Here is a 101888-nt window from a genome sequence, read left to right on the forward strand (position 1 = left end):
AACAAAAGCAAATAGTTCAATACTTTCATTGAAATACTTCTCTTTTCATTCTACAGGTTCTAACTCATATCAGAACAGACTGTCTGGCAGGCTCGTTGAAGGCAACAGGTACTGAAAACAACTTAAAACTCGCAGAAATATGTCCCTAAGGCATATTTCCATTGCTGCCAATGCCAGGCAAAAATACCACAACTCTTAATTAAAAACAGAGATTTAAACAAAAGTAGCTTTATACTGATTCTCAGTGCCCTTATTCTTCTCACTCTTCACAGCAATCAGAGAGGGAAGGTCTGATGTCCGATAAACTCCAGTCCTCATCCTCCCTTGGCAAGACCTCAGTTCCGAGACGTAACCTTCAAAGCTGAGGTTCCCTTCAGACTCATCGCAGGAACGTGTGCTAGTGTCTTCCAGCTTGACTCCATCCACATCAATTATCCTGTTCACAGGCAGCTCCTTGCCAGGGTTGTCTCTCACACCAGGGGGATTAATGCTTCTGCTGGTCTTCGCTTTGAGAGACGTTTGCTCACAAGGGTTTCCTGAAGTTTCCTGTGAATCGGTTTTCTTTTTGTGGTTTGCACCTGGTAGAAGAATTAGAAACAAACAGACTAACTAAACACAAAGCACAAAACAGAAGAGTTAGCTACCTTCTGGTTCCTAGCATTTTCCGTGCTGCAACCTCCTCCGAGATGCTAAAGGTAGACCATCAACTGCGACATCTCCTCCACCAAGGAGACTGTCGGAGGTACCCAGCAGGTAACTTAACAGTAGGTCTCAAAGGTACATATAGTGTCAGTAGAGATCTGTCTTACATTAGCATTATTCAGAATTTAAATAAATAAACTTCCATTAACTACTTAGCATAAATTTGTACACCTTTAGAATAAAAACTCACACCAGCAAACCCAAACGTGAAGCAGAAGGATACAGAACTCCCAGTGGGGCAGAACAGGAGATGTTCTTTGATTTGAATTGGCCTCCAATGCAAGATCCCTGCTGGGATAATGTTTCATTTGGCTAGAGGTTAGTCTTTCTCCAACAAACTTAGGCTGATCTAAAGTTTCAGTTTGCTGTACTGAAATGTAATCTAGCAAGTATGGGGGAGAGTTTACAGGACAGGAAGAAAAGAAATAGCTTAGGTTGCTGAAGAGCTTAAGCATTTAAAAAAAAAAAATCATTACAAGTGATATTTTAACCTAATATTTTAACCTTGAAGTTTCTTTTTGGTATAGCATTCCTAAAATCATCACTGTTAGGATTTGGGCCTAATGTCTGGAACCAACCATGCCAAGTCATTACCATCCCAAGTCTTCCTCATTGCCAGCACTGGCTGCCTCACAGGCTGTGCAGTGTCAAGTAGAAGCCCCTTGGAATACACACATTGGGCTTGATATTCAAAGATTTGCATCAACTAGAAGATATGTAATTAAAAATTAAGTATCTGTCAGTGTGCTTTGTCTCACCCAAAATATATGACTTTCATTAGCAAAATCAGGAGCAGTTTGTTTCAGAACTGGGATGGGAAGTTGAGGTTAACCCTAGACTAAAACCTTCAGCTCCAAAAAAAAAATAGTTTTATTTTAGATATGACATTGCAGTCTGTTAGGCCCTTGTTAAAGTAAACACAGATACAACTGTTCTGGCTGTTTCAACAGGCAAGAAGAAGGGAATGACAAAAGAAGTGCTTCACGATTCACACTATGACTACAAACATGATTTCTGCATCTGAGGCATCCCCACCATAATGATGGAAAAGGGGCAAAATTGCAGAGAGAAATTATTTTTAGTCTTTACTACTTTTAATAGACCAGTTGCTAACCAAGAGAAAAATAGAAAAACTTTCTAGTTAAAAGCAGACATGAGAAAGGGCTTCTGTGTGCAATTTAATTTCTTTTTTTTCCATGTGTAGCAGCTGGTCTTTTAAAACATACCATCTTATCCAACATGCCTTACCTAATACATTTTAAAATGTCTGACCAACACATTTAGCCACACAGCCCCTATAACAATTGCGTGGTTAAATCACATAGCTGGCTTGGAAATCTTCTGTGTTTGTTCCCTAAAGTGATCTGTACGCTGGTCTTTGTAAGAAAAATAATTAATTAATAATACAATCATCATAACCAAGATCTCTTCAGTATGGAGAAGGGGAAAAATGCTAATGAAAGGACAAAAAGGCAATTTCATACTGTTTCAATAAAATCACTCTAGGCTAAAGCTTTTATTTAATGAAAATAAGTCAAAATTCTACGTAATACAATATTATTTCACTGCTTTTGCTATAGTGCAGCCCCACAAGTAATAATGTGGATATCCCACATCAGAAGTACTTGCCTTTTTTCACAACTAGAGGAATTAGATCAAACTCCAAACAAATCAGCCAAGCAGTAGCAGAGAGAAGGCAAAAAGCTTTCTCAGCGCCGCTAGCCCAGCACGACTACCAAATTACAGCTAATGGGCCGATATTACACCTCATGCTTACATCTTCATACTGCAAACAGAACATCGGCTTAGTTTTAAGTGTTGTTTGCATGGCGGTGGTGTAAAATGGTACTCTTCTATTCTAAAATGTTTATTTTACATGACTGTATTCAATGGTACTCCTGATCTTTTTAATCTACTATTCTATGCCCTTTGAGGACATCTCTGATTCTCCTTTCATGTTGGTTTAAAAGACGCACTCATTTCTAAAAAGCTGTACTAATGATGAATCACAACAAATAGTTGGCATTGACAGAGCATGAATCATCCAGTAGTCTTATTATTAAGCATACGTCCTTCTACTAAATGTAATGCAGAGCAAAAACTTTGATGGTGGCGTCTGGCATCATAGCTCTGTCACTCTGAGCTACGATGAAGTAGTCTTCACAGACACAAGACAGTCCACATTAGCAGGGTTCAATGAATAAACATCTCTGGAAACTCCTGCTGAGGAAGTATTACTCTACGGAAGCCGTTAAGTATGACTGTATTTATTTGGTGGCTAGGTCTTTCTACAGCTGCAGATAAGACGTAGCCATTGAAGTCTTGAATTATGGTGTCACCAAGTCACCACATGGAGCAACTGGGCTTTCAAGTAGTCTTTTAGGAACAAAGCAAAAATCAGGTCAATGATAGCTCTCAGGCTTCACATAAGACCATCTCAAGAGGAATAAATCAAATATTATGGGCAGTTTTTTCTATTAACGGTCTTATCTGGGGTAATCCCTCTGAAGAATCTAACAAATTACTACTAGAGGCAGGACAGGAATGCAGAAGGCCTTATCTGAAACACTGGTTAAAAAGAACAAGGAATTGCTAAGGGATAATATTGTGAAGGTGGTTGCTCTTTTCCTGGCAGGGTGGAAAAGATCTTGGCTCATCTATGCCAAACTGAAAGGTGATTTCAAGAGTAGTGCTACACTGAAAAAGGATTTCAGTGTGATTTTTTCCACGTTTCAAAACAAACGATTTACAAAGGAAATAAGGCTATTCAGCACAAATAATAGAGATTCCCCAAAGCAGCATGTTTTAAAATGTATCCCTCAAGTTTTAAAACAGATTCAAGATCTGCATGTATTAAGTGGTGCTTTGTAACAAGGCTTAAATGATGCCTGCAACACTTCTGTGCTGGTCTTGTTTTGAGTAACAAATACCCGAACAAACAGCTATACAGGGTAATATCTGTGCAGAGCAGAGAGCTTGCACAGATAAAATTTCCCTTCACTTTTTATTCTTGCACTGAAGTGATGAAAACTTCCATGGCTCTCACTGCAGGCTGCTTTCCCCTGTGCAAAGCACATCAGAAATGCTATTATATTTTCCAGAAATGATATTATATTTTCCTGAATATCATTTTTCAAGCACCCTACCTAACTTCAGAAGGGAAAGGAAGCCAGTCCTTACATCAATGCTTGCACAGACTGCTCTCCAGAGACTGGAGTAGCGCAATCCCGTCTATGGGTAATCTTCAGCTCCCTCACTAAGCACTCCATAGAGCTGTAAGGGAATTGTCTCATGCATGCGATCCTGTTAATATGTTCCAGCTGGTCTGAAGATTGGAGAATGTGCTTGTCGTCTTCAGCCAGTAAGCTGCAGATCTGCTATTTCACAGATCCACAGCTAAATGAGTGCTTAGAAGGCTGTATGTATATTTTTCTGCAGTTTTGAAGGGTTAATGATTGGGCAGCATTTGGGCTGGTCTCCTGATTTCCTTTACCAATGTTACTCTTTTCCTGACACCTAGATTTTGTGTATTTTCTCAAGCTCTCTGACTTTAACATTGTGATTATGAAAAATCTTCCTCTGTCTCAATAGACAAAGACAAAGGGAATTTACATTCTTCTGTATAAAATATTCTTCAAAATCTAGGTAAGATCTAAACAAGATATTGGAGGATATTGTCTTCCAAGTAGTTTAAGACCAACCAAGAATTTGGTCAAATTCCAGACAAAGATGAGGTCAGAAGAAGACCAGGAATTGGAGGAACAGCATTAACTCTCACATGTAGACAGGATGAAAAAGCCATAACTGCAACGGAGATGCTTGGGATTTATAGGTCCACCCACATCTTCCAAGGGATGCAATTCAAATGCTGGTAATATTTCTGTGCAGTAATTATTAGGTCCTTGTATATTCAATGTGCTAAATTTTATAGGTGTGAGTCATTTCTTAAAGTATAATTTAGACCAGGTGTAAAATTCAGTACCTTTATTTTTAAATGATCAATATTGAATCAAGTTCCACTCACACCACATTTATCTTAGAAAAAAAAAATAAAATAAAATAAAAAAGAAAGAAAGAAAAAATAAGTATATGTTAAGTTTCATTGTAAGAGGTGAACTCTGTATATTTGAAAATCCATACTTAGTGAATCTCACATAGGATGGAATGTTAAATACTACTCCATAATTATCCCAACGCCACTTCCAAATAGACAGCTCTTTCATGTAGACCCATCACTACATTTAGTCTTCTGGTTTTACTAAAATGTTATTATCTTATAACTCTGCTGATTTCTATACCATTGATCCCAGGCATTCAGCTTCTAACAGAGAGAGGATCAGATTTTCAGTTAAATACAAGGAGCTCCAGTTTGATGATTTTATGATGACTTACAACAGATAAGAATTTGTTTGAAGTCTTTCACCAAATTGTTTCAGGAACAGTTATTGGAACCAGTTATTTACCACCACCAAATGTAATCAGTCATTTTCAAATGACCAGTCCAAATTCATAGACTCAGGTGCATTCTTTAATGTGAGAGACTGTTGTGAAATGGCACTTCGTTAGGCTTCCCAGACATGCATTTTTTTAAGCGGTTGATCAGTGACTTGCACACTTACTGATGTATTGTTAGCACTGTAAGCATTTTTATTTTTTTAAGTTTCTTAGGTGATCTGTGCTTCAGAAGGGAAAAAGGATACCTTATGTTTAAGATTTGGAATTCTGCAGGTTAAATACCCTTCAAAAATTTGCCTCCTTTCACCTCTTAATTGATATAACCCTGATGAAAAAGAGGATTTAATGAAACGTTCCTAACTACAGTTTATGCTGAATCTTTTCAAAGGTAATTTGACTTAATATTTCACTTGCATGATAAAACACCAACTGCATCATAAGCCTGGTGCCTTGAAATCTGACTCAAACTACGATGGCATCAAGCTAGGAAATGGATTACCCCACAAAGGGGCAATACTCTGCACTACCAGCCTATTTCCTCGTGTCCTGGGAAGTTCTGGAACGCTTCTGCAGCATCAAGTTTAGAAACATGTGACGGACAGAAATTCTTTCCTTGCTCTCATCTCAAAAGAACTCGCAAAGCCAAAGAACAAGACGTTGTTCGGAAAGCCAAAATCTGAGAATGACAAAGAAGAGGGAGCTGGTATGACTGCTGCTGCTCCTGCTCACGTGCAGTAATTATGTGCTCATGAGGGATATGCCTAATTAAGAAAGGACACAAAGCACCCAGTGATGCTGGGGCAGTGGCTATGGCAGCAGTGGTAGGGAACTGCACACAGCATCACTTAAAAGCCAGGGGCAATGCAAAAAGAAATAAAAAGAAAAGCTCGAAATTTCAATCCAGATCGAAATTTCCTACATGCCCTCAATAACTGGGCAAAGTGCTTGACTTTGCTGTTCCTCCTCTCTTAAAGCTGACATAATTGTCAGGGAATGCTTTCCAAGCGAGACATGACAAAACATATCTGTAGGCACTAGCCTACAGATATTTGTCCCTCAGTTTGATCTTCCAGCGCTTATTGGTAACACTCGCTTTGTTTTTCCATCAGAACTTTTTAACAGGAGGTTTAATTATTGCTGAGGGTAATATGATTCGTAGGAAATAGTGGATTGAACTACTTGAATCAGTTTTAATTTAATCTGCCATTATGTTATTCTTCAATTAAATTCTAAAATGTGGTTTAGCAGGGCTACCAGTTAGATTTAAAGAACAATTACCAAATTCATTTCGCTCTCCAAATGTAAGTTGTGCTTTTGAATAGATCTGATTTTAGCCTGTGTGCAATTGTTTCAAAGAGAAGTTGCAACTTCTCTAATGCTTTATCCAACCAGTGAAGTAATCTGTTAATTCCCTCTACAGCGTGTGTCTTGCTGTTTGACTGAAATAAGCTTGGCTTTCAAATAATTATCCCTCAAGGCCTTCCTTGCTTCCCGGTTGTCTACTCTTGACATAGCTCTCCTTCTCCTTTGTTTATTATTGATCTGTAATGTAGTACATGTAATTCTCCCTTTTAATCATGCTCTGATTAAAAGGGGATTAACAGATTCTGGCCTTAGCATTCCTGGATCCCTGAGTACTTCTTTATATTGTTCCAAAATCCAATTACCTTCTATAAGATTACACATAACCAATAAGGATATAATTAACTGCTGGACAACAGCCTTTGCTAGTAATAATGATCTATACTAATTTTACATCTTTTAACTAGAATCCCTTCCATCTGTTTTATTTATTCATGTTTTTATTTACGTGCTTATTTTTATTTACATAGGAAACATCACTGGATTGTCTCTGAAATATGCTACTGTGAATTAAAGGGTTATGCAAAATATAAGTTAAATAAAGTATTAAAGAATTTATTACAAAAATAAGCTTATTTTGCCTCCTTATATGTGGATATATGTGTGGATATATGTGGATACATGTGTGAGTTTTTAATCTCTTTAACTATCCCAAAGTTGACTGCACTTGGAATCCATTACCCTTGAAGCTGAAAAGTTTAGTAGACAAAAAAGCCAAAGTCACAGAAATACAGCTGCTATCATCTGATTGCCATTCCTTGGTTACAATGTCCTGCACCCTTTCTGTGAGCAATAAAGAGCAGTTGGGATTTTATTTTATTTTTTTGTCATTGGGAACAATAGCCAGCCCCAGGCTCTGAGAGCCCACACAGCATTTTATTTCTGTGCAAGCATTCAAAGAGAAAAATCCTCACACTGGCACTAACTATCTGCTTCTCAGCATTCTTTCCAATAAGAAAGGAAGCAAGTTTATTTTGAGGATAATGCTGCCCATCTATTTCAGAAACAAGCAGCATCTTCACAACTAATTAAGTAACTGTTTATATAGTCTACATTCATGCTTTTCTTACATACCCATATTGTTATCTTACATATCCAAGTATTATTCCAAATAGAGTTCACCATGTTTTTATTTTCCCTAGCTGGTTCTCTCTCTTAACCAATGACATTATGTACCTGGAAAAGGGATTTCTGAATAAACTATATTCAGTTGAATTGCTCCACCCAATCTATATATCTACTCAAAAAAAAATACTTTCTCATTTGGTAGACAATAACTCCATTGACTAAAATTTCATCCTAAGTATATTTCTCACCCTACATTTAAAAAAAAAAAAAAAAAAGTTTTTTGTTTTTTGTTTGTTTGGTTTTTTTTAAATAACAGAGAGAAGAACACCAATGGAATGAAATCTATAATCCGTGTGTCTTGACCATTGCAAGTTATCCTATTTAAAGATAAAATGATACTTTCTGAAAAAGCCCAATTGCTGCCGAGAAAAAATGCCCACCTAGGAGCATTCCACAACCAGAGAGTAGGAGAGTCCACAACCAGAGCAAACAAATTGCTGGCCCCATGGAATACCACCGAATATACAACCCAGCGCAAGGCTCTGGCCCCAAGGGGACCAAAGGGTTGAAAAACTGCCCCTTCCCACGCCACCTATTTTTCACACGGATAGTGAACATGCCTAACCCCCAGGGAAAAACTTATGGACATGGAGGGCAACAAAGTGTTATCCCATGCAATTTAAAAATTAATAAATCCAACGAGATAAAATCAGTAATTTAGCACTTTCAAAAACGAATGCTGTGCTTCAAGCCAATTACACCACACAATAATTATTTCTTCCACAGCTGGATACCACCAGCATTATATGTAGAAGCATGAAGTATTTCAGAATTAACTTTCCAATCCAGAAAGTCCCAAATTTTATAATGGGAAATTTGCCAGAAGTAGTAAGCTTGTTTAAAAGTCAAGAAATTTTCCCTTGCTGAGTAACACAACTAGAATCAGTAACAATTCTTGTGTTACAAACTGATTTGCTAATATATACCCTATAGCTAAATATTACTACAGTAATATTTGTTTCACTTACTTAACGTTAAGATGTGTTTGCAAAATTATTCTCTGCATTGCAAACCTCATTTTGCTGGTTTTCATCATTCATTTTGCCTTCTAGATCTTCAAAAATGAAAACACCTCAAGAGTCTTCAAGAGTCTCCCCTTACAGGGAAATATTTGGAAATTGACTTGGCTTTGCTCCCTCAGCCTGAGGTCAGAAAGTTGCTCCACTACAAGATCACACACGAGGGGCTGCTTTGTATGGCCAGCCTTCATCATCCTGACACCCTCCCAGCATATGTACACCCAAGAGATAAAAACTCAACGTATAGTGTAAGCACGCACGCCCTTATACCAATTTGAAAACAAGGTTGTAGACCAATTCAAATTATGTGGTCATTGTTTTACATTTACTCCCAAGACTTCAATTTAATAAAGCAATTAAAAATGCATTTTCTACTGATAGGAGATTATGAACAGAGAACCATTAAAGCACTTAAAAAAGCAGCCATTATTAATGATTTAATCCTTTTAAAAATTGATCATTGACTGGAGATAGTTTCCAGCATTCTTTATTGTGATGCTAAATGTCATTTAATAGTCTTTCCATGCAACCTCCATGAAATCATGAAAATAGAAAACTTTCAATAAAGTCAGGGTTGTTTTTTTTGTAGATTACAGTTCCTGTAAAATGGTAGTGTACTGCGAGAACAGTGTAAAATAGCGTTAGTGTATGCATCAAGTTTGTCAGAAGGAAGAAAGGCGTTTTACATAATTTTTTACTTCTAAAAAAAAAAAAAAAAAGTCACAAAGTTAAGAGAAATTAAGATTTTCATTTTGCAAAATTATTCCATTTGATTACTTAAAGCTCTCTCATAGGTGACAGAAAAAATAAACCACAATCACCAGTGAGAGTAGAATAGACCAGTTGGAAAACATAAAAATTCAAATTCATAAATGAAATTCTAAAATAATTCAATATATAGGATATTAGTTATTTAGTGTGTAAAAGGCTGAATGATTTTAAAAGGGGAACTGCAACAGGACATCAAGTGCTTCATTTTATTTCATGGAGGCCCACAGCTATGTGGGAACACAGTGACTTTTGGAAAAAAAAGTCATTTTCAGTGCCCAGAACACAAAGGAGGCCTAGGTAACAGCACCAGAAGCTTCTTGCTGGTTTGTTTTGGTTGGTTGGTTGGTTTTCTGTTGTTGTTTTTTAATTCGGCTTCACAGTGCTGTTATATAGGACCCATTTCTAAGAATGAAAAGAGTAGGTCAGCCTCCAGCACCCATCCAACCCTTCATTTCTTAATCAGAGACTACCAAATCAAGAGGTTGTTATATTGGTTACTCCACATCAAATGAACTGAGATCACCAGCTCATTTATCAAAGACAAGGGATGAATTGCTTGAGTTTAAAATAAGAAGAAAAGTGATGAATATAAAGTTTAGCCCAAGAACCCAAAGACAGAAAAGACTCTCCTTTCAGGAGTTCCTGTGATAGCTCATTTAAAAGAAATCTCCTGTCTCATCTGCCTTCTGGTGCACATGTAAATGCTATGGATTTAACATGTGACCTACTGGCATCTCAAGACAGCATTTACCTTTGATATTTAGATTATTAACAAATATTATGCTTGTCAACTTTGTCTCAAGGTAATTGTTAGTTCATATCAATTAATCTGTTTGTTATTACAAGACAATTTCAATCATAATTCTTAATCCCAGGACTAAGAGAACTGCTTTTCAATAATGAAGAAAATCAAAGCTTAAAACCAGTTTGCATAACTAGGTCTAGAATTTATTACTCCTGAGAGAACAAAGATACAAAATACATGTGAAAACTACACAAAGATTTCTACAAAGTAAAAAGTAGAAAGTGGGAAAAGGGAAAGCTACAGTTCAGTGGTTACACAGAAATGTATGGCATGCATTAAAATACTGTAAATTCATGAAGTTTTCTTTTTAAGTGCAAATGGTTTTTTTAACAGTTCTCACTGAAAGCTATGCAAATTGATACCTATGTTGTACACTTGTCACATTACCAGAAAGACACCAACACAAATCTATGCATATACACATCAATACGTCTGAAGTACATTTTGTGGTTTTGTATTTGTAGGCACTGGTTACAAGTCTGTCCAATACTCAGTTTCAGAAATTAAGTAGTAGCGCTTATAGAACATTTCTCAAATACTACTAACAAAGGGATTTGTTTTTCAAATACCAAGAGAATGAAATAATTTGCATTGCCATTTATAAGCATCCAACAATCAAAGTATTTACAAATCAACCATACAGATAAAGAACAGTATCAAATACTCTGTGTAAAAAGATAAATAATTAAAATGTATATTCCCACATCACAAAGAAATGTGATCATACAAATTATGGCACCATATGTTTGTGAAACATCAAAAATAAATGTAGCACATAGATACCTCTTCTTCTATTTTACATTAAAATGCACAGTACAATGACTGTAAAATGTCAATGCCACAACACCCACCGTCTTCAAACTCTAGTTTCTGGTAATAGCAATTATTATTAGAGTCCGTGTTTATAGAAGTTTATAAGAAATGTCATACTTTAGCCTTGGGCTAATATTGCTCTGTGATATTGCTAGACCATGAAACTTGCATCCTAAAATAGTTACATATTTTCTTTAAAATTATCTCATAGAAAGAGCTAATTCACATGTGGCTATTGTGGGGTCAAGTGTGATAGATGCAGTCTATTTCTCTGGGTAGCAAAGTATGGGTTAAAAAAAACTTTTAAATTTTTACTTTTAGTCACAAATATCTATTAGAGGTGTTTGTTTTTTTTTTTTGTTTTTTTTTTTTTTTTTTAATTAAGGTTTATCCATTTCAAATTTTAATTATAAATAGTCTTGCAATTTTCAATGCATAATTAGGGTTCCTGATAAAGCATTTAAACTTCTTTACCCTAATCATGCATCTCATTATGATAAATGGACCAGAAAATCTGGAATGCAGTGGTGTTATGCAACTCAAAATGCCAATATCCTGTTTTCTACTCCCAGACTAAAGAATGATATAATTAGAGCATATGGATGTATTTTAAAGGTTTGTCTGCACGTGTCCAGTTTTGACCACATGCAAAATCAAAATAAATGCATGTTTTTAAAGGCAACCAGAAATGTTACAGTTAGCACAGACTAAGGCAATGAAAATCTTTGTTTTGTAAAAAAATAATAATAATTAAAAAAAAAACTTAAGGTGCAGAGAAAATTTTCTTGCTTGCTTTAATGGGTGCCAAATACTGATTAGCAGTGCCAAGGAAAAGTAATTTTACATAAAAGGAAAGACTATTAAAATCTAGAAATACCTGAATTGGATCTTTGATATCCAGATTTTTCCTGATTACCTGCAAAAGGAGTTGGGGGTGGATAGTTGGCTTCTGTGAGTTTACTGATGTCTGACGGTGGTGTTGGTGGTGGCGGTGGTAGCAAAGTGCTGTTAGGGCTACTAATATCTCCTTCAGCCACAAGAGTCAAGTCTGCCACATTCTCATCATCTACCATCTGTATGCCTTCAGCTTGTAACTCTCTTGACTGCCTTTTCCATATTGTTGCATTGTTTTCGTGTGCATGTGGAATTGGAGACAATGTAGTATTAAAAGGAACACTGAAAGTCTTCTGACTGTGGAGTGCTGTCAAAGCAGATTTATGTTTATTTTCTGAGTAACCCATTTTCTTAACTGAATTTTCATTATAGTTTTGTATGGACTCCTGTTTTCCATTTGGCGATGTACATCCATCCTTGCCATCACTTTTTGAAACTCGCTTGTTGAGGCCTTTAGGACCTGCTGGCGTAGATGAGGATGGTTCTGGTCCAGTGGGTGGTAAACGAAGAAAGTCAGGAAGAATAAGGTCTTCTTTCCTTAGCAGTCCACGTTGGTCATCTGCTCTGTTACTTTGAGCTTTGGATATGAGTTCAAAAAATTCTATTGGGGAAAAACCCAAAATTGACAAGTTTTTGTCAGAAAGTGCAATGCCATTAAAACGTAAATTTTCAGCATATTTATTTTCCATGAAGATCTTCAATTCTTTCAATGCTGCCTTGAAATAAGATCCCATGTTAATTAGGAACTTTTTCAATTGCAGCAATGTTCACTAGCATCACTATAATTAAGACCATCAGGATTGCTATTGTAAGAGTTTTGCAGTTTGGAACAGCTGCAATTCACTGAGCCTTGAACGCATCTTCTATTTTTATTTCCTATTTTATGCATTTAATAAATCTGTACATATACAAGATTTTTTAATTCTTTATACAAAGCAAGGCTCTGGTCTTACTAACAATGGGTGCACATTTTATATTCTGGATGATTTTTACCCATCTTAACTCAAAAATAGCCATGCCATTTGAAAATTCATAGATTCAAAATGTTGCAAACTTCCTTGTTAATACTGATTTCTTCTCAGTTTAGTAATATTTTATCACAGTTTAAATTCAATTCATGGTGTCTTTTTAATCCAGTATATTATCATCACAGAGCATGATCAGATGATGGTTTAAGTAACCCCATTTTACTCTGAACTGCAATGAATCAGTAGCATATAGATAGTCAAAAGACCCATTAGTAAGAATGATGGGGAAGGTTTTTTAATGGAGTTTTTAACACAATTAGAAGTGATTTTCTGATCACATACTCAATGATGTCCAATGGTTTAATATGTTTCTATGTATAAATAATACCCAGAGTAAATCACCATTGTTCTAGAAAGCCTCAAAACTTGGCAACAAGAAACTTATCAGTCATAAGCCAAGAATCATACCACTCCTCAAAAAAGAAGCATTGCAACAATAGACAAACTCTTTGGTAGCAATCATATAAATATAAAAATATGTAACTCTTAATATAGGGTCTCTGCATGTCCTAATTTTACAAGAAAAAAGCACTGAGACTATAGAATATTAAAGATGCTTAGAAACGCCATCTCCAACAGATGAATTAAAATCAATAGTTTCAACCCAGCTTATAAATACTGTTTGAAGCAAAAGCCATTACAAAAAAGCACAGAACATTATTATCAGTGTTAACCTAGCGTAATATAAAGTCATACGCTTGCATTTGTATGACCTCATTTATAATCTTCTAATCATATTTGGCAGGCTTTGCAATGTACTTGTAAAAAATGAGTCTTAAACATGCTTTGTCAAATGCCATATAATCTGAATGTAGCCAAGATGGAAGCTTCAAAATGCTTCTTATTGCCAAAGTTTTGCAAAATGGCGGTATGCATAATAAAACATGCAACATTTCTGAAATGTGTCATACAAAAACGTTCTTTTTTGAAATTTCAGACTTCATAGAACAGGGTTGTTTTTTTTCTTTGTTTTTTTTTCATTAAAAAACAGTCTACAACACTCAGTAAGTATTTTCCAAACTTAGACAAATTTCACAAAATTCAAAATAAAATGTGAAAGCCACGAATTCTGAAGTTTTCAAATTATGTTAATGTTTTACTCAGCCCTAGGAAGAAAAATGAAGATATTAAAATATGGAAAACAATTTAACAAAATAGTAAGCAACAGAATATAATTTAAAACACACCAACATTTTGCAATAACATTTACATTAACAAACATCTATTTTGCAATAAAAGTTTTAGTCACGGCATTTTTTTAATTCCAGTCAGTGGACATTTACTTATAGATGAACATTCATTTGCTCTATAACTGTGCATAACCAGGCTCTGGATATGCACATTAGTTAATATCAGCAGTAAATTTTAATTTGTGGGTATATTCTGATTTTTTTTTTGGTCTGGGGAAATTAATGCCTTAGGACAGAGTGGTGGTATACCAAGATTTCTACTTCTACATCAGTTTTATTCTTCTGTCTCCCAAAGACAACTTTCTACAATACAGTAAATTCTCTTATTTGTTAATTTTCGATACTATCATCAAAACTCTAAGGATTTAACTGGAAGTAAAAATAGGACTCAGAATATACAAGATGACCAATAACCACTTTGCTCACTATTACTTGTGACCACCTTTTCAGGGCAGTTACTGATTGTCAGCTTAGCTTTTACTCTTGCCCATCACATCTCTACATTCATCATCAGATTGTACTGCCCTGACCATTATAGGCTTTAGTAAAATATTTTCAAAAACTCTTACCTGAGTAAGTTGGTTACCTGAGTAAATTAGTTCTGCACAATTGTGCAGAACACCTTTCACTGAGTTACAAAATTTTATGTAAAAGTGGACAGAAAGATGAACTTTCACATGGCTTGTAAAGTTGCAAGGGGTATCAAATGGGATATTCAGCTGCAATTGAGTAACTAATTCCTTTTTATTTTACTTGGAATTAGGTACTTTACACTTTTGAAAATCCCACTAGACACCTATGTCTATCTTTAGGTACTTCAAAATTACTGTATCTGGCTTTTATGTAATCTTAAAATTTTACTTTCAGTTTCAAAAACTTTACAATTCGAAGAGTATCAAACAAAAATACAAGGATCATGACTGATTTTCACAATGCACTATTAAATAAATACATGACACCTTTTCCTACACAGATATACAATTCTAATTTTTCCAAGATTATTTATGTTATTACATAAACTATATAAAGTTCACATACCCTCTGCTTCATCCAAATTTATTTTCTGACATTTTTTTTTCCCAATCTTTGCAATAGAGTCTTCTCTTTTTGACAGTCGAACTTCCCTAGCATTTTTTCCATTTTCGCCTTTCATTTTGATAGAATTAGACTTTCCTAGAGTTCTTCCCTCTCCCTGCATTAGAAGGAAAGTTAAGGTACTACTTACATTTATACTATATCATTGTGTACATAATATAGTCTAAGTTATAAATAAAGTTATTTTAAAATGTTTCTCCAACACCACCACAACAAACGTTTTAGTTTAATCTTGATTATTGCAAAAACATTTGCCATAAATCTCCCCCAAAATGTATAAAGAATATTATATTGTTTACTCTGAGGAATTCACATTACAGAAAGGGTCTATGAATTTCAAAATAACTTATTTTTGAACATAGACAAGCCAATTAGATGCAAAAATAAATAAATAAATACATACATTGAAAGAGCCTCACAAAGACAAGTTCTCACATATATATGCTGTTGACAGTGGAAAAATAATGAATGAATTACAGCTATAATCAATCTAGTTACATAATTTGGCTGATTCAAAATTATGGATGAATGCAGCTTTAAGTATACAATTCCAGAAAGAAACAAAAGATGAACTAAGGGACAAAAATCACTGCAGAAGACTTACAGTAGTAGATACTTGATTTCTTGAAGTAGTCACAGTTACACTCTGTTTTACTGATGCACCTTTTTGTTTATCTGTAAACACTGAACATAAACATTTTTTCTTTAATTACAAATTTATAATTTTCCAAAGAAGTAACATCTAAGTGACTATGATGCACAAAACAGATATTTTGCTGTAAAATTTCAAAGGTATACTCAGAAAATAGTGATCATAGTTGATAATGCTGACATCTTTGAGTCAAAACCTACCATAATTTCCCTCCACCTCTAATTTTTTTTTTTTAACACTAGCAATATTTTTAAAGTTTAAAGATTCTGAAGTTCCATGCAAGTTCTCCTACTGTTCTGTTAATTTAGATCAAATCAAATCTCAATGTACTGTTCAGTTTGTATTTCTCAAAGTTAGAAAACTCAATTTAAACAAGCAAAGAAAATCCAACAGAAGACACTGTTGAAAGGTCAAGTTGAATTTTCTCCAGTCTGTTTTATGCATCAATTGTTTTCTAGACACTGCCATACCCTCCTTGTCTATTTGTACGTTAACTAACAGCTCTTTCAAATTGCCTTTGGCTACAACACATATACAAACATAAGGCTGAGTCTCAAACAGATAATCATAGCCCTTTTTTTTTTTTTTTTTTTTTTTACTGGGAAATGTCACAGAAACAGCCTAGTACTGGAATGATCCTCTATGATTTATGCTCTTATAATAACTGGCAGCACATTGGGTTACAATTGTATTCATAATACCTAAACTAGTTATCTTTGAGAGTATTTAGATTGATATCTTTTTTTTTCAAAATGACAATTGATTTTGTTTCCTAGAAAAATGACAGATCTGCTTCTCTTCAATAAATACCTTCAAATTTATTCTCCTAGTTCCTTCTTCTTCCTTGAAGAAGATCTCTGCTCTAAATCAATTCAATTTAACCACATGTAATTTTATTGTTAAAGTTAAGTGTTGTGTATCTGTAATATCTGCCGATGAAACTGAACCTTCTGTGCATGGAAATCACAAATTATATCATTTTTAGTAGTATCTCTAGAAATTATAGCTTTAAACTGGAGAGGTAAGCTCTGCTACTTTCTTATGTTACAGATGGAGGATATCATAACAGTGCTACACAAACTGCAGCTGTTTTACTCTTACAGAGTGCTTCTTTTTAATTAATTGCCAAATTTACAGGAGTTATTTGTCTTTTTTTTTCTCATTATTATCACTACGCAGTATGTCCTTAAACGTGTGTGTAGTTCCAAGAGTGAAAGTAATACTGTGTATTCAAATATTACTTGTGCAGAATTTCTTACAACAGTAAAGAACGTGGCATCAAGAGACAAATTTAAACTTCAATCCTTAGAAAATTCACTCCTTTTTACTTAAAAATAATATAAGCTACATGTGACATATCAACAGAAGAAACTAACCAGTCACAGTTTTTGAAACTGACTTTACATTATAAATAAAAGCTTTCATACCACCTTACCTCTACTCTTTGTTGGCTCTTTTTCATCTAGAACAACCCGCTGACCATCCAGATTAGATATAGGGACACCAAGATCAAGTGGTTCCTGCTCACCATTCTAAAGTCGGATCACAGTTTGTATATAATAGAGAAAAAGCTGTTTTCAGAACAAATTTACAATCTGACTTCAAAAAGAAAAGAAAAAAAAAAAAAAAGAAAAAAAAAAAAACGAGCAAAGTATTTTTATGTTTCAGTGTAGCCTCAATAAATCCTTCTGCCTTACTAAAAATGTTTATTCCATTTGTGCATTTGTGTTAAATTACTTTGATTACAATAAGTTTAACCCATTTACATGAGGAGAATGGTATCTGGGGAGTAGATTCAAGGAGACAAAATCATCCACACACAACTAGTCTAGGACTATTACTGTATATGCTTAGAAAATCACATTTCTCAGAGGCAGTTTGAGATTATTTTCTATTCTAAGTTGTGCGTATTTTGTTAATTTTATAATTCAATTAAATGAAATTATCTTAATAGCAATGTATTTTTCAGGTTTTTGGAAAACATGGTGTGATTCAGCGAATGCATTCTAGAAATGCTACAAATTTAACTTGCTATTCCTTATTCCTTGACATTTCCTCGTAATAGAATAGAGGAAATGCTAGATGAGCGTTTGGCCATGGACGAGTTAGTCTGCTTCCACAGATCCTTATAATCTGTATAAGGATTTGAGGCAACTTTCATGATTCTCAGGATAATGGGATGACAGCCTTAACTAATTTCAATCAACTTTCCTCAGCTTGCAAATGGAAGAGTCCAGCTCTGGAAGAAGCTATGTTCAGGTTCCATTATTTTGGATGTTGGATTTATTCTGATTGAGACTATAACATAGATGCATACTGAAGCTTTCAGGTAGTTACTATTAAGCACAATATTTATGACTACTATTCATTTTCATCTCAACATGTGGTTATAAATACAGATTTTAATGGCTGATTATAAGGATAGGAAAAATTTCAGAAACACTCTTCTCCAGACAGAAAATAATACAGCTTGAATTACATCAAAAGATACTTACTAGTCTTGCCACAAGCTCATTAAGATTTAAACCATATTTTGCAACCACAGGCCTTAAGACCTCTGTTACTGGTTTGGTGGGTTTAGCCTTCAAACCAACCGATCGATTGATTGGAACAAGATCCAGCCTGAAACATACCAATTGTCACAGTAAGTATGAACTATTCTAATTAAACATAAAATAATATATATTAATTCCAACTTACAGCAAAGTTACACTAATTCAAAACCAGTGACCCTGCATATAGTGAAACTTCACTAGCACAAATTTGTCCCTACCTGAAGGGATAAAGCATATTTAATACAAATAAAATGCCCAGTTTCACGTGCCAGAGCTGAGTGAAGGCATTGTGGGCATGGTGATCCTCAGACCAATTAAATACGTTATATGGAACTTTTCTTTTTCCCACTGCGATTGATCTGACCATTCTGGTCCAATAGTTCTTCCAAAATTACTCAATATCTGTGCTGCAGCCTTGGATGCAAGAAATACATTTCTTGTATTTTATTTTTTTTTAATGTGAGAACAAATACAGTGGAATTCCAGAAGATGTTAATTTCTGGTTGGATGACACCATATCATAAAAATTTGCTGTAAGAGGAACCCATGTGCAAAAGATCAGTCCTGTATGCTTGATCAAAATTGCTCCAGCTTGAGCAGTTAAGACTGAGATCATAAAAATATATAATTGTCCCTAACCTGGAACACTGGCATTTAAATTCCACTTGAATCTATAACAGCAATCAAGTAAACTTCATTTTTCAGTGTTTGAAATTAACCAGGTGCTGATCTAGTCGGTTTGAAATGTTCCTGTAGTTCCATATTTCTCCCATTGATCCTTATGCTGGCTGCCCTGATCTGAACTACCTTTTAGAGGCACTCTATCCCACCATCACCTGAAGAGGAAGTGTTTAGATAGTTCTAAATCTAAGGGAGATCAGTGTTTAAACACAGACAGACCACCTAACAGGCACATGTGTGCACTCAAAGAATGCCCATGCTAAAGACATCTCTCCTGTGTGAGTTTTATTGCAATCTGAAGTAAAAATGGAGTTACACTTCATCCTGGTTTCGGCTAGGATACAGTCAGTTTTCCTCCTAGTAGCTGGTATGGTGCTGTGTTTTGGATTTAGGATGAGAATAATGTTGATAACACACTGATGTTTCAGTTGTTGCAGAGCAGTGCTTATACTAAGCCAAGAAATTCTCAGCTTCTCACACCACCTTGCCAGAGAAGAGGCTAGGGGTGCATAAGGAGCTGGGAGGGGACAGAACCAGCAGAGCTGACCCAAACTGGTCAAATGGATATTCCACACCATATGGCATCATGCTGAGCAATTAATATGGGGTGGCTGGGCTGAACTGCTCAGGGATGGGATGGACATCAGTCAGCAGGTGGTGAGCAATTGCATTGTGCATCACTTGTTCTGTACACTTTATTATTATTACTATTATCATTATTATTATTTTCTTTCTTTTCTATCCTAATAAACTGTCTTTATCTCAACTCACAAGCTTTAACTTTTTTTTTTTTCTGATTCTCTCCCCCATCCCACAGGGGGGAGGGTGAGCAAACATCTGTGTGGTAGTTAGCTGCTGGACGGGTTAAACCACAGCACACTGAGTAAACTGCAAGACATGGCTATCAGTCATTTTCAGTCACAAATGTTGGGTCACCTTCCTCATTCAGATGAGACTATTTGATTGATACTACAGCCTATTTCTTCTAATGTGCCTTTACAATGGATTCTGATTATAATCCAAAATATTGCCTTGCATGGCTAACTAGATTATTATTCTTTTTAATCAGATTCAAAACAATTCTTTTAGGCATTAACTGCTGTTTCACTGCACAGGTAACTAACAATATACTTTAGTGCACTTACAAAAAGTTGGGATGGAAAATGCCAGAAAAAAACAGCATTATCGACTCTTACCGAAATAAAGTGCGCTTTTCTAAACGTAGGTCCCGAGACTCCAGGATGCTACTATCTTGGTGCAATACAAGTGGCTAAAGAGCACATCAGGAACAAAAGGAGAGAGAATAAATGAATTTTAAAATATGTAATAAAGAACAGCTATGAGATTTAAAAAAAAAAAAAAAAAGCTGTTCATATAACTCAGAAAATTACTAGTATAGGTAGTATAGGTTGTATGTATTCTAATGGATATTAATTTACAATAAGCAAATAGATTGAGGTCTATCTTTGTCTAGTTGCAAGACAATGACCAAACTTCAACTTCTACTGCAGTAATCAGGTATTCAAGAAATCGGTGTTTTAAAATAATCTTAGATCCTCCAGCTTAAATAATTACATAGAATGAATGACACATTAAAAAACATAAAAAATTAGCAGTCATTGAAAGATTTAAAAGAATAGGCACATAACTATGTACATGCATTAATATTTGCTATCGTAAACATCTAAATTGATCATAATGACAAATTAAAAAAAAAAAATAAATGTTTTACATCCACAGCTGCTCTTGGAACTGCAGACATCTGTTGGAATAAGTGCTATCATCCCCCCCACCAAGGTAAGCCGCTGCCTTGGAAATTTTCCTCAATATTAAAATATGTACCTTAATTCTTGTAAGGATTTTATCTTGTTTCAGCTTTGAACAACTGAACGTCATTATGTTTTTTGTTTGTTTTAATGAAGAACCATCTACATTTTTCCTAATAATCAACCTAATAATCAACCTAACTCAACTGGAGGCCATTTCCCCATGTTCTAAATTCTTGTCATAAACTTCAATTCTAGTTTCATCAAAATTGTTCTTTAACTAGAATTGCCAATGTAGACCTATAGGTAGAACCAGAAGATATGTTACTATTGGGAACATAATTTCTTATTAGTAAAATTACTATGAAAACTCTTAAAAAAAAAGAAAAAAGAAAGAAAAGGAAAAAGAAAGATATGCACTACCTTATCACCTCCAACTAAAAAAAGGTCCACTGCAGCTATGTTAATGCCATGTTTCTCACAGAGCCCAGATAGCACCTCTTTGATAGAGAATCCAGATTTAACAGCCATTTTGCTGGAAGAACCATCTGGAAGGTTTACACAGCAGTATTTGGGGGATTTCTCTTTATCTGGTACAAATGCAGGTAATCTAGAGGTTTCAGACTTGACAAGAAAAAGAAAGAAAAGTCAATGTCCAATGGGAAAATACCATATTCTTTCACTTCAATGTAGGTAAAATAAAATAAAATAGTAAAATAAATTATGTTCTATTACTAATTTTGCATTTCATTAATTTTAGACTGCAAACATAGAACACAATGGTTAGAAATCACAGCATCTTCACTGATTATTTCCCCACATGAGCACAAAATCATGAGGTTTGTAATTCCCTATCTCTCTTCTCTCTAACTTTAGGAGCAAAATGAAGTCATGACGACAAGAAGGACAATTCACAACTTTAAAAGAAACAGGGAGGAATTTTGGTACTACAGAAATCAGCCTAACATGAATATGGTCAAGCAACGAGAAAGCTTTAACATGTAGCTGTTCAGAAAAAGACCTCAAATGTCTGGTAGATGGAAAAAGCTGTTTATAAAGAGCTACGGTAGCTCCCCTTGAAAGGTAAACTTTTCTTCTAGAAGTTTACTGGTGTCTGAAGTTCAGACAGACAATAAACAGGATACAGAGCATATCTTTCTGATAAAAGGACAAAATTAGAAACATATGAACACAATCTCTATTCCAGTTCTAGCATTCTAAAATTGCTTAATACTACATCTCGTCCTCTAAATGTATCACTTAAAGATGTTTTCCCATAGCATTACTTCAAACAAATTACTTCAGACTTCTTAAAAAAAAATAATAATTCACTGTTTTCACTGCTTCCCCACTTCATTATTAAGAGCAAACCATTACCAAGTCAAGACTAGCAGTTGATGACATGGAGCCTTGTGATTCCCTCCTGTACGATAACCCATTGGACTGAATAGAATCTGTTTATGGAAAGAATAAATGATCAGTAAAATGGTTGTTTTTTTTATAATTTCTTATAATACAGAAAGTTATTGCAAAACATTAGCTCCTCTGGTTAGAGAAATCATTTTTTCATTAAAGGAAAACTCCAAATATTCATCCTGTGCGCTGAAGCACAGAAAATTGAAGCAATATTTGGTCAAGTTATGCAACTCTTGAACAACCCAATTTGGTTTTATGATGTTTTTATATATATATATATATATATATATATAATCCTAAAGTTTTGTTATTGTGTGTTTTGTTGTTTTGTTTTGTTTTTTTAATTTAAAAATCAGCTTACCTCTTCAGATATTTTAAGGGGAGACAAATATTTTCTTTAATTGCAGGTATGGTGTTGGAAAACTAAGATCTTACACAATCACTAGTTACTTTCAGAAGCTTAAGTCTATAATCCTAGTAAATGTCTCTGATATTCTCATATATAAAAACACAAACTATTAATTTGACCAAGGACATCTCATGGGAGTGTGGCTTTACTAGAAAATAGACAAGAAGAAAACACAACCACACTGTCTAAATTTGGTGCTTTGATGACATTTCTCTATTATTTTAACTCAATAGAATGAGTTAATCCGACACTTTCTTTCTCTAGAGACCATGTACTGGTGCATTCATAATGAAAGTCTTCCTTAAACTCTTGAAAACAGTTAAGCAACAAAGCAGCAAATTATGAGGGCTTTCACAACTCTGACTCTTCCTTCATTTTAATCAGGAAAGGACTAAACAGGAAAGGTCCTTTCCTGAATAATAGGAAACAGAAATAGTGAGTGTGTTCAGAAGTGATTGTACCTGTGTGGTATTAATAAAAGAAAGATTGGTAGGACCATGTTGATGGAGGGTTTTTTAAATAGCTGTAGCTACGACACTATTTGCATGTATAGCTCCTGAACTTCTCTGTAAAGGGCTGAAATTATCTTACTATAAATATAGCAGTGTTCTGCTTTAAAAAGCAATTGCCAGCACAAAGAAACATGGAGTATACTGTAAAACAGGGAAAAAAAAGTCTCTTGGAAGTCAATACAATCAAGTTTAAACATTTTCATACTTCTATTTTTACACCTGTTTCAATACAGCTCCAAGTGACACTATGCCCTTCTGATTTGACAGTTTCTTTTCCCTCTGTCACACCTAGAGATGTACTTAGAAGCAAACTCAATATGATGTGATTAGTCATATCTACTGATGAAACAGGTGAGCAACGATGTGGAATGTGAACACTCACCATGTTGATAATCACCATTTTCCTTTCTCTTCTGTGATTTTCCCAAACTCTTACTTCTTGACCATGAGAAAAACGTCCCCCTTTTTTTCTTCTCAGTGTCCTCCTCTCCTGACTCTTCATTTAAGGATCTTCCTGACTTTGATTTACCACTTAACTATCACCAAAACACAATTAAATCATTGGTTGGAACACAGTTGTAAGCATATTACTTATAAAACAAACCTCACACACTTCTTCCTAAATGAGTGTGATGGTCAGGTTAGTAGTCATCTTTACCCTATCAATAACTATAGAGTCAGCACCCCTCCCAGCAGGAAAAAAAAAAAAAAAGAGAGAACAACTGTGGAAACCAAAAGAAATATGTGATGGAGATGTTCTACCAAGTAGGGACTATAATACAGTAGCTGAAAACAAGCCGCGTAGAGCTCCTATAAACGTGAAAGAGCTCTTCACAGCTTACTAGTTACTGTGGAAAAGCCTTTAGCCTTAATTTTACAACACAGAATTTCCATTTAGATATTTCTGATATTTTTTCTAGGCTGGGCTTGAACATGAACTGCATTAGAGACAATGGCAATGCACTGTTTCACCTTTATAAATAAATACAAGTATTTATTAACGCTGAAGAATACAAACTTTAGGAATGCATGCTAATAAACTAACCTTGCTTTTAACACGCTATTCTTGTTAGATTATTAGACTATTCTTTAAAATGCTACTTTTAAAGGTTCCTAGTCATAAAAATACATGAAAGCAGATGGGCTAATGCATAGTGATTGACATGACAAATGCAAAGTTATAATTTACCCGTGCAGTTATGTAATACCATGGTGGAATTATCCAGATGAAGAAAAAATAAACTTTAAATAATGTTCGAAGTTCAGTAAGACTACGGGTCCAATTTTTAAGCAACTGTATCTGCTTTACACAGAACAATCTTAGTTCAGTATGGCATAAGACATTTAAAGAGTACCCCTTTCAAAACTAGAGTTAGATTGTGTCGATTTCTCAAATAATTTCTGATATCTCAGCTCTCAGCAAAGATTAAAATATCACATCTCAAATCCAATATTCAATCAAAATAAAATTCTGAACTGATGTATGAAAATAATCCCCAATTTTTTATTTTTACACATATTTAAATTACAATATGGATTTAAAATTATATTTAGGAAGACAACAGCTAAAATTCTGATTCAAAGGTGTGGATTAAAACAATGTATTTTTCTGAGAATGTAAATATTTTGTAATTTTAGTATTTGTCTAGTGATGCTGGCTTACTAATTGTTTTTCATATATTATCTTTGCCCTTCTAAAGAACTTGAAATACAGTTTCTAAGACCATATTTTTCAGATAACAACAATGAAATCAGAAGTAACCTTTTTCGGTGTTGAGATATTGGACTTCTCCGAACTGATACTGTGTTTAGAAGTGGGACTGCTGGGAACACGTTGTGGATCTGGAAGAGTACGACCTTCTACTTCAGCTAGGATGCATTCTTGGTAAAGGGGGGATTTGAGAAAGCGAGTATAGCTATCAAACTTCATCAAGTTAAAAATCTGAAATTAAAATGCAACAGATAACAGTTACACAAGCTTAAATAACACATTAAAAAAAAAAAAAGAAGCTATTTCACAACAGCCAACTTCCACAAAATTTAGTAAACAGCAGTAGGCATGATTTTGTTTAGATCTGGCTAAATATATTATACCAATTTAGAAGGAAACAGAATTTGATCTCTTCCTTTAGCACAGGTTCAGAGAAATGTTATGATTTCCATATAGTGCAAAGTTCATAAATTGAGTCTTGACAACACCACCCTCATATCCATCTTTTACTGTATATTTATGTCTGCACATTCTATGTAAAGCACATAGCAAGCTAGCCATTTGAAACATTTTAAAGGAATTATTACAAATTATACAAGTATATTTTAAGGTATCTGTGAACATCAAGGACGTTTATTGTCTAAAACTCAAGGAATATATAATCACAGTATGCAACAGTATATAATAATACAAGATATACAAAGTGACACAGGAAGGAGCAAAGAGCCCTACACAGCACTATAATAGTGTTCATGTGCTCAATAATAAGAAACAAAGGATCATTGGTTTTGGAGGATCCCATAATCAAAGTAATATAAATCAAGACCTTGAAAAAGAAAAGATTATATAGGATGGCTGCTCTGAGTGAGACCAACGCACATCTTTAACAACATAAGAAGGAAGAAGAACAACGTAAGAAGAAGGAAGCAACTCTATACCATGCCTGGAGCTAAAGTCCAAGACTACTTTAGCCAAAATAAATTCATGTAAGTAAAGGAAGAAAAGTTTTTTCTTAGTTGCTAAAAAGAACATCAAATGTATTGTTCCATTTTTGCAAACCTATAGCTTTAAGTGAATTCATACTTTTAACTTCATATCTTCTCTCATGATTAAACTAACTGCACATGATTTGAAAAAACAGAATGAATGCCTCTTCTTGGGACATGACTAATTCCCTACAACAGAAGAATGGCACGCACCACCCAACTGGCATTACTAGGAGTCTATGGAGAAGCCCATCACAAAGCCACAGGGGCCCAACTGCAGAAAGGAAGCATTTTTTAAACAGAGAAACAATCTTCTCAACAAGCACTAGCCCAAAGTTTTTTCGGCAAACAGCAAGATAATGCAGAGAAAACTTGATGCTGAAGTGTCACAAAAACCTAATCCAAACTGGATGCTGACATCCACGTTCTTGCCTCCAGCCGTATTTCTATTCCCTCTTAGGTGTTGCCTGTTGTTTCTGTTGCATTCTCTAATTAATGGTTTTCCTATTGAAAAAATACTTTTGTAGGGTTTATTTTACCAATTTAGTGAGCTGAAACAGCCCAGCACAAAGTCTAGTGAGCCCTCAATGCGGTGTCAGAGACAACTGAGTGTCAGTGACCCTCCCCATTAGAAAAACTGCTCACAATAGAGAATTTCCCACACTATGAAAAACACAATCCTTCTCTGACCACAATTATACTGGTAAAATTCAAAAAGGCAACACACACTCTTCAGGCAAAGGCCCAGCAACTTACCTGGTATGTGCAACATGCACAGCTGTAAAACATTTAGCTACTTCTGTTGAACTCAAAGAATATTACTGTTGTGTATTACCAAAACAGTATAAAATATAGAGAGCCAATTACAAGAATTAAAAATGCCTCAGTCTCATGGAGTCATAGATGCACTGCTGATGCAAGTTTATTAGGGAAAAATGGAAGTACAGTCTGCACACCTACAGATATTTTTTTATATATATATATATAAAAGACTGTTTTGCAGTGCAGCTAATGCTAAAAGCGTGCATTTAATACAGTAAAAGGATGAAAAGTATGATTTTAGTATCTTTAAATGATCTACACTGATGCATCCAGAATCACTCAAAGTCTTTGTTCTTATTCTGTTGTATGAACAGTGAAATACTAACTAGACCTTTTGGTTGCATTCACACTGTTATACTATACCACCTCTATCATCACATTTGGGAATATTTTTGTCAGGTTATGGACAGAAGGCAACTTTAAGAGCATTCCCAACAGGAAACACTTTCCAAAGCATTCTTCTACACACACTTGCAGAACTCCATTGCAGCCTTACCACTAGCAGTCCGTATTCCAGATCATCAAACAAAGCTTATCCAACCACCACAAATCAACACCTTTACACTTTGCACTCAGGGTTGAAATTCAAAAAAGCCTCGTGACAGCACAAATGAGCCTTCTCACTGTTCACGTGGTGTTGTTACAGTGAGCTGAACTTGGAAAGTCTGTGTATGTGTTGCACAAACCAAACTCACCTGCAGTTCTCTGTTCCCAAGGTCACACCACCCGCCAGGACCACAAAACCGACCCACTGTTTTCTCACTTAACGAAACCAAGATACAAAGGGCCATCAAGGCAGTTCCTTACCCAGCACCTGCCTCAACCAGACAACACCACATTAGTAGCTCAGTTAACACACCTAGCTGCAAGGCTGCTCAATGAGACAGAAGAAACTGTCATTACATCTTCATAGGAGGAAGAAAACCTGCATCAGCGCAGCCACCACACTAATGAGAACACCATCTGCGCCAACAAACAAGAAGGTGAAGAAGAATTCCAACATGGAAAGCCAAGATTAGGAGTGCATGAAAATGTCTGAGAAGATCATGGCTGGCAATTCCCACAGAAGCCTCAGACTTCGGGAGGTGCACATGGGGCAGTTGTACACTGCATTATATGCTAGAAGCTGCCAGACCAGCAGTCAGGCCTACCCTTCTCTCCCTACTTGGCAGATGGAGAAAGTTAATACATCTATCTGTTCATGCACCCAAAAGCATGCAATCTGAGGCTGCACTTAGGATATGATTGTGAATTGGTTCATTTATGCAATTAAATCTATATCTTTGGTTCCTAAAAAATACGATCTCAAAATTATTTCTACTACTAAGTTGTTAAGGTGGGAGTTACAGAAGAGTTTACTTGGACAAAAAAAGGAGAAACTTAAATTCTACAGAAAATGTAAAATATATCTTCTTGTTACAGAACTGTTCTGTTGGGAACATCAAAATTACTTAAAATGCATCTGCTTCAGAGGTCTTCAGACACCAACAGTTTCAATAAGCTCTTTGTTTGACAGTTCTATTAAAGCATAAGGGAAGGAATCCTTCAATACGACAGGCATGTTTTACAAGCCACTTTTACCAAAATTAGATACTATTTGTGTACAGAATTGTCCACTAAAGGAAAGAATAAGCAACCATATGCAAACACCATATGCAATGGTATTTCCTCACAAGTTACTATCTACTTGCAATTTCAATGATATTTTTCAGATTATTTAGTTAATGGCAGTTTTCTATACATCCTCAAATGTACACAATCAAGTAGCAGTCCTTTATGCAACCTTTTTCTGTACCACTAACTGAATTTTTGTGATCTTGGCTTCTCTGTGTTTTTATAGATAGTAAGGTACACAGCATGTAAAAATACTTTTATACATTTCAAAGCACTTCAAAGGAAAAGATACCAGACAAACGTATAACAATGTTATGTTTTCTAGAGTTACCTGAAGTTGCTGTTCCTTGAACATATCTGGATGTGGGGAATTGAGAATATCATCTGCCAGCTGTGCCTGGCTATCAATATTAACTGGAGTTGTAGCTTTGCTACACAAAAACTTAGTGAAGATCTCCCGAGCTCTGTAAGAAAGCTGCAGAAAACCAATGCTATCCTGTTAATTTATATGCAACTTTGCAAATGCATCTTTACACAGCTATTTTTAATACTGATGTATTTCATCCAAAAACATAGAGCCATTCCAATTTCCCAAATTTCCCAAATACATATAAGCAGTTTTCACTTAACAGCTTTTGTTAGCTTTAGGAAAGAAACAGTGTTTTTTTTTCCTTTAACATTGTAAATACTCATCAGATATTTCTTAAGTGGTAAAAGATACCATCAAAATAAAACTTTAAATAATTAAACTATGAAATTAATAAAGGTGAACCACGTCAAATGCTATCTTAAGAGGGAGATGAGGTATTTTATATTTTAAACCTTTCAGATAATGGTTACTATTTAAATAAATTCTCTAAGCCTCAATTTCTAGAAGTTAGAAAAATGTAAACATATATTTGAATATTTACTGTTAGAAAATATTCATGTGCTATTTTTATGTTGTTTACCTTGAAACACCCACATTATAGAAGGAGTGAAAAAAGCACACCAAACAGAGCTCAGAGCCCTTACTAGGGGTGTTCAGAAAATACATTGTTCTGAGATAGAAGAAAGTCGTGAAAAAAATTGATGGTCCATAAAGGAGCAAAGGGGTACTAGGAAGCTGAATCCATTTCCGCAGTGTAAACCTGACTAGATGCAGTTGTGATGTTGACAGCAGTTGTTGCAAACCTGCACAAAATTAATGTAACTAAAATTGCCTGACCAATGTCAGGCTGTGTTAAAAGAATGAGATGCAGATTCTCATAATCTGTGAACAAATATTAATACCCTTACTGCAGCAGATATATTAGTCTATATAGATACATATACATATGTTAGTTATATACACATTATAAACAAATTATCTTAGCAAATAGAGGCAGTTTAGCTGAAAGAGCACAACAGAGGCTAACTTTGCTCTCTTGAGGAACTTAACTCCTTGACATGTTAAATTAATTTGCTCTGTATTCTCTTACACTGGACTAGCCGTTTTTCAACATCCAAAATAGCTTAGCTATTCTTACTATTCTTAGTTAGAGAACTATCTCTGCACTTCACTGAAACCTAACTACATCCAGCATCTTAAACCTGGGACAGTGCTCCCAGGGAACTGAGAGAATTAGACTGAAGCTCTAACCCTAGTGTAGTGAAATCACAGTAGACCAAACATAGTTCTAATAATTTCAATAATCTTGAAGAAGTAACAGTTTGTAGCAAGCAACCATATACTGAAACACAATATTGACTTACCTCTTTTTTATCATGTGCAGGTACATGGTTAAAATATTCACACGCCTGCCAAAATAAAATATTTTCTTCACTAAATTCCTTCCGCAGAAATTCCTAGGGTGAAAATAAGCAAATAATTAAGAGCATCATAAAGAAAAGAAGTTACTTGTGGTTTTTCACAGTGATAATTCAGTCCAGTTTTAATGCATGTCCAATATACGCCTAGTGCTTTCCTCTCTCATTTCTTTTAAATGTATACAGTTGAAATTAATGCATCAAGTTGCAATCACATCATTTTCACATACAAAAATGAAATTTCATGTTAAGTAGTATATATACACTAGTGAATAAACCTAATAAAAATGTAAATAATGTATAAGTACATTAAAAAATTATACCGTAAACCAGCTGCCTTTAATTGCAGTACTAATAATAGAATAGAATAAATGTTTATCAAGCAGTGTGCATAACCAATTGCGTATTCATTACAGCAATTTTCTGCATCACATGCCCACTACAAGAATATTTCATCACTGCCTGTTTATGTGTTCAGATGGATTCTCCTTGGAAAAGACTTTCTTAGAGGAAAATAAAATCTCTCAGTAAAACAAACAATAATCACGTTTATATTACAGCATCCAAAGGTCCAAATAAGGACCAAGATCCCATTCAGTTTGAAAATTGTACAAAGACATACTGTCCCTGATTCAAATCTGTGTAGTTCAATTTTGTCTCAGCATATTTCTTGAAAGCATTTTACCCATTATTAAAAAAAAAATCACTCTAAAAAGTAAACTTGGTCCTCTAAAAACTCTCCAGTGACTCATTTAGTTGGAACAATGCTTGTTTATGCTTTAGAGCTTTACCTATCAGCGTTTAAGTGAAAAGAATTTAGGTTATCATACAAGCCACAACCTTCACTCAAACATCACACTGCTATCACTCAAGTTTCCTTAACATTCAAGGCAGTCTCAGAGGAATCTTCACAGAAATACTTAAAACTAAACCTTATTTGTCCTTTTAGGACTTGCACAGAGTTCAGAGAGTCCAACTGTAAAAAAAAAAAACAGTTGAGACAGACTACAACACACAGAGCCTAAATGCACTAGCAGCCTCTCAGTTTAAAATATAAGTTTTTATGCCTAACCTGAAAATTAAAAAATAAGTTTAAAAAAAAAAAAAAAAAAAAAAGAAAGAAAGAGAGTAGTCAGGGGACACGACATTGCTGTGTCTTACATGTAATTACAGATTAGAAGAGAATCAAATTAGTGAGCAGGAACTGGAACCCAACTGCCTACTTCCCCACTCTGTGCCTTCACACCTCCAGAAATTTCCTCTTTGCCTTCTTTTTGGCCACGTGATTTTGGCACAGCTGGCTGCACAACAATTAGGAAGACTGAATGGAGCCCCACTTGGAACATTACATAGCCTAGTAGCTGTCAAAATATGGCTGGGAAGCTGGAGATGTGGGTTTGAACCACTTGAGGAGGGAACTGCAAACAGGTCTCTCACTTCCTGGATGACTGCTCTCATCAACAGACTATTATGCAAAATGTGAGTATTTGCAAAACATGCAAAATCTCTTCTTCAAGAGTAATTTCTGCTGTGTGACAAAGCTGTCCTCAGGAAAGCCTCTGCATTCTGAATCCCAAATGGACCCAGGTGCTACTATGAAATCGTAAATTACATGCTGATGGTCCAAGGTTCTTGAACCCTGGTGGATATCTGCGCCATCTGGCTAGTTGTACATGTAGGTGATTTCCTTCTGAGTCCATGGGCTTTTAGAACTTCCCTTTGAAGGAATGTTAACTTGTTAAATTGCAAAGGCATTTCATCCAGCTACCATGATTCTACTTTACGCCAGAGTTCATGGCATTACAGTATCCAGGTAGCAGGTAAAGTTGAACAATGGCCTTGGATCTCTCTTGGGCCTCAAGAAAATGGTAGTGCACAATAAATTTCAGCACTCCCTTTCTTTAAATTGAGTATTTCTTTAACACATGTATTTTTGTAAAGTTGATAAAAATAATTTTTAATTGGAATGAGAAAAAGTGAAACTTCCTGAATTTAATATCCGAGATGGCCTTTTGCTAAACTGAAATGCAATATTAACATTTAATCTGAAAACTCAATAAACACCAGTTACTTTCAAACTTCTTAATAAAAGTTTTAAACATTCATAGTACTAAAAGACTGCAGCAATTTCTTATGTATACATAAGTAAGCCCACTGATGGTTTACAAGTAACAAGAAAGGACAACTAAACTTTCAGTAAAACTATATCCTTTTTAGGTGGATTCTAACATTCTATCAAAATTGTAATTTTTCTTTCAGTATGAGAAGAATCTCAATATCTAAGCAAAAATGCTGATGGCTCTTAAACTACACTGCTAAGAAAAATGGAAAGACGGGGAACTTGATATCTAGGATGTATTATTTTGCTTTTACTTCTGTTTCCTCAAACAGGCATTCACTGTTAATCTGTTTTTCATGTCCCCTCACCATTTAAGCTGGAAGTCTGACTATTAATCATTTTAATGTACTTTCATATTAAGTGAAGGAGTTACTGCAGATTCCAGAAATCTACATCTCTTGTACCATAAGTTTCTTTATGTTCTGTTTGAGAAAATTATTTGGGCAGCACAAAAAGTCCTTGTACAACATATACAGAATCAACAACAGACTTTCTGAGCAACAATGCAAAACCATATACCCCTCAATTTCCTTATATGTAAAATAAGGATGATACTATTTATAACTTCATAAATGTCCCGTGAAGAAGTTTAATTTGTGCTTTGCAAATACTCAACTCTGTTCCTGAAAACTGCAGCTTTAACCACTGCTCTTAAAATACCTAACTACTTCAAAAAATATTTCTAAAAAAGGTTTTGCAGGAAGATAAGCCACTGTATCATCAAAAAAAAATCTTCTGCATGGTTTCCAACATTTCAGTAAAGCTTCCAAACATTTCAGTAGACAAATATGTGAGTAAATCATTAACTCTTAGAGATCTACTGAAACTTTGCCTTTTTCTTGTAAAAAGTCAAGAGATACAAAATATAAACAAATAGAAACGTTATACAAAATGTGGAATCTTACTAAAAATTCTGGTACAAAGAAAAACATACCCTCCATTTTATCTGAGATTCAGATAAATGAATCTCAGATGATTCAGATTCAATGAGATTCAGATAAAATGGAGGATAATTCATTAAAATACATGTATTACTATGAACTCTTACTAAGCTGTAAACCAGTTTAAACTTAAAAGATGTTGAGATAACCACTGTGCAACAACGAACTCTTATCTCTTGTCCTATGTAGGGATAGCATCACAAAAGGAAAAAAAAAAAAGTATTACAGCAGTGATATCAGGTACTTTGAAAGGCCTCGTACTATTTCTCAAACCTTACCGAAAAATATTTAACACCGAGAGGATCCTGAAGAAGACGCTCGAATGAAACTGCCCAGCTTGCAACTCTTCTGTCCCGAAGTCGTCGACAGCTCTGTACGCTGGGAAGACTAGCATTGCTACTGAGGCTGTTCTCACTGATGCAATCTTTCAAATCAGTACTATTCAGCTCTGTTAAAAAAAAAAAAAAAAAAAAAAAAGTTAATAAAATATTATTCACTTTTACTCTTTCCTCTGCAGCATGGTTTTCTTCATTTATCACATCTCTTTCACAAGCTCATAGTAGTGCAGACTTCAAAACCTCTCTGCATTGTTTATTAGGGGCACCTACATAGAAAATAATAATAACAACCATCTCTCAATTTTATTCTGTTGCAAAGAAAATCAAATGAGCATCTTAGCGGCAATGCCCTACCAGAAGCAAAAGGAGCAAGCAGCGGATTCTGCTAACACTCCTCACCACATGGACTGCAATCTTTTGTAAGGTTACCCAAGGAAGATAGGTCTTTAAAAATCTACCACTTACCAGAAAGTGGGAAAAAAAGAAAAAACTATTTGATGACAGAAGATTGAAAATTGTATGAAATTTTACTATCAGTAGTCAGAGGCTTTCTGAAGTGTTTCATGGAATGAGAGATTCTTGCTAAACGCTGAAAGCTTAGGAGAAAAACCAACTTAAAATAGTACTATCAATGAAAATGAGCTAGTAATGGATGTCCTCCTTATCCTTGGGAAGCAGATGGGTCAATCCATAAATCCTAATTTGATTGGGGGTTTCTAACAAAAACAGGGATCCAAGACTACATTCCAAACCCAAGTCAGCAATCAGCAACTATCTGGGGACCTCAATGTTCTCCTAGTCTGCATGACGCAGCACCCAGCAGGACACTTCTAAGAGGAGGCTGCTTCTCATCCTGTCCTTGCTGGGGTATTTGGGGGTCTTCTTGACATAAGTGATCACTAGAAAAATTCTACAATACCTAAATTCTGTTATACCTAAGTAGCCTGCTTTAGTAGAATAATTTGCATATCTGAATAAAACATTTTCCTAATGAAACAACCAAGAGAGAATTAAACTACCAGTGTTTTCAAACAGCATAGGAATAAAACATTCAAAACAGGAGATTACATATCACTACTTAGATTCATACACAAAGCAACACTGAGATGACACACTCATTAGCCACCTCATACAAATAACCAAAAGGAAGAAATAATAATAATGGTATGATGTTGCTTCAATTTAACTGCTAAAATGGTAGCTATAATAGTATATGGAATAAGTGAGAATAACAGTGGCAGGCTGTGGTCAGATCTTGAAGATGGCAGGTGGCAAGCAATACTGACTCAGAAACTCAGTGTTACCCTACATTCACTCAGTGCCCTCTTTCAGGATGAAGTTGAGAAACGACCTGATACTTTAAATCTTGAAAAGAACAGAAATGGCTTTTGTATTCTGAAAGACAAATAAACAAGAACCCATAGAAAAATTAGGAAAATACAACCTTGTGCAGCAGCATGACTGTTGTAACTTCAAGTATTAAACTAAACCCTATTTTTTATATATCAGTAAATACAGTACACACAAAAATATTGAAGAATTGACCACTTGCTCACATAGTGGAAAACTGAAAGAAATGACTCTTCTAAGGAAACAGCAGGGAATTATTCACACACTTGTCATTTATTTGTTGCATGTCCTTTTACAAACCACTACTCTCTCCATCTCTCAGCTTACACAAATGTAAAATCAATATAGAAGTACTCACAGTTACCCACTTCACAGAGTAGGTCTGAGGTTTAATTGTGAAGACATAACTGAATAAAGTCTTGAACAACCCTGTCTCAAAATGGACCCTGCTTAGAGCAGGAGGTTGGACCTGAGACATGCCAAACCAAGTGAATTTGTGATGAAGGGATAAAAACAGGTAGTCATTCAATTATTTGAAAAATTAGCAGTAACAGATGTAAGAAAATACGTTCCTCAAATAAAATAACAGTGTCCTCAATAATTATATGCCAAATAGAAAATCAAAGCTTAAGATCACTCTAAATGCAAGCTGATTGAGCAAACTGAATTCACAACCCCTGAGGAATAGCCTATTCTTTACAGAAACATTTTTATTGTTGTTTATTTTCCACAGTTAATCACACAGATAAACTAAAGCAAGGAGTAATTTCACCAAAATTACTATTCTATAAGATCTCTCAAGGTCTTCTTTTCTGTTATATATTTGGAATGATTTTGCCTTTCCAAATTCTGTGTCACCAAACATTATTGTTCATCCCTGGAAGTATGAGCTTGGATAAAAGGGCCATTGAAAGATGGTTACAAACACACCAAAAAGTCATAAACACTGTTATAAAGATAAGAAAATTTAAAGAAAAAAATAGTTCTGAAACTTCATTTTTGTATGTATTCTGTAGCTTACCAATATTTACTAAGAATTAAAAGCTAACTACTGCAATTTTCAGTAAGCAAAGCTATTGTTTAAGCAAAATGTTGCAAAAAAAGATACAGAATTAGATTAGAGGCAAATTAAAATGGGTATTTTCAATAAGGATAATATTTAAGGAACATAATAATACATTAGGCATAAAAATATTTTTTATTTGCCTAATGGTCATATTAATCAAAGCTAATGAAAAAGACTCAGCAAATAATGCTAAATATCCTTATAACAAATATTTATTCACTTTCTCCTGTAAGACATATCAAAGAGCATAACCAAGTCAACTGTTAGCCTCATTAGAGAATACCTGTCACCACAGTGAAACTATTGTGAAAGAAGCTAATGTGAATCTGAAGAGAATTACAGCTAAATTTATTACCAGGAGTATTTTGCTTTAACTCTGCAAGTGGATACGTTCTATTTTACAGTCCAGGATATAAATAGACACCCACTTCTCGATATATCTGGAACAGTTTCAGATGTTACTGCCTCACTACAAGAGGGTTCGATGCCCGGAGTTCTCCGGTGACGAACGATGAGTTTCCTAGGCCCAAATGATGAACATTTCCTAGGCCCATTGAGGCAGACTCCAAAAGGTAAACTCATCCCACACACCAAGCTGCCTAACCCTAGGTGGGTGACAGGAGGAGGTTAGGGAGTAGCCACAGGAACTGCTCAACCCTAAAGGGCAAGTCACAGTGCCGTAGGACTCCCAGGGACTGGGAAAATGGTAGGCACAGCGGTCTTTGGAAGAGCAGCTTCTCCCTCCTCTCAAGAGTGGCTGTTCAGCTTCCCCATGGTAGGGAGGAAGACCAAATTGCAATTACAGTCCGGGTGTTTACACCAGTCGGTAACTGCTAACTACCTCTAATTGCTAGCAGCTGCTCACTCTCCAGCTTGTCAGAGTTACATTTGCTATAAACTATGCTGGTTTCTCATTCCTCTGATAGGCTGCCGACTCTGGAGGTCCCCTGAAAACAAATGAATCAAAATAAGACTGCATTTTCAACAGCTCTGAGAGCTACTGGCACAGGTCCTCCAAAGCGTTAGAGCGGCATTAAGGGCTTACTCATTCTCAGTAAACTGTTTCTGTTCTGTTGGACTTTATTTAGCTAACTCAGATTTTCTTCAGAAAGTACCATTAACCCTGGCACTGCTTTGTTTTCCCTTAAAAAGGAAATGCAGTCAGTTTGCTTTACGAAGGGATACAGATTTCTGCTAGAGTACCCGTTAACCTGGAAACGAGGCAGAACAGGGTTATTCCCCAGGACAGGGCTTGGTTAAGTACTTGTATCAATGGTTGTAATTAAGTTACAGCATGGTATAGCAGTATGCAATCTAGAATCAGAAATAAAGATGGAAAAATATCACCAACTCTCACAGCACGACGTAATTTATCCAAATCACACTTAAATGCAGAGTGCATAAGCTGTAACTCCTGTTCCACTCCGGTTGCAGAGGAATGCTTCCCCTGTAAGCCTGCCGTGTCAGGTTTCCTGACTCACACCACTTGCATTCCTTGCTACACACAGCCCACCCTGCAAAGGAGGAATAGGGCCACTTTCCAACCCAGTCACCTATTTCCTCTAACGATCACTCTGTGCCCTCACACCTAGAGCCCTGACCCCTCACCCTCAAACATTTTAATCACACGGCTGTGCAAAGCTTCCAAATACCTTCCTTCCTTCCTTTTTCCTTATTGTGCAGCTACACTGACCCAGCTTGCGTTACCTGTAAAAGGAGGCTCCTTACTGAAGCATCAGGAATCCAGTGGCCCTACATTTATTTCTGTTCTAAGAACCACCGCACCCAGCGAGGAAGTACCACTGCCTGTGCAAACTCATTGGTTCATTTATTACCATCTTCAAACACAGAACTGAGGAAGAATACTTCCTAAAATCCACACAACCTTTTACACCTTTTGTGTTTACACAATAAAGTGTTATGTAAGAAAATACACACATTTAATCATCTACAATCTTCAAAGTATTCAGGATAAAATGGCTTTGAAAGTTTTGATTTAAATCATATAAAGCAATATACATTTTAAATCATATAAAGCAAAATCTGAATGCAATTAAGGATATTTTTGTAAGCATTTTTTCATAAAATCCATCTATATTTCTTAACCCACTAATACTTTTTTATTATTGTGAGCAGCTCCACATACTCCTAGTAATCATCTGAATGCACGCACTCATATAATTAAGATATTCCAGTTAATCACTAAATACATTACCTGGATAAAGCTGATACGAACCACTGTGGTGCCACTTAATCAAATACTTCAAGGCATTCACTGACAGCCATCCTTCTGAATCCATACCAAGTTCAGCTGTAACGTCCCAGAACCCATTGGGTGAAGGCTGGCCTCACTGCCCGGCACATTGCTCCTCTGCGACTTTGGGATAAGGGAAGCTAACACGTCCTCCTCCGGCAATTCCTGGTAGCTTTTTACACCATTCTAAACAAATCGATTCTTTACCCTCATGGCTTTAAGCAGAGGAAGCCAATAGTATACTTAACACAAAGCACTATAAAAATGCTCCATAAATAATTGAAAGAAAAGACCTTTTGCCACTGCTGCTAAAGGAGCTTGAATTATTTATGTTAGAGTGGAACACAGCTACAGCACGCACTGCCAACGGAACTGAAAAATAAGTCATATACCTGCTGGAGGAAATAATGCCTCTGTATTTACAGTTTAAATGGTAGTGGTTTGTTTTATTTTGGATATCATTATGGATTTCTTGTGCTACCTTCTTTAGTTACTTTTTAGAATAATAGACAATGTAAAAATGTATTTGAAACATCAAATTCCTTTCAAAAGATTCTCTAGGACCTTTTCCTTATGGAAATTCTTTCTGGATGATGAACACTAAAACCAGAAATGAGCTGACGCAACAGCAAAGTGGTATCTCAGGAAAAAGACATGCCTATAGTATCTGATGTACTTTGGGATGTGGAAATAATAGACTTCAGCATCGCGGAACTGATCTCTGTAGGGAATAGCAGGTAAGAATTGAGTTAGAGATTCTTAATAGAGCTATTAAGATACCTCACCACCTGGGACCATCTGTCTGGGAGATGAATGACGGTGTACTTTTATTACATGCCCTTTGACCTTAAGGTTTGCCCTTTGTAAAGTGCCGTCTAGGCAGGTATCAATAGTGAAAGCCAGAAATTAGCTGGGGACTAATGATCATCCCTGAGATGATTTAGATTGCGCTGCACTCAAAACGTCAGCCAGGCTGGGGCATGCTGTGTCAGCACGCTCCTACTCCTGCTGTAGCAGGAACGTATAGTTTCCAGGGTGGGAAGTAGGAGCAATCTGCTAATTACCCTTGGTTGTAGTAACATAAAATGGTTTCTACTGTTCCCACAGCATAGGTGCTGTAACTGATCTATAGCAGTGATCTTGCAGCAGTATTACAGTTTGCATTCTGATTGTCTGCAAATTCATTAAGCAGGTCAGATACAGGTAGAGTTGCAGCAGGCATCTCTGTAGCATCTCTGGAAACACCGTTAACTCAAGGATCCATATCTTTTACCCCTTTCACAAAGCCCAAGCACGTAGTTTAAGCTAATGACAACATCATAGCCTTGCCTAAGCAGAGTTACCATGTAAAACTTTTACAAGGGGTAGATGGTTTCCAGTGCCTGTCTCTGATGCAATAAAATCCATATGACATGAGGCTTAATTGACTTTGGAAAAAAGATGTGCAGAGAGAGTTGTGCCTCCTATTATACGGAAAGGATGTATATAAACACATTATTATTACTTTTCAAACATCAATTTCCCTTCCCAGACTGAAGCTTAACAACAATGTTTATACCATACACATGTACAAACACTCTTAGTCTAGGGAGAGAAATACACACTGCTATACTAATAGCTACAGTGGTGCAAATCTCTCTAATTTAGATGTTCTCTAAAATGTGCAAATCTGTGGATCTATTAATGAATTAGTGAAATTGGAGAAGATTGGAAAACTTCAGTGCTGTGACAATTTCAATAAAAGTGAAAGCCTGAAAATGTAATTCAGACATGAATCAGAGCTTTTACTCAATGAAATGGATTAGGATTTTCCTTCATTTCAGTTTTTCTGGGTATATTCTCTTTGGTTCTTATTTTTCCAAACTTCTTTCTGGTATTCAAGCATTTATTCAATATTACTTATCAGAGCTCAACTACTACATCTTACATAAATTATGCCCCCTCTTCACTGGGTACCATTTAAGAATGAAGAGAGTCCGTGTTAAATCTTCAGCACTAGCTGAAAAAATAGTAGGTCATACAACTTGGCAGAAAAATACTTATACGTTCCTATCTGTTCTCTCCCCTCTGCAACCTACAAGGGCCCTCAGATTTCAATTCTTCACAAAACTGGATAGAATTAACTGCAAAAACACAGTTACCTATGGAATTGGAAAGAAATGCAAGTAGCCATACTGGAAAAACTGAAAATAAGTCCGATCTTCAAAATAAACTTTCAGCTGGAAGCTTGAAATGACTATCAGATGAGTAATATCACAGGGATCTCCAAGTTTGGGTAGGCAACAGGAGTAAAACAATTTTCACTAATATAGGAGGAGAACCTTCGAGGAAAAGAGACACAAGTGCATCCTACTTTTAGCTAAAAAAGATCAATCAACTTTTTTGTCCATCAGCACCTGGAATTTAATCCAACTACATCCAACCAGAAGTCTGTGCTTTGTCTTCCTTGATGTTTATATCAAAGAGGTATCATCCAGGGAAAAATACATATTTTTCCCACAAAAACAACGGCTGTATTTTAGACATAGAAAGCAGAACAGACAATTATTTTCTGTTTCAATCTGTTGCCACTTTGCAGATCAGACAAATACATTACAGAGTCTAGCTTCTCATCGGGACAGAAGTACTGTTAGAGCAGTAGACTGTCAGCAGTGGAGAAGAAAAATACCTTACAATGAGTCAGCCAGCCATTGGAAAACGGCTCTACCCAAAGGACTAAAACAGTAATATTTCTCAACTGTAATTTTAATATTGCAAGAAATCAGAAATTAAGACATGATGGAATTTTGTGAAGACTATTGCCACTTTTGCACTTATATTTGCATGTAATATAAAAAAATTATCCTTACCATTTACAACATTTCTTCAGCTTTACAGCACTAATTAGAACAGTTTGTCTCCTTCATATCTAAGAAAATTGTCTTTTTAGTGTTGTGAAAGAACACCAAACATAACAATATGTATGTAAGTGAATTTCTCTGGAGGATCAATTGAACCAACTCCTGCCAAGCAAGACAAGTGAGAAAAACCATCTCTTTTATACTCTAAACTACACACATTTCTTTATTCCATTAAGGAAGCATACTTAAACTGTTTCAATTAACTTCAAAGATTCAGAGAAATCAGCTTCTAATGTTTAACAAAGAGTGGACAGTCCTTTAAAGCATTAAAGCCATTTTAAAATCAAAACAAACAAGCTTAGGTGACGCAAAGAGGAGCTTACTTAGAAGTACTCCAGGACTGCAAAAGCTTTATGCTGGGATTTTACAATTATCAAATTACTTACCCCCTTCTCAAAAGGCATCACACTATAAAGAAATTTCAACCTTAACCTTTTTGACTTCAACAGATTATAATTTAGCAGCTAGTGCATCTCTCTTCAAAAGCCAGCAGTGTTTGTAAGGGACAATAAAATACAGAAGAAGATTTTATCTAGCATCCAATTATATGAAAGACATCTAGCTCTGCCTTTTCATTATTATGAATGAAGAATCCTAGTTATAATAAAAACGTGTATATAGGGAGATATATGCCATACACACACACAGAAAAAATCAAATCAGTGAAAGCATGTGAACATAATCCTGCAGCATTTCCACTGGTGTAGCTCCTGCAGAAGTCACAAAGTGCTGCACCACTTTGGACTCACATCTTGTAACATATCACCTTATTTACCACATGCTACATTGCTTAATGGGGAAAAATTGATTCTTTTTCGTTATAAAAGTAAAAACATGCTTCAGCTTACCTCCATCAGAGACAGTTGCTGACTGCAATAAGAAAGAGAAAAATAAGTGTTACTTAAGTTTCATGACAAGTGTTAGAAATCTCTGAGCTTCACAGATTATTTGAAGTGTTAGTTAATTTTATCATCATATTGTTAATATAACAGATAATGTGAGAGACGAAAACCTAAATATACCAGCTGTTATTTTCTCACAGGTGTTTCCTCCCCACCATGAAAATCTCCCCTGTCCTTTAAACCACTCCTGGAACTTGATCCCACAAATATTTACTGACAAAGTACTTCCTGCTGTGAGTAGCAGCAGTGATTTCAACGTCCTTTTTGGATGAATAAAGTCCATCAGTTGGTGTATAGGAGAAAGCAGATAGCTCAAAAGTGACCAACAAGGACTTAAAATGAAAAGAACACCTCACAGACCTTATTTTGCTGCATTATATGGAGATAGGTGGAATCAAAATTAAAAGTCAGATGTTTTAGCAGTCAGAAGATTGAAAACTTCCCCTGCTGATGGTTTCTGACTTCCACAGAGCCAGAAAGGTGTAGGAGTGTTTTCAATAAGCTAGGACTGAGGTAGAACTCCTCACCATCTCTAATAGTATCTTACATCATGTTTTCAAGGACAATTAGACTTCTTAGTGAAATGTTGAAGTTCGTGTGTTTATCAACCCTAACCATCTCACCTTTGAAAGCAAACTACCTCAAGGCAGCTAAGATTTCTCTAAAAATCAACAAGGTGAAAGCTTCCCAACCATGTCCTCCAGAGCTGGCACCTCAACACTCAGCTGAGTGAAAGACTGGAAGGACAGCTGATTTTTAGATTGAAGCTAGTACTGATTTTCAGTGGCTGTTAAAACTTATTATTAGTTTAACTTGGAAATAATCTTGGAGAATCTTTCCTCGATCATTTAAAGCATCACTGAGCCTTAAATAACTTCCTAAATAGTTCAAAATTAACTCTCCTGTTTTGTATGTCTGCTTAAAGAGCTAGGAAAGAATGCCTTATATATCTGTAATATTTCCAAGACAGAAAACACACAGAAGAAAAACCAGGCATATAAACACAGCTCAAGAGAAAAGCTGCCTATCCATAATTTGTCAACCTTGGTAATAAACATTCCCTCTCCCCCTCAAAATCCACAAAAACCTTTAGTAATCTTTAAACGAATAATTTCTTTTCCCTTCTTCCTTTATTTTTGTGTTTCACTACAGCATTTCATCCTGCTGTTGATGCTATCTGAAGAACATTGCCTTCTATAAACTGCGGCAGCACCATCATTCCCATAATCAGCAGAGGATCTGATCTAGTTTTTCATAAAAGTATTCTGGAATTTTCAAAGTCTAAACTAATCTCTATTGACAGCATTCCTCCAGTGCTAGTTCAGATAAACACAAATCCATCAAAAAAAAAAAAAAAAAAAAAAGATGACCCTTCTTGTTAAACTACACAGAGATAAAGGCTTGTGAATCTATGAAGCATAATAAGATAGTCAAATGTGTGTCTAGGCCTCCTGCTTGCTTAACAGCACTGTTTTGGATATCAAAAATGCATTTGTTATCAAAAATGCACTCAGTGAGGTGTAAGACATCTTTTCTACTTCTCTTTTGCATGATGTTTAGCAAGTATATTATGCATTCATAACTTGTAACTTAACTCATCTTCACAATCTAGAAATTGTAATTTACCTTCCTGAACCATTTTACATCAAATTTTCAAGGACAATTAGACTTTTTGTAAAATTTTGAAGTTTGTGTGTTTACCTACCCTAAACTTCTCACCTTTGATCGCAAATTACCTTAAGGCAGCTATCAATAGAATTGCTTCTAATTTCTTATTTGCATGCTGTACAGACCATAAAATCACAGAATATCCCATATTGCAAGAGACCACAAGGATCGAGTCCAACCTCTAGGTTGGACAGCCCAAAAAATCAGACCTTGTGTCTGAGAGCATTGTCTAAAGGCTTCTTGAACAGCTTCTTGAAGAGCTGATAAATAAAAATCTTTTTTTCTCAAAGAATTAAGAAAATAAAGTAGTAGCATCACTTTACATAGAAGACAGAAAATAAAATTTAAAAAAATCTACTTTCAAAATGTATACATTTTAGGAACAGTCATTTATTTTGGCAAATTCCACGAATCTAGATGAAAACACCAAGTATGATTCTCCTTCATGTTTGTGAAAGGTAAGAAGATAAATTAGCAGGGTTCTCATGATAGAAAAAGAATATTTCCACTAGTTTTGGAAAAATGGTGTGATTTTGCAGAAAAGATTATTACAGTGAAAAATTGCAGTGATAGGACCACTTAATTACATTTTGTGGACAGTGAGATGGAGTTTTACTTAAAGCCATTTAGCTTGTTAAGGCAGTGGGCCTCCTACACACCATGAGCTGGCTTTGCCTGTTTGTTTATTTTGAATGCTTTGGCTAATGCATGTTAATTGCATATATCAATATCTCAAAATTTCTCTAAGCAAGGCCGCCTTAGTAATTGTTATGTTTAAACATACCAAAAAAAAAAAATTGAACCCATAGGAAGAACAGAATTTCTCATCTAAATACCAGCCACCTTTTTTTGTTCTAAGATATTCCAAATTCCCTTTGGCTTCCTCTAAAATTACCCAGCACTTTCCAAGGATATCACTTTACTTTTTTAGATCACAGACCTACATTTATTATAAGAACGTTTCTTTAAATTCAGCTACGTATCTGAACTCAATCCACTTAATTCAACAAAGCCAGCTGGAAACTAAAGCTTGTAATTATTGTGCAAGAATGTACAGTAATGTGTTCAAAACATGTTTGTGAATACTTAGAAAACTTAATATAAACCTGTCAGAAACTGCATACAGTCCACATTTAGACAAAGCAGTTTTTCTTCTAAACTGTTCAGCTGAAACTTGTCTAGATTTGTCCACAGGTGTAAGTTGCAAGACCAGATTTTTTTAAATACTATGATGATCTCATTTTAAAAATTCAGTATATGGTGGGGGCTGGTTTTCATTCTTCACTGTTCATGCTCACCACCACTGGAGGCTCTTCAGGACAAAATTTGATCTCCTATATATATATAAAAATTGATTTTTTGATGAAATCTAACACTTACCATATACCTACTAGGAAGTACCTATTAGAAAACATAACTATTGCAAAGCAATAAAATGGAATGGTTCTTTTATGTAGCCATTTCTGAAAGATGAGGAAAGATACCATATGAGCCTGTGCCAGGTAGGGTCAAGGTGAAGGTCAAAAAAAAAAAAAAAAAGGCTGGACAAATGACAGGATATATGTATTCTTTCTTTTTGTGGACTATATGAACTATCACTCTGAGATAAAATCTGAATTGTATTCAACCCTCAAGTCTTTCGCAACCAGATAAGAACTTAAATTAGTTCTTCAAATTACTCTGACTTCCAAACTGGTTTAGGGAAAAGCCCGTGGTGTGTGCCAGGAGCCTGATGGCAACAAGTACCAAAATGTTAAAAAGAAGTCAAATTTAGGAGCACAAAAATGTCTTCCAGGGTGTCTCTTCACCGGAACTCTGCTTGCTCCTCCGGCTGGATTAGCAGCTGAGCTGTGCAGACACACACACGCCAGCGGTGGTGGATGCAAGTCTCTTCCCTAGACTTCAGGGCAAGATCTTGATCCCTGGGATCCAAGCGAGGAGCTTAGCGCCAGGGCGAGCAAGCTGAGCAACGGCTTCCCACTCAGTTAGCACACACCATACCAGACGCTTTAGGTCTCTGTAAAACGGCAAATGCTTCAGCATATATTAGATAGCATAAGGTTCTGGTTAAGGGAAAACATGTAAAATTTCTCTTTGGATCACCTCTCTTTGCTAGGTGGAAAAACCAGAAGGGCCCATGAGGTTTTTGATGTCATGTTCAGGATCTGCTTGCAATACAGCTAAAAGAGGATTAGCTTACAGTAATTAACAGGGAGAAGACTACTTTATGAGGATATAAACTTCTTATTCCAGAATAGATCCAGACAACATAGCCCCAACAACAGGGGGGAGATGGAGAGAGGGCATAAAGGAGAATGCAGTTCAAAAGGTTGAAGCAGCCTGTACCTGTTAGCTCCCGTGATCTCTAACCTGAGAGATGCGTGCACCACTGCATGACACTACTTTGATGACATCTTTCAGCTGACAAAAACTCTCATCCAGGAAATCCGCTTAGATCCAGAGAGAGTCCACCTTTACATGGATCAGGTCCCAGGTAATTAACTAAGTACCAACAAGCTCTGCCACAAAACCATGATGCCGAAAAACAACAACAAAAAAAATACTGTCCATATCCCAGACTATTTTGAAGAACTAAAGCCATGTGTACAGACTACCCAGGTAACTCAACACAAAATGTCCTTTTTCACCTCCACAGGATTTGTCATCCAAGTCAATAGTCATGCTCAAGTGCTCAAGGAAAACAAAGGGAAAGATGAGGGGACTGGGAGGGGTGACACACGCTAGGAAATGCCAGGCTTTAACAATAAAACGGAGCAACGTGAAATCATCTCTGTTAATAGAATGTGGGTGAGTACCTTCCTGAGGGGAAAAAAAAAAAAAGCCATATATATTTTGAACTATTTCTGAGACACACAGGGATAAAAAGCTTTAAACAGAGTGAAAAAATACTGTTCTCTGCTACCCTACCCATGACAAAATCACAGACTAAACAAATATCTATCTCTTTTATGGGCATCCAGAAAGATTCGGGGGAAAGGGGATTTGATTTATAAGTGACCTCTGTGTGTCCTTTCTAAAGCACTCTTTCTTCCAACATAGGCATTGACTTTTTGCAGCACCCAGAGCTCTCTGACTGCTGCCTGTGGAGGCTGTTAGACTTACTGATTACAGTTTTACACTGCCCTCTCCTTTCCAAAAGCCCCTCTAATTAGGCATTTCGGCATAGAATAGCTTCCCTAGCTCCACTGACCTTCTAAACTGATTAGCTCATATAATTTCAATATACAAAATAACTTTGGGACACTTGTCACGTTCTTCAAGAGACGAAGCACTGAATACCTACAGACTCGATACGAAAGCCAACTTTCAAACATCCTGTCCCTGAGCTCAGGGAAAGCCCAGCACCCAGCCAGCTGCCTCCTGCAGCCAGCTTTGTTCCAAGTCCTCCTCACAACACCTGGAGCAACTTCTCGTTTTGCCAAGCGTCCCCTGCTTTTGCAAGCAGGTCCCTAGATCTTAAGACACGCTACTCCAGGACTTTCATTGCCTACATGTATTGTTATCCTTTAAATGCAGTACAGTATTAACATTGTACAAATGCCAGGAACTCTGATGATCTCTGGGAGGGGGATAATGCCTCAAAATACAGTTAACATTGCCCTAACATTTGAAATCAAAACCAAGTCCATATTACTTACATATTAATTCTAGATTTTCCTGCTAATAAGTAACCTCACATATATATCTCATCTAAACATTAGTGTAATATTATTTTTATCCTCAGTTTAAAATATGATTGCAATTAACTTAGTGATATAGAAATCTATGAAAAGGATGTCCCTTTGCAATGCCTCTTAAAGGAGAAGTCTTACATAATTTAGCTTTTCAATTCTCTGCCACCCAGTAAGTGCTTTTACAATAGCTAATACAAAAGTATTAGAGAGGTACGAATTCACAAAGAAAGAAAAAAAAAACACAACTACTGTACATTTGAGTCTATAAAAACAACACATGAACAGTAATGATGTGAAATCCTTTAAGAAATAAATGTTCAACATTTTTACCCCAGTCAAAACCAATCTTATCATGTATGAACACAGTGGCTTAAATATCAAATCCATCTCTTAAATTATGTTAATAAAGATATATACAAAAATATATGCAGTTTACCTACAGAAATAATATTGATATAATGGTACAGAAAGCATGCACAACATACACTGCACAGAATTAAGAAAACAGACACAGATTATAAACTCTCTGATCTTTTAGCTTTATACATACTGGGCACAGTTCATAAATACATCTCAAAATCTGAAGGTTAGCTGGTACAGTAAGGTTCCCTTCACTCTTCTATGATAATATAGCCAAATGTTTGCATTTAGAAAGGAATTTTAACTCAAATACTTTAAAGCAAAAAAGCTGAAAGGCTAAATAAAAAGCATTCTGAAGCTGATAACATTCTTCTCTGTTTTCTTGCCAATAACAATAGCCCCTTCTAATTTCTCACTGCAACGATGCCTTGCTTTAGCTAAATATAATTCGTATCACTTACCCGCTCTTCATAAGAAACAGCAGTTATTTTTCCTAACAGTACTCTTCCTAAATTCATCTTCACTTAATATGGAAAAAGCATTTCCTTAGCACATCAGCTTCTCAAAGATTAAACTAAAAAATTCAGCCCTATTCCATGCCTGTACATGCCAGTAAAGTTTAAAGGCATTTCGTATGAAGTTCTATTTTACTCCCTTTATGTTACCCATAGCAACAGGCCAATGCAGGAAGCTGTGGTTCGTCAGGGATTCAGATTAGATCTCAATTATCTCTCACCAGAAAAGCTAGATCGTTTTATATAAATCGAGCTGATTGTATTTTAAAGCGTTTCCTATACGAAAATCGGGAAAATAAAATGAAGTTGAATCGTGCAGCAGTCCTGAGCTCGAGAAAGCAGATTTCCAAAATAGTTTTCAGCCAAACATTAGTTAATCACCCTAACGTTACTTATAGAAACATTTACGTTGTAAATCATTATTTTCAGAGGTTTACATAATGCAAGCCAGGATAAAATAAGACCTCGGACGGTCAATTCTGCTTAACTTTCCAGTGGTTCACACTGCCAATTGCAGGTAAAAATCCACAGTACAAGGAAAGTTGGCATCTTTGCCAGAGCTAGGTGCAGCCTGCTGTCACTAAAGACAAAATCCTCCTTGCAGAAATCAAGGGATATTCTGCCCTTCCTTCTTCGCTACCCCAGCCTATGCTTCATTGATGTCAAGGCAGCTCTGTGCACAGCGCCTTAAGGAGAGAGAGCAAAAGCAGCTACTTGTAATGCAAGAGGGAAGTGCTCCTCATTTGCTGCGGTAATAGTGTCTTCAGGAGACCGGGTATGGAAAGTATAGGATATCCTGAAGTTTGCTGCTGTGCTCAAGTAAATGGTGATAGTACCCGACACATCCCTTTCTGGTACTTTTGAAGTGACCTGAATGCCAGTTTTGCTAAAAATAATTGCCAGAATTACAAATTGAGAATGATTAGTAAACATTTTTTTTTATTATTTTTATGCTAGTGGGATGTCCTTGCAGCCAAGGCGGACTTACGAGCAGTAGCTTAGTAAGGGGGATCTCCCTCTTTCAGGGCAGCACATGGAATCCCCCACATCCACCCATCTGGTTCCGAGGATCAGCCCTGCTATAAAATCACCGGGAAGAAGGTGAATATTGCTCTGAACTGTCACGGAGAGAAACTGAGGCAAAAAGAAGTGAAGAGTTTTTACTCAGAACCTCACAGAAAGACTGGCTTGCCAAAGGCAGTCCAAGTCCGCACATCGTCCTGCTTCCAAATTTAGGATGAAAAGTCTCAGTAAACTGAGCAACTCAATCTCCCAGATTTAATTTAGAGTGAGCAGAGAAGAAATTTCAAGGTAATTACAGGTGCAAAGGGAGGAACCATGCTTTAACAAGCATTCCAGAGACACAAGCAATCTGCTGCCATGGCCAATGCTCATTTATTAACTGATTAGTTATCTGAATAGGCACCCCATTGCATTTCACAGTGCTGCCTTCCCCTAGTGTTTGATGCCATGAAGAAAAGCAATGGAAACAAATAGGGAGGTTGATAGGAAGGAATACGTTCTATAAAATCCTAAAATAAAGATGTAGGAAATATCCCATGATACTTGCAGAGAAGAGCCATTTCTGTGTGTATGAGTATTAAAACTATATATTTTTAAATGAAAAAAGGCCACTTAGGTCCGTTTAAATATCGCATACTTCTTGACATGAAACCAAGTGGGCTGCAGAATGTCTTTTCACTGTCAGTCAATACCTTAAACAACCAGAGAGCAACATTACAAATATACAGGTGATAGCATGCATAGTAATCCTCACATCGGATCAGTGAAAAGCACAAGTGGAGAGCTGTGCTGGGAACTCCCCTTTGGGGTAACACAGAAAAGCCTTTTATCCATAGTGTTCAGCTAACGATAAACCTAAGTCCTACAGGAATCACCTGCAATGCCCAAATGTGCCAGCACGGTTTTAACAGGTGTGTTTTCGACCCACAAGTACATCAGAGTGATTAAGGGGAAAAAATAAGAATACCTACATGTAATTGGATGTAACAGCAAGACTAGCACTGCAGCAGAGCCCCTGTGGTGGAGCACGGTTGGGAACAACCGTGTGTGGGCAACGTTTTGTACATCCTAGGCACTCCTGGTCGGCGTTATAAACCTAATGATCCCTTAGTTTAAACAGACCTCTATAGCTGTTGATTTTATTTCACTGAAGAACTGAGCATCGTATGTCCACATTTTTTCCATACAGTGACACTACTGACAAGAAACTCTACCAATTAGACAATACCAGTTAATGATAATGACTATGAAATGTCATGAGATTCTGAAAACCCTTGAAAAAAATCATTTACCTCTATACTCCATAGATTATTTTAGCAGCTGCCAGCTTCAAAATCTTATGATTTTGTGTATCATATCTGTAAACCATGCAGGTTCAAAGGTTGAAAGCAAAAGGAATGTTAATTTACAAAGCTATTAATGGAAAGTGTTAAAATATGGCACAACAGCTTTAAAAAACTTATTCAGATACACCAAAGACGACATTTCTAAACCCACATCCATCTGCTTACAAGCTAAACTGTGGGAAGGGGTAAAGACCCCAGATATGGTCGATCTGTTTTTCTCTTCCACCCTCCCTCCACTTCCTGCTCTTATTTTCGTTTGTAAGCTTGTTTTCAGAGAAGAAAAAGCTCAAGAAAAAGATAGAATGACAGGAAGCCTGGATAAGTTTGAACTTGTCAAAGGATGAATAGGATTTAATGTATCCTTGACTCCTAAAAGAAGAACACACACACAAAAAATATGAGGCAACTCGAAAGAGGCAACCCTCTGGATGAACTCTTGAACACAAATTCCTAAAGTAAATTTGGCATCAACAGAACACTCCTCCAAAAACTTAACTCTCATCAAGTATTCCTTGCTGCATCCCATGGTCAAGATAATAACAGCTACTTGCACGAAAGCCCAAGTAAAGTTTAGGATTTCATTTAGCTCACTGACCCCGAGTTTCTGTAAAGCAGGAGAATCACAACCTATAAACAAACAGAGACAACTATTCAATGAAAAAGAAATCTCTTTTCTGATTCCCCAAAATTTCTAGAGTCTGTCCAGATGTATTTTGGTGGAGGATTTGTCAGCTACGCAGCAGTAAACACACTGCATGTGGGCTACTGATTAAAAGAGGGAAGTTTCTCTTGTTTACAAGGTTGTGGTTTCCCTCTACCAATTTTAAAGATATAAGTCCTTCGTACTGCAGGGTTATACTAAGGAAAAATATTTTCAAGTCAAACTATTTGGAATGTGTTCGTTTATAAATAACTGAGAAAGAAGCTACCTTTAAATACCAAGACTTTCACTAATACAGGAAATTCAATGAAGAGGCTGGCTGCAAACGGCTGTCCCGAGTGCCCCCTGCTGTCTGCCTGCCTTTCCAAGACTGATGTACACACTTCAAAATGATAAATTCGGAAAGATTTGCCATCCAGAAATCATCACTAAAAACAAGTAGTTGGCTTTGAAAGTCATATTTTGAATTTTTAAATATGCTTCTGAGGAGTCTGACCACAAATAGGTAATAAAAAATACACTCGGTAATCTTTTTGAGACAAACATCACTGTTTCTCTTCTGTTGATCAACATCGTGTGACAGCTGAATTCCCTCCACTAATAAAATCATGCAGTAACAGCGTGCATAACTTGTACATCCAGATGGAAGATGAATTGCAGCTTAATAGTGAATTAAAATTAAATTACATATTAAGGAGGATATGATTAAGTGACAAATAGACGCATAAAGTCACTTCTGAATTTCCTACTACTATAGATGAAGCCTCTAAGAATCAATAAACTTTGAGGAAATCAGTGTAAAGCAAACATGAAAACTACTCATTTTTAACAAAACAGTGCAGATGTATCTTTCTAAGCTGTATCTTAGAGCAGATACAGAGATGTATCTTTCTCTTTCCCTTTTCATTTTAAAAGCTAAGAGTTTTGCTGATACACTTTCAGCATTAAAAGAAATTATACGTTGACATATATAAGACTAAATATAAATAATAAGGCTAAAATGTCAAAATTTGATAACGCATTTAGGTCCTTCACTTACAAACTGTGTGTTTTCTGAGCAGCAAAAAGCTAAAAGCTGTCTGAAGTCTTTACACCTCAAAATTCTATATTCTACTAATACTCCTCATTTATGCTAGTAACTCATCCTATCTGGATTCTCTTTTATTGGAGAAAAATCCAGCTGGAAGAGAAATCAGTTTAGCTGTACACCTTAAAAAGAAGTGTAACAATTCGAAGGTAACTTACAACTTTTACAACATTCTTGCTTTATGGAAACACATCTAAAAGTACAGTGAAAATTAAGTGACTAATTTTTAAAAAATAATAATTAGAGAAACATCAGTATGTATACTATACCTACTCTAAATTGTAAAAGCAATGTCATTTAAAACATGTCTATTAAAATGGTATATTCTTAATTTCATAACAGAGCTTATATAGAAAGTTAACTTAAATTCTTATACTTACGAACTTTGTCTCTTTAAAAACTCATTGAATCCTTAGAAGCATTATTTATCACATTTCACTGCAAGATTTCTTAGCTTGGAAGGCTACTCATTAAACCATACTCCTGATTTCTGTTCGCTTTAGACAAACAAAACTTTATACTTACAGACACTTGACTATCAGTAAAAGTTTTCTCCATGTATAAATAGTTTAATAGCTCATTGTTAAGAAACAGTCCCTTCAACTTTATTATTAAGCTCTTTCTGAACACATATTTACTTCTTCCAGAGTCCAGTAAAAAAATGAAGCCTCTCTGTGTGTTGCCCTATCAACACCTCTCCCATTCTCCTCCCTCCCCAGCACATTCTCCGCCCTCAGTGGCTCAGTATCTTCCCATCAAAAGGAGCAGGCAGCTCGTAAAATGTTGTTTAGGCAGGTCCCACGTAACAAAAAAAGGCTTCTCGAAAGACAACAACGTGCAGCTGAGAAGTCTGCTAATGTAAAATGCATTCGGTAAAGGCCTACAGGACTCTGACTTCAACTTCTGTCCAAACTTGTTTAAGCATTGAGTCAACATCATTTTCTCTTCCAAAGTATCTTCAGTTTTACTACATTCCCCTTGAATATTATCCGAATGAACCGAGTGAATCAATCCCCATTAAAATTACTTGAAATATAATCTAAAATTACTTAAAAAAAAAAAAAAAAAAAATGAAGAAGATGAAGAAGAACAGTTAAACTTGTAAGACTCGCAGCAATTTTCCTCCAGTTCCTGGCATGTAGGTGCATGTCTCAGGGTGATTACAATCACATGTACGCGTATTATGCAACCTATCTCATCCTACCAAAATGCTCCATGTTCTTTTGAGTAAGCAGGGCACTGGCATTTACAAGGATCTTGTTCCAAGTGAAACATGATTCTCGTCATTTTCGATACCACACCTACACTCCAGACAGACCAGCAATATCAGGGTGTTTTCAGGAGGAAATGCACATATTTTCTGCCCAACAAATAATGCTTATACACCAGCCTTTTGGAGTTCTTTGATCTAGAGGGAAGTAGAAGATGGGTTTTTGTTTTTTTTTTTTAAAGCATGAGAGGAACAGATGAAACATTTTGATCGTTTAATACTAAATAAAGAGTTGCAGCTCATCTAGAAGAAGCTCCACAGGTGACTCTTAAAGCTTCACTGGACTAAAAAAATCCATGAGGACAGTGGAAATTAAATGGTACCAAGTCCCAGCCTTGGTAAAAAATCTCATCACTTTAAACAAGGAGTGCAGAGTCAGAATCAATTCACAGCAGGCTACAGTGCTCTCATATCTACTCTGTGACTATATTCTATCAATGCCGATTCAGCTCATTCAATAAGGCCTTAATTCATTCCATACCACTGACTAGGTCTCACAGAGCAAAAATCCTTCCTCACCCATCAGCATGTGACGTGACAAAAAAGATGTATCAGGTGACGGAAACCGCAGCCGAGGAAGGGCAGGGACACGAAACAAACCAGTCACCCGGTTCCTCATTCCTGCCTGGGAATTGCAGGGGCAACCAACTCTGCAGCAGGGAAGGGGCTGGTGCTCTTGGCCAGAAAGCAGAGGTGGCAGGCAGCTGGAACACAACCTTGCGTGTTCCCAGCACCCACTCCTGTTAAGTGTAAGATGCTGCACTGGAAGATGCTGTACTGGAGAGCCCTTCACGAAACGGTGACACTGTGAAAGGTAACGCAGCTTCCTGTGCCTAGAGAACATGAACCCACAGACAAAGAGAAGCAACATCCATCCTTGAGCCTAGGAATATAAGAATGGCCCCATCAGTTCAGAACACACATTTATCAAACCCCCTATTCAATTTCCAGTGGTGGCCACGGTAGCACAGGGCAACGTATTCCCTAATTACCCTGTCCCAGACTTCAGGTATTTTTAGTTCACATTTCCTGAACGTGGTGTGGCTTGTCTCCTTAATAATACCCGGTGGCTTTCTTTTCCAAACATTTGTCCATTCTCCCCTAAGGACATGCAAATTTCTTGCAGCCACAGCACTCTGTGGTAAGACGTTCCCCAGATCTACTTACCTGCTGCATGAACAATCGTGTTCCTTTGTTTGTTTTGCTCCTGGCTCCAGCCACCTTCCATTAATGGTGCCTCCTTCTTGTCCCAAAGGAGACAGCGAGCAACTACTCAAACCCAACTACTTTTCGTATGCTAGCCATGATTCTGTGCTCTTGTCATGCCTTTCTGAACCTTCTCCATTTCTAATATGCATCATAACATTTTTGAAATAAAGAGGTTAGAACACCATATTTAAGCTGGCAAAATCACAGTGTGGGCACATAGCAGATTTATACAGTAGAATTATTATGTTGTTTATTTTCCCGTATTCCTTCCCTAATAATTCATAACAGGATTTTCTCTTTTGCTGCTCCTGTACCGAGCTGATGTTTTCATGCCACTGCCCTTTATAATGCAAAGACCTCAATTCTGAGAGGAAACAGTCAGCTCAGAGACATAGCTACCATTTGATATATGAAGCTAGGATGATTTTGCCTCATTTGCATTGTTTTACATCTATCTACATACATTTCCATCTGCCATTTTGCTGTCCAGTCATCCTGTCTTATAAAAGCAGACTGCTCTCATCTTCAGAGACTGTTCTTGCCCTTATTAACTTGACTAACTTTACCTCACTGCTCACCTTCTTGGGAGGAGCCTTCAAAGATGCTCTTGAATCAACAACAAAAGGAACTGAAGCAAAGGTTAAGCAGCGAATAATTCTAGGGATTTCAGACAGCAGTGCCAAAAGCTATTATTCTGCCACAATGTCAGGGGGTTAACGTGCCTCGTGAATTAGACTCAGGACAGTAAACACTCAGCTCAAAGACAGTCAGCCCAACTTTAAAAGAAGGCTAGGTACCAAAGGCTATGGAGAAAGATACCCCTGAGAGGTTGCCCACCTACTAATGGATACGAGCCCTTTGTAGCTTCAGACAGTTGCCTTAACTCTTTCACCCAGGCTGATCCTTGTAGTATCACAAATGTGACTGGACCAGAGATGTTGACAGCTTACGAATTCACCAGTGTCCATTTAATCAAATAGCTCAAGAACGGTAGTGCTGCCTACTGACAAGAAATAAGGCCTGCTGTCTGCAGATTTAAGCAGAATAAAAGTTCTCCTCTAGTCCCTGAAAGCATAGACTGTACCTCTGGTTCTGTGACAGAAACTGGCTTGTGTTAGAGAGCCAAGCCCAGAGGCAATAAGGTTTGGACAGTACTTGAGTGGCAGGGTCAGGCAATTGCTTCCTGAGGGAGAAGATTCTGCATACGGTGCCAATTGTCTTGGCACATATGGGGAATGAATTCCCAACAGAATCCATCCTAGGCACTGTTGATTTCTTCTCAGGCACCCAAGTACAGAAGGAGCGCTGCTGTACGCACCTCACAGAGCAAAGAGAGATGAAATCCAGCTCCCAGCATACTCTCTGACTACTCATTTTCTTACATGCAATTCAGGAGAAATATCTGCAGAATCTAAAATAAATAACCCAAAAGCAGTAGAAAAGAGTAAACAGTAAAATTAATGAAGTCTGGTCACAGTGACAAGAGACAAATCCGCTTACTCTCAGTGTCTTAAAGATCACACAGTTTAACATTCCTGAATATATCCAGAAATAAGTGCCTCCATTTCACAACAAACAAGAGGTTACTCACAACTGTACTCACTCAGCTGTTGACCAAGGCACCTTGGGCAGATACTTTACAAAAATATGTGAAGTGTGAAGAGCATAAGAATTTTCCATAATAAATTTTAATACATTTTAATAAATCCATAATTTTATAAATGTAGGAAAAAATATAACAAAAAATCATAATATTTTCAAAATTATGTTACAGTATAAAATACCAGCACACGCTTAATACTAATACCAGTGCCCAGTCTGTGAAAAATAAATAAATGTATACTGCTAGCATTATGTTGTCCTCCTTAAAGGAGTAACAATGGATGTAACTAACAAACCTCAAATGATCGCATGTAAGAAATAATCTGAGGAAGATCCTCCAGAGTACGCTGAAAAGAGTTTGAAACTCTTAACAGAGCAGTCTGGAGAACCAACCATGAAAAAAATCACATTCTTTAAGACACACTAAGAATGATGTCAGCAAAGCAAACTCTAAGGAACAATACAGGCATCATTCAGAAGGGGATGATGGTAACCTAGAGACATACTGGCTGTGTCTTAGTAGCCAAATAAATAGTGCCATAAGCCATTGTGTAGTTCCAAAGACAGCTGAAAGTGTCTGCCCGCTGCCATACCACCAAGCCTCCTGTCAATCAGGTTGGTTGCATCCAAACTTCCCGTTGGGAATAGTGATGGGGGCTAAATTCTAAACCACGTCCAGAAGTCATTTGTGAAAATAGACTCTTTGGCCCAGGACAAATCACATAAATGACAGCTCCAGCAACGCAAGAGGACAAACATTGCGCTCCAGTGGCTATCCGTCCTGGCCCTGTTTCATTTGACAGCTCAGGTGTGCAGCCATTACACAGCCCCATCAGTAGGCAACTTCAGCCAGCAATGTAACAGTCAGAAGTCTGAACAGAGCAGAAAACTGGAATACCTGGAAAGAAACCACTGGTGCTTTTTAAAAGCCTTAATGAGCATCTCCATGACCACATGTTACAGTAATTCAAGGTAAATAAATCCATGTTTAATTTCATGATCAACTATTAAAAGGTGCATAGATTCTAGATCAGCAAGAGGGTTTGGATTTTATAGGAAGCGACCAAAATCACCGAGCTGGTATCTTCCACTTTGCGCTGTTTGAAAAGCTGACACCTAGTGGCAGGTTCCAAGAAAGGGGCTCTGCCACACACTGCTACTCCAACGAGCAGCACCAGGCAGTTTCTAACAGAGGGAAAAAAGAAACAAAGAATTTAGGATTTGGTCACAGATCCATGAGACTTCTGAAACAGCAATGTTAGGGGCAGGATTGTACTAGCATTCAGATTTCAGGATAGCAGGATATTGACAGTGCATGAGAAAGGAGCAGCTCTTTAAGAATCCTATTATAAAAAAATGCTAAATATACAGAACTACTTTTCACATACAAAAATTTAGATTTTATTCTTGCATGCTATTTTGTTTCCCAAATGGCCTTTTTTCCACCTTCATGAAAACAAACCGAGGACAAAACTGTCAATCAGTCAGTTATATCTTAGTTAAGAATTAGGACAAAATACATGCAAAAGATGCAATGCTTGAAGGTAATTAATACGTGGTGGAAATTGTGTATGCCAGCAGGCCATAGTAAATTATCACAGCTTAACATAATCAGTAAAACCTAAGACAAAAACATGCATTCTTTTCAAATGTTAAATTCACAAATCTAGATTCACAATGAAGAGGCTCCTTGATTTAAATCACGTAATTATAGTAGCCATAGTGGTGCTGTTGAGGCCATGGTGATGATCTAAGACTGTCGGTGAAGCAAGCTTTGTGGAGAGTGTTAATACTTTTTATTAGATCAGCTTACAGGGTGGGAAAAGTTTGGGGCATGTTTAACTCTTCTTGTCTGATTTTCCTACTACACTAGCTAGCCTAATATAAGCTATTATCTCCCTGTGTAAGCTTTGTCTGATTATTTAAATCAGCCAAACAAAGACAGGTACCCACTTAAAAACTCATTATTAAGTCAAATGAGCATTTAGGGTTTTTTGCCACCCACAGATGCCAAAGCTAATATCCAGCAGAGACATGTCATTCATTAGTATAAAAACCTCATACCGAGGAGATGTGTTGTACGCTTTCAATTAGCAGATGAAATGCAAAAAAGTTGCTTCAGTAGAATTAACAAACAGAAAAAAATCGAGCGTTATTATCTATAATAACAGCTAATAATACTGGATTATTAATGGTTATAATTAAGATAGAACATTCTAACAAAATTCTTAACACTGACTAATAAAAGGACTTCAGTACATTCCAACTTTGAAAACATTACTCAAATCTAGAAATTTGATACAATTAATGTTTTTTCATACGGGATGTAGCTTTAAGGTTTACAAAATGGGATGGAGACAAAAGAAAAATAAAAAAGTCTTATAAAAAATAAAGTCTATAAAAGATATATTTTTGTTCCGAAGATCTCTAAATCAAAAGGTTATTTAACAATACTCAGAGAGTAGCAATACTCTTACTCATTAGTGTAAGACATTATGTATCCCATTATACTGTTCTGCCCTAATTTTAACCACAGAGAAATACCAAAGGTACATCAAAATGATTTTCAGGAAACTCAACAGCTTTGAGATATTCTCCCTGGCTAGGTGACAACCAAATCTGTTGAATTTGAGGGAACACTTACAAGGGTCCCCCATTTTTACATATTTCAAGAAAGGTAAGATATGAATGCAAAGAGCTACAGTTGGAAGTGGTGCTGGATCTGGTTCCAAAATTGATGCTGAGAAAAAAAGATTATTCTGTTTAATGTAGGTTTGTTTGTTTTGTTTTGTTTTTTTTAAAAAAAAAGGTGGGATTCTAGTTTCTGCAGTCTTACAGAGTCACCTTCAATGTGTTTATAAATCAATAAACAATGTTTTTGCCATCACAGAATCCTACAAAGCAGAAGATGTGAGTGGTGGCACTTACCTACAGGGAAGTAAGAAGAAAAATAGGATCGTGTCCTCTCATTAGTCTAAATATTAAATAATTCTAAATCATGACAAGTTCCATTTAGCTCAAGCTATACCTTGTAAATATGAACCAGCAGGTATTCTCTGAAATAGGATTGGTGGAAATCACAGATATTGTTGTTGTTGCTGTTTATTGGTACTATTACTTAAAAAATGATTAACATAGAAAAATTTATTACTATATACAAAGTAGGAATTTGTTCGTAGTAAAAACATATTTCTTGTAATTTAGTAAAGAAAAATCTCTAAAAACATTTCTTGTGAAAACCATATAATTAAGGCATATACTGGGCACACTAATTTTCCAAATTGAGTTCTAACTTACAAGTTAATCATATTCAGCCCTGGTGTAAACAAGCAAATTTTCACAGTTCAGAAATAAAATTGTACATTTTGTGCTTTGTGAGACATTTTCCTTATCTGCTACATCTTAGCACAACAACATCCTATAATTTTGCACTCTTATCCTATTTTGATCTCTCAAGATTTAAAACAAATTCATATACAGGTTCTAATAGTAAAAACAGCATTTAGAGAGTAAGCACACAAACTTGTATTTATTTATTTTTAATGTACAGCAGAGCTTCTGCAGGTAAGAGGAAATGCTTGAGGTGGGCACTGTATCATAACAGCTAATTCTAACCTTATGTGAATATTAACTGTGTGGGTATTGTCAGCCATTATATTCCTATTTGAAAGAAGAGGTGAAATATTTATTCTCTTGCAATCATTGGTTTTATTTATTAAAATTTATATATATATATATAATATATAAAACATAAATATATGTTTTATGCTTGAATGGTTTTGAAAATAAATTAAAAAAAAACAACTGCAAAGAAACCACGCCACCTTATGGCAGAAGACAGCAAAACTGACAGCTGGTATTTCAGACACCACAGCTCCAAAGGCAAGAGGAGCAAGTTCATAATGTCATAACAAGTGCAAATGCAACCTTCTTCAGACCCATGAGAAATGAGCAGTGTTCACCATATGCCCATAAAAGGAACTGCGTGGAAGTTCACTGCTCAATTTAGAAGACTACGATGATCTTAGCAGGAATGAAACCCATAAGCTTGGAGAGGCATACTCAGTTTCAGACTTAGTGTTTGGGTCAGTACCTTATCTGTTCTGCTAAGATAGCTGGAAACAATACAACAACTGAGTAACCTATATAATATGTTCATAATCATTATTCCAGAGGTGGAGTCTCTAAGAATTTCCTGCTATTGTTATTTCCTCTTCCAGCAACTCTAAATAGATGGCCTGAAATAATCTAAACATGCACTGACAACATTGTGTTCTACTACACTTCGCATAACAGTCGTTGGGAATAACGCTGCAGTAGCAACATTAGAGTTAGAACCAAAACCAAAACATCTCATGCTATTTTACTTTGACTTGTCAAGTTTTGGAAATTACTCTCAGGGTTGGTATTTCACCAGGTGGCTGGGATATATGAAGGCTAAGTGTCATTCTCTTGTAGCATGCAGAGAAAAAAAAAAAAGAGATTTTCAAGTGAAAAGCAGTAGCTGACAGAGAGCAGTCCACACCCACGTGGCTACATTTAATAATTAATCCAGATACAGTTTTTAGTACAGATTGTTTCTGCTTTGTCCAATTCATACCATGGCCTAGAATTTTCAGTTTCCCCATCTAAAGTAACAGCTTTGACTATTAGGACATTGTGTAACACAGAGACTCCCAGTTCCTCCTGTTGGTGGGACAATTTATATATATTATATATACCGACTGGGACGCAAAGAGAGAAAAATGGATTTCATAGCCCAGTGACTATGATATCTTTCTGAAATTAACAGAGGGTAAGCACCATGTCCCTATCTTGGTGATTATTTTTGCAATGTAAAACAGCTCCTACAACAGAAATTAAATGATATCCTTGGTGTTTACAGCTCCCTCAGAATATGAGATATTCACATAAATCTCTATGAAATCTAAATCTAGAAGAATGTGGTGTGAACCCACTTTTTTTCTATCACACATGAATCACTAGCACTTGGCTCTTAGATATTCTAAGGTCGTCTCTTGCTGCGACCAGAAATTCTGTCAAGACTAGCAATAAATAGCAGCAAGGTTTTTTAATTTAGAAAAATTTTCTAATGAAGAAATATGTTCCTAGACAGTTACCAAACAGCTTTATCTAGAAGATCTTGCTCTGGTTGTTGAAGTTGTGCACTTACTATATTAAAGTCAGAAGTGCAAAGAAATGAAAACTATTTTCAGTGACTAGTAAAGAAAAGCAAGACACTTGAAAGCTTCAGACAGGAAGAAATAGACCACAGTGAAAAAAAAGGTAGTTTTTTTTCCTTTAAAACATCTGAGAAATAAGTAGCGACAAATCCTACCTGCATTCCCTAAGCACACCAGAAGCTCCTTCCATATACTCCGTTCCCTAAAAATCCAGTGCACCGAGGTCTCCCCTCCTTTAGTTCAGAGTTAGTGAAATGCCTTTCTTCCTACATCTTGCCACAACAGGAAACTCAGAATATGTCTTTCTTTCCTCCTCCCCTCTCAAACACTTTTTATACACCTCCTTCCCATTTAGAGGAATCAGTGTGCCACATTCCCTCCCATGCCAAAGAACAGTGTAATATGTGTTACATGGCTCCTGTGCCAAGAGCTCTGCACATAGTTTTGTTTCTGCCCAACCACAAACCTTCTTCCAGAGAAGCATGATAAAGGGGTAAGGGAAAAATCTCTCCATTTGCCTTCACATCACTATGGGTCAGGTTTTCAGGAGGAAGCACACTAGAAGAGAAGATATAATGAAGCCGTATTCCTTCAGCTTGAGAGATGCTCTCAGCAGAGCAGAAGGAACAGCTTTTCAAATTCAGGTGACTTTTCATTCTCTCCTTCTACCACAATTACTAAGCTTTGGCCACTGAGGCCCAGACATCAGCTGACGTTATACCAGATGTGAAATAGTGTTATTACATTACATTCAGAAAACCCCAAAATCACCATACCAATCACCAGCACCACGTTGATTAGGCATTCCCTTTTCCAGCTGCTGGCATATAGGGAGGAAAAACTTATTTAATCTGTTTAAACAGGATCTTTTTCCATACTCTGAAAACTAAATTCCTTAGGGAACTATGTAAAGAGCTTGGTCTTCGTATTCAACACCAGAAACATATGTAACCCCCCAAAACCTTCTTATTGCAAGGAATACCAGCTGAATGATAAAAAGAATGTGATGAACATTAGTTGTTTTTTTTTCTCATTGGTCAGGATAATTAAATTCCAACTATTGTTTTGTTCTATATGACCAGCTGTGATGGGTAAAATAAAGTTAAGATTCCCCACAGAAAGAATGGCCACTGCTAGCATCAACGTAAACTATTAAAGAAACACTGAGAAAGTCAGGTGACACCTGAAATCTCTATTTCCCTCAAACAAATGCCATAATAACTTTTATTACACTACAGACATTGCTTACTCTCCTTCATTTATCACCACCATTAACCACCATTATAAGTGAGGAATATACATGTATATACATGTATATACATGTATATACACCTGGACTCATTTCTAAGTTTTAAGTGAAAGTTAATTACCTCAAGGTCATCCAGTGAACGAGTAATACTAAATCTCTTAGATCTTCCAAATGATCTTCGAGCAGAAGAACGCTGGGGAGGAGCCTGATTTAATCCCACTGAATGTCCAAATTTTGAACCCTAAACAAGAAAGAAAATATATATCATTATTTTACTTCTTTAATTTTAGTACATTACTGATCATACTGACAGCATCTGTATTTTAAACAATTCTACTTTTGTCGAGCTTGACTGCACTGATAGGGACAGAATTCCAAGGAGATAGATTTGCAAACCTCTGACAGGACACCAGGTTCAACACAAGCTCATCACGTACCCTGTAAAGTCATGTATTAAAATCATTAAAGATATGAAAGTACTTTTCCAGACTCAAGTCAAACACTTATTTAGCATTAAGTTACTTTATCAACACAAGTCATCATTTAGGTTGCTAAAGTGCACACATGCTACATGTAAGCATTAAAAGATAGAGTTTAATGAAATGAGAAAATGAGAAAATATTTGTCCTTCCTATAGGAAATTGCCATCCTAGAAGTCATCTCACACAGCTTCTGTTGGAATCTTTTTCCTCTCTTAAAAATCTTGTTTTCACTATGCATTTTTTCTGGAGTTTTGCTACTGTAAAATCCAACTTGTTAAATCATACAGAACAAAACAAAAGAACAAAATGCATTATTCTTTTATTCTGAAGAAAGAAACTACCTCACTCTGATATTTCATGACTAGAATTGGTACTGCAATGGTTTTATGTTTTCCCCATAATCGTACTCTTTCTCCTTAAAAAATAACCAAAGGTTGGTTAAGCTACAACAACTCAGCATGTATATATCTACTTTATGCCAAATGGAAAATTTAAGCTTAAACCTACCAGTAGGCACAGTCAGTGACTGGTGCTAAGCAGATGTACATAAACTCACTACATTATGAAAACTTGTGATGATATGCCTGAAATTTTGGATTCCTTTCACTGTAACATTCAGTGTGGGGAAAATTCCTTCCTGTCTTCTGATGTTCTCTTTCACTTGAGAAAATAATGGAGTTTAATTCAGGGTAAAATTTCTTCTAGGTCATTTCAGCATCTTTCTTCACCACAGTAAGCTTCAAAAGTATTTATTAGAACTTTTATAGTTGCTTATTGGCAGCTTTGTAATATTTACTAAAATGCATTTTTCTATCTGTTTCTTCCTTTGGGCTACTTTTTATGCTCTCAGTTCTGGAATATGTGGGTATCCCTTTGATCTTTTGTTTGAATATCTCTGTGTGTCACATTACTGGAGAGAACAATCATAAATTTCACACTTAGAACTTCAAACTAACAACCACTTGCAAGAAGTAGAGAACATCAAGAACATTATACCACCACCTTGCTGCAATAAGAGATTAGCTATCCAAGAGAAGATGTCTACCTGTTTATTTGTTCCTACAGAGTCATTACAATTCTTTAGCAACAGAGCTCTGACAGCCACCACTATTCACAATAGATTGTTTAAAAGCCCCTGGAAATGTCAAGATATAACACAGGATACAGGAATCTGGATCCAAAGTATGTAGCAAGGTTCATCACTGCAACAAGGTGAGACTCCAGCTTCTTCATTCGGTATTAGAAGTGATCCATTTTTATAGGAAATCTCTTTCCCTCCCATCTTTCAATTTAGTAAGATTTTTATTTTTTTTTATTGGGTGAGAAAAAAAAATGGGGCAGCTTCTGCCAAGGAAAACTGGAAATCTGGCAACTGGAGATTAGCTTCTGAAGTTTTTAAGAGAACATTTAGAATTGCAGTATAAAAAAGCTAAGATGGTTTTTGCTAACACAGTCAACTAAATGTGAAGACAAGAAAGTTGCTATCTGTAAATTGTCACAGATAGCGCCCACTAGAACAAGTACAGTTCCTAACTTTCCGAGCAGCTTTTGAAATCATCTGTTCCTCCAGGCAGGTATCGCTGAAGTGGTTCGCACTTGGCTCATGTCAGTCCCAGTCCTTCCTGTCCAAAATGTAAGTAACATTATGCATTAACCTGTGTCAAACAGCGAGTTCCACATCAGCCCCTGAGTAAATTCAGCAGTATCCATTGCTATTACTGCCCAGCGTGTCAGAGCACTAACACGGTAGCTCCTGTGTCCATATGTTCCTGTTAAAGCAGCAAAAACACACCCATTCATCTTCCAGGCTTCATCACTAGCCACGTATGACCAGACCTGTTTTGGAATTCTTTATTTTTTAATCTGTAAATTAGCGATCAGACTACGAACAGCTCAGCAAATTCTAAGGCTAGTGAAATGAATGCCATCATTAATGGGAGTACAACTGGTGTTTTGAAACTAATTAAACAGCTACCCAGTATGGATTCAGCTTAATTGTCTCTGAAGTCTTTCCCAATATAAGATGCAACACCCAAAGGACATTAGAAAATGGTGAAAGGAAACAAAGAAAAAAAAAAAAAAGACTATCAATAGCAGTCATATCTATTTTGAATCATGAATATAATGAATACATTTCACTTTTCTTTTTAATTCAGCCCAAAAAGTACATTAACTATCTAATATATCTTTAATAAAGCAGAGATTGCCATGTACAATTCTGGGACTGTCAACCAGCAAACACAGAAAGAAAAAAAATTAGAAAGCAGTGACATTACAAATTGGAGGAAGAGGAACAAACCGCCTGAAGACAAAGCTAATTATATTCCACTGAGAAGCAGATTCTAGATAACATTAATTCTCACCAGATGCCCCATTTTAGAAGGAAATACAGCTTACCTAGTTGTGGTCAGAAAAAATAACAAAGAGAAAGAGGGAGAGTGGATAAAAACATTTGAAAATTGTGTAGTAGTAGAAGAGACAACAGAATATTAATACCCAATCAAACATTCTCTTTATGGTTTTTGACGTTGTTATACAAAACTCACTACTGAGCGCTGGATGTTATGGTAAAGATAAGGAGCAGGAAAAAAAGACTGATAACAACACAGGGTATAAGAAATAATTATGACATATAAAAGTTCACTAAGCTAACAATTTCCTCAATCCATTTGGATAACAACTGCAATTAGACAAATGTTTTCAGCTGACAAAAATCTCTTTCTCTCTTTCTTTCAAAAATCCAAATTAGTAATCCTGGAAATTAAGAAAAACATTGCTAAAAAATATACATAAACTAAAATTCACAAAGTATTTAATTTCCTGGCAATGGTGCTCAGAAGTCCTCCTTTTCACCCTTTCTGGACTCCTTTCCAGATATTCAGATTATGAAGGTATATTGTCTTCTTCAGATCAATTCAGTTCAGTATTTTAATATTGCCTTGTGTATACACATGCAAACAAAACACTGTAACTTAAGCAGACAGCAGCAACATTTTGGCAAGTGTGTTTCATGGGACTCTGAAGAGCTGGAAATAAAAACATCCATGACTTGAAAAGGGAACACAAATATTGCAACTAGATTACACTAACCAGCATGGCTAAAGAAATCCACAGCTTTTAATCAAACAGAGATTGCTAGTGCAATGACTGATATTAATGTCAATTTTGCAGTCTATTAGCCATAAAGAAATTATCATAGTTCTAAAAATCTTACGCTATTAAATATTTTTAAGTTACTAAATGGACCTTAAAACACTCAAAACTGTACATTATATGACCAACAAAATACTGTCTCATTCACCATTAGCTGCCCAACTAAAACACTGAAATTTGCTTCATGAACGGTGGCTTTGGCTTGTTTTGTTTTGTTTTAAATACAGATTGCCCACCTGCCCTAGAACTATTTCCTGTATCTTAAAGATTCTCTTCCAGAAGCAATGCTGCTGAATCTATAAAACAGAGCTCTCAGAAAATCTAGATATTCAAGTCAATCTAAACAAACCCTATTACAGAACAATATTAGAAACTCTACTCCATCTGATGATTTATCAGTTGGCTTCATTTTAGGAATCCAGAAACAAACAGAAAAGCACCGAGATTAGTGACAACCAATTGATTAGTGAAAAGCATGTGCTAGAGCAATACATCCTCTGCATTTCACCATACAGATACTTACATGCCTGCTGCTACTCTCTATGATGGTCAAAGTACAAAAGACCGTATCTCCACAAGCCTTCACCCTATTACCATTCCACAGATGAAGAGGAAAACCAAAAATGTATTAAAGGAATTGACACAGCGATAGTCTAAAAACTTACCATTCCTTTTCCTATCCTTGTAACAAAATACAAATCACAATCTAGCACAGACAGAAATACAAGTCAAATGCATAATCAGAAGAGAAAAAAGAAAAAGGAAAAAAAAAAAAAAAAAAAAAAAACAGGACAAGGAATGGGTTTGCATAATCTTTTTTTAATATATAACTAGACCTCCCTTTTTTCCTTAGGCTAACAGGAATCGGTAAGTGCAAATTTATTCACATGAGGTAACTATCCATCTGACCAAACTGTAGACTTTCTCTCCCTCCAAATACATTATATATATTTACACATTATTATTATTTTAACACGCTTATTTGGCATCATGGGTGAGTTATATCTTAATCTACTTTACAAACAAGGTATTAAATACAAAATTCACCAGCAGAGATTTGATATAGCAGCAGCTTGTGGATGTGTCCAAGGTGAGAACAATTTCTCTGAGAACAAAAAATATGTACAGGAGAAAGACAAATACAAGAGTGCAAAACATTGTACCTGATGCATGAACAAAAGAGAGGGAGTTGAGAAGCACAGGAGCCATGCCAGACTGCAAACGGAGGGCCAGAAAGAGCAAGAATGATCCACTACAAGGTGACTTGCAAAAATCTAGCTCTTTAAAGACTAAGAAAGAAAATGGATGTGCTTAGAAGGAATTTTAACATAAACAAGTTAGGCACTAGTTCCCTATAACTCTTTTTTTTTTTTTTTTTTTTTTTGGCAGCTGTGCTGGGTTAAGGACTCTGACCACTCCTGCCAGCTCCCAGGCTGCAGCAGGCTGTCCCCTCATCTCCACTAACAATAAACTGGAACCTTAAAGCTATCCTGTTTGTAACTCAGATCGATCTACAGCCATGTCAATACAACCAAAGATGGACACTGCCACTGCTGGATTGAGAATGACAGGACCTCTTTAAATTGGTAGCACCAACGAAATGCAACATGAAACTGCGGTCCTCAATGTGATACTCTAGCCTGGAGCAGGAGGGCACAGTAGCAAGTTGATGAAACCTTATCAATTATTCAGAACCCAAAGAAACCAAACACCTTTAGAAAACATCTACAATAAACTTAAAGAAAATTCCCAGCTCTAGAATGCGCTGTACCACACCCTTTCATATATTACAATATATGAAAGCATATATTAGCAAATATTACAACTTTTTAACAAACTCTCACACAAAACAACTTGAAATTTCCCTTTTGTACTGCATGGTCATTGTGTCTCTCTAGTTAAACATATCCTGCCCTCTAATCCAATACCTCAATATAAATAAAAACTAAGAATTTTCTCCTCTGACACCTGTTTAAAAGCTAGGAGGAGTGGAAAAGAGGTGACAAGGAGAGGACATCAGCAGCTTTCAAAGTACAAGAGGCTAAGCAAGTGGGAGAGTTTTGCTGGGTATTCAAGGCTCCTAGGCAACAACACAGGGAGCTGGGAGCAGGAATCCAGAAAGGGAAGAAAGGAGAAAGAAAAACTGTGAAGGCTAATGCCAGCTTCACAAGATCTTGCCAATTTAATCATTTAAAGGACAACACATTACAGTTTGTGATCTCGAGGGGAAACTAAATGGGATGAAGCTCATCAGCCAGAGAGTTTGCATGCTGTGTGGAAGAGCAGGAAGAGAGGGAGAGGTAAGCTGTAAAAAGGGGAGCTAATCTAAAATGTTGAAAATCTGCTACTCTATCAAGCCCAAACATCGACATTTATATAAGGATGTTTTCAAACACTTTCAAAACTGTTCCACAAAGAAAGATAATTTCACAAGGCAGTGCACAAGCACATGAGTGAAATCATTTTTTTTTTTAAATGTTTAAGGGGAAAAAAAAAATAAAAAAGGTACTTGCAAGTCACATACAAAGTATTAAGAGCTCTAAAAAAAAGTCACTGATACGTAATCACTTCGACAGAAATTTTCTCCTTCTGACTGGGTGGCAACTGGCCACCCTGTTCAAGAGTCAATTCCCCACATTAGCCTTTTTATCTCCTAAAAAGTCCAATCAATCAGGTTCTTTTAACAGAACTTTGTCTATGAGTGCCTGTACAAGTGTCAATTGGAGTATTTATTTCTAATTAAACACCTCTGAAAACTACATAACAAAAGAAGGATGCTGATATTCACAGATTTTGAAAGACAAGAACACCACTTCAGTTAGGCCTCAGAGAGGCCTCAGTTTAGGGAGTTCGATTAATACAGAATTTACTACATTCTGTGTGTAACAAACCTTTAACTATTGCCACTATAAAATCATCTCATTTGTATTTGTTCTACTCCTATTTCCAGCTATGGAAGCTTTTAAAAACTCTCTCTGCTTTTAGATTTGACTCTTTGGCTTTGTATGGTAAAGTGCATAATAAGCATTTTAGTGCTGAACCCAGATGCACAGAGTTCATAAAATTTGAAACTTCTGTGGATATTCAAAACATGACAAATTTACTCTTGGATATAAAACAACAGAAGGGTCAAGCCGAAGCAGGAGTTCATCTTTACAAAACCACACAGTTTTAAGATTTCAGGAGAAGTTATAGGAAACACAGATGGCACAGTAATCTCTTGTAGTCAGTGCAAAACTATCAAGTAATGCTGGAAGTCTTGGGGAAGGAAGAACAAAGAAATAGATACAAATATTATTCTGCTATCACTATAAATCTCAAGCCCTGCTATGCTGCAGCTGTGTACTGCGTACAGTTTTGGGTGCCACAGTTTAAGAAGGACATAAAATTATCAGAGAGCATCCAAAGGAGGGCTACAAAGATGGGGAAGGGGCTAGAGGGGATGATGTATGAGGAGCAGCTGAGGTCCCTTGGTTTGCTCAGCCCAGAGCAGAGCAGGCTGAGGGGAGGCCTCATGGCAGCCTGCAGCTCCCTCACGAGCGGAGCAGAGGGGCAGGCGCTGAGCTCTGCTCTCTGGGGACAGCGACAGGACCCGAGGGAACAGCATGGAGCTGGGACAGGGGAGGGTCAGGCTGGGGGTTAGGGAAAGGTTCTGTACCCAAAGGGTGGTTGGGGACTGGGACAGGCTCCCCAGGGCAGCGGTCACGGCACCGAGCTGCTGGAGTTCCAGAAGCATTTGGACAATGCTCACAGACATATGGTTGAATTTTTGGGTGGTCCTTTGGGGACCCAGGAGTTGGACTTGATGATCCTTGTGGGTCCCTTCCAACTTGGGATATTCTGCGATTCTTAATCTTCCTCTGATGCCCCCTATCATCCATCACCCTCCATTCTCCTGATTTTGTGTCCTGGTAGTTGGGTGTCCCTGCACTACAGCGAGGCAAAGCAGGCAAGACTGTAGGCCATGACTTTCCTTCATCCCTCCTTCTATCAGCCAGCATCAAATGTTCCTCTGCCTAAAAAGCAACGGTGCTGAGTTGCAGGACTTATAAAGAGAGGGTCTGTGGGGCCTGAGAACAGGATGCATTAAATAATACGGTATGTTGGGTTTGGATCTCTCGTATCCTCAAAGGCATAAAAGAATCTGGGAGGGAAATAAGAAGAGAGCTTGATGTGGTCCATTCCCCTGGACCATAACAGATACAGACACAGAAAGCCCCAGGGTATAGGTAGGCATGCTGAGAGAAAAGGCTCCATATGATATGGGGGGGGGGGGGGAGAGAATGAATTAACACCCTTCAGGGTGCGCTGCTGCCACCATTATGGATTGACATCACCTCATAAAATCAAATTAGATGGTGACAGGCTAATTAAAAGAGGCCTAGCATCATTCAGACATCACAGACAGCTTTCCACAAGCTTTAATGACACTACAATTCTGGCTTTGGGGTTGTTGTTTTTCTTTGGGGGTGTGGGGAGAAGAGGCAGCAGTGTGACAAAAGATTAAAACAATATTAATCACCATTACTGGTCCATGGATTTGATCACGTTTAATCTTAACTCTTTAATAATGACATTTCACTACCCTCTAACCATTACAGCAGCATCTTTGATGGCAGTTAGGCCCATGCTATAACCAAGACACCGAAAAGAGGCCGTCCTGTCACACCAGAGCACCAAGTAAACAAAACCTGTTGCTTGTCTCATTGCTAAGGACACCAGGCACAGAACAGCGACCATCCAAATCATGGCGCTATCCCTACTCTCTTTAAAAATAAATAAATAAATTGATGATACTAATGCCGATGGAAAAGTAAGATCATTTTTTCAGTATAACCAGATAACAGTTTATTGTATGAGCTAGAAGCCTATATCGGTTGGAAACTGAAAGGGAGCAGAAAGGCCTGAGGATATCAAGGGAAAACACGAAGAAAATTTCAAGTAGATACAGAATAACTGGTTCCAAATTATCATAAACATTACCTAGGAACATTAAGGAACTACGGCCCAATGCTCAGTAACAACCAAAAAGGCAAATAAGGGATCATCAGAAAAGGAAAAGAAAACAATAAATCAGCTTTATATTCATAAATACATACCAACACATTTTCAAAATTGCTTATAGTTCCGGTTAACTGATCTCAAAAATAATACAGTAGAAATAAGGGATGAAGATTACAATTCTGTAAAAACTTCTGTATGGGAAGAGACAAAGCTAACTTCCACCTCGAAAATTCGTGATTGGTGGGTGAGATTTAAGAGAAAATTACATGACTAGAGATAAATAAATAAATAGGGAATTAGATTGTTCAGTATTTCTCATGACAGATATTAGAAGGTATGAAACAAAATCATATTGGAAAATACAACTATGCACTGTCTACTTTCCATTCTATTAAACTGTGAAATATGTCAGGTGAAATATATCAGGAATGCCAAAGGCACAACTGAGTTTAAGAAACAACAAATTCAAGAGAAAAGGCTTACAAAGGTTATTAAACACAATGCTGTGGATTCAGTCTCCACATGAGGAAAGCCTCTCAATCACATGTTGCTGAAAATTAGGATACATTTTCCATGTTTTTCTAAGCAGCTGCTCCTCGGCAGTGTCTAAAATAGGATATTGACCTCAGTATTGGATATCTCATCTGATAGATAGGGATGTTCTTACTGACCTGTTCTTACAAAACAAATATTAACCAGCAGTGCCATATGGCTACAAAAAAAGTAAATACTATGAAGAGGTATTATATGAGGTATTTACAATAGAGATTGGAAAATGTACACTACAATTACACGAAACCGTTATCAGGAAATTGGTGTGAAATTTTGGTCACCCGTCTCCCAGAATGAATTTAAACTAGAATAGTTTCTGAAAAGGGCTACTAAAATTATCAGAAGAAAGAAACATTAATTCACAGAACTGAGAGATTTAGCATTCCCCATCCAATAAAATGAAAGCTCAAAGAGAATATAACTCCTATGCAAGACATCGGGCTGGAAGATAAACCAAAGTTTCTAACATCATAATAGTGATGTCCTGGAATAATTTTCCTGCAGAAGTCGAGGAGCAAACACAAATTTTTCAAAGGTAGATCTGCTAAGTGTATGGGAAGAATGATAACACAACTACCTTAAAGAGCCAGAATTTGGTTTGATGATGCAGAATATCTTCTCTGATACTCTCTTTGCAAATTTGTCTTAATTGCCATTTTAATGATGGAATGAATTTTCAAGCCTTTCTCTTTAAGATTAATTTCTTCATGTTTTTAAACACTTCAGGTGGGTTTTAAAGATTCCGTATTTCTTTCTGTTAATTAAAGATCTTTATTCTACATAATAAACACAAGTTTGGATTTCTGTTTTTTTTTCTTTTTGAAGGTAACAGCACTTAGCCTACAGACTAATTTTATAAACTCTATATTAAAGCTTCTATGCTAAAAACTTAAAATAAAGCCATTTTCAAATAATCTTCAATTCATTCTGTGCTAATTATTTTCCTCCACACTATTCTCATATTTCTCTTTGTTTCTTAAGATGCCGTCTTCCCTTGTGGCTTCACAACTCAAATTCAGAAATCCTTAAATACCCTCTCCCCTTAATTTGAAATGAGATTTCTACAAAGTCAACATTGCTCTGAAGACACTTATTCTTCAGATTTTATTTGATTTGCTTTTCAGAGAAAAGCACCTAGCGTTATTGCAAATCTTTATACATTTTAAAGATCCTTGAATTGGCCATTATTAAAAATCATTATTTTAAAAGATTACAATACAAATGGAAAGCTGCAGGAAATTTCTAAATATTCAATTGTTTTTAAATTTTCGAACGGCAAAGTATATCAGAGCTCCTATTGCACAAGGATACCTCTGAGCAGATAATTCATATCAGCACATTCTCTGATCTAGCTTGGTATTTGGGATTTCAGTTGTGTTGTCTTTAAGGTATATAATGTATATCTCAGATCAAATTCCAAAGTTTTACATTAACTTGTACTTCATAAGAATAGCAATCCATCTGCCATTAATTCAGCTTTATAAACAGCTGGAGTGGAACAACTTAAGTGAGAGAGCGAACAGAACTGTAGAGGAAAGGGAAAAAAAAAACACATGTAATTATACAACAAAAAAACAAATATGGGAACCACAAAGCTTTGCCAACATTGTCTTTGCCTCTCAAATATCTGCCTCTCAGTTAGTTCACCACCCAGTTACCAACATTAAAAACTGTAGTTCTTGGATTTGAAGCAATTTTTTTTAAAAATCATCAAAATATAAAATCTTTCTATTCTTAACTTGAACAGAGTATCTTTTTAAGTTTTACTCACCTACAAGTCAAAGAGCAGTTCTAAAGTACAGATAAATTTCGGATCAAAACAGAGTAACAGTAAAAGCTAACCCAGAAAATATATTAGCAGGCAAAGATGTATTAGTGAACTCCAGGACAGGTATTGCTACCTGTATTCTAAGTTCTTACAATATTCTCAGTAACTTAAGTCATGATGGTTACAAAGCAGTTGATATATTTTGGGGGTTAAAAAAAAAAAAATGTAATACTATTGTTCAGTGAGTCTCAGACAATGAATTTATCTATCTTTCCTTCCTCTAAGATCCACAAATATCATTAATTCATAAATTGATACTCCTCACAAGCACAATCTGTAGCATTCTTAAGGTAGAAGTCTTACAACGAATGTGAAGCAGAAAAGGGTTTCTAAAAAGCAATACTCAAAATTTTAAAAGCCTTTTTAATACATGTACCTCTGTCGCTACTCACTTGGAATAGACCTAGTACCCAAATAGCAGTTATTAAGCTCTGGTTGCAAAACCACTTGTGCTCTCAAATGTTATGTTTGCCTCCACAACATTAAAACAAACTTGTGAGAGGTCACTGCCTAGGTCTCTGTCCTCACAGAGAGAAAACTCAAAGTCTAAACTGACTGTTATGAGGCTTTCCACTAGAGGAAAAAAAAAAAAAAAAAAGTTTTTTCCCAGTAAAATTTAATTTAAAACAGTAACAGTTAGACATATTTTTGGCCAGGCCCTAGCCCGAAATCAGAGAGTGAGAGCTGAACAAAATCAAACGCATTAGATTAATTTAGTCTAGAGGGGACAACATGTTTCCCTGTTCAGCAATTCCTCAAGTCCCTTGCCAATCCTAACATCCCCTGATGTTTTCATACTTCTTATGGCGCTTTTCTTTTGTGTAACCCAAAACTGCGCTGAAGGATCGGTAGGTGGAATGCTGAAGGTGGAAACAACAAGGCAATGGCAACAGAAGCAGCACACTGCAAAAGGAGTAACAAATAGGAGAGCAGGAATTATTCCATTCCCACTGAAACCACAATGAGACTCTTCATCTGCTACTCTTGGAGACCTCATTAAACCACACGCCCCTACGCAGTATCATCCTTACAGTAATTCAGGCGCTTCTCCCTACCAGAAATCTTCCTCAGTCATGCTGAGATTCAAAGCCTCCCACTACTTGCTTTAGATTAAGAGGCTTTGTAGAGGATTGTAGAGGTGCATGGGAGCAAAGATACCAAAAGAAATCTAAATCAGAAGAGGTGGAATAGAACTGAAATTTCCTAGATGAACTCCCAAATCTCCTCTTCCGTGTATAACAACCCGTTTAAAAAATAGGGATTAGAAAAAAAAATAAATAAATACAGGCATTATTAGAGTATACACATTCAATAATTTAAGGATAAAATCTTTACAATAACATTATAAAGCAAAAGAAAAACAAGAACAACAAAAGCCATGCTATCTAGTGATATTTAATCAAATTAGGCAATTTGAATTTTTTCTCCTATTTGTACTTATATTGAACTTTAAAAGGCTTTGTAGCCATATAACACTTATTAACATTAAAAAAAAACTTGTGTTTTTGCAAATTATCACAAAATTAACTTCAATTCTAATTCAATAGCTGAAAAAAAAAATCATTAAGGGACTACAACACCGAAGGGAAAATAAAGCTGAGAAAACGCATTTATGTCCTTGCAACCCGAAGTCAGAAACATCATATATATTCCTACCCAGAAGATAAACTTACCCAGTTCTGCAAGTGTAACCTCAAGTGGCTATACAGAGCTTTCTTACACCTACACTTGTGCTTTGTACAATTCACAATTATTTTATAGGTGCAGCTATAAAAGAGTTTATGCCTTTCTTTTTCCCAACTAGCACTGTACAGGACAGCATATTTTGCTATACAGCATGCTCTGATCACCACTGTTTAGCTGCATAGCAATTCTGCTGGATCCAAATTGCACCCAGGGACTTGTGTCCTTTCCCCAGAGTGTAACGAGAGCGTGCAATGACAGCTCCAAGGAAGACAGCATGCAATATGGATGTGTAGAGTCCAGCTCAAAAAACTCTAGCCTTGGTTATCTTTTTGCCTTCTGGTGGTTTCTGGACATTCCCACTTGTAGGGTATATTATCCTTCAATACTAATGTAAAGGACAAAAAAAAAAAAAAAAAAAAAAAAAAGCACCCAATTAAAAAGCAATTTAAAGGCTGCTCTGACAAATTAAACATTAGATTCAGATTAGATTCAGCCACTAGGTTATAAAAATATGAACAGAATCCCACATGGCCACTTTATACACTTCATTCTAGTAGGCTGCATCCCTGCCCATGGCAGGGGGGTGGAACTGGATGGTCTCCAAGGTCCCTTCCAGCCCCAGTCATCCTATGATTCTACGATTCCGTGGCTGGAATGTGTCTGAGCAGGCCGTGTAAAATCAATCCTTATCCCTTAAAAAGATCACAATATGGTGAGGATGTATAGTTTTCTAGAATATAGCATCTAACCCATCAGAACAATGTTTTGGAATAGACAAAATTTCTCTCCGCACAAAGCAAAAAAAAAAAGTCTGAATTTCTGGATATCATTCTATTATGAACAGCAAATTCATACTCTAATATACAAAATCTGAGACTTTCCCTATTTCTGCAGTAGCTACAAAAGCACAGAAGTATGGTGATCCATAACATAGTGTTCCCTGACTATTTTCATTAAGGTGAGAACACGTTACTACTCCATCTCTATGAATTATTCTGAATAACACTGTCCTGGTTTCAGTTAGCACAGAATTAATTTTCTTCCTAGTAGCTGGTGGAATGCTGTGTTTTGGCTTAGAATGAGAAGAGTGCTGATAACACCCCGATGCTTTAATTGTTGCAGAGCAGTGCTTATACTAAGCCAAGGACATCTCAGCCTTTGCTCTGTCCTGCCAACGGGCAGGCTGGGGGGTGCAGTAAGAGCTGGGAGGGGACAGACCCAGGACAGGTGACCCAAACTAGCCAAAGGGGTATTCCATACCATCTGACGTCATGCTAAACAATATATAGGGGTGGCTAGCCGGGGGGAGGGGGCCGGACTGCTCGGGGTTAGGCTGGGCATCGGTCAGCGGGTGGTGAGCAATTGCATTGTGCATCACTTGTTTGTACATACTATTATTACTTTCGTATTATCCCCATTGTATCATCATTATTATTATTGTTATTATTATTTTTGTTATTTTTTTTTCCTGTCTTATTAAACTGTCTTTATCTCAACTCACGGGCTTCACTTTCCATTTCTCTCCCCCGTCCCAGAGAGGGAGGGGGGAGGGTGAGCGAACGGCTGCGTGGTGTTTAGCTGCCGGTCGGGTTAAACCACGACAAACACTAAGTGTTTGCGACTCATGCCAGCAAATGATTTCAAGACCTTCATGAGTATTCCTCATTTGTTTCAATAGCCTTCAATAATACCAATGAAAAATTAAAATGCAGAAGAGGTTCTGTTGCCTCAATGAGACTAAAGGCTAAAGCCACGTACGAACATTTTAAACATCTCTTTTGCAAACAAATTTATTGTTAATCAAAGAATAGAATACTTATTTTACTAGAAAATGCACTTAAAAGGGAAGAGTAATCAAAGTATTTTATGTTGGAACATATATTCTGGTATATGCTGGTCCGAGTGATATAGCAGGTGATTTACTATTTCAGTTCACCCACATATAGAACATCTTTCCTTTTAAAGTGTAAAATTTTCAATGTGATTCTCATTAGTATGTTCTTGACTTCCAGAAAATGTTTCAAGAATTTAAAAAAAAAAATTGTGAGTTTTAATCCTCAAAAAAATCCCATCCATATGACAATCACGGACAACATGGCAGTAACAAAGTTGTTGCAGAGACCCTCGAGGAGTTTCCCCAGCATCCCTTGGCAGCTGGTGCAGTACCTGCAGCTGAAGCTCTCCAGTTCCCAAAGAGTGCTTGGGACCCACGTTCACAACACACATGGTGCAGGGACTGTGTCTAGAGGGACCTTTTCCTTGGCCCATCAGCAAACCTCTTGGCAAGCAGACCATGAACTCAATGCTAGGGTGGGTGCTGCTTACAAATGAAGCGTTTCTGTTTGCATAATTTCTATTTGTTTGTGGTTTTTTGTTTGTTTGGTTGGTTGGTTTGTGTTTTTTGGAAAAGCATGAAACACCTTGTGTTTAAGATCATTTGATATTCAATACATTACTGCAGGTCTGGAAAACACTGGGTTGCAGTCAGTTTATCTTAAAAATATATAAGAAAAAATAAACTAGTGTGCATAATTATGTACTTATCAGTTTTAGGATGTTTGTGAAAGTTACTGGCTTCACCATGAAAGAAAAGCAATAAAAACGAATCTTTTCAACACCAAAACCAAAATGTTCTAAAGTTTTGCGTTTTAGCCCCCCCAAAAAATCTATGGTCAAGCATCAAAGCAATGCAAAGATTTTGTCTCTAACGGTTTGAAACAACTAATGAATCCATACTGTCACTCACTTTACATAGAGAGCAACAGTTGGATATTTTTAATCAGGTGAAAATTTTCCTTTTTTTCCATAAATAGATGAAGGTAACATGACGGAGACTTGAATCAATTATATAAGCTGATGAAAGAACAATAATTCTTGAAGACTAATTTGGAGCATGAGGTTCTGTCTTCCCCTGGAGTCAGCAAATGTTTCAAACACAACTCCTTGCCATTAATTCTTTTAATGTAGCACTGATGACCTCCACTTCACTAGAATCCCAGTTATCAACTGCAGACTCCCATGAGATTAGTTCCCTCACCAGGAGAACATGTATGTGGCAAAGGGAACAGTGTGTAATTATACTGGATATTCCTTCCACGCAGTTTTATTACTATTATTATTATCTTAAGTCTTCTTGCTTTGGTTTATAGAAGCCCAATGGTAGTCAAAACAAGTAGATAGGGCAGTAGTGTGGAATAAAATCTGAACTACGGTTTACTGGCAGTGTATTAGATTTGTGACCTAATAATGGACGTTAAAATAATCATTAACGACTATCCTTTAATATAGGTTTAATACCGCTTCTACTGAGATGTTTGCCAGAGTGTATTTTCATGACATTAAAATTACCTTCTTTTGTTAAAAGTTTATAGCAAGTCTTAGACTAATGATTAGACCACATATCTATAAAAATAGATATCACTAAAATGATGACAGTGGCAAGCCAGCCTTCTTAAAAAAAAAAAAAAGAAGCAATCAGACTGAAGATCCAGACTGTTTCCATTCTTTTGCTGCTGGAGGTCAGAAGGAACTGCAGTTGCTAGAATGTCATGTCTCCTTTTATTGCAATGCCACGACAACATTTGGAAACAATGAAAAGACAAGAAGAAATGTGAGAAAGCTCTAATAGACAACGCTTCCAGCAGAAGTACGACTCCAGAGCTGCACTCAATTAAACAGGAATACACAAAGTCTCTAAAAAGGAAAGGGAGCCATATTATTTTCTTCATCTGAAATGCTGTAAAATGATAATAATATAATAATATAAATTTAAGTTTCAGTACGGAGATGTCATGGACTTAAATACCATAGGGTTGGAGTAGTATTTTGGTTTTTAGGAACCAGTACCAACATTTTCTTACCTTTTTATCTTCTTTAGACTTCCTAACACTGTGCGGAGGGCCAAATTTGTTTTGCATGCAAAACATCTTCTTGGACCATTCATTTTTATGAGATTTTAACTGCGGCTGACCAAAGCTGCCATCGACTCTGTATCTGTCAGCTGGAATCTTACTCATTGGAGGGGGGAGAGTCCCGCAGTTCACACTTGACCAGCCGTCTGTAGAATCAGTGTAAGACTCCTGGTCGCTAGCATTTCCATGCTGCCACTCTTGTAAAACATGCACGGGCAACCACCTTTGATTGCCCACGCCTGCAGCGCTTTTCTTTGATGGGGGTACTGAATTTCGGGAGGAAACCAGTGGAACTTCGATACGGGCAGAAGGACATAAGTGCTTGTTTAAATTTTGGGACTTATCATTCTGAATTACTTCCAAAGGAATGTTTCCTTCCTGTTCGTGACAGAAGCCATTCCAATGGGAAGCAGACTGATTTTGTCCCCTTCCAACCGGATTTTCCCATATGCTGTTGGGAATATGTTTACTTGGATTGCTCCCCAAATCAACCACCAGAACTCTGTTATTCTTTTCTTCTTGATTAAAATTCCCAATTCCGCTATCACTGTTACTACTTGTGCTGTTATTCTGATGAGCATCTGCATCACCATCAAGAAAAGCCCGTGCACGCATTCCCTCAATCAATTCCCCCATATCCCTGTACAGGACAGAAATAAACTGAAGAACAGGTAGAGATGATGTTGGAAACTCCAGACAGCCATTTGTGTCTGGATCTGCTGTACATTCCAGTCCAAAACGTCTTGCTATGCCTTGATGAATTTTATGATGAAATAAGTCTGGATCCACCATAAAGACATGGCAAGATGTCCTCAGAACCCCTTCATCTTCCTGAGCCAAGCTCGCATCGTCATTTGTCTGCATTGTAACTAATCCAAAGAATCTTCTATCGTCGGGGCAAACAGCGCTGAATGCCAGTTTCTCCGCAGGGTATTCTGCCACCACACCTGATTTGTCACTGCAGAGCTGAATACAATCGTGCATTATCTTCATCATCACTAACGAATGGATTTTTTGTTCCGCCCGTAGACGCCTCATGCACCCACGAATAGCCTGCAAACTCTCATTTTCCAAATTTGAGGTTGTTGAAGGAAGTTCGATTGAGCCTAGGTAGCCTACAATCATGGCAACATTTAAAATGCTTGCATCTAGTCCAAAGTCTTCTGCACTCTCCAGTCCAATTCTAAAAACCGAATCATCATTCGGGACCTTGGACATTTCTTCCTTTGACAGTAGGTTTGGATTGCTTAGACTTTCATTTCCAGTTTCATATTTAATAGCAGCAGAATCTGAAAATGATCTTTGTTTTGGTGTGGAATTATCTGAGTTACCAGCACAAAGACTAGGATTCTCGAAGATCATGTTGAAAATGCCACCAGACTGCATTTCTTCAACAACTTTCTCTGCTCTGTTTATGCCTAGAGCTTTAGAGTCAGGTTTAGGCTTCAGCCACCCCTTTCCATCATAAAAGCCAACTTCTTCATCACTTGAACATGAATCTATATGACTAATCCCTTCAGCAATGACCATGTGGAGGACTCCAGAACATTTTCCAATAAGTTTCACTACATCTTCATGAGAGGCCTTTTTCACATTAATTTCGTTAACAGCAAATATCTGATCTCCTGCTTTAAGTCCAACATAATCAGCAGGGCTTCCTTTCATAACACAACTAAGAACACATGGAGCTTGTCCAGAAAGGGTAAACCCATAGCCTGCTCTTCCTCTAGCAACTTCCACACTCCTTATTCGAGGAGGGGCATGCATATTGAGTCGACGTTTGACCGTCTCCCCTGGTCTATACATGTTGGGTTTTTTTCCTGAGACAGGAAAACTTTTAAATATTCCGGGATCTTGTCATGTTTCACAGTATCACTCCTTCATCTGATGAAGCCCTAAAGAAAGAAAGAAAAAGACGTTAATTCTCAATCATATTTCAGTTTTTTAGCACCCAAGATTCACTTTACTACTCAGAACCACTGCTAGTGAATTCTACCAAAAATTATTGCAACAGGATTAACACAGCACTCAAAACAGTTTGAAAGAACAGTCATCATTTTATTAATGACAAAGCAGTAGCAAATGCAAATGAAGTGGTTGTCCAAAATGACAAAGTAATTTAACGGCAAAACTAAGAACAGGATCTAAGTCTTCAGATGTACAGCCCGGCAATCTTACACTATGTCACGTTATGTCTTCCCCAAGGCATTTTACCTACTATTCAGATAACTTCTGTCTTACTGCACCACTGGGATACCACCACCTTACAGCACAATGAAAATCCTGGATGAAGCTCATCTGCCCTTTCCCAGGCATCTTAAAGTTAGGTAATGTCTACTTATCACCCCCTCTATATATTCAAGGTAGAGAAACAAGTACCTAAAATAGCTAATGCCTGGCTCATTGTAAAGGTAACCTGAAGTATCTCAGACTTCGCCATTCGCACATGTATTCCATTTGCATATATAGCAATAAATGGGCATTCAATCATATAGAGACCAAAGGGAACTGAAATCAGATTTACTGTCATACCAATCAATAAATTTACTCAAAAATAACTTCTCAGAAAGCAAACACTATAAAAATTGCATTTCAGTCATTCCAACATCCATATGTTTTAGTTTAGATAAAAGCTTCCAAAAAAAAAAGAAAAAAAAAGAAGGAACTCCAAATGCTGCCAGTATTAATCTAGTCAGCAGCAGATTCATGACTACAATTAAGATAAAGCAGCTTTATAGGAACAGCAAGAACAGGTAGGTTTCATTACATTTTGGTGTTGACACTGCAGTTTGGATGTCTCATCCAAATTATACCCAGGTAAGTTCCATTGTTTTAGAAAGGCTTCCCTAAGTAGGTTTGACTTTACTTTGGGGGTTTAGTCTGTATTTTCTTGAACAAAGGGACATCAGATTTTACAGTCTCCATGGAGCAGCTGCAATTGGTAACGTAGTATTGTTTCTGCAAATCGTTTTAATATAGCAATTATCTAGTTTCAATAACTAGAGTTCCTCCGTAATTTGAGAAAATAACTTGGATTTACAAAGTAATGAAACTTCACACTTAACCTTTAGATGGAAATCATAACACAAGAAATGCTATGGAAACATTTAACCAGGCTCACACATTGCTGTAAAAGACCCCTGTCAACTCGCATCCAGTCTTGTGTCTCAATAAGAAGTCTGCCTTTTCCTGTTGAGGCTAAACTTACGACCTCAGAGACTGCTGCGCCTTCAGCTCTCTACAAATAGGTCTGGCACTTTCTGAGGGTACTCATTAAACGTCAGTGAACCTGTGCAAGATATACTTCTTCAACAACAACAAAAGCAACTGACTGTAACAACAAATGCCTAACAGTAAATAAATATCTGCTAACTAGGAGTATGGGTATATACACATTTTAATTCATCTTTGAATGAACATTTCTGTTCTCCATTGTCTGGAAAATACCCTAATGCATCCCTTGGGTGCCCCCCAACACTGTGCTGCTAAACCAGTTAACAGAAAGCACCATGATTTCTGGCACTAAAAAGTGTGGTACTAGCTTGCAAGAGGAAAGGAAACAATTAGAAGAGTATTAGATTATTTATAATCTGATCAAAAAATATAAAAAGCAGGAGTCGCAAAAAAAAAAAAAAAAATCTGTACTGTAACACTGAGGTAGCTGATACAAAAAAAAAAAAAAAAAAGGTCTTTCAACTATCTTAGCTATCTTTCTAATCAATAAAAATTAATCCTAAATACGACTTAAAAAATAAAACTTGATGAAAACATAGTTAGGCTGCTCTTGGGAGGAAGCAAACTGTCCTACCTCACCATCCTGCACTTGCTGTGAGGACTCTAACTCTATTCCAGAGTCGATTTATCTCCTTGCCTTCCTAACCTCTGCCCCTTACACATCAAGCATTTATTGCAGGGGATAACGCCTGATAAGGGAATGTCATTCCAAAACCTACGATGACCATAAAAACAAAACAGGAGGCTGCTTACACCACATTACTTGTCTCTAGTGACGAGGTCCCAGAGCTGTGAAGACTTATAGCTATAATTTATTTGTGTAATTCCGTGTGGGTAAAATTAAGAGTGAGAAGTCCTTTATTCTCAAATCTTAATACATATATAATATATACAGACATACATACAGACACTTAAAGACACTTAAAAGAAAAAAAAATGTTTACATCACTGGAAAAGCTATCACTTCTTGACCTCAGCAGCTGAATATTATTGTGCATTATTTGCGGCTATTACAGCCATGAGAAATAACTGCTCACAGAATTTATCTAAGAAACTTGAGGACAAAGGACCAATGTGGCTCTTCTGCAAGAACCCTCAGCACTGAAATATGCTTTACTACAACAATGGCACGACAGACAAATGGAAAATTTTCAAAAATAATGTTTTTCATAAGCAGGGAGATGCCAAGAGTGGAGGGTTGTGTTACAAACTGTTAACAAATGCGTTATAAAATATATGCATCTTACAGCCTGATTAAAAAGCTGAGTTTTCTAATTGCCTAAGTTTTCTTTTTTATTTCTTTGCAGACTTGAAACCTGGAGCTAGAGAGATATGGCACAAAATTGGCACAAACTTCCATGGTTTCAAAGCAACCGCACCTGAATAATCTTCTACTGTAAGAGATTACAAAATGTGTAATGCACCCAGAGCGCTGATAGAAAGCTTTGTATGTCTGCATGTTTGCTAAAAGGTGAAATTGTTAGGGAACAATGTAACCTGTGTAACTTGTCACATGTAACCAAAGATAAAAGTGGGCTGTTGGTTTTCAGAACAATGCTGAATCTTACCAAGACTAACACTAATATGCTGCTGTAATTCTAATAGTCATGGCACTGAATTTTATTACTTTGATAGCATAACTATGTTATGTGATTCAATCACATACAGTAGGTCAGAAAAATGCTTACACCATGATAAAACACATGGCCAAGCTTGCTTTGACTTTCTGCTACCACTAAGAATGACAAAGTAAGCCTTAAGAGAAAAGAAAGTCTGTACAGTAGCAAAACACACTAATGAGTATCAGTCAGGAGGATATATGCATTTTAAATGAGAAAACAGGACTCAGCAAAAGAAAAGCTGAATAATTTGTAACACACAGTAACTAAAACTTATGCAAATGACATAGCTTAGTAAGTGCATTGAAATGTCACAAAGACACTGAAAATACGGAATTACTGCTATCATTTGAAAAACATTGAAAACAAAATTACTGCTATGATTTCAGAAAGCTTAGCAGAATTTGTACCAACACAGCTCAGTAACAGGACGCAGAACAAATAAGAGTTTAATAACTAAAAAAATATTGCAAAGGACATTTCAGACAGAAACACTAACCCATACAAATTAAGAGTTGTTCAAGTCTGTGAAATGACATAATTGGCCCATATACATCAGCTTTGTCGCAAAAGTGCCAAACAAAACCAGCACACAATCTGATCTACCATTGAAACCATTTATTTTTGAGACAGAAAACACCAAAAATACCAGTTCCTGTTGAGCTGTACTTTATCCCCCAGACACTGAATTTCTTTATGTAATGTTTTTACATATCCGTGCTAGCTTGACATCTCTTGAGCTCTCTCCTACAGAGGAAATACTAATTTGCTTACTTTCAAGGGAGAGAGGTGATTAGCTTCCTGCTCCTACTAACTCATAGCAACAAAGGAGCAAACAGAAACAGGAGATTTACTCCTAACTTAGCCTGCAACCTTAACGGTTACAGTGGGTACGTGAAAGCAGTTACGTGAAGGAGAACGTGGAAATTAAGACAACACTGCTGACCACCAGCCCATTTTGTGAAGCCTTTGGGAACGTGCATTACTGCCGTAACCAAGTTAACGTGCTTTTTTGGGGGTGGTGGTGGGGTTTTTTGGAGAGGCAGAGAACTTGGCTTCATTTTGTTTCTCAATGGCGAGACTGTACGAGGATAAACTGTGCAAAGTAGAAACAGAGAGGAGAAAGACTGTTCCCTCACCCTTCACATGAGTCTTGGAGCACTGCAACACTCCTTGTTCAGCATCTCGCTCTACTCATTAACGCAAAACCGACTTTCACAAGCGATGCTACTACAAAGACCAAACGAAGCTGTAAAATTTGAATTCCACTCGCTATTAAAATGCGGTATGCGTTTATAGACAAGTTACACAAGAAATGTAACAGGACAAACTGTCGAAGACAGCTACCAGTTGTTCGGGAGCTTGGGCGGGACAGTTTTCATCCCCTATCAGCATTCCCCAATTGGCAAAACATACCATTATGGTTCCTGCGAGACCGCTCCGCCAGAAAGTCATTATTAAGCGCACCTAGCGCGATCATTCAAGAAACACCGACTTGAATCAGCAACAGCAGGCTGAAAAACATTTGTCCACGAAACCTCCCCTCACGGCGGAGCCAAGGTGCGGAGCGCCGGGAGCACGGCGCAGCTTTGCTGGGCGGCGTGACGAGCGAGGACAAAGTTTCCTAAAGCTGCTGTATAAACAGGCGCGCACTTACAATCCGGATTAGTTCGTTTGTTGTACTTAAGAAAGCGAAGAGATGTTGGTGGTGGCTGAGCTCCTTTTTTTTTTGTTTCCTTTTTGTGTCGCCCCCCCCTCCTTTCTCCTCCTCCTCCCGCCCCAGCCCGGTCCCAAAGAGCCGGGCAGCAGGGCTGGGGGCTGCCCCGCCCGGCCCCCCTCACTCACCTCGGTCCCCTCAGGACTCCGGTCGCTCCGGGAGGCGCCACCTTCCCCCCCCGGTCACCGAGGAGACCGCCCCCGGGCTCCGCCGCCCCGCGCCGCGGCCACTGGCTGCCAGGAGCCGTCAGTCAGCGCGCTCACCCGGCACGGCCGGCGGGCGGCTTCCCGGACAGAGAGCGGGGAGAGACAATACCCGCCGCCGAGGAACTACAGCTCCCGGCGTGCCCTGCGAGCTGCCAGCTCCCTCAGACCGCAGGGAGCGGGCCGCGCGGGGCATGCTGGGTAGTGTAGTTCTTACTTCTCCCCTGTTCGGGGAGGGGAATGCGCAAGCGCGCGTTGCCGGCGCCCTTTCGAATGGGGCGCAGCGGCGGGACTGGGCGGGTGAAGCGAAATGAAAAACGAAGTGAAGTGAAAAAGTCACAAGTGAAGTGAAAAGTGTATTGAAAAGTGAAAAGTAAAGTGAAGTGAAAAAGTCACAAGTGAAGTGAAAAGTGTATTGAAAAGTGAAAGGTAAAGTGAAGTGAAAAAGTGAAAAGTGTATTGAAGTGAAAAGTAAAGTGAAGGGGAAGGGAAGGGAAGGGAAGGGAAGGGAAGGGAAGGGAAGGGAAGGGAAGGGAAGGGAAGGGAAGGGAAGGGAAGGGAAGGGAAGGGAAGGGAAGGGAAGGGAAGGGCTCACAGCAGTGGCCTGGAGCCGGTTCACATCTGAGGATGTGAAATCTGCTCCGAAGGCAGTGGGTAGAGAAGCACAACCTGTGGCTCCGAAATGGTGTTGAGAGTGGGGTAGGGCTTGGGGGGCACATCCAGCAGGAGCCCTGCCTTTGGGGCACTGGGGGAAGGAGAAGCAAGCCCTACAAGGGCTAGGGGTAGAGCTGGGCTTTACCATCGAGGCCCGCATGATACAGCTGGCAAGTTCTCACCACATGTTGCCATCAGCTCTTTTGGGAAAGACTAGAAAAGTGTTACTGAAACAGGGGAAATGGGAAAAGGGGAAGATGATACAAAGAAAAGTGAACATCAGTTATGAGGCTCCCAAGGAATATAAGGTCTAGGAGAAGGGAAGAATTAACCAACTGTGTTTGCCTTTCCTACAAAACCTGAGAGGTTTTTGTAATCTATACACTTTAGGAAAATTGTGATCTTAAATTGTGAGAAAGGGCCTGTAGAAATACTTTGAGCATAGGGGGTTTATTCATTTCTATGGCTATCTCTAGGCAAAGAAAACCTGAAATGGAGCTGAACCCATCAGTCACAAGGAGAAGGACAGTGCTCGTCTTTTTTTTCAGATTCTTTTCCCCAGAACAGGACATATAACCTACAACTCAATGCCACTGGCTTGTCTGTAAGAAAACTTTTAAGTTTTAAATTGTGGCTTGATGGTTTACCTTCAGTATTTTCTTTAATTTTTATCTAGTCCAGGAAATTGTTTCTTAATATCCCCTGCCATTTCTCAAGTGCTTTCAGTGTACTGGAGATTTTGGGGAAAAATAAAACCACAGGCCAAAAGAAAAGGGAAAAATAAATGATCCTGCTCTTCCAATCCTATCCCCAACTTCTCATTCTGCTTCTATTTTCCTTGTAAGTCCATAGCAAACAGATTTCTACCAACAAGAAATATTTCAGATCAAGTTAGATCCCAGTTTTGTTCTCATAATAAGTTTAATAAGAAAAGCTTCCAAAGAGGAAAATTAATTGAATAAAATAAGTGCTATTTCTTTTCTTCATCCTCTCAGAATACATTGTATTATGGTTAGTGTAAAATTACACGACAGATCTGCTAACTTCTCCAGACACTATGTCACATAAAACTAATTATTCATTGTTTAGGGAAGCCAAAAACCCAAAACATAAAAAGGAAAATTTATTGATTCTAACCCTCAGGTAAAGGATAGTACAATAGTTTTCAAAATACTCTAGAGATCTAAAGTTACCCAAATAGTTAATTATCCCTTTGACTAGGAAGATTTCACAAGGAAAACAATAGCCTTCTAATTTTGTAAACCGTGCTGGTTTGTCATCCCTTAATAACTCAATTATTTCCAGCTTCCATGTGAGGTTGTCAAGACTATATGTCTGTTGCAATTACTTCTGCCTTTCATGCTACCTTAACAGATCTAGCATCGACTTAGCCCACCTGCTTCTCTGCAGAAGGGAAGATCAGTGACCCATGTAGTTCAGACTGACATTGTAAGCATTTGTAACAGATGAAAATCTCTTTGAAAGTGACAGCTAGAAATAAATGGGAATTGTAACTATCTGCAGAGGTATTTGCAGGTATCCCATTACACTTTTGTTTCAGTTAATGCAAAGAATCAAATTCTGCTTTATTTTTCAAAGAAGAGGGATACTAAGTGGTGTTATCCTTTAATAACTATAAAGTAATTACTCCACGGCAGTGTTGGATTACCTCCTCAGCAGGTACTGAAGTTGCTCTGTTCACAATAGCGAACAGAACCAGTAAGACTTTGGTAGTAGCACAGACGTATGTAATTAATCTGACTTTGCAGAAGGGTTCTATATCCGAGCAGAATTTCCTATATGAGTATTGCTCAGCAAGGAAGAAGTGAACATCCAGACAGACAAGGAAACAGGTGTGCTCACACAGCCTGCCTGCACTCAGGAGCACCCGACTCGTCATGAATGAATTTAGTGCTTTTCTTCAGCATGGGTGGAAATGATGAATAAGCTGACAACAATTCTGTGTTAGAATCTGGAAAAAAAAGTGATTAATGGCCCCTCAAATGTCCGCACAAGGACTTGGCTGTAACTTGTCTTACTGCTTTTGCTGCTGTTGGAGAAAATACAGGAAGGAGGAGTGTGAAACAAAGTAATAAGGATTTGTGCCTTAAAGACTTTGGCACATAAGCCTAAGTAGCTTACTGTTGGGTGTACAGATATCTCTATCTAACCAAGAGTGGCTGTCACAAAACTGCTTGTCAGATTTGCTTTGGAGAGATTTACAATGCATACTTTAATGAAGTGTGCTTATTGCTGTTACAGACATCAGATGAGAAGTCAGAAAATGAAACTTAGTCCAGCATCTGATGAAAAGTCTATGGGTTTAATTGCCATTGTTTAATTACCTTGGTTAAATGAATGAAAGTGTTGGTTATGCTGAAAATGTTTTATTTTAATCATACAGAAATATCCTTGCACAAATGTCAGTTTTCTTCATTTAATGTTTTCAACATGTTCAAAATAATAAAACTGGATATAAATGTCAGCATTAAATGTTCCTTCATTATATAAACTTCATTCTGATTTTCCTGGCTAAATTTTGTTCTTAACATCAGGGAAGATTGTATATCGTATACATTATAGTTAGCTTTGTGTTGACAAGTTAATATGCAGTTGGGAGCTAAATCTTCATTAAGAGCTTATTTTCTAAATTCAAAAAGCTAGTTCTTCAGTCAACCATCAGAGTCTGATTCAGAGGATCAGTGAAGATCATGTTTCCCACATTGAGAATTGCTAGATGAATACAGCCATCAATATCTACCTTGTTTTACTAGTTAATCCAATCTTTAAAGATGCCTTTTCCTTTCTTTTAAATAGTCTTCTCCCTAGTGGGAGACACTCTTGCCAGTGGGGAATTGAAGAAACTATTTTTTTATAAATGTATTTTGGTTTGGATGATGGTGTTTCCTGCCCTAGTATACTGATGTAAAAGAGTCTACAAGGAGCTGTGAAGTAGTAGAACTAAACAGGGACACTGATCTTGTTAAATCTTGACCGGCCAGTAGAGGCTATATCCGCTCAAATCCTATTTAGAAATAAAAGGATTGATCTACACACCGCGTGCATCTACTTGGCTTTGTAATTGTGTCCTTACCTAGAATGTTATTTAATGAAAGATTACAATATTGTAATACAGACGTTGGTGGGTGGAAGATTCTTGTGTGTACTTACTCAGATATGTGAATGATACAATTTGCAAAACTGAAGGTTTACAAAGTAAACAGTCTGCAACATCTTCCTCTGTGTGGAAACAGGCACAGCCAGACCATGGTAATGAGGGCTCCTTTGGATAGCACTGCAGTATAAATGAAATCATCCAGTATTCTTAGAAAATGCATGTCACTACAATAGAATGTGCTGTATTCGTTCTCCTAAATTCATGAACATAAATCAAATTAAGCATTTTGTTGTAAACAAGAATTGAAAACACAAATCATTTCTTGCTGAGCTCTAGTTTTCCTCCCTCACCTACAACAAGGTATGAGTAAAGCTGGTGTCACGTTAAAGCTGCAGCGCTGATGAGCAACCCTAGTATACACATAACCAGAACATCTACTACAAGCAAACATACATAACATCCTTCTGCCAAGAACTGGAGACCCAAGAATTGGTTTTGGCATTACTGGTGTCAGTGGAAGCATACAAACCTCTACCCACCATTACCTGTGGGCAAATGGACAGCATGTGCCCTGCATTCCTCAGTCCCTGAGGAATACTTAGCTGATCCGGAATGGTTTTAAACTTTTAATTTCATACTCTGTCACAGACACTTGTACTTCTAGTATCAAAATACATACCAAAAAAAAAAAAAAAAGTAGTTTTTGTTTGTTTGTTTTTTTCCAAAGGGATATCTCTAAATATAGAAGATAAAGGCTTTGTGTTTGATTGTTTTTCTTTAAGCCTTGGAGCTTTATTCTTACAATTCAAAATTAAGCTGCCATGGCCTTGCTGCTCCAGTTAAGCAGTGTCTTCTCTCCCATTGGGCTCATTTAAACAGAGTATGTTTCATCCCATTGGGCTCCAAAATGTGTATTATGCAGTGGCTAAGTTTACATGTTCTGAAGAGGCATTGTGTATTTTTATTTCTGTAAGGAAAATGGATATCTCAGGGAAGGATTCCTTGTGGTTTTAAGTACCATGGCAAAAAAAAAAAAAAAAAGAAAAAAAAAAAAAGAAAAAAATTCATTATCACCTCAGACAGCAACAACTTCTCTAAAGAGTGAGCAGGGCTATATCGTGACTATGCAAGTGACATATCAGGACTCTTCTGGCTAAATTTATTACTAAGCACATTTTTCTAAGCAATGAGGCAGTACAAATCCCAGTCTAAAAGTGTCACTTTTATCCCCAAGACTCTGGAAAACATGCTAAGTGTTCTTCAAGCTCTTACATGTTTCCATGAAAAGAAAGAATTGAAAATGAGCGCCTGAGGCACTTGAAGAGGTGACATCAGTAATAAAGTCTCTTTGCACATTCCTCTAAAACATAACCCCCCTGATAAAAGACCTTGTCACCACAAAAAAAAACGATGCGGGATGCAGCATCAAAGTGAGGAGGGATCTTCACCTCCTCATTAACCCTGGAATGAAAGAACATGTTTTACCGTCTCTGCACTTGGAATGTGACAAAATCAAGTCCAGGGATTTTCCAGTTTCTCATCCAAGCTTTTAATCTCCAGACTTGGAGGACCAACAGGAGGTCCTCTGGGACCAAGTTCACACCGTCTGCAGAATCCCTGACAGAGGCACTGCTCCACTTGTGGGAGTCTCTTCTCCTGAGGGTCAGGTGAAAAGGCACGACATGACTGGTGACACTTAGGGCTGCCCTGCCTCTCAGATCTGACTTACCTCAGGTTCACTTCAACCTTTTCCACCTCACAACTGAATGGCTTTTAAGATTAGAAGACATCTGCTCCTTCTGAGCAAAAATCATGATTGTGAGTAGAGAAACTCATTAAGATACATCTACATAAGGTAGAACAATTTATTTTTGCTCCACCAGAACTTCGATTTCATTTAATATTATCCTTCCAGTTACTGTAAGTGACTTTTTGGAGATGACAGAAATTGATTTCACTATTTGTTAAGAGTTTTGGCCTTGATAGCAGGTGTGGGAGTCTCCTCAGTACCCACATCATGGCATCTTAAGGTTCTTCTCAGAACTAGAGTAAGGTCTTCCCTCCTACTAAAATTTCTATTCCATAGTAAAACTTGAATCCTATACTTACGTATCTGATGGATCAATTATTTGAACTGGTGGCATTCAGCTTCCTCCTTCACCTTTTTAAAGGATACAACATTTGTGGTGGTCATTGCATGGTGATCCAGGTGGTTCCTGCTGAAATCCGGGAGATTATGGTTTATCCTCCACAACCAGCCTTTCCTTGATAATTGGCTCACTCCAAATTCTCACTCTAGCATAACATCCTAATTTAATCTGAAATAGAAAACTGACCTTTTTTTCTTTAATTTTTTTTTCCATAAACCATATTTATTTTAAGACTAAGTCTGACCACATGACCACAAGTATACTCTTTATTTTCTTTTGAGGAGGCCAAGATCACAAGACCTAGCTATGTCTCCAGCTAAGAGATTCAAAGGCATAGCTATAGAGAAAGACAGGACAGACAATTGACTATAAGGACTACCAGAGAGGAATATTCTTCTAGCATTGAAGAACAGTGCACTGATGTTCAGGCAACTTAAACTTTCATCACACATCCTGCCATTCCTCTTGTTTCAGCACATTGGATACCTGTCTTTAGATGAAGACCAGTACCCATTGGTAAACAAACTACAAACATACGGGATGCTGCATGGAGTCATTCTTTGCACAAACATATGCATACAGACAGACATTCAAAGAGAAGGAAAGTCTTAAGAATAAAGTTCTTCAAGGTATATTGTACTTTTTTAAACCACCTTCCTATTCTGGTTTTCCAAGTCTGTAGAATTTCCTGGGATTCTGATTTAAGTCAATAAACTGGTGTAGGTACAAACTGTCTAGATAAATCAACACATGTGGGGACCTGCATGGTTTTACAGCTATTACTGAGACAAAATTAGCTGCTCTCCACTGCATACGTAATATGACCAGAACACATCTTCAAGGAGTCCAGCAATCTTCCTGCTATATATTTAAATTAATGCATCTAAATTAAGTTCATGGCTCATTCACATGAGAATGCATAAAGCAAATCACCAGAAGTTGCTGCCAGCAAGGAGACATGAGCAAAGTACAGGGTTTCTGGTGTAAGCTGTATTAATGCCTATGGTAAAATTCAGTCATAGTTTTTACTGCCTGTTAGCCAATGTGAACCAGCCCTAAACAGGCTGACATCCCTGCATCCCGGTGAGATGTATGGATTTAAGCCCTGTGTGGGCAGCTTTAGTTTTTTGTGAAAGATTTACCTCTGGTGTGTTTCATCTTCGTCTAGTGAAGTAACAAGTTAAGCCAACTGAAGAAGAAGTATTTAAAGTCTACCCATATCAGTTTAAAGAAAGTATACCATTAGAGTTAACACCTAGTTCACGTGAACAAGGTTTTACGTGTCGATAAAGGAAACTGTATTTGATTTAATTATATTGAAGTAAAGATATAGTAATTATCATTAAACGGGGAGGGGAGGCATGGGACATGGGACAAATGAGGATCATGGAGAGTTTTTTAAGTAGTTTTAATTAATTTTCTAAATATATTTACTTTCTAGTTCATAAAAAAATTACATTCCTATAGCTTCCCTCCATGAAACAAGCCTACTTCAAGCTGTGATAAGTGCTTCTCAACATTTAAGTATGTAGAAAATTTTATACCTTTATAATTTTATGCACCAACTCTTTTTTCTTACAATACACAGCAACCCAGACCTTACCCCTGAGATAACAAGATATGATCAGGAAGTCAGACTTTCACTGAAAATGTTACAAATGCCAAATTTTACAGAATCCAAATTCAGATATATATTTTTTAGCATTTTAAACATTTTAAGAATTGGTTGCCAAATTCTTAGAACCTGATGTTAGAACCAAAACTCGAGACATCAGAAGTTAAAGAGAATTAAAACAGTGATTGATTTCCAGATGACTGAAGGCAGTTTCTTTAAAATATATTTTGGCATGTGCTGCTTTCTATTTCTTTAAAAAATGTTTTAAAGCTAGACAACAGATATGGAATGCAAGCAACACCTTTCTCTACATAGCAAACATTTGACTAAGTTACAGCTTTCAACCAGGATCAAACTGAAATCTTATTTGTAGTAATTAGCCAGCTCTAGATAACTGGATGGTGTTTGCTGCAGATAACTGGTCTGTTTTTCAAAGAAAATACCTGAAATTATTCATCCTCGTTTAAAATGCCTTTCAGTAAGACACTTTAAAATAACACATAGGCAAATTAAATATTTCCAATCTGAAAAATTATGCATAAAAACAGCATTTCACCCCAAAGTGGCAAAGTAATTTAAATGTTTCTGTTAAAACACTTTAAAAGATCAATACAGAAGTTTAATGATGTAGTCTCAAGCTTGCACACACAGGAAGTATGCTACCCATAAAATCAGGGGAAATAGATTAGCAATCTAGAGACCAGATGGTTAGTATTTACTTGCTGACATAACACCACCAAATGTTCCTAAATTTCTTTTTCAAATTTGCCTTCCGCATTACATTATCAGCATAGGAACTGATCCTTGAAACTTATACACACACAGTTCATTAAATTTATTCATATGAGTAGTGCCATTGACCTTACTACTAGAGACTTAGAAAGGACTAGTGACAGGCTGACAACTTAAGGTACGTCTGCATTGAGACATAGGCTCTTTTTGCCTATATTGAATTGGGCAGACAGTCTGGAAAAATAACTTTCAAAATTGCGTGCATGTCTTTTTCTCCCGGTTTTGTACTTTGCAAAAGAGATAGATAGCCATTTATGGAGAAAATGATAAAGACATTCCATGTCCATAAATATATTGCCTGTTTTGGTGGATAACTATTAAACTTGGCAAGGTCTGAAATAAACTGCCCCTCCAATATGAAATCGAGGATAAAAAAATAATTCAGTTAATTACAAACTATTTTAAACAGTAAATGTTTCTGCCAACATGTGAAAATGCTGTTTAATTATAATGGAATCCTCTTACAAATTGTTTAACCCCTCTGGTTTGCGAACAATATATTTGCTTCCAAATATTCATCCAGAGATCATGAGAAAAAAATGTCACTACTTACTGTATGCTATTTTTGACTCGTCTAACTTATCTGTAGATGTCTACTCAAAATACACAGTTTCACTATTAGCTCTGTTTTTAAACCAAGTGTTTAAATCTAGTGTTCCTTCTATTCCTCATAATTAGTAGTTTTATTTGAAGACATTTATTTGCCCCTTACCCAACATATTTCATCCATGATGAAACACTCCACCTTTTATCACATCCCCCTTCTACTCAATTCCTTGCACGCTTCCCAATGTCTCTTTTTCTCATCTGTCTCCTCAGGTTTCTCTTCATTCTATTTTTACTTCACTTACAAAGTAACCTGCCTCCAGGCAGTCTATTTCCTCCCCTATTTATTTTTTCTATTTACACCATCTGTATATGTAATACATGAGCTTCATTTAGTGAAAGTGATATCGTACTGCGTTGACCTGAGTACTGCCCTAAAACTAACAAATTTGTTTTCATGTGCTACAGCTTATTTGTTGATCATACTTCTAGAAACCATGAGCGAGTTCCTTTAATGTCATAGTTACAATGCTAAACTTGAGTAACCCCTCGTGTGCTCTCCTTGAAAACTCATTACCTTCTCATCTCCCTACTCCCGACATACATGTACAGATCCAGAAGCAGTGTCTTGCTTTTGCAAAAGTGGGAATTCTAACAAGCTTTTTAATTCCAGGCAGGTCTTTCAAGTTATAATTGGTCTGAACATCTCAAATATTCAAATATCTTTACCTGCAGCTAACTGTCCCGTATATCCCATATAGATGAGAAGTCTGTGTCTACCTTCAAAAACAAAACCAGAGAAATTACATGGCCTAATTTTTCATGTAAATGTTCAGTCATTACTAAAATAAAACAAACAGCAGCAAAAATAAACTATGTAAGCAGGGAATTCTTAACTTGTTATCAGAAAAAAGCATTAGAAAAATTTACTGTACATGAAACTAGTCAGATTTATGTGCAGCAGTGCTGTATTCACTCTGGACAGAAACAGGGTTAGAATACAGATAGTCTGGCAAAATGGAAATAGAGTCTTTTGTTAAAAGATTAAAAAATAAATGAGTGATTAAAAATGGTACTTTGTACAAAAATAAAACCTCACGGCCTCCAAAAAAAAATGACACTTCTTTTAATGCAGTTAATGTAGAACTCTTCAGAGTCTCATCTAGAATCCTGTATATTATTCTGGTCGTTCATTTCCAAGAAGGATGACATCAAATAGAAAAAAATAGCAAAACAGTCATCAAAATAATCTCTACCACGCAAAAGAAAAGAGCATTATTCTTCTGAAGAAGGTCTGCATGTGATTTGACTGCTGTCTCTCAGGATTAATCACTGAAGAAGCAGCAAAATCTGTAAATACAATAGGTATAAATTGACCTGGAATAATCTTAGAAACAGTCTTCTAATTTGCAGTTTACCCATCTGTAAGGCAGTTCTTTCATAATTCTGGAGGCAAGACACATCCTAAGATACAGCTCCACGCATTTACAGAAGGGATTGTATGACGTGGCTGCTTGTGGTAGCAGGCAAAGAATCAGATTTCCTTCATTCCTGTGTTCCTTCAGCTCCAGAATTGTAATTCTTATAGCATGCAGGGAGAGGGGCACAGTACAAAGTTCAAATATGCTGCCATTGGCATTGCTGATTAATTGGATTTAATGGTTATATGGTCCGTGTAAATAATATCAGTAAATATTATTATTTCCCATGGAGTCAAGGGAGAGTTTCTTTACATCTTCTTGTAAACCAGATAAAGTCAGAAAGCACCACAGAATTCAGCCTACCTATGTCAATAACACATCTACAACTGCAATATGCAAAAGCACAAAACATATTTTCCCTCCCTCATGTGCACGTATGACAATATTTACCTGTATGACACTAGGAACAGTCCTTCTTTTAGAAGTACTTGTGCAGGTAGACACATAGTAAGGTTTCATGATTCTCTTTCAGAGCCAACTAATTCAATTTTAGGTACACAAAAGTATTTGGAGTTTCACTTTTACTAAATGTAAGCTGTATAATTTCACCCTGTCTTTGCAGAATCAGGCCAGACACTTGTCCTTTTTTCAGTCACCCAGTCACTGGAGTAGAGTGGAGCAGAATGCGAAGGAGAATTATTTCACTTATCTTTGATCAAGCACCATTTTCTGCAGGTTCTGTCTTCTACTATGTTTGCATTAGCCTTATATGAATTAAACTCAGTAGAAATTGACTACATTTATATACAATAATCATGTTTTAGAGCTGCATTATTCTTATCTTCATACCTTCAGCAGCCTTTAAGAAATATTTCCATCTATTATTCATTTCTTTGATGAGTACAGTCTTTATCCTGTTCACCAAACAGAATTACAGATTAATAATTTGTCTGAGTTTTAAAATAGTTTAGATAACATTAGTTTAGCTAACAATAAGATAAAATATATAGAAAAATGCAAACTTCAAAAATAATGTTTCAAGAGAAGACATTATTTAATAGCGAAAATGGAAGATGGCCTTATTTCCTAGCACTGACATTAATTTTAGACTTCTATATCTGAATCTAACCTTAGGTACTCCGCCTTGCAAATATATTGAAAGCAGTAGAAATATGCTCTTAAAGGAGAAAGCAAAAAGAAATGTATATAGGAATTCAGCTGAGGAACTTTTGAAAGTATGTTAAATGTTATTTCAATATTACCTTTCACTAAAGAATCACTTTCTAGTACTTCATCTCAAAGATTTAAGTACAATCCTTTATGCCTTCAGCTCCCTCTTGTGGTATATCAATGTTGATCTGCAGCCACACCTTAAACATCTACTTGTGTTATCAGATTTGCACCACCAGCAAATACTGGTGTAGAGGTGTTGAATGATCTTCATGACTTCCATCTATATAGTTTGCCGCCAGCACAGGATATCTTTACACTGCAATCAATAATTAAAACCTTTGACTGTGATTATCTCTCCCAGTATTTTTCACTGTCCCAAAGCATACTGTCTAACCCAGAAATAATAAATGTTTCTTCTTTTTCTTTATTTCATTTGATAGATATATATATATATGTATATACACACAGTACAATATTTTTTTCTGTGATAGAGAATAAATGAGAGTTTTCATTGCTGGTTGTTCATTAAGTCAACAGATTCCAGTTAATAATGAAAAAAATTAAACATTTAATATCAAAAGCAACTTCAAGTATCTTCTATACATTTTAGTATTCAGTATATAGTAAGGATTTGTTTGTTTGCTTATGAAAACTGTATTTGAATAGACTATTTTTACCCTCATACTTTAGAGTACTATTCATACCAGGCATGGAGTTTAAAAGGATGCATCTCGTCGTCCCAAGTAGCTCTTCACAAGAACCATAGGTCACTTGAACAATCACTGTTTATGTTTCAAAACAAGGTTTAATCAACAGCAAAGTCAAGATGCAATTAGCATTTCTAGGAACACATTATTCTGTTCCCCTACAACAGGTCAGGGTATGGTCCTTGATGTGAAGAAATATACAACACATCTGTTTGTAAAACAGTATCTGACCTAGGCATAATAGTACCGAAGTTCCCAGAGCTTCATCCCTTATTCTTTCTGTATAAAAATAATTCAACTTAGGCATATATTGCACTATTTTTTTCATGCCAGATAGCCCTCACACTGCATTATCTTTTCTCTTTGCTTATCTAAGATTACACTAAGGTTTTAATTTCCATGGAAAACCAGGGAATAGGGCAACAGACACACATAAGGTGTGTAGCAAGGGGATGTCTATAATATCAATAATAATCTCAGAGGCATTCACAAGGGGAAACTACACATTGGATTTGGAAATCATTTTCTCCAGTAGATTCATCATTCTCTCCTGTAGCTGTAAGCTTTGAACTTGAATGATGTTTTGTTGATCCAGAATCCTGCGCACTTCTCTACAGGTCTCTTCCATAGCTCTGCTTAACTTCTTTTGTTCTTCCAACATGGCCTCCATTAATTTTAGCTTCTTCTTTTGAAAGCTGCAGCTTTGCATTTTTCTTTTCTTGACCGGTCTTTCTTCAGTTCTGAAACAGGAATATTTGCTAGCAATTAAATTCATATTTATGGGGAGAAAAAAAAAAAAACTATGTAAGGACATAAAAGTCTGTACTACATTCTTGGTAAAGTTACACCTAAGTTCAATTTTTTTTTTTTTTAAAAAAAAAAAGGTTCTCCAATATATTCCCTTTCAGGTGCATGCCAAAACAGAAGTATTTACTACAGTATATTGCATAGTGCTATTGACTGTAAAAACATCTTTTAAAATCCCATTATTTTTAACAAGATTTTCCCCCACAGAATACCAGTACTTTGTTTTTATCTTGATGTTTCTTACATATCGAGTCTACAAGCTGTGCTGGGAGAGGGGTTTTGCCCATCTGGTCATTATATTTATTATACTTTAAACTTCAGTTCTAAAGCTGCAATAAACATTCCACCCAGAGAAAGCACTGCACTGTACTGTTTTGTGTAGTGGTAAATTACAATTCTAGTTTTTTCAAAGCATCATATCAGCAGGACTGATACTGTTACTGCATGCTAGTCTCGGAGTTTGTCCTTGCACTGAGACACAGCAGTAGCACTGACTGCTTATTTATATACTACATCATAAAACATTATAAACAACGTGAAAGTTGAGTAGGATACAGCTTGCAAGACTCCTTCATTTCTTACAGGTCACGGATGGATGACATTTCATATTTGCCTTTAGAGAAGATTGCCAATTGTAGTTCAAGATTTTTTTTATTCAAATGTATTTGTCACAAATACAAGACACTATGGGTGCTTTCTTCTCATTCTTAGGTTAACTACAAGTTCTATCAGTTAAGATAGAACCATACCTCGCTTCAAACTCCTAGCATTTTAACACATAATTCAAACACATTACAACCCCCTACCTGTAGTTTTCCCTTCATCATACTATACAGGCAAGACTTTGTATTCAACATAGTAATCAATTGTTATTTGGAGATTTAGCAAAAAAAAAAAAAAATAATAATAATAATCAAACAAATGTTCTTCTGAAATTCAAAAAGTGTATTTGTAGCCTTTGGAGAAAAACAGATTCCCAGACCCTAAGGCTGACATGTTGTTATTCCTCTAGCAAAATGTTTCTAAGCTATCTCAGGTGATACAAGTTAATACATGCTTGTCTACTTTCTACCTTTTATGTCCTTATCTGAAATCTGTAGAACCGCCACATGCAATTTGGGTCATATTTGGAGAATTTTCTCTATACTGCATCACGTTGTTTTTTTGTTTTGGAAAACAGAGAGAAACCTAGCAATAAAGACTCTGAAGATGGAAAGTTCACATGGCCATCCTAACTTGGGGTGACAGTGCAACACAGGAATTCAAAACCAGCCTGCGTGGCATGCACATCAGAACACACACATAAAATCCATTTCTCTTAATGTGTAAGGTAAGAAAGAAGCATACTGGGCTGTGAAAGAGGAAGAAAGGCAAATACAAGGCAAACATGCGAGTGAACTACACATCTGAAAAACTTTCAATTACTAATGGGTAGCTTCTTTTCTAACTTAGAGTGACAGTCCATGCATTCATTCACACCTTTTGTAACTCAAACTGGAGTCCCCAACATCAAAGTTATCTGATGGTGGGTCTCAAAGTCCCTTTACACAAACAGCAATCTCAGCTGTGTTCTGCCAAACACAGCATTCTTCCTAGGTGAAATCCAATAATTAGATAGCACAGTTGTGAGTAGCATGCCATATCAATACCGTGCAGATTTCAAGGTAACCTTGACCAAGGACATCAGCCTAGCTCTTGAGGAATGTGCTTTTACTAATGTGAAGAAGTGGAGTGAGGAAGGAGGTCACTCAGCTGTGGCAGATTTGTGTCATAATTTCCATGTAAGTTCTTATCCTGCTTGACAGGCTTTGTACAACAGTGACAGTGACATTCCGATCTCTCAGCAAGAAAAAAATAAACAACCCTAAACACCTGAAAGACTTGATGCAAATATAACAAAACAACACTCTCCCTGGCATTTAAGTGTGTAATGACCCCCAAACAGTGGAGTCTAAGAAAAGAAACAAGTGGATCAAATTAAATGCTATTAAAATCTTAGAGAAAAAAAAATAGAAATGGTTTTGAGGGAAACTGTTTCAATACTGTTTCTTGATTTTAATGTGATGTCCCTCTGTGCACAGGTAAGAAACAGCAATGATCTGTCTTTACAAATGTACATTGACATGGTGACCAAAGACCATTAGCTTTCAGATTATCCAAGTATTCAAAGTTACTTGTACAACTCAGCGGGTTTTGTCACCATTACACTGCTACACCATGGTTCTGAGGAAAGGGATAAACCACCATCTTTATGTTTGTTAATCAATTTCAAAAAGTATTCAAAGTGAACTAACCTCATATTTGATTTGGGGTATCAAATAAATGCATGTGGCTCAGCGCAAACTGCGGGCCGAGCTGATCAATAAGGTTATCACAGTCAGACAATCCAGCAAGAATGGGTCTTGGCTAACAACAAATTGTTTGCTCCCATTAATCTAAAGGCCCAAATGATTTGAATTGTGCTTCTCAAGGAGGTTGAACTGGCAGAAAAGGTCTTTGGCAGCATAAGAACAACATTAAATTTGTTATTCCAAGGTTCCCATCACTGCTTTCACATTCATAAAGAATGCATACTTTCTGGTAGCTGGAGCAACAAGCCAATCC

The 101888-nt window shown here is 36.8% G+C and overlaps 2 protein-coding genes across 3 annotated transcripts in view; both read right to left on the reverse strand.

The window, feature by feature from the left end:
- Positions 1 to 213: 213 nt before the first annotated feature.
- RGS12 (regulator of G protein signaling 12) lies at positions 214 to 81334 on the reverse strand (the record flags this gene model as incomplete). 2 transcript variants are annotated; one of them, XM_084285689.1, is made up of 17 exons in its annotated part: positions 214 to 578; positions 11933 to 12550; positions 15206 to 15359; positions 15867 to 15937; positions 17350 to 17446; positions 18410 to 18536; positions 20347 to 20420; positions 21340 to 21540; positions 22294 to 22370; positions 23636 to 23789; positions 25016 to 25195; positions 28718 to 28861; positions 30121 to 30213; positions 33513 to 33682; positions 41991 to 42012; positions 63034 to 63153; positions 79478 to 81334. In XM_084285689.1, 17 exons carry the CDS (start codon positions 81332 to 81334, stop codon positions 214 to 216), a joined length of 4524 nt encoding a protein of 1507 aa, XP_084141815.1. The 2 variants fall into 2 exon arrangements, with proteins under 2 accessions (XP_084141815.1, XP_084141814.1); XM_084285688.1 differs by having other exon boundaries at positions 15867 to 15946.
- A 17642-nt stretch (positions 81335 to 98976) lies between these two features.
- MSANTD1 (Myb/SANT DNA binding domain containing 1) overlaps positions 98977 to 101888 on the reverse strand; it is a gene marked incomplete at its 3' end in the record, with an annotated part of 20508 nt that continues 17596 nt past the window's right edge. The window contains exon 3 of the mRNA XM_084286668.1: positions 98977 to 99217. Coding sequence (XP_084142794.1) covers positions 98977 to 99217 — 241 coding nt within the window. The remainder of the gene's footprint in view (positions 99218 to 101888) is intronic.

Source organism: Netta rufina (genome assembly GCF_964035555.1).
Source record: "Netta rufina genome assembly, chromosome: 4".
In the NCBI taxonomy this organism is placed as follows: domain Eukaryota; kingdom Metazoa; phylum Chordata; class Aves; order Anseriformes; family Anatidae; genus Netta; species Netta rufina.